This window comes from Lynx rufus, unplaced genomic scaffold (genome assembly GCF_022079265.1).
Source record: "Lynx rufus isolate CCGP_SWC_20201006 ecotype Redwood Valley unplaced genomic scaffold, mLynRuf1.p SCAF_27, whole genome shotgun sequence".
NCBI lineage: Eukaryota > Metazoa > Chordata > Mammalia > Carnivora > Felidae > Lynx > Lynx rufus.
The window spans coordinates 6,687,027-6,823,258 of NW_025814842.1; the positions used below are offsets into that span (position 1 = coordinate 6,687,027).

At 41.0% G+C, this 136,232-nt stretch overlaps 2 protein-coding genes across 3 annotated transcripts; both read left to right on the forward strand.

Moving 5' to 3' along the window:
* Positions 1 to 24,509: 24,509 nt before the first annotated feature.
* LOC124519213 (cytochrome P450 3A12-like) lies at positions 24,510 to 84,839 on the forward strand. Its single transcript, XM_047089311.1, has 13 exons — positions 24,510 to 24,597; positions 24,879 to 24,972; positions 26,876 to 26,928; positions 29,325 to 29,424; positions 43,245 to 43,358; positions 43,643 to 43,731; positions 45,075 to 45,223; positions 51,489 to 51,616; positions 52,956 to 53,022; positions 57,003 to 57,163; positions 58,230 to 58,456; positions 83,109 to 83,271; positions 84,441 to 84,839. Exons 1-13 carry the CDS (start codon positions 24,551 to 24,553, stop codon positions 84,534 to 84,536), a joined length of 1,488 nt encoding a protein of 495 aa, XP_046945267.1. The 5' UTR covers positions 24,510 to 24,550; the 3' UTR covers positions 84,537 to 84,839.
* An 11,845-nt stretch (positions 84,840 to 96,684) lies between these two features.
* Positions 96,685 to 130,996, forward strand: LOC124519264 (cytochrome P450 3A12). Of its 2 annotated transcripts, XM_047089374.1 has the most exons (14): positions 96,777 to 96,847; positions 101,729 to 101,822; positions 103,865 to 103,917; positions 106,164 to 106,263; positions 109,818 to 109,931; positions 110,189 to 110,277; positions 111,605 to 111,753; positions 116,731 to 116,858; positions 117,924 to 117,990; positions 121,139 to 121,299; positions 122,688 to 122,914; positions 124,534 to 124,536; positions 125,349 to 125,511; positions 130,468 to 130,614. In XM_047089374.1, exons 1-14 carry the CDS (start codon positions 96,777 to 96,779, stop codon positions 130,561 to 130,563), a joined length of 1,515 nt encoding a protein of 504 aa, XP_046945330.1. In that variant the 3' UTR covers positions 130,564 to 130,614. The 2 variants fall into 2 exon arrangements, with proteins under 2 accessions (XP_046945331.1, XP_046945330.1); XM_047089375.1 differs by lacking the exon at positions 124,534 to 124,536 and having other exon boundaries at positions 96,685 to 96,847; positions 130,468 to 130,996.
* Positions 130,997 to 136,232: the final 5,236 nt, after the last annotated feature.

The following is a 136,232-nucleotide window of genomic DNA, read 5'->3' on the forward strand; positions in this document are numbered from 1 at the left end:
AGCATTAGTGCCCTTAGGGCTGCCATAGCAAATTACCATAAGTTGTTGGCTTAAAATGACATAAATTTTACTTGAGTGGCAAGGTCAATAGGGGATGGATCATTACTGGTGAAAACCAAATGTGGCCATCATCCCCTTTGCCAGTAATTGGTATAGGAGTGAATGTATGATGCAGTTCTATCCAATGAGACAAAGAGAAATCTTCTAGGAACTTCTGGGAAACATTTTCCTCCATGATAAGAGAGAAGTGTGTGAAGAGAGAATTCCTTTTACCTCCACCTTCCTTTCCTATGTTTTCCCATATTTATGTGAAGATGTGATGCTCAGAGCTGCCATTTTCCAACCATGAGGGGAGGTACTCTGAGGATGACAGAGTTGAAAGATTAAGGGAGTTTTGTCTTGAATGACCCCATTGCACCAATCCCGGCACTACCTACTTCCAGAATCCTTTTTATGGGAGATAATTAAGTGTCTTTGTTACTATTATCTGTCTATTACTTGAAGCCAGACACATCCTTTCCAATATAATTGATATTCTGTGTCTCTTCACATTCCCACATATCCTTGAAATGAACTACCATTACCTAGGGTCACCTAAGCATATCTCTATTCTTTGCAATTTGAAAGAAACTAACTACAACCTATCTTTCTCTTTGTGTGCTGAGACCATGCATGAAGAATATTCAAGTCCTCTCATAGTATTGAAAGGGAGAGGCTATGTGTGGCCACATCTACTGATCTTGCCTGCCAATTTCTATTCTCTTTTCTTTGGAGAGGGAGAATAAAAGGGGAGCACCCCCTCCCTACTCCAAGTTCATTTCTTATCAATAGATTGACTCAGTCTTCTGCTCTGGGGTTGGGCAGGCCAATCAGAGTCAGAGTGACTGGTTTAGGAGTGAGCATGTGCCTGATTCAGACCAATGAGAGTATATTCCTCCCCCTTTTTGGATTACTAAACTATGAGAATGTGAGCTTGGAATTGCTGCTGGCCACCTTGCACTGTCAGGGGGAAAATGTTGGGGAGTGAAGCCAACATGGTTACTAGAGTCAGAGAATTTCTTTTTCCATTTATGCCCATTTATATTGGGTTTTTATTATTTGTGAAAGAAAGAGGCCTCTCTTGACAAGTAATGTCTTATTTTTCCCTTGTCTGTCTCCTAGGAACCCCCATTCTTTCTCCCTACTAGATTATGTTAGTGTTTCAGGTTGAGGAAAATATATTATATGAAAAGGGTTTGCAGTCTTGGCCCAGCATTTCACCCTTTGGTTTGTTGAGGATAATATTGTCTCTGGCCACCCAGCTACCCCTTCTTTTCCGTATAAAGGATACTTGGGCTAAGACAGCTTAAACCTGGCCCTTTGCAATCACAGTGAGCAAGCAGGAGAGTCTACAACAGTGTCTGATAGGAATACGATGCAAGTCACATAGGCATTTAAAATTTTCTGGTAACCGTATAAAAAAATGTAAAAGGGAAGAGGTGAAATTGATTTTAATAGTATATATTATTTACTGCAATATATCCCAAAGACTATCATTTTCAACATGTGATCAATATAAAAATTTATAATTAAATGTGTGACTTTTTTAATACTAAATCTTCAAAATCCAGTAAATTCATATAATGCTTTATAGCAAATCTCAGTCCAGAAGCTCAATAACCCAGTGCTTACCATATTGGACAGCACAGGCCTAAGTTTATCTGGGGAAGGAAAAGAAGCTTGAAAGAGGGTCAAGAATTGAGAAAGGAAAAGTAATGGTCAGGGGGTCAACAGGCCCCCAGACTTAATTTCAAGAGTTTTTTGTACAACAGTTGATACCAAGTTGAAAAAGAGCCTTGCGTTCAGATTTTTGCTGTCATGAGGAACATCTTCATGCAGATGACAGTGTAGTTCAGAGCACTTGCCCTGATCAATGGCCTGGGTTTGAAATGCACTCTAACATAGATCAGCTGTGTAATGTGGGGCAGGCAGTTCTTTTGCTATGGGGGGAGGGGAAAGTCCCAAGGAGGGTCACATTAGTTTCAGGCACAGTGGTTCTGTTTTTGTATGCTCCACTCTTTTCAACCCCTATTAAGTTATTCTCCTATGGGAATGAGGGGTGCCACATCAGCAGAAAAATGGTTCCATTTCCTGCAGAGATACAAAACTTTGGGGACAGCTGAACAGCTACCTCATTCAGAGTGAAAGGAGGAAATGCCCTCACAGGAAAATTGGCGATGCTGGGCATCAGTCACTCTCAGAAGCAGTATATTCTGCGAAAGGAGCTTGGAGCCATCTAGAGTATCTTACATTATGTTCCACAGCATTCCAGAATTTTGATGTATTCAGCCAGTATCTGTTGAACTTCTGCTGTGTGCCAGGCATTATTTCGGTGTTGAGGATATGAGGGTGAACGACAGTCAAGGTTCCTGCCCTCCTCATGGGGTCACATCCCAGTGGGGAGAGAGACATCCAATAAGAAGGTAGATATAGCAATTAGATGTTGCTTAAGTGCCAAGAAGGAAACAAAGGTGGCACCGTGGTGTCAAGATTGCAGCTGGGGAATCTGATTAGCCTGGAGGGTCAGGGAGGGCCTCTCTGAGGAGATGATATTTTAACTTGAAACATGATGAATTAGGCCCTATGAATGGGCAGAAGAAGAGTATTTCAGCTGGCAGAAACAAGGAGTACAAAGGCCCCGAAGCAGGAAAGGGCTTGGCTTCATCTGACAATGACAAGACCCATGTGGCTGGAGGGCAGAGAGTGAGGTAGGTAGTGAAAGGAGACATGGCTGGAAGGGTGGGCAGGAACTTCAGGGACCAATGGCAGGCATCTGATTTCTGTTAAGTGAATGGGGAACCCACCAGAGGGTCTTTGTGGGGAGTGAGACAATGTGCTTTCCCTGTGGTGGCAGCGTAGAGGCTGGCTGGGAGGGGCAGAGTGGGAGTGGGGGGCTAGGTATTCACAAGAAAGATGATGGCAGCATTGCCAGGACAACGGCAGTGGTGGTGGGTAGGAGATGCATTCTGTGGGAGAAATGGACAGTCCTTGAGGATGGATGGAGGTGGGGGAGGGAGAGAAAGAGATCAAGGAGTTCTGGCTTGAGGATTTTGCCATCACTCACACTGGTTTTCCTTCCAGCCTGATCCATGCATTCCTGCTGTGCTTTGAGAGACTTAGATCTGACCTCTTTGGATGCCCTAGGAGCTCTCTATGAGAGGTAGTAAAATCCCAGAAAAGATGTACTAGAGGCCAGATGTGGGAACTGGATTGTCCACTTCATGCTTGAATGTGTTTATTTAGCAGCTTCTCAGGCTTGTTTGGGCAACCTGAGCTCTTTGAGGTCAGTTTTAGTGATTTCCTCCCCCTTTCTGTCATCCTCCAAGATGATATTGGGGGTTGGACCTTATGGGAATTGTAAGTTGGGCCTCAGACTCATGTTTTGCTCAGGGCCTTGCAGATCTCTGTGATCAGGGGTGAGGTTTGTCTGGCTCCACCCTATGGCTTCACCCTAGAGGGAGGGTCATCCAGGCTGAAGGAAGGTAAGCTATTGACACTCCTCATTTAGGCGTCTAGGCATGGGAGGAGGCTGCTATCCAGGGTGAGCTCAGGGCTGTACAGGAATATCTCAAGTAAGCAGAGCATGGTTTGCAGAAACCATAGCTTCCTTACTTGCCCCCAGCCACCATGCTCCAAGTATGGTAACAGGGGCCCAGATGTACCCCTGTGAGAGAATGGATCTGTATTAATTTTGCCGGACTGTTGTAACAAAGTACCACAGACTGGGGAGCTTCAAAAACAAATTGTCTCACAGTTCTGAAGTCTGGAAGTCCAAGATCAAGGGGTCAGCAAGATTGGTTCCTTCTGTGCCTCTCTCCATCACTTGCAGATGACCATCTTCTTGTTGTGTTTTTACATGGTCTCCCCTCTGTGGATGTCTGTTTCCTGATCTCTTATAAGGGCACCAGTCATGTTAGATTGGGGTCCATGCTAGTGACTGCATTTAATATTCTTTGCCTTCCTAAAAACCACGTCTCCAACTGCAGTTATGTTTTGAATTGCTAGGAATTAGGCCTTCAACATACAGATTTGGAGGGGTCACAATTCAGTCTATACCAGGATCTGTGGAGAGAGCCTGAGGGCCTGCACATGGCTGTCACAGGAAGGCTGGGGGACCTGTAGCAGTGATTTTGCACTCTCATCAAAACTGGGTGGATGGTGGTGCTGGGTCCTGGGTGCCAGTGAGAAGGGCCTAGGTCAGCAGGGGCAACTCCCAGGCCTGATACAATCTTGGACACAGCTTCAGACCATCAAGGACCCTCTGTAGAACCAGGGCAGGGAGCAAGTGTCACCTGTAAGGCCCAGGGCAGAGAAAGGTTCTGAGGCCCACTTTCCCAGCCCAGAAGACATACCCCCAAACATCCTGAGCTCATTCTGGGAGGAGGAGAGAAAGGGCAGTGGGGAGGGACCATGATCTCATTTGAAAAGTTAAAAAGCCATATTTTCTTTGAGCAATCTGTGCATTTTCAACAGCACTGTGTCTCTCATATCTGCAAATGTTACCATAACACAGTTGATTGATTAACAAAGATGAAAGAATTAGAGAGCTGGAAATAGTGTCACTGTTGGAGTCTAAGGCTTTAATAGATTTCTCATTTAATCCTCCTAACAGCCCTCTGAGGAAACTGAAGCACAGAGAAGTTAATGATGCCCGTGGTGAGAGAGTAGAAAAGGCAGAGCCTTCCAGACCTGTCGCCTCACTCATTATGCTGACCTATTTCCAGACAAGCTTATTAGTCTCACTGCTGGGCTGGAGCCCCCAGGCCCCAAAAGGCAGGGATAACTTTGAGGATAGTGTTGGCCCCACTGCTGTTCTCTCAGGGTCTACACACTGCTGAGCACAGAGCTGGACTTCAGTAAAGTATCTTGTGGCTGTTTGGGGAACACATATTGGAAACAGCACATGGACTCCACCCAGTACCTCTCATTGTTTTGTTATTAGGGGACTTCCCAACACCTGCTATGAGGAGGTTCATCTGAACCTCACATATGCCTAGAAGGTCAGCAGGAAGCATATTTTTCTGACTTTTGTTCAGATCCACAAACATTTCCTAGGCACCACTCTGGATCAGGCAAGAGATGCCCCTGGTGGGGAAAAGTCAGACTCATGAACAAATGATTCAGAGAGGCAGGAGGTCATCCCCAGTGCTTTGGGAGCACAGAGAAGGTATGCTTGTTCCCAAAGGGGGTTGGGAGGAGCTGATACAGGATGTGAGACTTTTATTTCTTTATTTAAATGTTTCATTCATTTTTGGGAGAGAGAGCACAAGCAGGGCAGGGGCAGAGAGAAAGGGGGACAGAAGATCTGAAGTGGGTTCTGTGCTGACAGCAGCAAGCCCAATGTGGGGTTCAAACTCACAAACTCACAAACTGTGAGATCATGCATGACCTGAGCTGAAGCTGGATGCTCAACCAACTGAGCCATCCAGATGCCCCAAAGTGAGGCTTTTAAAAATCAAATGCACACATGTACAGGGTGTTGCTTCTGGTGTTGCTTTGAGAAGTTTAATGCCCTTCTGATGTCTGAGCCTTTGTATGTCACCTGTTTCTTGTACCCCCTCACCTCTATCCCATTTCTGGAAGCTTGGGGGATCTTCTTTTTGTCCCTAGTGTTCTGAAAGTTCATGACAGTGTGACCTCACAGATATGCTTTCATCCACTATTCTAGGCAAGAGCTGTCCAAGAGAACTTTCTACAGTGATGTACATGTCCTATATCTGTGTCATCCAATATGGTTGCCTCCAGCAGCATGAGGCTATTGAGCACTTGAAATGTGGCTGGTGTGACTGAGGAACTGTATGTCTGATTTTATCTAATTTTAATACATTTATATTAAAATATAGCCACATGTGGTTAGGGGCTACCATATTGGACTGTATTGGCCTTTCAATCTCATTAGACTCTTTGCCCTTCAGTTCTGGGGAGTTGTCTTGAATTATTTCTTTCATTTTTTTCTGTTCTCTGCTCTGAAACCTCTGTTTGTTTGATAATAGAACTTGTGTAGTGATTCTTTAGCTTTCTTATATTTTCTCTCCCATTTTGAAACTCTTTGTCTTTTCTTTCCAAGTGAATTCCCTAAATTTACCTTCTTACCTTTCTACAGAATATTATATCTTCTATTATACTTTTTATTTCCAAACGTTCTTTTTTACTTTCTGCTTTGATTTCATGGGAGCACAGCTTTCAGGCTACTGTGGCTATTTTCCCAAACTCCTTTCCTTCCCTGCATTGTTTCTGTTCCTTTGAGCTCCTTTCCCTGCTTGTTTTGGTCTTTCCCTTGAATGTCAGCCTGTCCTTTCCTGTCATGCTCATATATGGGAATGTCTGGGATTTGTCATTGTTAGGCTTGGAGACTCCCTAAATATCAGGATCAGTAGATCCTTAGGGCTGTTACATTTCCCAAGAAGGAGTTCTCTGGTCTTCTGTGCAGGAAGTAGAAGTGTGTTGTGATTGCTGGGTGGCAGAGGGTGATCAGAATCTTCTGGTTCCTCTTGCTTTCAGTCCTGTAGTCTGTTCTCCTCTCTGCCAGGAGTCCCAAGTCCAGAGTATTTCAGTGTGTGCAGAGAATAGTCCCTTGGTCTTCTGCAGGATAGACTAGATAGCTGCTGTAACAAAGCACCACAAACAACAGAATTGTATTCTCTCACAGCTTGGGAGGTTGAAAGTCTGAGCTCAAAGTGTGGATGGGGTTGTTTCCTCCTGGAGACTCTGAGGGAGAGTCTCCTCCATGCCCCCTCCTGGTTTCTGGTGGTTGTTGGCAGTCCTGGGGGTTCCTGGGCTTGTGGTGGAGCATCCCTCCAATCTCTGCCTCCATCTTCACACAGTTGCCTTCCCTCTGTGTGTCTGTCTCTTCTTATAAGGATAGCTGTCATTACATTAGAGCCCACTCTGCTCCATTGTGACCTCCTCTTAACTAATTATATCTGTAAAGACCCTACTTCCAGAGAACACCACATTCTAAGGTTGCTGGTAGACAGTGACATTCCAGGGGAGCACTATCTAATGCTGTACAGCATGAAACCTGGACTCTGTTATATAGACTTTAAACAATCCTCTTCAGCCTCGTTCATACCTCCTGATTTCAGAGGTACCTGGTGCATTCAGTTCCTGAGTCTTTCTGGTTTTGCCTGCTTCAGGTCTCCCCAGTGCTGCAGGCTTCAGCTTTGTCTGCTGTGTCAAGTGAGTGACCTTTCATGGCAGACATGCAGTGGTCATGGCATAGACTGTGGGACCAGACACCCTGGGCATACATCCTACCTCTGTGGCCTGTGTAACCTTGCCCAAGTGACTTAACCTTTCTGTGCCTGTAAAAGGTGATTGATGGTAAGAGTACCTACCACATATGGTTTTTCGGAAGACTAAGGAGAGTGCTTAGAAAGATATCTGGTGCAAAGAGCTCATGGTGACTCTTGACTATGTGTACTTGCTAAGTTCAAGCCTTTGGTGGCTCTTGTCTCCTGTGAGATTATCTTTTTCCTTGTGAATTTGTGTCTTTTACAAAAACTTTTTACTGAATTTTACTGGGGCTTCTGGAGGCTTCAGAGATGAATGCTGTGTTCAACCCACCATGTTTAAGCTCTGGGAGGAATCTTAAAGAAGTGGAGGCATTCTAGAATAAAGCAGTTGGAGCAGCATGAGCAAAGGCACAGAAGCATGGAGGAAGCACAGGGTATGCAGATACCTGATGCAAAGACTACGGTGTGACATGTGGAGTCTGAAGAGGGGTGCTGGGAACGCAGCTGGGGCAGTCACCTCTCACACGGACTAGGCGCAGGTGGCACTCAACTGCAGGGGGTGTCAAATTTGGGAGCCCTGATTAGATGTGCAAAGCTTGCTTTCTGCAAAGAGATCAGCAGGAGGCTGTAGTTATTGTCAGGGTCAGAGATGAGGGTCTGACTAGGGCAGGGGAATGGGAAAATACTGCTAATAATTTCTTCCCCAATTTTTGTAATGACAGTTTTCAAATGTAGAAAATTTGGACAGAAAGATGGAAAAAATTGTAAACACTTGTGTCCCCACCACCTGGATAGAATAATTAGCATTTTGTTTTATTTGCATTATTATCTGTCAGTCTATTTGTCTGGCCAACCATCGGTGCATTGTTACTTTTTGACACATTTTGGTGTAAGTTGCAAAATGAGGACACTTCACCCCTGAACACTGCAGCATGGGTGTCATTAACTAACTGGACCCTGGTGTGTAGATAAAATTAATCTATAATCCTATCTTTATTTAAAAATTTGATATTTTGTCCCTCATTGATTTTTTTGCATTAATAATGATTTTTAATTTTTTTTTAATTTTATTTTTTTATTTTTTAAGATTTACATCCAAATTAGCATATAGTGCAACAATGATTTCAGCAGTAGATTCTTTAGTGCCCCTTACCCATTTAGTCCAACCCCTCCCCTCCAGTAACCCTCAGTTTGTTCTCCATATTTATGAGTCTCTTCTGTTTTGTCCCCCTCCCTGTTTTTATATTATTTTTGTTTCCCTGCCCTTATGTTCATCTGTTTTGTCTCTTAAAGTCCTCATATGAGTGAAGTCATATGACATTTGTCTTTCTCTGACTACTTTCACTTAGCATAATACCCTCCAGTTCCATCCACGTAGTTGCAAATGGCAAGATTTCATTCTTTTTGATTGCCGAGTAATACTCCTTTGTATATATAGACCACATTTTCTTTATCCATTCATCCATCGATGGACATTTGGGCTCTTTCCATACTTTGACTATTGTTGACAGTGCTGCTATAAACATGGGGGTGCATGTGTCCCTTCAAAACAGCACACCTGTATCCTGTGGATAAATGCCTAGTAGTGCAATTGCTGGGTCGTAGGGTAGTTCTATTTTTAGTTTTTTGAGGAACCTCCATACTGTTTTCCAGAGTGGCTGCACCAGCTTGCATTCCCACCAACAATGCAAAAGAGATCCTCTTTCTCTGCATCCTCCTCAACATCTGTTGTTGCCTGAGTTGTTAATGTTAGCCATTCTGACAGGTGTAAAGTGGTATCTCATTGTGGTTTTGATTTGTATTTCCCTGATGATGAGTGATGTGGAGCATTTTTTCTTGTGTCGGTTGGCCATCTGGATGTCTTCTTTGGAGAAGTGTCTATTCGTGTCTTGCCCATTTCTTCACTGGATTATTTGTTTTTTGGGTGTTGAGTTTGATAAGTTCTTTATATATTTTGGATACTAACCCTTTATCTGATAAGTCATTTGCAAATATCTTCTCCCATTCTGTCAGTTGACTTTTAGTTTTGCTGATTGTTTCCTTCACTGTGCAGAAGCTTTTTATTTTGATGAGGTCCCAGTAGTTCATTTTTGCTTTTGTTTCCCTTGCCTCCAAAGACATGTTGAGTAAGAAGTTGCGGCTGGTTTTTTAAAGTTTAAATTTAGTTAACATACAGTGCAATATTGGTTTCAGGAGTAAAATTCAGTGATTCATCACTTACATACAACACCCAGTGCTCATCCCAACAAGTGCCCTCCTTAGTACCAATCACCTATCTAGCCCATCCCCCACCCACTTCCCCTCCATCAACCCATAGTTTGTTCTCTACCATTAAGAATCTCTAAGGATGTCTGGGTGGCTCAGTCAGTTAAATATCAGACTTCAGCTCAGGTCATGATCTCATGGTTAATGGATTCGAGCCTCGTGTCAGGTTCTGTGCTGACAGCTTGAAGCCTGGAGCCTGCTTTGTATTCTGTGTCTCCCTCTCTCGCTGCCCTCCCCTGCTTGTGCTCTGTCTCTCTCTCTCAAAAATAAATGAACACTAAAAAAAAAAAAGAGTGTCTTATGCTTTGTTTCCCTCTCTCCCCCCTCCCCATTTTCTAAATGTTTATCTGTTTTGTTTCTTAAATTCCACATATGAGTGAAATCATATGGTATTGCCTTTCTCTGACTGACTTATTTCGCTTAGCATAATACATTCTAGCTCCATCCATGCCTGTGCAAATGACAAGATTTCATTATTTTTGATGGCTGAGTAATATTATTGTGTGTGTGTGTATGTGTGTGTGTGTGTGTGTGTGTGTGTGTGTGTGTGTATACACTACATCTTATTTATCCATTCATCAGTCAATAGACATTTGGGTTCTCTCCATAGTTTGGCTATTGTTGATAATGCTGCTATAAACATTGGAGTGCATATATCTCTTCAAATCTGTATTTTTGTATCCTTTGGGTAAATACCTAATAGTGCAATTTCTGGATCAGAGGGTAGTTCTATTTTTAGTTTTTTAAAATTTTATTTAAATCCAAGTTAGTCAGCATATGGTGTAATAATGGTTTCAGAAGTAGAATTTAGTGATTCATTACTTACCTACAACACCCAGTGCTCAGCCCAACAAGTGCCCTCCTTAGTGTCTGTCACCCATTTAGCCCATCCCCCTACCCACCTTCCCTCCAGCAGCCCTTAGTTTGTTCTATGTATTTAAGAGTGTCTTATGGTTTGCCTCCCTCTCTGTTTTCATCTTATTTTTTCTTCCCTTCCCCTATGTTCATCTGTTGTGTTTCTGAAATTCCACATATGAGTGAGATCATATGGTATTTGCCTTTCTCTCACTGACTTATTTAGCTCAGCATAATACATTCTAGTTTTCTAGTTCCATCCACGTTGTTGCAAATGGTAAGATTTCATTCTTTTAGATTGCTGAGCAATATTCTATCATATATATGTGTATACACACACACATACATACACACACACATATACACATACATACATGCACCCCATCTTCTTTATTCATCGATGGACATTTGGGATGTTTCCATAATTTGGCTGTTGTTGATAGTGCTGCTATAAACAATGGGGTGCATGTACCCCTTCAAATCAGCATTTTTTATATTTATCATTTGGATAAATACCTAGTAGTGCAATTGCTGCATTGTAGGGTAGCTCTATTTTTAGTTTTTTGAAGAAACTCCATACCGTTCTCTAGAATGGTTGCACCAGTTTGCATTCCCACAAACAGTGCAAGAGGGTTCCCCTTTCTCCACATCCTCACCAACACCTGTTGTTTCTTGTGTTGTTAATTTCAGCCATTCTGACAGCTGTGAGGTGGCAATCTCATTGTGGTTTTGATTTGTATTTCCCTGATGATGAATGATGTTGAGAATCTTTTCTTTTTTTTTTTTAAATTAACATTTATTTATTTTGGGGAGAGAGAGAGAGAGACAAAGTGCAAGTGACGGAGAGGCAGAGAGAGGGAGACACAGAATCCAAAGCAGGCTCCAGGCTCTGAGCTGTCAGCACAGAGCCCGATGTGGGGCTTGATCTTATGAACTGTGAGATCATGACCTGAGCCCAAATCAAGAGTCGAACGCTTAACCAACTGAGCCACCCAGGCACCCCAGAGCATCTTTTCATGTGGCTGTTAGCCAACTGGATGTCTTCTTTGGAAAATGTTTATTCCTGTCTTCACTCATTTCTTAACTGGGCCCTTTGTTTTTTGGGTGTTGAGTTTGATAAGTTCTTTATAGATTTTGGATATTAACCCTTTATCAGATCTGTCATTTGCAAATATCTTCTCCCATTCTGTAGACTGCATTTTAGTTTTGTTGATTGTTACCTTTGCCTTGCAGAAGTGTTTTATCTTAATGAGGTCCCAATAGTTGATGTTTGCCTTTGTTTCCCTTACCTTTGGCAGCGTGTCTAGTAAGAAGTTGCTGTGGCTGAGGCCAAAGAGGTTGCTGCCTGTGTTCTCCAGGATTTTGATGGTTTCCTGTTTCACATTTAAGTCCTTCATGCCTTTTGAATTTATTTTTGTGTGTGATGAAAGAAAATGTTCTAGTTTCATTCTTCTGCATGTTGCTGTCCAGTTTAACCAACACTATTTGTTGAAGAGCCTGCCTTTTTTCCATTGGATATTCTTTCCTGCTTTATTAAAGATTAGTTGGCCATATAGTTGTGGGTCCATTTCTGGGTTCTCTATTCTGTTGCATTGATCTATGTATCTGTTTTTGTACCAGTACCATGTAGTTCTGATGACTACAACTTTGTAATATAGCTTGAAATTTGGAAACGTGATGCCTCCAGTTTTGTTCTTCTTTTACAGAATTGCTTTGGCTATTTGGAGTCTTTTGTAGTTCCATACAATTTTAGGATTGTTTGTTCTAGCTCTGCAAAAAATGCTCGTGGTACTTTGCATTAATATTTATTTTTAAAAACATTGTGTTAGAATATAATCTGATTGCATTAGAACATTTATCTGCTAAGATTTTTGGCAATTTGGGGGATGGAATGCCTTACTCTTCTCACCCTGGTCACAGCCCTGCCTAGAAGTCCCAACTGAATTTTATAAACACACTGTATGGGGAGAGAATGAGCTCTCCCTACTCCTGTTTTTGGTTTCTTTGGAATTTACCTCTTCTTGGCCTAGTATGCATGACCTTTAGGATAACTGTTTAAAGACAAAACCTGCCCAGACTAGAAGAAAGAGGATGAGAAAGATCTCAACCAAATAGGGCTTTAGATCCTATGGGGGTGGGGAAAAGTGGGTTGTGGTGGTCCTGCTCCTGGCGCTGTGTTTACATAGCTGGACAGACACTGCAGGCTCCTAGTAGAACCCTGGAAATGAAGTCTCTAAACATTTATGACCTCAGTGGCTCCTCACAGACCAGGCAGTAAAAAGAGCCATTTAAACATAATTGATAAGAAGGAATAATGTAAACTGTTCATATCCAGTAAACTCCCAACTTTCTAATTATTTTGTCCATTAAAACTTGAACTCACATTTCTTCCTCTTGCTCAAAGAAAATACATTACCCAATCTGGGGTTACTCTATAACTCTTGTCCTCTCTCAGCCACGAGTTGAACTGTTTATGAGTTTATACTGAGTCAACATTTGTAGAGGACCTGTGAGGGTCAGGTATCTGGTTGGCCAAGGTCACATGTTCTCTTAGTTCAAAGCCACTTTGAACCAGACTTGCAGATCTAGGCCCCAAGTCCCTGTAGGTCATGCCCTGGGCCTGGTCTGGTCCTCCTTTTGGAAGGGAAATAATTATTAACAGGTTAGTTAGGTAACTGAGGCTGAGGGTGTTTAAATAACTCACACAGGGCCTGAGTATCAGTCAATTCTGTGGATCCCTATTTGCTGACTGTTTACACAATAGGGAGCATGGATATCCCTGGAGTCTACAGAAAGTTCAGGGCCCACCTGGGCCAGGTTCCCTATTACATCCTTCCTTGTCCCTATCTCTAGCATGTTCTCTCAGAATCTTTTTTTTATTTAAATTTCAGTTAGTTAACATACAGTGTAATATCAGTTTCAGATGTACGAATTTAGTGATTCACACTTAAATATATCATGACAAATGCCCTTTTTAATCTCCATCACATATTTAACCCATTCCCTGCACTCACCTCCCCTCTGGTAACCATCAGTTTCTTTTCTATAGTTAAGAGTCTGTTTTATGGTTTGACTCTCTCTTTTTTTCCCCTATGATCATTTGTTTAGTTTCTTAAATTCCACATATGAATGAAATTATGTATTTGTCTTTCTCTGACTGACTTATTTCACTTAGCATAATGCTCTCTAGCTCATTGCAAATGGTAAGATTTCATTCTTTTTTGTGGCCAAATAATATTCCAATTTGTGTGTGTGTGTGTGTGTGTGTGTGTGTGTGTGTGTGTGTGTGTGTACGTGTACACCACCTCCTCTTCTTTACCCATTCATCAATCGATGGTTGATGGACATTTGGGTTCTTTCCATAATTTTTCTGTTGTAGATAATGCTGCTATAAACATAGGGGTGCACATATCCCTTTGAGTTAGTATTTTTGTATTCTTAAAAAAATTTTTTTTAATGTTTATTTTTGAAAGACAGAGTATGAGCAGGGAAGGGGCAGAGAGAGAGGGAGACACAGAAACCAAAGCAGGCTCCAGGCTCTGAGCTGTCAGCACAGAACCTGACACGGGGTTTTAACTCATGATTCCCGAGATCATGACCTGAGCTGAAGTTGGATGCTCAACTGACCAAGGCACCCAGGTGCCCCAGTACTTTTGTATTCTTTAGGTAATTGCTGGACCATAGGATAGTTCTAATTTTAACTTTATGAGGAAACTCCATACTGTTTTTCTTTTTTTTTTCCAATATATGAAATTTATTGACAAATTGGTTTCCATACAACACCCAGTGCTCATTCCAAAAGGTGCCCTCCTCAACACCCAAGTGACTGTACCAGTTTGTGTTCCCACTGACGTACGAGAGGGTTCCCCTTTCAGGGCATCTGGGTGGCTCACTAGGTTGAATGTCCAACTCTTGATTTCGGCTTAGGTCATGATCTCACATTTGTGGGATAGAGCCCCATGTTGGGCTCTGTGATGACATTGTGGAGCCTGCTTGGAATTCTCCCTCTGCCTTTTTCTCTGCCCCTCCCCTGCTTGTGCTCCCTCCCCTGGTCTCAAAATAAATAAATATTGTTTTAAAAAAACATTCCCCATTCTCCATTCTCCACATCCTTGCCAAAACCTTTTGTTTTTTGTGTTGTTAATTTTAGACATTCTAACAGATGTGAGGTATCTCATTGTAGTTTTGATTTGTATTTCCCTGGTGATGAGTGATATTGAACATCTTTTCATATGTCTGTTAGCCATCTGTATGTCTTCTTTGGAAAGTGTCTATTTATGTGTTCTGCCCATTTTTAATTGGATTATTTGTTTTGGGGGCATTGCATTTTACAAGTTCTTTATATATTTTGGATGCTATTTTCTCTCAGATTCTTAACCATTTTGGTTGCACAAAGTTGAGATCCCAGAAATTTTACACTTGATAAACACTAGTGTGGTAGAGCCCCTCCTTAAGGAATGTGGTGAAAACCTCAAGACATGGGAGGGCAACCTGGCTATGTGTGCATATGTGACTCTGTAACATAGACCGCCCAATCAGGCTGTATGTCTGTATGTTACCATTTTTGGGAGACAAAGACATAGAAATTGTGTAAAAGACTACACCCTACCGTGCTCAGGGCTCAGTTTTTCGGGTATGATCCCACTGAGCCTGTGCTAGCAGGAATAACTTTGCTTCCTGGAAAGAAAAGCCTCAGTGTCACAATTCTTGGTCCTGTTACACTAGGATAGCTATAAAAATAAAAAAAGAGGGGTGCCGGGGTGGCTCAGTCGGTTGAGCATCCAACTCTTGGTTTCACCTCAGGTCATGATCTCATGGTTTGTGGGATGGAGCACCATGTGGGTCTCTGTGCTGAGCATGGAACCTGCTTGGGATTCTCTCTCTCCCTCTCCCCCTTTCCCTTGCTTTCTCTCTCTCTCTCAAATTAAAAAAAAAATGTTAAGAAAAATAAAAAGATAAAAAAGGAAAATAGCAAGTATTGGTGAGGTTGTGGACAAAATGAACCCTCATACATCATTGGTGGGAACATAAGATGGTGTAGCCACTGTGAAATACAGTTTGGCAGTTCTTCAGAAACTTAAACATAGAACTACTATATGACCCACCAATTCTACTCCTAGTTAAAAACCTAAGAAAATTGACAAGTTTCTCAAAGAAACACATCTACCTGTATGTTCATAGCAGCACTATTCACAAGAGCCAAAAGGTGGAAACAATGGAAATTAATGGATGAATGTGATGCAGGCTGGTTGGCTCTGTGGTTCCTGCACAGGACCAGCCAAGAGGGTCCTTGGCTTTGCTCAGGATGGAAATCAAACTTCAAGCCAAGAGGAAGTGAGAGCAGAGTTTATAAAAGACATAGAGAGAGTGTAGTTACAGACAGAGTGGCCTAGAGACTCAGAAAGGAAAGAAGAGTGAGTCTCCTCTTTGCTTGGGGTCTGGGGTTTTATTGAGGATGGTGGTCCGAGTGCTGGAGTCTTCTTAGTAATCCAGGAACAAAGACGGGTGTCCTCCATAACTCACTGATACCCTGGAGCCAGGATTCTTGGTGAGTCAGTGGTCTTGGAAAACATTTATGATAACCCCACCCAGTCACTACTTAGATATTATCTGTTGTGCTGGAAGACTCCAAGGAAATCATTAACTTCATGACCTTTACAAGGAGGACACTATCTGTTCTATAAGGCAGGCATATGTAAGGTGGGGTCTAGGTCCTAGCAGGAACAGAGGCAGGAAAAGGAGCCAAAAAGCAGTTTTTCATGGGGTCCTGTTAGTTTCCTGGTTTCAAATAGGTAAACAAATTGTGGTATATATGGTGAGAAATTGACATGACGAGTCATTTGAAAATGGAGCTGAAGCAGGCACTGCAGAGAAACTGCCTAACCAGCATAGTTTGAACTGGGCCCAAACCTCTGGACCAGGCAAAATGGTAGGGTTTTTTTTTTAATTTTATTTTTTATTTTTTAAGATTTACATCCAAATTAGTTAGCATATAGTGCAACACTGATTTCAGGGGTAGATTCCTTAATGCCCCTTACCCATTTAGCTGATCCCCTCTCCACAATCCTTCTAGTAACCCTCAGTTTGTTCTCCATATTTATGAGTCTCTTCTGTTTTGTCTCTCTCCCTGTTTTTATATTATTTTTGTTTCCCTGCCCTTATGTTCATCTGTTTTGTCTCTTAAAGTCCTCATATGAGTAAAGTCATATGGTTTTTGTCTTTCTCTGACTAATTTCACTTAGCATAATACCCTCCAGTTCCATTCATGTAGTTGCAAATGTCAAGATTTCATTCTTTTTGATTGCCAAGTAATACTCCTTTGTATATATAGACCACATTTTCTTTATCCATTCATCCATCGATGGACATTTGGGCTCTTTCCATACTTTGGCTATTGTTGACAGTGCTGCTATAAACATGGGGGTGCATGTGTCCCTTCAAAACAGCACACCTGTATCCCATGGATAAACGCCTAGCAGTGCAGTTGCTGGGTCGTAGGGTAGTTCTATTTTTAGTTTTTTGAGGAACCTCCATACTGTTTTCCAGAGTGGCTGCACCAGCTTGCATTCCCACCAACAATGCAAAAGAGATCCTCTTTCTCTGCATCCTCCTCAACATCTGTTGTTGCCTGAGTTGTTAATGTTAGCCATTCTGACAGGTGTAAAGTGGTATCTCATTGTGGTTTTGATTTGTATTTCCCTGATGATGAGTGATGTGGAGCATTTTTTCATGTTTCGGTTGGCCATCTGGATGTCTTCTTTGGAGAAGTGTCTATTCGTGTCTTTTGCCCATTTCTTCACTGGATTATTTGTTTTTTGGGTGTTGAGTTTGATAAGCTCTTTATAGATTTTGGATACTAACCCTTTATCTGATATGTCATTTGCAAATATCTTCTCCTATTCTGTCAGTTGCTTTTAGTTTTGCTGATTGTTTCCTTCACTGTGCAGAAGCTTTTTATTTTGATGAGGTCCCAGTAGTTCATTTTTGCTTTTGTTTCCCTTGCCTCCGAAGATGCGTTGAGTAAGAAGTTGCTGTGGCCAAGGTCAAAGAGGTTTTTGCCTGCTTTCTCCTGGAGGATTTTGATGGCATCCTGTCTTACATTTAGGTCTTTCACCCATTTTGAGTTTATTATTGTATATGGTGTAAGAAAGTGGTCCAGGTTCATTCTTCTTCATGTCGCTCTCCAGTTTTCCTAGCACTGCTTACTGAAGAGACTGTCTTTATTCCATTGGATATTCTTTCCTGCTTTGTCAGAGATGACTTGGCCATATGTTTGTGGGTCCATTTCTGGGTTCTCTATTCTGTACCATTGATCTGAGTGTCTGTTCTTGTGCTAGTACCATACTGTCTTGATGACTACAGCTTTGTAGTACAGCTTGAAGTCTGGATTGTGATAAAATGCCAGTTGTTTTAAGCAATTGCTTGAGAAGTCAAAGGGATTGCAAGACTGATAGTTATGAACTTTCTGAAGATAAAACCATCAGTCAGTCAATATATAACTCAAAGTAGCCTAGCTTTTAAAACCCCCTAGAAAACTTTTTTTCCCCTTCAATTCATAAAATTGACCCCTTCTCTTTTCTCATAAAACCCCCTTGCTTTCATCCTAAAGTGGGACTATGTTTGGGTTTCTACCTGAATCTGCTCTCCCTAAATTGCAGTTATCTTATCTCAAATAAACCCTGGTTTGCCTTTCACTGTGACTTATTATTTTTAGGTTGGCAGTATATATCATAGGATGTTATTCAGCCATGAAAGGGATGAAGTACTGATACGTGTCTGAGCAGGAAGGAGATTCGAAAACATTGTCCTCAGTAAAAGAAGTGCTCAAAAGAAACAGGACCCAATGGAGTCACTCATGTTAAACCCCACCAAGACTTAATACCAAATCCAATTGTAGTTTCTGCCTCTCCCAGGAGTAGAATTTTACACCAGTCGGTCTGGAATTTCCTGATCAGCACTGGTGAGGCCATCTGCCTGATAAAACTTCCTGCCTTCCGTTAAGGGAAGGTAACTTTGCCTAAAATAATACACTATTTTTTTAATGTTTATTTATTTTTGAGAGAGAGAGAGCAAGAGAGAGTGAGTGCACAAGCGGGGAAGGGGCAGAGAGAGAGGGAGACACAGAATCCGAAGCAGGCTCTAGGCTCTGAGCTGTCAGCACAGAGCCTGATGTGGGTCTTGAACCCACGAATCATGAGATCATGACCTGAGCCAAAGTTGGAAGCTGAATTGACTGAGCCACCCAGGTGCCCCTAAAATAACACACTCTTAACTTCCTGTCCCACATCCTTCTGTCTGAAAAATCCTTCCATTTCATATAGCTCCTGGAAGTTCACTTCTGTTTATTAAATGGGATGCTGCTGATTTGTGAATTGTTGAATAAAGCCAATTAGATCTTTAAATTTAAGTGAATAGGGGCCACATATTACATGACTCCATTTGTATGAAACCTTTAGTGTGGGCAAATCCGTAAAGACAGAATGTAGATCCATGGTTGCCAGGGGTGAGGAAAGGAGAAAGTGGGAGAATCTGCTTAATGGGCACAGGATTTTATTTTGGAGTAATAGAAATGCTTTCAGAACTAAATAGAAGTAGTTGTTGCACAGCATTGTGAATGTACTGTTAAAAAAAATGAAATTCAACTGAGTAAATTTGAAAATCTCATTGGCTTTATTAAGCAATTCATGAATCTTCAGGCAACATCCTATCTAGCAAGTAAAGAGATTCTTTGAGGAGTTGTACAACATGGAAGATTTTTATAGGCAGGAGGTGGGCAAGGAAGTTATTAGCAAAAGAAAAGTTTGTTTCAGCAAGGTCATCCAACCTAGGGGAAAGGGCAGGGTCTTATTAGGTAAATTATCTCATCTTCCTCTGGGGATTCTAGAGGGGCCCATGTGACAGATTACCTCACTGGTGCTGACCAGAAGATTCCTGACTGACTGGTTAAGACAACGTTGCTTGGAGAGGTTGAAATTGCAGTTAAGATACATATTAAGCCCTGGTTTGGTGTCTTGGCCTAGCATAAATGATTCCATCTTGGGCTTGTGGTTTTTCCCTTAAGCAGTACTAGTGACACTGAATTGTTCACTTTAAAATGGTTAATTTTACATTATATGACTTCTACTTCAACAAATGTTTTGAAACCAAGAAATTACCCTAACAAGTGTAAGAAAGGTCACTGTGGTGCCTGCCAAGCCCAGTGGCTTTTTCCAGAGGTCCTGGCCAGTCCCTGGCCAGGGGTTCCAGCCCCCTGCTGACCAGAGTAGGCCTTAGCCCTGGCCCTGAAAGCAAAGAATGCTTACCTGGGGCTGTGGTGTGATTAATTCCTTATTAGCAGCCATAAAAGTCAGCTTGATTTAGACACTGTACCTTGCAACCAAGAAATGACAAACATACTCAGCAATGATAATGATGGTAAGCTGGCCATTATAACAGGCTGAAATGCCCTCTCTTTTCTTTCTCTGACCAAATACTCCTCTGTCCCTGGTACAACCTGTGCCACCTCCTCTGGGAACCCACTCCCTTCCTGCCCACCCCCTACTCCTGCCCCTGCCCCACATCCCACTTGTCTCTGCCTTCCCCAAGCTCCTGATGCCTTCCTTTGGAAGTGTCTGACTACAGTGGAGTACCCCACCTAGGGCCTTTGCGTAAGTGCCCTTTGTAATAGTCTTGTTCACACTTTGCCCCATGGTGTGTCATAGCACTAGGTACAGTGAAGACTGATTCAGACTGATAGAGAGGTCTCCACGGCCCTGAGAATAACCACGTGACCAACCAAAATTGGCTGGAGCTTGAGAGTAGGGTGCACTTGTTGAGGCAGGGTGTCTGGAAAAAATCAGTGGGCTTGGCAGCTACTCATGTATCTTTGGAAATTTCTTGGGACAACAGGCAAAAATGTTTGATGAGTGTTTATTTTCTAGGGAGATACATCATTACTTTCATCTGATTATCAGAGAAGCCTGTGTTCTAACGAAAGATCAAGACTCCAGCTTGTAAACCTAGATGATCTTGGCCAAATGATTGGCCCTCTCCTCTGGTCCTCTCCTTTCCCCTTTGCCCATTGCTAGTCAGTTCAGGAAGTTTTACAAGGCAGAAAAATATTTAATTTTTTCAGTAATTTTTGAACTGTTAACCATGGGATCCCCAGTCTGGGTTCTTGACAAAAACAAGTACTGATGTTTTTCCCATTTGCAGCAAAAAGTTAATTGATGAGATTTTCTCTATTTAAAAACAGTTACTATTTTTGAAAAGGCTGTATGTGCATAAAGTAAAACATTAAAGTGGTATAAGAGGGAAGTGCTTTTATACTATGAAGAGTGATATTTTCTGTAGGTTTTTTGGGAGATACTTTAATCATGTTAAGAAAGTTCCCTATTAGTACTTTAAAACTTTTTTTATATTATAAATGGGAGTTGAATATTATCAAATACTTTTTCTAAAACTATTTTGATGATAAGACTTTTCTTATTTAATTTGTTAATGTGATAACTGATATTTCTATTTTTCTCTATTAGCCACCCTTGAGTTCCAGGGTCAAATCCAACTTGGTCACAGTGTATTAAGTTTGCTGACCAAGGGTCAGGCCAGTTAGGAGGTCAACTATTGGGAGCAACTGATAGATGACCCATGAGCTGGACCCAGGCAGTTGGAGGCTACTCACCCTCTCCTGTCCTTGGAATGTGTATTTTTCTGTTTTCCCCATTCCCAGAAATAGTCCCAAAGACACAGACTTGACATAGTGATGTGGTACTGAGTATATCTGGACCATACACATGACTGAACCCAACATAGCTGAGCATGGGTTTTTGAGGCAGATGAAAGAGTATTAGTTTCCACAGAGGTCTGGTTTCCAAGTAAAATAAAAAAAGTTTTGTGTTTAGGTGAAACTTTGTGTTAGGTAAGGCTTTGTGTTTATTAGCTTTATCAGGCATCAAGAGCATTAAGTTTTATCAAGCATCTAGAATTAGCAGATGACATGAATCTTTCCTTGCTTGCACATATTCTATGTACCTCTCTGCTGGGGAACATAGAAAGGGACATCCCCCCCAACAATATTCTTAGTACCATCTTGACTAGCATCTGTCTTTCCTGTTGAGATGAGGCAGAGTCCTGTGACCTGGAAGACAGAGAAGGCAGGTGCTTTCCATGGGTCTCCATGGATTAGGAACAGAATTATAACCAATTTGTTGTGGGTCTCATTATTTCCCGTAGTGACCCTTATCAGGGAAGGGCAAACGTTGATTATCAGTACTGTAGAGTGCAGAAGACTTTTCAGTCTCTCTCTGTGTTCGCTTATTTACAATATATTCTTGTGATCAATAACTGTTGGGAAGCTAATTGCAGTCACTGAGTCTCAGTATCTATGAATGCAAACTGGAGATAATAGCATGACCCTTTGGAATGATGCCCAGTGAAGGCACCAAAAGGGGAAAGAAATATTTCAGAATTCCTGGGACTTTCTCTTCTACTTTTCCTGGGGATCATCTTCCAGCTCCCCATGTCTGTCCTGTGTTGGTATTCCAGCTTGGAGCCACTTCTTTCTTAATTACCTTTTTGTAGGGCTCCATTGTGTCAGAGAATCCAGAGGTATGCCACGCAATCAATCCATGGTTTCTCAGGACACGCAGACAAAGAACATGGATCAGATTGATGTTAATGAGCCAGTGTAATTTCTAGATGCCCTGTTATCGATTTCTCCCATTAGGTATCTAGCATGGTCACCAACAATCCTCCCAGAAAGGATATACTGGAAGCCCAGTAATTTAACTTCTACCAACTCAACTCCATCAACCTTTCTGAATGCCCCCTGAGCATATAGCGCTTTGTTGGAGACTAAGGACATAATTTTTATGACTACTTTGTGCCTGTGAGAAACTTTCTATCTGTAAGGCAAATAGGGGTGGAGACCAATGAGAGGGGTGGAGAGGACAGAGGACAAGAAAAGAACTTGGGCTCATAAGACAGAAATTTCGCAGAGAAGGAAGTGGTTATATCTGTTCAAGGAGATTGGTGAGGAAAAACTCCAAAATAGGGGCTTCTGTCGCAGCTGGATTTGAGGAGGAGTAAGATCCTTCTAGGATACACAGGGGCATTTCTAGGCAGAGGAAACTACATGAGTAAACATGAGTAGACCCAGGTTGTTTGAAGGATTTCAAGTATTTTGGAGTGCAGGCAGCCATGATGACAAGGACAGGTTAGAGACTTAAGAACAGTGACTTTACCTGAGTTTCTCAAACCTTTGAGATTACTGATAACACTGATTGAGTTGTTTATTGATTTCCCCCAGAATATGAACTTAAAGGTCAAACTGGGAGTGTCCATGATGCTTTGCCAACACTCGTGGGTGGGGAGGCACCTTCAGGTGGAGCACAGGTAGCTGTTATACCAGCTGGGGCTCCAGTCCCACCCCCTCTTCAGTTTATACATTCCAGCCTCACTGAATCACTGCTGGTGGGAAGGAAAGCTCCACACGCACAGGCCAGCAAAGACTGGCGCACGCTGCTGAAAGAGAGTAGAGGAGATTCACAGAGGGAAAGTGGCCATGGACCTGATCCCAAGCTTTTCCACAGAAACCTGGCTTCTCCTGGCTATCAGCCTGGTGCTCCTCTATCTGTGAGTAACTGTTCAGGCTCATCGCCTCTGGAACCTTGCTAATCAGCAACCTCTACCCCTTTTTCTTGTCTGTTCTGTGGATGAAGAGTTAACAAAAGGAAGTTCCTGAAGTGTTGGGTGCTTCAAACAAGCTAGAAACACATAAGGGGTTATTATTGATGTCCCTCAGATCTGCAAAAGGAATACCCCCATGCCCCAACTCCAATTTCTGTAGTTAGGAGGGCTGAGAGATATTATTTGCTCCTGGCGATGATCTTCTGATTCAGCCCCTGTTGGGACCTAGACCCATCAAGCGGAATTCACCAGAGACAGATTAAAATCAATAGGCCCCTGTGCTCGGGGTCCTCATCCCCATCTCAGGATCTGGGGATTCTGGAGGCAGAGGGCTGACTTGGGTCTTGTCTCATTATATTCACCTTCCTGCTCTGTGTCCGCTAAGGACACATGTAAAAGAATTGGGCCTGTGTCTCTCAGGTGGCTCCTGCTCCCCTCCCTCCTGCCACCAAGCATCGTGTACACAAGTGCACCCAGACTTCCAGGGTGGCTGGACATGCCTCACCTTCCTCTTCAGAGTGGACTCTTCCCTCTTTTCTGTGCCCCTCTCCTGGCCACTCCCCGACCTTGTAATATGCAGAACTCCTTACCCTAAATGAGTACTTTTAGAGCTGAAGAGACTTGGCAGAAACCTTGAAATTTTATTCATTTCAGGTTTTCCTTCTAGTGTCTGGGAAGGTTAGCATCAGTATAGAGATTTCTTCCTCCCTCGATATGAAATCTGCCAGCAGGCTGCAAAGACATAGCCCTGAAAGCAAATTTGGATATTAAATATGTTTTTTCCCTCTATGTTACAGTACAGGAGGAAAATCAAAATCATTAGCAGAGGAATTCCTTTCAGTGGTGGGTTTCCCAGTATCCTGGAACAGGTTGGGAAAGGACTTAGTTTCCAACTTCAGTCCCCCTTCTCTGCAGCTCAAGAGAACCAGAATGTCTGACAACAGAGACTTACGTGGAGCTGAAAGCATCCCACTTTTCTATGAGGCCAGTTGAGGCTGGGACACAGTTTTAATTGTACAGAAATAAGAACACTGGTTGCTCCAGGCCTCTATAAAGATAGATTCAAGTAGGATCAGACCCCAGGGGCCCCTGAGTGGCCCCACTGGTTGAGTGTCCAACTATGATTTGCGCTCAGGTCATGATCCCATGGTCATGGGATAGAGTCCTGCATTGGGCTCTGTACCGAGTGTAAGATTCTCTCTCTTTCTCTCCCTCTCTTCCTTGCTCATGCTTTCTCTCTCTCTCAAAAAGAAAAACACAAAACAAAAAAGGACCCCAGACCCCAAATAGCAACAGGGACTACAAGGAGGGAAAAGAAGAAAGGTTCTCTGAGCAAACTGTTAAGAACATTTTGATGTTCTTAACCCTCTGTTACTGAGTGGATATAATTAAGCAAACTCTCATCATTGGAGCATAAAAATTTTTTTCTCTTCCTTCCTAGAATGACAATCTCTAAAATCATGGAAGAGTCATTTACTAAATAGGCATGAATGAATTTCCTGGAAGAATTCAGCATGAACTTTTCAGGAGATCTCAAGTATGGAAACATTTTTCAAGTGTTCAGTCTAGGATTGGGACTGTTAAATTTTCAGCTGCTCTTAGCTAATCATCATCATTATTATTACTGTTTGGGGTCTACAGTGGAGAAGGGAAAGGAGATGATGAATGAATGTAACAATTGCCATTGGAATTGACGTTATTATTTCTTCCCTACGTGTTACCTCCTCTCTTACCTGTTCTGGTTCTGCGTCAGTGATGGGCCAGTCCCCGCACCTCTTCCACCATCCCTGTGACCAGGCTTTCTCTTTCACTTTATAGATATGGGACCCACACACATGGACTTTTTAAGAAGCTGGGAATTCCTGGGCCCAAACCTCTGCCTTTTTTGGGAACTGCTCTGGGGTACCGTCAGGTGGGTGTTGTTTGAGCTCCCAGCTCCCTCTTTTGCTTCTTATGGTTGCAAATTCCAGCTTAGTTCCATATTAAAAATACTCCTCAGCAGGAAGTTCTTAGGTTTCAGCAGGAAGTTCTTAGGTTTCAGACTTTCCAGAAATGGTGTCATAGTCTCCACCCAGCATATGGCCAGGTGCACCCCAGGGCTCTCTCTTGTCTGTTCTTAGGAGCCTCAGGTTTCCCCTGTGCTGGCAGTCCAGATCTCTGGCTGATGCAGCACAGGACTTGCTGTTCCAACTTGGAGCATCGTGAAGAGTTCTTTGGCAGGTGCAGGTTCCCATGAAGGCATAATTGTACTTGTTATTAGTTGAAAAGTGTCAAGGGGTTCCCTGGTGGTGGCTCATTAGGCTCTGTATGCTAGAGTCAGACTTTCCTGTTCATAGCATGAGCTCTGAGTAGCCTTTTGGTTTTCCTGGATGGCTCTGGAACTTCAGTTTATGGGCAGCTCCAGATTTACCTTTGGGGAGTTTGCACATACTTGAATTCTCCTAAGAATTGCCAACCCCCTGCAGTTATTTTAATGACTCTAACCCATCCTTTGCTAATGGTGACAGCTTTTGGGATTTGAGTGGTTGAACCAGAATTTTCTGTTTTACTTCTCTGCCTTCAAAGGAGACACCCTATGGGTGAGTCTGAGCAGGGAGGGGGTCTAACTGAGGCAAGATGTTGCTTGTCTATTGACTTCAGATTTTAACCTCCAAATGAATTGCATCTGTGTGTGTGTGGGTGTGGGTGTTTTATTTTTCACACAAAGGTAGAACCACTCATACAAAATCACTAGAAAAGAGTTGTTTTGACAAAACTATTAAAGATTTAAAGTAACTGAATGGAATGTACTAGCAGACACACAGACTGAATGTTGAGGAGCCATATGGTTAATCCAGCTCTGATGCCTCATCCCAGGCCTGGCTCCTGAACAGAAGGTAGAAGCTCATGTCCAGAAGACAAGTAGGCAGAGTCTATATTACACACTGCTCTCTGCCTCAGAGTTCCTTTCCCACAGACCTGAGGCTCGTTCCTCAGATTCCACTTCTCCTGGCCTTCAGTGCCCAGTTATCGTTAAGAACTTCCTGGACTTTTTCCTCTCTGAAAAAGCAATAATCTCCTTTCCACTTTTCCCAGATCAACTCCTTAGTACATGAACCCACATTTTGGACCCTGTTTTGCATAGTTAAAACATCAAAATTACTGCTGAAACATAGAGACAGGAAGTTTTGTTGTTTCCTGATTTTGAAGTGACGTAAGTGAAAACTCAGAGCAAGTGTTTTAATTTGCACCATCTTTTGTGGATTGGTGGCACTGTCCCCTCTTTTCTGTGTGAGAACTGGAAGTGAGCCCACTTTGTCATTCCTCCATTCATCTCTCACTTTCTCACTCAACAAACATGTTAGACTTCATGTAGATCTGCTAGACTGAAAGAGGGCACAGGTGTCTTAATTTCCTAAATCTTCTGGAAATCTAGTAAGGCTCATGAGATCAATGAACAAGGGGCCATGCTGACTTTCCCTCAGCTTCCATTTCCTCACATGTCCCTGAAGGTAATAATTCAGATGGCTATGACATTTAGAGACACCCATGCACAAGCCAAACATGTCAGAAAGACGGAGGTTACAGGGTCTTCATAGATGGGCTAAGATGTTCAGTATCTACAGTACTAGCAGACAACTCAAGAGAGACTTGAACTTCTCCATTTCATATCTGCTGTTTTCTCCTTTCCCATAAGATGCCTGTGAATAAGAGCTTCCCGCTGCCAATGAGAGGTAGTAAGCCACATTTCATGCGATCTGAGTTGTTTTTGTGTCCTTTAGAGGTAAGGCTCAGTACATTTAGTTTGTTTTAATATGTTTTGTTTCTCCTTGCAGGGTTTTTGTGAATTTGATGAGAAATGTTTTAGAACGTATGGAAGAATGTGGGGGTGAGTAATCTGGAAACTTCCAGTGGATAGGCTTGTTATGATGAGGCCCTCACAGTGTAGACAGCCTCAGTCGAGAGCCCCTTGGGATGAAGCCCTCTAATTAAAACTCCTGAAACCTCCCCTTCCCAGGATTGCATGTGTGACAAGGTGGACAAGTCCAAATATGAATTGGGTCTGGAGAGCTGCAGGGTATCCTTTATATTTTGGATTAATATGTGCTTTTGATAGAAGGGCTTTTGTAAACAGAATGGAAAACCATTTCTGCTCAGCTCTTTTCTTACTCTGTCTGCAAGTGTGTAGTTTGTTTTGTTTTGCATTTTAGTACTAAGCCAAGACTTTCCGATAGAACTATAGTCAAGTATTTCTTTTTCCAATTCTATAGACTGGAAGAGATGTAGGAAATTTCTAAAATTTTTTTTTTAACGTTTATTTATTTTTGAGACAGAGAGAGACAGAGCATGAACGGGGGAGGGTCAGAGAGAGAGGGAGACACAGAATCTGAAACAGGCTCCAGGCTCTGAGCAGTCAGCACAGAGCCCGACGCGGGGCTCGAACTCACATACCGCGAGATCGTGACCTGAGCCGAAGTCGGACGCTTAACCGACTGAGCCACCCAGGCGCCCCTGTAGGAAATTTCTAAAGCACAGTATTTCCCTGGTGGGCTGATGGACTTGGGATTTTGTAGTATGGCCTCGGCGGCTTGCAGTGGATGCTCCCAATGAGGTTGGCTAGAGGTTTGCTGAAGCAGTGTGAGAGGTATAGTGTGGTGCTGGGCCACTCACAGCCAGTGTTGTACCTCTTTATCTTCTCTGGTCAAGTCCTCAGAATCCATAGGGCTCTGCTGAGTTGGTGTGGCCCATAAGCAACATGGCAGAATAGAAAGAACACAGATCTCTGGATTGCCACTGGTTTATTTTCAGTGTCCCTCCTACATTCAGTACTGGTCAGCTCTGGCTAGAGTCAGTAAATGGTTCTCATGCTTGGCTATGGATAAGGACCACCTAGGAGGGCTTGCTAAAAATGCATATTCTTGGTTTCCATCCTCCATTAACACAGAATTTGGAGGATGTGGGGTGGGGTGCAAGAATCCGAATTTAACTGGTAGTAGAAGTCGTATTAGGGCTGTGAGATCATGAAAAGAGAGGGTAACTCCAAACCACTGTCCCTTGTCCAAGCTTGTCTTGTTTTAACAAACAAAGATGTAGGAAATCACCCAAGAAAGATGATCAGGTTGATGGGAGAGCTGACCTAAGTGCCACTTCAGTAACTACTATCACTGCTTCAACACTAAATATACTTGATTTGCACTGAAACCTTCTGAGTTTTAGAATACTTTTTGCAGATGGGGAGCATTTAGTGCAGTGGTTCTCCTCCATTTTTATATCTGATCACAAAGCATTTGAAGTTCTTCTGTGACATCAAAGGAAGAATAGGGGACTTATGGAATATCTTCCATTTTGTTCTAACAAATGCAAATGATTTGTAGTAGAAAACACGATGCCAGAGAATGCTGTAATTAAGTGTAATCTAAAACTCATGCCAGTGGCTGGTTCCCATTAATGGATCATATGGACAGTCAGGAGGTCAGGATCACATATAAGGAGTCAGCTTTGTGTGATACATGTGTCACAAGTGGACTTGTCCTGCTACTAAGGGTTGTCACCTATATGGAGCCCAAGGGATTCACACTTGGGACCCACCTATAGAAATAAATATAAGTAATAAAGGAAAATATATCTAAAATGAATTTACATGTTGCTTGTGTTTCTTTATCCTCTTTGTTTTTTGTTTCAAATTTTTCTGAGTTAATGCTACCAAGGATTTCTCTTTAATATTTAAATAATATTTCCTTTAAAATGTAACTAGGAAGCATATTTTAGAAAATAGAGCAAAGAAGTAATTCATAATTTTGCCATCCCTTTTTGAGCATTCCAACTCTCTTCATTTGCAGACATATCTTACATATTTGTGATCATTGTGTCTACAATTTTCATCTAATATTATGTCATGTTCATTTCATGTATTGATATATCTTCAAAATTATAATTTTTAGTGACTGAGTGGGTGGATTCTCCTTCATTATTTTTTCGTTCTTAGATAATTTACTTGCCCCCAGTTATTTACTAACCTAACTTCTTCTTTGATAATATATATAAAATATTTGAAATGTTTGAAGTACTTCTAAAATATTTGAAATATTTTTACCATACAAAAAATTATAGAGAATAGTCCCAGAAATACCCATGTAAACACATGGACTTAATAAAGGTTCTAATGTTATTTCTGACTGTGGAATGGGTTAGGTAACATCAGGTTAAAAGTCTGGACTTCCAAGAGTGGCTGCCACTGCAGAAACTGGCACGTTAAATTTAATCAGCTCTGTTTCCCCGACATAGGTTTTATGATGGGCGACAGCCAGTGTTGGCGATCACAGATCCGGACATGATCAAAACAGTACTAGTGAAAGAATGCTATTCTGTCTTCACAAACCGGCGGGTAGGCATGGATTTATTTTAAATTTACATAGTTATTTATAAAACTTTTATTTCAAAATAATAATGGATTTACTGGAAATTGTCCCAGGAGGTGTCATGTCATGTGGCCTTCAAGCTGTTTTCTCTAAGACAGTATCTTGCTTAACTATATAGGACGGTATCAAAGCAGAATTTGTCATTGGTTCTAGCCACAGAGCTTATTCAGATTCCAGCAGTTTTATGTTTACCCATTTGTGTGTGTGTGTGTGTGTGTGTGTGTGTGTGTGTGTGTGTGTTGCTGTCTGAACATTTATCTTACTTGTAGATTAGTGTATCTACTACCACAATCACGTTACAGAGCTGTTCCATCACCAAAAGTCTCCCTCTTACTATTCTTTTGTAGGCACGGTGTGTAGCTTGTCTATTCATTGTATCAGGGTCTTCAGCAGAGCAAACATTATTTTTTGTTTTCATAAGGCCAGTTTATTCATTTTTTCCTTTTATGGGTTATGACTTTGGCATCAAGTTTGAAAACTCTTCACCTAGCCCTAAGTCGCAAAGATTTTCTCCAAGTATTTAGTTTTATGTTTTACATTTAAGTATATAGTTTTGTATAGTTTTGTGTTTTACATTTAAGTCTGTGATCTGTTTTGTGTTAATTTTAGTGTTAATTGTGAGGTGTGAAGTTTAGGTCAAAGATCTTTGTTTTTAGCCCTTGGATGTCTAATGGCTCCAGCACCAGTGTGAAAAGGCTGTACTTCCTCCACTGAATTGCTTTTGTACCAATATCAAAATTCAGTGGTGCCTGTGTGTGTGTGTGTGTGTGTGTGTGTGTGTGTGTGTTCCTCATTCCCAGTTCTGTTCTTTGATCCTTGTATCTATCCCTGCACTGGTGCCAGGCTGTCCTGATTACTGTAGCCATATAGTACCTCTAAACATATGTCCAGTGATTCCTCCCATTTTATTTTTGTTAGAATTGTGTTAGTTATTCCACTGCCTTTGCCTTACAGTACAAATTTATAACTAGCTTATCTATGTTTATATAATATTTTCCAAGGCTTTGGAAGACATGATTTAATCCTATCAATCAATTTGTGGAAAATCTGTATCTTTACCTCGTCATGTCTCTCAATGTATGAACACAGTATGTGTTTATTTAGGTTTTCTCTTATTCTTTTCACCAACATTTTGCCCTCTGCATAGAGATCTCATACACGTTTTGTTAAATGTGTACCTAAAGTATTTTGCCTTCTTTGAGTGTTTATAATTGTTGTGTTTTTAATGGGTTTTGACATATTCTTGTTATTATATAGAAATGTGATTGGTTTTTGTGTTGATTTTGTTTCCTACAACCTAGCTTAGTTCATTTATTTGATGCAGTGGTCTTTTTTCCTAAAGTTTATTTATTTTGAGAGAGAATCCCAAGCAGGCTCTGCAATCTCAGCCCAGAGCCCAATGTGGGGCTCCAGTTCATGAACTGTGAGATCATGACCTGAGCCAAAATCCAGATCTGGACACTTAACCAACTGAACTACCCAGGTACCTTGAGGGCTCTTTTTTTTATATTCCTCAATATTTTCTACATTGACAATTATGTCACTTGAAATAAGGACACTCTGATGTTTATTTTTCCAATCTGTATGCCTTTTATTTCCTTGCTTTGTCTTATTGCATTAGCTAGGATTTCTACTACAATGTTGAATAAGAGTGGTGAGAGTGAACATTTTTGCCTTGTTCCTGATGTTAGGAGGAAATATTCAGTCTTTTTCCACTTAAAATTTCAGATATATATATTTACAATGAAACTGTATATGTTTGTGATGTTTTGATTTATGTATTATTATGAAATGAGTGTGACAAGTGAATTAATGTAACCATCACCACCCAGAGTTATTTTGTGTGTGTGTTAAGAACATGGAAGATGTATTTTTTTTTTAGCAAATTTCAGGTATACAGTACAATGTTAATAATTATAATCACCATGCAGTATATTCAGTCTCTAGAACTTAGTCATCTTATAACCAAAAGTTTACATTGTTTGATTAGTATCTGTCCCTTGCCCTCTGACCTCTGATAATTATCACCTACCCACTATACTGAGCTTGACTTTATTTTTCTAGATTCCACTTATAAGTGGGATCATGAGATACCTGTCCTTCTGTGTCTAGTTTTGTTCCCTTAGTATCTTGCCCATGCTGTCCAGATTCATCCATCCTATTGGAAATGGCAGGATTTCCTTCCTTTTCAAGGCTAAGTAATATTCCATTTTCTTTATCCATTCATCTGTCCATTTACACTTAAAGTAATTTTTTTTTAACTTAAAGTAATTATTGATAGGTTAGGACTTACTGTTGTCATTTCAGCAGTCCAGATGTTTCATAGATCATTGTTCCTTTCTCCTGTCTTCCTTTGTGATTTTATGTTGCTTTTTTTTTATTTTATTTTATTTTTTTTTTCATTTTATTTTGTTTTATTTTTTTATTTATTTTTTTTTATATGAAGTTTATTGACAAATTGGTTTCCATACAACACCCAGTGCTCATCCCAAAAGGTGCCCTCCTCAATACCCATCACCCACCCGCCCCTCCCTCCCACCCCCCATCAACCCTCAGTTTGTTCTCAGTTTTTAACAGTCTCTTATGCTTTGGCTCTCTCCCACTCTAACGTCCTTTTGTTTTTTATTTTTTCCTTCCCCTCCCCCATGGGTTCCTGTTAAGTTTCTCAGGATCCACATAAGAGTGAAACCATATGGTATCTGTCTTTCTCTGTATGGCTTATTTCACTTAGCATCACACTCTCCAGTTCCATCCACGTTGCTACAAAAGGCCATATTTCATTTTTTCTCATTGCCACGTAGTATTCCATTGTGTATATAAACCACAATTTCTTTATCCATTCATCAGTTGATGGACATTTAGGCTCTTTCCATAATTTGGCTATTGTTGAGCGTGCTGCTATGAACATTGGGGTACAAGGGCCCCTATGCATCAGTACTCCTGTATCCCTTGGGTAGATTCCTAGCAGTGCTATTGCTGGGTCATAGGGTAGGTCTATTTTTAATTTTCTGAGGAACCTCCACACTGCTTTCCAGAGCAGCTGCACCAATTTGCATTCCCACCAACAGTGCAAGAGGGTTCCCGTTTCTCCACATCCTCTCCAGCATCTATAGTCTCCTGATTTGTTCATTTTGGCCACTCTGACTGGTGTGAGGTGATACCTGAGTGTGGTTTTGATTTGTATTTCCCTGATAAGGAGCGACGCTGAACATCTTTTCATGTGCCTGTTGGCCATCTGGATGTCTTCTTTAGAGAAGTGTCTATTCATGTTTTCTGCCCATTTCTTCACTGGGTTATTTGTTTTTCGTGTGTGGAGTTTGGTGAGCTCTTTATAGATTTTAGATACTAGCCCTTTGTCCGATATGTCATTTGCAAATATCTTTTCCCATTCCGTTGGTTGCCTTTTAGTTTTGTTGGTTGTTTCCTTTGCTGTGCAGAAGCTTTTTATCTTCATAAGGTCCCAGTAATTCACTTTTGCTTTTAATTCCCTTGCCTTTGGGGATGTGTCGAGTAAGAGATTGCTACGGCTGAGGTCAGAGAGGTCTTTTCCTGCTTTCTCCTCTAAGGTTCTGATGGTTTCCTGTCTCACATTTAGGTCCTTTATCCATTTTGAGTTTATTTTTGTAAATGGTGTGAGAAAGTGGTCTAGTTTCAACCTTCTGCATGTTGCTGTCCAGTTCTCCCAGCACCATTTGTTAAAGAGGCTGTCTTTTTTCCATTGGATGTTCTTTCCTGCTTTGTCAAAGATGAGTTGGCCATATGTTTGTGGGTCTAGTTCTGGGGTTTCTATTCTATTCCATTGGTCTGTGTGTCTGTTTTTGTGCCAATACCATGCTGTCTTGATGATGACAGCTTTGTAGTAGAGGCTGTTGCTTTTTTTTTTAATAGTGGTATGCTTCTATTTTTCCTCTTTATCTTTTCTGTGTCTACTCTAGGTTTTTGCTTACAAAAAACATCTACTCTAGGAGGTCTACATAAAACATCTTATAGATACAGCAGTCTATTTTAAGCTAATATGAACTTAACTTTGTTCACATTAAAAACTCAATGTTTTTACTCCTCCACCACCAATTTTATATTTTTGATGTAACAATTTACATATTTTTATATTGTGTATTTAACAAATTAACAAATTATTATTTTAATTATTTGTCTTTTAACTTTTCACTAGAGTTATAATGATTTGGCTATAACCAGTACAATATCACTGTGTTCTGAATTTAACTATATATTTACATTTACCAGTGAGGTTTTAGACTTTCATGTGATTTCATGTTACTAGTAAGTGTCCTTTTGTTTTCAGCTTGGAGAACTCCCTTTAGTCTTTCTTATAATGCAGATTTAGTGGTGATGAATTCTTTCCACTTTTGATGCTCTGGAAATATCCTTATCTCTCATTTCTTTTTTTTAAGTTTATTTTAGTTTATTTTGAGAGAGAGAGAGTAAGCAGGAGAGGGGCAGAGAGGGGTAGAGAGAGAATCTGAAGCAGGCTCCATGCTAACAGTCCAAAGCCTGATGCTAGGCTCGATCGCACTAATCGTGAGATTGTGACCTGAGCCAAAATCAAGACACTTAACCAACAGATCCACCCAGGCACCCCAAATTCTCTCTCTTCAGAAGGTCTTCTTTTCTGGGTAAGTATGCTTGGTTGGTATTTTTTTTTTCAACACTTTGAATAAATCACTCACTAACTTCTGGCTCTCAAGATTTCTGCTGAGGAATCAGCTGATAGCCTCATGGATGTCCCCTTGTATGTGAAGATTTTTTTAGTTTTTAATTTTTGACAGTTTTATTATAATGTGACTTGGTGAAGTCTATTTTGGATTCAATCTTATAGGGGACTTTTACGCTTCATGTCTTTTTTTTTTTATCTTATTATTTTTTTTAATATATGAAATTTATTGTCAAATTGGTTTCCATACAACACCCAGTGCTCATCCCAAAAGGTGCCCTCCTCAATACCCATCACCCACCCTCCCCTCCCTCCCACCCCCCATCAACCCTCAGTTTGTTCTCAGTTTTTAACAGTCTCTTATGTTTTGTCTCTCTCCCACTCTAACCTCTTTTTTTTTTCCTTCCCCTCCCCCATGGGTTTCTGTTAAGTTTCTCAGGATCCACATAAGAGTGAAAACATATGGTATCTGTCTTTCTCTGTATGGCTTATTTCACTTAGCATCACACTCTCCAGTTCCATCCACGTTGCTACAAAAGGCCATATTTCATTTTTTCTCATTGCCACGTAGTATTCCATTGTGTATATAAACCACAATTTCTTTATCCATTCATCAGTTGATGGACATTTAGGCTCTTTCCATAATTTGGCTATTGTTGAGAGTGCTGCTATGAACATTGGGGTACAAGTGCCCCTATGCATCAGTACTCCTGTATCCCTTGGATAAATTCCTAGCAGTGCTACTGCTGGGTCATAGGGTAGGTCTATTTTTAATTTTCTGAGGAACCTCCACACTGCTTTCCAGAGTGGCTGCACCAATTTGCATTCCCACCAACAGTGCAAGAGGGTTCCCGTTTCCCCACATCCTCTCCAGCATCTATAGTCCCCTGATTTGTTCATTTTGGCCACTCTGACTGGCGTGAGGTGATATCTGAGTGTGGTTTTGATTTGTATTTCCCTGATAAGGAGCGACGTTGAACATCTTTTCATGTGCCTATTGGCCATCTGGATGTCTTCTTTAGAGAAGTGTCTTTTCATGTTTTCTGCCCATTTCTTCACTAGGTTATTTGTTTTTCGTGTGTGGAGTTTGGTGAGCTCTTTATAGATTTTGGATACTAGCCCTTTGTCCGATATGTCATTTGCAAATATCTTTTCCCATTCCGTTGGTTGCCTTTTAGTTTTGTTGGTTGTTTCCTTTGCTGTGCAGAAGCTTTTTATCTTCATAAGGTCCCAGTAATTCACTTTTGCTTTTAATTCCCTTGCCTTTGGGGATGTGTCGAGTAAGAGATTGCTACGGCTGAGGTCAGAGAGGTCTTTTCCTGCTTTCTCCTCTAAGGTTTTGATGGTTTCCTGTCTCACATTCAGGTCCTTTATCCATTTTGAGTTTATTTTTGTGAATGGTGTGAGAAAGTGGTCTAGTTTCAACCTTCTGCATGTTGCTGTCCAGTTCTCCCAGCATCATTTGGTAAAGAGACTGTCTTTTTTCCATTGGATGTTCTTTCCTGCTTTGTCAAAGATGAGTTGGCCATACGTTTGTGGGTCTAGTTCTGGGGTTTCTATTCTATTCCATTGGTCTATGTGTCTGTTTTTGTGCCAATACCATGCTGTCTTGATGATGACAGCTTTGTAGTAGAGGCTAAAGTCTGGGATTGTGATGCCTCCTGCTTTGGTCTTCTTCTTCAAAATTACTTGGGCTATTCGGGGCCTTTTGTGCTTCCATATGAATTTTAGGATTGCTTGTTCTAGCTTGCAGAAGAATGCTGGTGCAATTTTGATTGGGATTGCATTGAATGTGTAGATAACTTTGGGTAGTATTGACATTTTAACAATATTTATTCTTCCAATCTATGAGCATGGAATGTTTTTCCATTTCTTTATATCTTCTTCAATTACCTTCATAAGCTTTCTATAGTTTTCAGCATACATATCTTTTACATCTTTGGTTAGATTTATTCCTAGGTATTTTATGCTTCTTGGTGCAATTGTGAATGGGATCAGTTTCTTTATTTGTCTTTCTGTTGCTTCATTGTCAGTGTATAAGAATGCAACTGATTTCTGTACATTGATTTTGTATCTTGCAACTTTGCTGAATTCATGTATCAGTTCTAGCAGACTTTTGGTGGAGTCTATCGGATTTTCCACGTATAATATCATGTCATCTGCAAAAAGCGAAAGCTTGACTTCATCTTTGCCAATTTTGATGCCTTTCATTTCCTTTTGTTGTCTGATTGCTGATGCTAGAACTTCCAGCACTATGTTAAACAACAGCGGTGAGAGTGGACATCCCTGTCGTGTTCCTGATCTCAGGGAAAAAGCTCTCAGTTTTTCCCCGTTGAGGATGATGTTAGCTGTGGGCTTTTCATAAATGGCTTTTATGATCTTTAAGTATGTTCCTTCTATCCCGACTTTCTCAAGGGTTTTTATTAAGAAAGGGTGCTGGATTTTGTCAGAGGCCTTTTCTGCATCGATTGACAGGATCATATGGTTCTTCTCTTTTTTTTTTGTTAATGTGATGTATCACGTTGATTGATTTGCGAATGTTGAACCAGCCCTGCATCCCAGGAATGAATCCCACTTGATCATGGTGAATAATTCTTTTTATATGCCATTGAATTCGATTTGCTAGTATCTTATTGAGAATTTTTGCATCCATATTCATCAGGGATATTGGCCTGTAGTTCTCTTTTTTTACTGGGTCTCTGTCTGGTTTAGGAATCAAAGTAATACTGGCTTCATAGAATGAGTCTGGAAGTTTTCCTTCCCTTTCTATTTCTTGGAATAGCTTGAGAAGGATAGGTATTATCTCTGCTTTAAACGTCTGGTAGAACTCCCCTGGGAAGCCATCTGGTCCTGGACTCTTATTTGTTAGGAGATTTTTGATAACCAATTCAATTTCTTCGCTGGTTATGGGTCTGTTCAAGCTTTCTATTTCCTCCTGATTGAGTTTTGGAAGAGTGTGGGTGTTTAGGATTTTGTCCATTTCTTCCAGGTTGTCCAATTATTGGCATATAATTTTTCATAGTATTCCCTGATAATTGTTTGTATCTCTGAGGGATTGGTTGTAATAATTCCATTTTCATTCATGATTTTATCTATTTGGGTCATCTCCCTTTTCTTTTTGAGAAGCCTGGCTAGAGGTTTGTCAATTTTGTTTATTTTTTTCAAAAAACCAACTCTTGGTTTCGTTGATCTGCTCTACAGTTTTTTTAGATTCTATATTGTTCATTTCTGCTCTGATCTTTATTATTTCTCTTCTTCTGCTGGGTTTAGGCTGCCTTTGCTGTTCTGCTTCTTTTCCTTTAGGTGTGCTGTTAGATTTTGTATTTGGGATTTTTCTTGTTTCTTGAGATAGGCCTGGATTGCAATGTATTTTCCTCTCAGGACTGCCTTCGCTGCGTCCCAAAGCATTTGGATTGTTGTATTTTCATTTTCGTTTGTTTCCATATATTTTTTAATTTCTTCTCTAATTGCCTGGTTGACCCACTCATTCTTTAGTAGGGTGTTCTTTAACCTCCATGCTTTTGGAGGTTTTCCAGACTTTTTCCTGTGGTTGATTTCAAGCTTCATAGCATTGTGGTCTGAAAGTATGCATGGTATAATTTCAATTCTTGTAAACTTATGAAGGGCTGTTTTGTGACCCAGTATATGATCTATCTTGGAGAATGTTCCATGTGCACTCGAGAAGAAAGTATATTCTGTTGCTTTGGGGTGCAGAGTTCTAAATATATCTGTCAAGTCCATCTGATCCAATGTATCATTCAGGGCCCTTGTTTCTTTATTGACCGTGTGTCTAGATGATCTATCCATTTCTGTAAGTGCAGTGTTAAAGTCCCCTGCAATTACCACATTCTTATCAATAAGGTTGCTTCTGTTTATGAGTAATTGTTTTATATATTTGGGGGCTCCGGTATTCGGTGCATAGACATTTATAAGTGTTAGCTCTTCCTGATGGATAGACCCTGTAATTATTATATAATGCCCTTCTTCATCTCTTGTTACAGCCTTTAATTTAAAGTCTAGTTTGTCTGATATAAGTATCGCTACTCCAGCTTTCTTCTGGCTTCCAGTAGCATGATAAATAGTTCTCCATCCCCTCACTCTCAATCTAAAGGTGTCCTCAGATCTAAAATGAGTCTCTTGTAGACAGCAAATAGATGGGTCTTGTTTTTTTATCCATTCTGATACCCTATGTCTTTTGGTTGGCGCATTTAGTCCATTTACATTCAGTGTTATTATAGAAAGATACGGGTTTAGAGTCATTGTGATGTCTGTATGTTTTATGCTTGTAGTGATGTCTCTGGTACTTTGTCTCACAGGATCCCCCTTAGGATCTCTTGTAGGGCTGGTTTAGTGGTGACGAATTCCTTCAGTTTTTGTTTGTTTGGGAAGACCTTTATCTCTCCTTCTATTCTAAATGACAGATTTGCTGGATAAAGGATTCTCGGCTGCATATTTGTCCTGTTTAGCACACTGAAAATATCGTGCCAATCCTTTCTGGCCTGCCAAGTTTTAAAAGAGAGATCAGTCACGAGTCTTATAGGTCTCCCTTTATACGTGAGGGCACGTTTATCCCTTGCTGCTTTCAGAATTTTCTCTTTATCCTTGTATTTTGCCAGTTTCACTATGATATGTCGTGAAGAAGATCGATTCAAGTTACGTCTGAAGGGAGTTCTCTGTGCCTCTTGGATTTCAATGCCTTTTCCTTCCCCAGTTCAGGGAAGTTCTCAGCTATTATTTCTTCAAGTACCCCTTCAGCACCTTTCCCTCTCTCTTCCTCCTCTGGGATACCAATTATGCGTATATTATTTCTTTTTAGTGTATCACTTAGTTCTCTACTTTTCCCCTCATACTCCTGGATTTTTTTATCTCTTTTTCTCTCAGCTTCCTCTTTTTCCATAACTTTATCTTCTAGTTCACCTATTCTCTCCTCTGCCTCTTCAATCTGAGCTGTCGTCATTTCCATTTTGTTTTGCATTTCATTTAAAGTGTTTTCAGGGGCGCCTGGGTGGCGCAGTCGGTTAAGCGTCCGACTTCAGCCAGGTCACGATCTCGCGGTCCGTGAGTTCGAGCCCCGTGTCAGGCTCTGGGCTGATGGCTCAGAACCTGGAGCCTGTTTCCGATTCTGTGTCTCCCTCTCTCTCTGCCCCTCCCCCGTTCATGCTCTGTCTCTCTCTGTCCCAAAAATAAATAAAAACGTTGAAAAAAAAATTAAAGTGCTTTTCAGCTCCTTATGACTGTTCCTTAGTCCCTTGATCTCTGTAGCAAGAGATTCTCTGCTGTCCTCTATACTGTTTTCAAGCCCAGCGATTAATTTTATGACTATTATTCTAAATTCACTTTCTGTTATATTATTTAAATCCCTTTTGATCAGTTCATTAGCTGTTGTTATTTCCTGGAGATTCTTCTGAGGGGAATTCTTCCGTTTGGTCATTTTGGATAGTCCCTGGAGTGGTGAGGACCTGCAGGGCACTTCCCCTGTGCTGTGGTGTATAACTGGAGTTGGTGGGCGGGGCCGCAGTCCAACCTGATGTCTGCCCCCAGCCCACTGCTGGGGCCACAGTCAGACTGGTGTGTGCCTTCTCTTCCCCTCTCCTAGGGGCGGAATTCACTGTGGGGTGGCGTGGCCCGTCTGGGCTACTTGCACACTGCCAGGCTTGTGGTGCTGGGGATCTGGCGTATTAGCTGGGGTGGGTAGGCAAGGTGCACGGGGGCAGGAGGGGCAGGCTTAGCTCCCTTCTCCTTAGGTGATCCACTTCAGGAGGGGCCCTGTGGCAGTGGGAGGGAGTCAGATCCGCTGCCGGAGGTTTGGCTCTGCAGAAGCACAGAGTTGGGTGTTTGCGCGGAGCCAGCAAGTTCCCTGGCAGGAACTGGTTCCCTTTGGGATTTTGGCTGGGGGATGGGCGGGGGAGATGGCGCTGGTGAGCACCTTTGTTCCCCACCAAACTGAGCTCTGTCGTCCAGGGGCTCAGCAGCTCTCCCTCCCTTTGTCCTCCAGCCTTCCCGCTTTCTGAGCAGAGCTGTTAACTTATGACCTCTCAGACGCTAAGTCACACTTGCTGTCAGAACACACTCCTTCCGTCCGGCCCCTCCGCTTTTGCAAGCCAGACTCGGGGTCTCTGCTTGGCCGGCGAGCCGCCCCTCCGCCCCGGCTCCTTCCCGCCAGTCCGTGGAGTGCGCACCGCCTCGCCGCCCTTCCTACCCTCTTCCGTGGGCCTCTCGTCTGCGCTTGGCTCCGGAGACTCCGTTCTGCTAATCCTCTGGCGGTTTTCTGGGTTATTTAGGCAGGTGTAGGTGGAATCTAAGTGATCAGCAGGACGTGGTGAGCCCAGCGTCCTCCTACACCGCCATCTTCTTCCCAAGCTCCACACTTCATGTCTTAAGATCTCCATATATTTCCCTGGGTTTGGGAAGTTTTCAGCCATTGTTTCTTTAAAACAAATTTTTTTTAAAAACATTTATTCATTTTTGAGAGACAGAGAGAGACAGCACGAGCAGGGAAGGGGCAGAAAGAGTGAGACACAGAATCTAAAGGAGGCTCTAGACTCTGAGCTGTCAGCACAGAGCCCAACGCAGGGCTTGAACCCACGAACCGCGAGACCATGACCTGAGAGAAGTTGGATGCTCAACCGACCGAGCAATCCAGGCGCCCCTAGCCATTGTTTCTTTAAGTAAGCATTCTTCCCACTTTTTCTTTCTACCACTGAGTCTTCCATATGTGAATATTGTTTCACTTGATGGTGTCTTATAAGTCCTGTAGGCTTTTTTCCCCCAGTTATTTTCTTTTCTTCTTCTTCTTCTTCTTTTTTTTTTTTTTTTTTACCCTACTCTGACTGGATAATTTAAACTAATCCAGGAGGACATAGTTGATTAGGCAACTGGTGGCCATGTTAGCCACTGCATGTCATTGGCAGCAAGAGCATGGAGGGTTCTTTGTGGCTGCACAGCTGTCGGGGTCTTCAGTAGCACCACCAGATCCAGTGCCAGGAGATTGGAGCAAGCAGAATGTTGGCCAGAATTGGAGCTATGCATATGCTCATCTGTGGAAGCTGAGAGCAGGTACATGCTCAAAACTGTGCTGGGACCACTGGTGGGGACCATGGCCAACTGTGGGTACAAAGGTAGCTTTGAGTGCCTGGGATGTCTTTGGGCACTCAGGTGGCTTCAGGGGCTAGCTACTTGTTCATGCACAGCAGTCGGGGCTCATGACTGGAGTTCACACAGGCTGTGTATTTTTACAGCTTCAGGGTTTAGCTGTGGTCTCAAGTGGTAGTGCATTCCAGTGACAGGAGTCAGGCCTGGCTCAGACACCTGAGAAACAGCTGGGGCCTGGGCTGCTTTGTACATATGCCCAGTCACAGAGGCCAGGGCTGGCTGCTGGTGCAGATTCCAGGCTCAGGGTGTTGGTGGTGACACTGGCGGAGGCAACTCAAGTGAGGGAAGATGGGACAGAGCAGGACTCAGGGAGCTGGAACATACCAATGTGAAAACCTGTGGGACTCTCAGCAGCAAAATCTTTAGAAGGTGCACAGTGCTGTGCCAGCTGCTTGTTCCTTAGCAGCTAAGGTTTGTAGGGTCTTCTGCAGAGCAGGACACAGAGAACCATGGTTATACATGCCACTTAGCTGATACTGGTAGTCCTGCCCTTTTTTGTTCTGTCTCTAGCTGTGTCAGCTGTGTCAGTCTCCGGGAAGTTTGAAACCAAAGTGGGTCTCTTGTGCCATGCCCTGAAAGGCTGGCACCAGTGATCCCTTACGCTTCTGTCCGCTACCCAGCGGGGGCCCCTTTCAGTCTGAGGAGTGTCTTCCTGGTGCTGAGCAGTGCTGGCCTGGGGCCTGGGGTGATGCAGGCAGAATGAAGCTATTCTCCCTACTCTTCCTGTGCAGTTATTCTCAGGAGTTTTGCTCTATGGTGAGGTTGAAGCTTCTTAAATGGACTCCAAAGCTCTTAGGCCTATTTTTGTTTGTGGATAGCTGTCTAACTCTTGTTCTTTGTGGGGTGACAGAGGCTGGCATGACCCGTTCCATCATCTTGGTGATGTCATATCAGTCTAACATCATTGAGGTGATGTTAGCTGTGGGGTTTTTTAGATGCTCTTTATTAAGTTGAGGAAGATTTCCTCTGTCCCTAGTTTGTGAGTTTTAAATGTGACTGGGTATTGGAGATATCTATATTGAAACAAAATATAGTTTTGGAAGATGGAAGAAAGATTTGAGCTGTTTGGCTTGATAGACCAGTCCCTACTGAGAAATAGAATTCTCTCACTCTTTTTCCTTCTGTCCCTTTAGGGAAATACAGGGGGAATAGTTTTCCATGTACCTGCATTATTTCTTCAGAATAGCAGATAGATTCCTAATCTTTTTTTTTTTAAGTTTATTTACTTATTTTGAGAAAGAGAGTGAGAGAGCTTGAGCGAGCGTGGGGGAGGGGCAGAGAGATGGAGAGAGAATCTCAAGCAGACTCTGTGCTGACAGCAAGTATCCTGACATGGCACTTGATCCCACAAACTGTGAGATCATGACCTGGACCAAAATCAAGAGTCAGATGCTTAACTGACTGAGCCACTCAGACACCCCAGATTCCTAATATTTTTAGTGTTAACTATACTGTTGTTTTTTTTTAAATCACCATATCAAGACATCTGTTTTTGAGTTGCTCCTGCTACAGATATATGTGAAGACAGAACTGGTCTGAGACAGCATACAGTTTGCCAGGGCTCTCTGGCTATCTCTACCAATCCATTTCTACTCTGCACAGTTTAGGAGAAGTACTAGTGTTAATCTTGTGTATTCCCCTGGAGGAGTAGTTTCCCTACCGGATTTCCCCAACTGCATTTACTTTAAAAAGAAGATTGGAATAGAAGTCTGGAAATACTGGAATAGAAGATTGGAAAGAAGTCTGGAAAGCATATCAGGTGGCTGGATGTCTCCTTCAGCCTTGCAGGAAGCTAGGCATTTGGGATAAATATTTATTGAGCATCTGGCATAGGGCCTGCTACTAATTAGATAGGCAGTAAATATTTGTTGAATAATTTCTGCCCGCTTAACAAATTTTCCACATCCCTTGAGAGACCTTCAAAACTTATATAAGGCAAAATGTCTTTTGCTTTGACTCTAGTCTTTTGGTCCAGTGGGATTTATGAAAAGTGCCATCTCTCTGTCTGAAGATGAACAATGGAAGAGAATACGAACAGTGCTGTCTCCAACCTTCACCAGTGGAAAACTCAAGGAGGTAAGAAAGGGAGGACTTTCAGTTAGGAAGTTAAGGAATGCACCTGGGCACAGATAGAAACTAAGACCATAGTCCATCTCTTAGGGGTAGTCTGCTGAATTTGGGCTTTTTAAAAGGGGTATTTTATTTTCATGTCCTAGAAGAGACATAATAAGATATGTTATTAAAAAAAATGACTACTTAAAAAAAACGACAAAAAACATTGTTCCATGTTTGTGAAAGCCATATCATTCTAGGACTTGATTTTCTGATTTAACTTCAGGCGGTATTGTATTTGTGTGTAGATGTTCCCCATTGTTGGCCAGTATGGAGATGTGTTGGTAAGGAACCTGAGGAAGGAGGCAGAGAAAGGCAAGCCTGTCAACTTGAAAGAGTAAGTAGAGCTGCACCTGCTGAGCTTCTGGCTCTGTCATGACACTTTCCAGCTGCTGCCACAAAGCCAAATTCCCACTGTTGAGTTAGTCCAGTGAACAAACAGAAGTAGGCATGTGGTGCTACAAGTCCAGTGGGCCACCCAAGAAGAGGTAGCACTCCTCAAAAGGCAGGGAGGTCAGGAGAGAGAGGGTCTTCTTTTGTGTACGTGAGGCGGGATTAAGTTATCTGCTTGATTGTCCCCTTGGATATTCTGGAAGACAAAAATAACATTGTTTGAAAAGAAGAAACATAATTTGACGAATCATTGTATGTAGAGAGTATGGAATGGTGGGAGGAGAAGGCATTTTGTACATATTGGTGGGCAGTGGGTGGGACAGGGAAGTTATCATGTGGAACTTAGAACAACTTAAAGCCCTTCCTGATTTTGTTGAGGATATTAGCAAAACATTAAATATTAACTTTACGACCACTTGTCCTTCCTTCAGTAACAAAGGAGAGAAGGCCCTGCACATGTTAGGGTAACCATATATATATATATATATATATATATTTTTTTTTTTTTTTTGCCTAAACTGTGATATTTTTAAATTATGCAGGATGATCAGATGTACACTGGTACTGTCCTAGGAAAACTAGTGGAATATGATCACTTATCTATGACATCCCATAAATCAATATTGGAGTGATCTGGTACATATTTTTTGACCAGGAACATTCTTAGTTCTTATATTTTCCAGATATGAGTGTGTCCTCAGGGAAAGCTCTGATCACTGGAGTTGAGGAAGAGAGGGTCTTTCAGGAGCCTTAGCAGGGGTGTAGAGAAGAAGGGATGACATTCCTGGCAGCACAGATTGTGGTGTTGCTGTTCTGTAATGTGCTGAAGAAGAATCAGCTCTGAGCATAGATACTGTGGTGAGAGAAGGTCCAGATCAGTTTCACCCTTCTTGACTCCCCTAGGAAGGGTTAATATTCCACCATTTACTCTGCCCAGACACAGTGCTAATCCGGCTTCTATTGTCCATGCTCAAAACACACTACTGTAATTTGCCTGACTCTGGGTCGGAGCTCATGACTGAGCTCATGGAGCTAAGAGGTGTGTCTGACTTGCCATAGTATCACCATCTTAGCACAGGGCCAGCTGCATCATTGACACCTCATGACCACTTCATGAGTGAGAGTGATCATATATAGACTCTTTAGATGATCCAGCAGGTGGTTCTGAAAGTGTGGCTCTTGTCTTGCCTGGGCATCAGAATCTACATGTACTTCCTCCTGTCTGTGTTGGATAAGGATGGTAAAGATGCTGATTTTACGTATCCATGCCTTTCTTTCTCTACTCAGCATCTTGGGGGCCTACAGCATGGATGTGATTACTAGCACATCGTTTGGAGTGAACATTGATTCCCTCAACAACCCACGAGATCCCTTTGTGGAAAATACCAAGAAGCTCTTAAAATTTTCATTTCTGGATCCATTTTTCTTCTCATTATGTATGTACACTACTATTTTTGCTTTTTCTCTTCCCTTTTTTCTTTCCTTCTTCTCCTCCTTCATCCCTCACGTTCTCCCTTCCTACCATTCTACAACAATGTTATTGATATATAACTTCATTTAAAATATAATTCAATTGTTTTTATGGCTTGAGTTTCGTTGATAAAGGAATAGATAAAGAAAATGTGGTATGTATATTCAACAGCATCTTATTGAACCATAAAATGAAGGGAAATTCTGTACTGGACAACGTGGATGAATCCTGAAGGCTTTACAATAAGTGAAAAGAGACAGAGAAAGATAAATACTGTATGATCTTAATACGTGTAGAATCAAAAAACAACAACCAAGAACCAAAATCATACAAAGATGAGATCAGATTTGTGGTTACTAGAGGTAGGGGTGAAGGGGTAGGAATTGAATGAAGGTGATCAAAGGTACAAACATTCAGTTATAAGGGAGATAAGTACTTGACTGGTAATTTACAACATGATGACTATAGTTAACACTGCTGTATGATGTATTTGTAAATTGCTAAGAGAGTTGATTCCAGAAGTTCTCATCATAATGGAAAAAATTTTGGTTTTTTTAACTATATGAGATGATGGTTGTCAGCTAATTGCATTGTGGTGATCATTTCTTTATATGTTTGTCAAGGAATTACGCAGTACACCTTAACTTATACAGTAGCGTAGATCTATTATAACTCAATGAAACTGAAAAAATCGTTTTGGAACATTCAAAGATTCATGCAGCTTTTACTGCAGTCAATGGTTAGAATATCATCCACTCAAATCCTGTAGTTTTTTAGTATCACATCCCACTTTCCTTAACCCTACACCACCATGAATCTACTTTCTATCTTAATTGATTTGCCTTTTCTGGACTCTATACAGATAGAATAATATAATATGTGAATTTTGTGGCTGGCTTCTTTCATTAGTATAATGTTTTCAAAGTTTATTCTTGTTATAGTGTGCATCATTACTTCCTTTCTTTTTATGGCAGAATAATATTCCATTGTATGGACATACTGCATTTTGTTTTTCCTCCCATCATTTGATGGACATTTGGGATGTTTACAACTCTTGGGTATTGTGAATAGTGCTGCTGTGAACATTCGTATAAGTTTTTGTTTAGATACCTGTTTTGAACCTTTTTTTTTAGTTACTCAGGAGTGGAATTGCTAAGGTATGTAGTAACTTGCTATATGCTAAGGTATAATAAGTGTGTTTAACAATAAGGAACTGCCAAACTGTTTTCCACAATAGCTACACCATTTATACTCCCACCAGAAGGTATGAAGGTTCCAGTTTCTGGCCATCCTTGCCAACATGTGGTTTACACTTGTCTACTGTTTTGATGATGGTCACCTTAATGGGTGTGAAAGGGTATCTTATTGTGGTTTTGTTTTGCACTTCTCTAATGGCTAGTGAGGTTGAATAACTTTTTATATGCTTGTTGGCTGTTTCGTAACTTCTTTAGATAAATGTGTATTCAAATTTTTGTGCATTTATAGTTCAGTTTTTTGTCTTTTTGTTACTGAGTTATAAGAATTCTCTGTATCTTTTAGATACAAATTCCTTATCTGATGTATGATTTGCAAATTTGTCTCTCATTCTGTAGGTGTTTTTTAACTTTCTTCAAAGTATTTTTCTGTAAGCATAAAATGTTTAATTTTGATGATGTACAGATTATGTATTTTTCCTTTTATTTCTGTGCTTTTGGTGTCGTATCTTTGAATTCCCTGGGAAATCTGAGAGCATGAAGATTAATCCGTTGATTTTCTTCTAAGAGTTATAAAGTTTTAGCTTTTAGGTTTGGGTCTTTGATCCATTTTGAATTTCTTTTATATGTGGTATAAGTTAGGAGTTCTACTTCATTTTTTTTTTTTTTTTTTTTTGGCATGTGACCATCCTCTCTTGTCCCAGCACCATTTATTGAGAAGACTTTTTTTCTCCACTGAGTGGTCTTGGAAACTTTGTCAAAATCAGTTGACCATAAACACGTGGGTATAATTTTGGACTCTAAATTCAATTCCATCGACCTTTATGTCTGTCCTTATGCCTGTACCACATTGCCTTGATTATTATGGCTTCATGGTAAGTTTTGAAACTGGAAGTCTGACTTCTACAACTTTATTCTTTTTTTTTTTTTTAGATTGTTTTGGCTATTCTGGGTCCCTTACAATTCCATATAAAATTTAAGTTTAGCATGTCATTTTCTACAAAGAAGCTAGCTAGGACTCTAATAGGGAATGCGTTCATCTGCATTTGAGGAGTATTGCCGTCTTGACAATATTAAGTTCTAATCCATGGTCATTGGATGTTTTTCTATTTACATAGATCTTCTTTAATTTATTTCAGTTAATATTTGTGGTTTTCAGAGTATAGTTTTGCTCTTCTTTTGTTAAATCTATTCCTAAGTATTCTGTTCTTCTCAATGTTGTTGTAAATGGAGTTATATTCCTAATTTTGGTTTTAGATTTTTTATTGCAGTGTATTGAAATATAATTGACTTTGCATGTTGATCTTGTATCCTGAAACCCTGCTAAGCTGGTTTACTAGGTCCAATAGATTTTAATTCATTCCTTCAGATTTTCTATGTATAGTGCCATGTTATCTGATAATAAAGATGCTTTTACTTCTTTATTCCCTCAATGAATAGAGTTTCTTTCTTTTTGTTTGTTTGTTTTGCCTACCTTTTCTGTCTAGAACTTCTAGTACATTGTTGAATAGAAGTGGCAATAGAGACAGCCTTGTTTTGTTTAATCTTAGGGGAAAGTGTTCAGTCTTTTTCTATTAAGTATGGTGTTAGCTGTGAGTTTTTGTAGATGCCCTTTATCAGATTGAGAATATTCGTTTCCTAGTTTGTTGAGTGTTTTTGTTGAAAAGGTATTGGACAAAAGTATTGTCAAATACTTTTTCTGCATGTATTGAGATGGCCGTATGGTTTTTTAGAAAAATTGTTATTGTTATGCTGTATTATATAACCTTGCATTGCTGGATAAGCTCCTCCTGGTTATGGTGTATCCTTCTTTTGATAATGTTGCTGGATTCAGTTTGCTAGTATTTTGGTGAGGATGTGTGCATCCATGTCATGAGATACATTGGTCTGTGGTTTTCTTGTTCTTTGCTATCTGTCTGGTTTTACTATCAGGGTAATACTGGCCTCATAGAATGAGTTTGGAAGTGTTTCTACCTCTTCTATATTTTGGAAGAATTTGTGCAAAATTGGTGTTGATTCTACTTTAAATATTTGCTAGAACTCACCTGTGAAATCATCTGGAGCTCAGCTTCTTTTTGTGGGTAGTTTCTTCACTACCAGCTCAATCTTTTTGTCTTTCAGATTGCCTAATTTTTTAATGTCACTTTCTTTTTTTCAATTTAAAAAAAAATGTTTATTTATTTTTGAGACAGAGAGAGACAGAGCATGAGCAGGGGAGGGGCAGAGAGAGAGGAAGACACAGAATCTGAAGCAGGCTCCAGACTCTGAGCTGTCAGTACAGAATCTGACATGGAGCTCATGGACTGTGAGATCATGACCTGAGCCAAAGTCAGACGCTTAAACGACTGAACCACCCAGGCGCCCCAGTGTCAATTTCTAGTTTGTGTTTTTCTAGGAATTTTTTCATTTCATCTAAGTTTTCTAATTTATTGGCATACAGTTGTCCATGGGATTCCTTTTTAGTCTTTTTTTATTTCTGTAATGTCAGTAGTAATCTCTCCTTTCATTTCTGATGATAGTAATTTGAATCTTCTCTCCTTTTTGTTTTGTCAGTCTAGCTAAATGAATGACCAAGCATTCTTAGAATGAATCAGCTTTGTTTCATTGATTTTTATGTTGTTTTTATTCCCTAGTTCGTAAGTGTCTGCTCTTGTCTCTATTATTTACTTCCTTCGGCTTGCTTTGGGTTTAGTTTCCTCTTGTTTTTTCAGCACGTGTTTGACAGAAAGCTGGGTCCTTGATTTGAGATCTTTGTTCCTTTTAAATGTAGACATTTAAAACAATAAAATTCTTCCTTGTCTGGCACAAAAACAGACACATAGACCAATGGAATAGAATAGAAACCCCAGAACTAGACCCACAAACGTATGGCCAACTAATCTTTGACAAAGCAGGAAAGAACATCCAATGGAAAAAAGACAGTCTCTTTAACAAATGGTGCTGGGAGAACTGGACAGCAACATGCAGAAGATTGAAACTAGACCACTTTCTCACATGATTCACAAAAATAAACTCAAAATGGATAAAGGACCTGAATGTGAGACAGGAAACCATCAAAACCCTAGAGGAGAAAGCAGGAAAAGACCTCTCTGACCTCAGTCGTAGCAATTTCTTACTTGACACATCCCCAAAGGCAAGGGAATTAAAAGCAAAAATGAACTACTGGGACCTTATGAAGATAAAAAGCTTCTGCACAGCAAAGGAAACAACCAACAAAACTAAAAGGCAACCAACGGAATGGGAAAAGATATTTGCAAATGACATATCGGACAAAGGGCTAGTATCCAAAATCTATAAAGAGCTCACCAAACTCCACACCCAAAAAACAAATAACCCAGTGAAGAAATGGGCAGAAAACATGAAAAGACACTTCTCTAAAGAAGACATCCGGATGGCCAACAGACACATGAAAAGATGCTCAACATCGCTCCTTATCAGGGAAATACAAATCAAAACCACACTCAGATATCACCTCACGCCAGTCAGAGTGGCCAAAATGAACAAATCAGGGGACTATAGATGCTGGAGAGGATGTGGGGAAATGGGAACCCTCTTGCACTGTTGGTGGGAATGCAAACTGGTGCAGCCACTCTGGAAAGCAGTGTGGAGGTTCCTCAAAAAATTAAAAATAGACCTACCCTATGACCCAGCAGTAGCACTGCTAGGAATTTACCCAAGGGATACAAGAGTACTGATGCATAGGGGCCCTTGTACCCCAATGTTCATAGCAGCACTCTCAACAATAGCCAAATTGTGGAAAGAGCCTAAATGTCCACCAACTGATGAATGGATAAAGAAATTGTGGTTTATATACACAATGGAGTACTACGTGGCAATGAGAAAGAATGAAATATGGCCCTTTGTAGCAACATGGATGAAACTGGAGAGTGTGATGCTAAGTGAAATAAGCCATACAGAGAAAGACAGATACCATATGTTTTCACTCTTATGTGGATCCTGAGAAACTTAACAGAAACCCATGGGGGAGGGGAAGGAAAAAAAAAGAGGTTAGAGCAGAAGAGAGCCAAAGCATAAGAGACTCTTAAAAACTGAAAACAAACTGTGGGTTGATGGGGAGTGGGAGGAAGGGGAGGGTGGGTGATGGGTATTGAGGAGGGCACCTTTTGGGATGAGCACTGAGTGTTGTATGGAAACCAATTTGACAATAAATTTCATATATTGAAAAAAAAAAGAGAGATACTAAAAAAATAATAATAATAATAAAATAAAATTCTTCCTGGTCACTGCTTTTGCTACATCCCGTGAGTTTTGGTATGTCATGTGTTCATTTGTATGAGTTTCCACGTGATTCCTAATTACCCTTTGATTGCTTCTTTGAACCATTGTTTATATAGGAGTGGAATGTTTAATTTCCACATATTTGTGAGTTTCCCAGTATTCTTTGTGCTCTTGATTTCTAACTATATTCCTTTGTGTTTGAAGGGCATCCTATGTATTATTTGCATCCTGACAATTTCTTACAAAGCATGATTTTTTGCCTTTTAAAAAATGTTTATTTTGAGAAAGAGAGAGGGAGAGTGTGAGCAGGGGGAGGAGCAAAAAGAGAGGAGAGAAAGAATCACAAGCAGGCTACGTGCTGTCAGCACAGAGGCTGATGTAGGGCTCGATCTCACAAACCTCAAGATTATGAGCTGAGCAGAAATCAAGAGTGGGTCTCTTAACCAACTGAGTCACCCAGGTGCCCCTTAAATAGCATGATTAATTAGAGTGGCATATTATGATCTGATTTATCCAAAGAGACTCTAGTCCAAAAATAAAAGCTAAGATATCCGGGAGTGCAATTCTGTTGCTTTGGTCACTGCAAAGATGTGGAAGCGGACACTGATCTCACTGCTGTAGTGGTGACCCCTATGTGTGACTTGCCGTGGCTCAGCCATTGTTTTAAAATTTCCAGTAAAGGTCATAAAGTTAATGACTCCTGGTGTCATTACTCCTCTGATTGGAAGAGCAAATTATAATTGTCCCAGGTAAAATTTGCATTTTCACTGTGTTTTCCATTGTTCTTTTTCCTTACAGTACTCTTCCCATTCCTTACCCCAATTTTTGAACTATTAAATATCTGGCTGTTTCCAAAAAGTGTCATTAATTTTTTCACAAAATCTGTAAAAAGGATGAAGGAAAGTCGCCTCAAAGATAAACAAAAGGTAAATCCAGTGGTGGTTACATGTGGGTGTTCGCTTTTGATCTTTTATTGGGTTGTGTACATCTCATGTGTACACTTCTCTTTTTTTAATTTAAATTCAAGTTCGTTAACATACAGTGTAGTCTTGGCTTCAGTAGTAGAACCCCATGTTTCATCTCTTATGGTAGACAGAGAACTGTAGAGTTTAGAGCAGGAGAGTTCTAACATTTCTGGGAGAATGAAGAAGGTGGAGGTTAGGGAAGGAGATAAGAAAATGAGTCAGGGAATATTTAAAATTTAATAATAAGCATGGCAACTGGTATGTCACTGCAAAAAATTTGGTGAGAGAAAAACTACCACTTTCCTTCATTAAATTGTGAAAGGGTAAAAAGTATTATGTAAAATCATTTTCCTGGTAGTATAATTTCTAAGATCTTATATGGACAAATAATCCTTTCAATTCCAAGCCTCTTATTTTACACTTTCTCCAATGGAGGATCCTATCAAGTACAGGGTGAAGTATAGTCTGTGTTAAACTTGAGGCTGCCATTTTCTGGAGTGGGCAGGAGTCTTCACTGGACACTCAGGCTGCAGGCCGGCTAAGCCAGTTTTGCCTTCATGAGGCTTGGTGGCCAGAAAAGAATGTGTGCTGGGTACTCCAAGATGTCAGTGAAGATTGTGCAGAGTTCTGGGAGGGTGGGGCACTGGAAGATGCTGACACAGAAGCTCTCCATGGAGTTTGCAGAGGTCAGGGGATTGATCTATGTGACCACTCATTAAGAATTAAGGCCATTAGTGCCTGGGTGGTTCAGTCGCTTAAGTGTCCGATTTCGGCTCAGGTCATAATCTCGCAGTTTGTGAGTTTGAGCCCCACATTGGGCTCTGTGCTGACAGCTCAGAGCCTGGAGCCTGCCTCGGATTCTGTGTCTCCTTCTCTCTCTGCCCCTCCCCCACTTGTGCTCTGTCTCACTCTATCAAAAATAAATGAATGTAAAAAAAAAAGAATTAAGGCCAGAGTTAAAAAGGACTGGCATCAGGGACTTTCTCCTGAGCAAGCAGGCATGACAGGAGAGGGAGCAGGCAATTCTTTGTCCAGGAAGCTGTGGTCAAAAGCCAGAAAAGCTGAAGGCAAGAACCAAAAAGCAGTGGGACACAATAGCTGGATTCCTTTCAGGGAAGCATCCTGTTCTCCAAGTTTGTAGCTGGATGTTTTTGTTTAGTGATGACTCTGAGAAAACTAGTGAGACCTTTATGCATAAAGGGGCCATATTCTTAGGAAAGAAGCTAAGTCCTGCACCCCTGACTTAATTCTGACTTCACAAGTGACTTTTTGTCATTGCAATTTCTCTTTCTGCTTTCAGCACCGAGTGGATTTGCTTCAGCTGATGATTAACTCCCAGAATTCCAAAGAAACGGACACCCATAAAGGTAAGCAAGGAGAGCTTCAGAGGGCCAGCAATGGGGTGGATCAGAGACATGGGGTGGTTCTGAGATGTGGAGGAAGGTTTCCAATGGATGGAATTTCTTCAAATGGAGAATGACACATGCTCAGATACAAATGGTATCCAGGAACACTTTCCAGAAGCCCTCAGATCATTGAAGAACAATGATAGACAAAGTAGTCAGTAGTCTGCCACAGGGGAGCTTGTTTCCAATGTGAATCCTCTGGCCTACTCCAGACCCACTGAATCAGAACCTCTGTCTGGAAATTCACATCAAGGCTTCATCACACCAGGAATCACATGACCCCATTGTTGGTGACCTTCACTTGGGACACCTGGTTAAAGTTGTGTTCACTGGCTTAATCTATGGTAAAGTTTTTTTTTTTTAATATTTATTTATTTTTGGAGACTACAAGTAGGGGAGAGACAGAGAAAGGGGGACAGAAGATCTCAAGCAGGATCCATGCTGACAGTCTGACAGTGTAGAGCCTGACATGGGCCTCGAACCCACAAACCGTGAGTTCATGACCTGAGCTGAAGTCGGACACTCAACCGACTGAGCCACCCAGGTGCCCCAATCTACTGTAAAGTTTTATTTTTCCCTTTGTAATTAATAAGTGACTGGTGCAGGATGCCTTTGCAGTTGTATAAGTACTGCATTTCTCTTTAGACATTCACCTACTACTTTTATCATCCATGAATGGTATTTGACTAAGACCATTATTACTATGGTGGTTGCAAAATGATGAATTTCTAATTCTACCATTTCTTCCACATTTTGAGGAAAGTCCATTGTTAGGGTGAGATTTCCATTCTCTCTCATTAATTAATTTATTTGTATATGTCAGTATGATCTCTTTTATTACTATCTTAGTCCCTGATATCATTCTTTAGTTATATCTTCAATTCTCTCAGATTTGCCCTCTGGAAGCACTTTCAAGTGGGCTCCTTGCCCTTTTCTTTTTTCTTTCTTATTTTTTAATATTTTTAATACACTTTTATCACAGTTTTAGGTTCACTAAAATTGAGTGAAAGACACAGATTTCTCATATTCCCTCTGCCCTACTTACAGACAGCACTCCCCATTATCAAAATCCCTCACCATGTGGTACATTTGTTACAATAATTTTACCTACATTGGCACATTATTACCATTCAAAAATTTGTAATTTACATTACAGTTCACTCTTGGTGTTGTCCATTCTGTGGGTTTTGACACACTTATGTGTGTGTGTGTATATATATATATATATATAATATATATAATATATAATTATATATATGTATATATATAATATAATGTATATTATATATATACACACACATATATATCCACCATTACAGTACATAGAGTATTCTTTATCCCTTTCCCATATTATTTTTTTGAGCATTTCCTAGCATTCTGGTGTGAGACATTCCAGGCTTCTCTTCTGTTTCCTCTGATGAGCCTTGGAATCAGCCATTTCTCCAAGAATCTCTGTTTTCTTTTAGTGAGAATGGTATTTAGAAATCAAAATCTGGGCTGTAGGAGTGTTCATTGTTACTAGGGTTTCTTTGCTTCTATTTTCTCTCAGTAGACCAAATAAAAACATCAAATACATTCATACAGGAGTGATAAACATAAATATTTCTATATCCACAGCCAATGATTATGCTGTGTCTAAAAGAAAAAGGGAGCCTTGATTTATAGTTGTATCTATGACTGAAATAGTCCCATCATGGTTAATTTCAGGATATCTATGGTTTGACAACCATCTCACAGAATTCTTGAGTATTTAACAGTTGATTCTAGAGAAAAAGGAAGGATCACACTACTAAAATATATCTATACTGTGTCCATATCCTATCCTATCCTATCCTATCCTATCCTATCCTATCCTATCCTATCCTATCCTATACTGTTTTATGCTATTCTATTCCACTACTTTCTGTGATGATGGAAATATTCTATATACTCCTGGTTCAGTATAGAACCACTATGCACAGGTGGTTATTGAGCATTCGACATGTGGCTAGTGTCACTAAAGAACTGAATCTTATATTGTATTTAATCTAGTTAATTAAAATTTAAGTATAAATAGCCACATCGGGTAAGTATCTACCACAGCTCTAAAGATTATCATGGAGTTCATAATAATCAAAGGAAAGAATATGATAGTTGAATTTATCCACAGCAGCATCACAGAAGGTATGACTGGGAAATCAGAACTCTGTAGACCTTTTTTACACTTATTTTGTATTGTTCTTAGTTGTGAATTATGTGTTTGTGGCAGGTACCATGCTAATTTCAGTGCTCTAAGTATCTAATGGTCCTAATTCAGTTCTAATCAAAGAGATTAAAGCTTGACTATACTGAGTTCCTTCCAGGAGAAAATAAAAAGTTGGGTTATGATTCAGAGTGGGACCATTCTCTAAGGAAGGTGACATTCAGGCCATGATTGAATAAACATTGCTAATTCCACTCACCATATTCTTTTTTTTAAATATAATTTATTGTCAAGTTGGTTTCCATACAACACCCAGTGCTCATTCCAACAAGTGCCCCCTTTAATGCCCATCACCCACTTTCCCCTCTCCCCCACCCCCATCAGCTCTCAGTTTGTTCTCTGTATTTAAGAGTCTTTTATGGTTTGCCTCCCTCCCTGTCTGTTTGTAACTTTTTCCCTCCCTTCCCTTCTCCCATGGTCTTAAATTTCTCAAGTTCCACATATGAGTGAAAACATATGGTATCTGTCCTTCTCTGACTGACTTATTTCACTTAGCATAACACCCTCCGGTTCCATTCACGTTGCTGCAAATGGCCATATTTCATTCTTTCTCATTTCCAAGTAGTATTCCATTGTATATATAAACCACATCTTTTTTATCCATCCATCAGTTGATGGACATTTAGGTTCTCTCCATAATTTGGCTATTGTTGAAAGTGCTACTATAAACATTGGGGTACAAGTGCCCTATTCATCAGCACTCCTGTATCCCTTGGGTAAATTCCTAGCAGTGCTATTGCTGGGTCATAGGATAGTTCTATTTTTAATTTTTTGAGGAACCTCCACACTGTTTTCCAGAGTGGCTGCACCAACATTCTTCTCAAAGCTAGAACAAACAATCCTAAAATTTGTATGGAAACACTTACTGTATTCTGTTTGTCTATATATCATGCTGGCCAATGTCCTTCTATTGATCATTGTTTCTTTGCTGTTTTAATGTGGTTGATTAGACTAGCATCAGACACAACTCTTTTAGCTTTTTGTCTGTGTTATAGTTTCTGTACATATCTGAGATCATCCATTGGAAGAGTTGTGCCCCAGGTCTTCTATTAGCTGAGACTTCTCAAGGGTATAATCCACGCTTCTCAAACTAGATTGTGCACACAAATCACCACATCTCATGAAGCTCAGACTTTGATTCGATAGCTCTAGGATGAAGTTTGAGATTCTGCATTTTTAATAAGCTCCCAGATGCTGCTGATCCATGAACCACACATTGAGGACCAAGAGTTTATCTGTAGCCCAACATTATTTTCTTCTTTCCTGCAAGTATGTTTCGATGAAAGATCATTTAATTTTCCTGACAATTAAGCCTTAGCATTAATTAAGCTCTCAAAAAATTTAAGCTGTATTTTAGCTGAAAGAATTTACATTTTCCTGGGGGAGAGCACCATCCCATATTACTTAGGCTTGGCATACTCTTAGGATTTTCTAACGGACAGACTGATAACACAGTGTATATTAGACAGAAATGCCATCTCCTGAAATTACCCATCTGTGGTGGTGGGGAGGGTGGCATAACCAGAAACAGATGGCTAAGAATAGTGTAGTATAGTATAGTATAGTATAGTATAGTATAGTATAGTATAGTATAGATAGTATAGTATAGTATAGTATAGTATAGTATAGTATAGATAGTATAGTATAGATGATGTTTTTCTTACCTGCTTTAACTAAAATGTCTCTCTTCTCCTTTTAGCTCTGTCTGATCTGGAGCTTGTGGCCCAATCTGTTATCTTTATTTTTGCTGGCTACGAGCCCACCAGCACTTCTCTTTCCTTCCTTGTGTATGAATTGGCCACTCATCCTGATGTCCAGCAGAAACTGCAGGAGGAGATTGATGCAACTTTCCCTAACAAGGTGAGTGGTTCATACTGGCCAAGGGGGTCAGGATATGCTCGCTTATGCCTCAGTAACATATTAACTCTCAAATCTAGTGGGTTTTCATAACAAAGGTTTACTTGTAACTCATATTTGCATGTCCAGCATGGGTATTAGTGGAGGATGGGTCTCTGCTCCATATAGTTACTTGGGATACAGAGCAAAGAGGCTCCACTTATACCTGCATTATCTGGACCTTGGGGGCTTCATGTTGGCTGGGGAACAAGGAGATAGAGTGTTGCTCACTTGCTTTTCAGATGTTTGGCCCCAAACTCACATGCATCTCCTTAGTTCACAGCCCATTTGCAAAGTGGTTTCCCCTAAATTCACATAGGCTGGGAAATATGGGGGTCTATATGGATATTGGATAAGTAGTGAGTGTCTCTACCATCCACCCTCTGAAGGGTCAACTCTAAACATCTCTATGTAACAAGGCAGGAAGCTGAGCTACAGAGAGACAACATAACTTTCTTACACTATCACATAGCTAGTGTGAAGAAGCCAGGCTATGAGCCAGGGTGCCTGGATCCTGGTTGAACTCTTAACTTCTCCAATGTTGGCTCTTAAATACAATACCAAGCAATAGGCACATATTGCCCATGCTGTCTCAGATCTCTTCCAAAACTGGAATTCCTGTTTATGAAGACACCTGGCCTCTGGGGCTGGAGCGGTTCATTTGACAAACAGTGAAACCCCGAAGGGACAACTAGCAGACCCTTCCCACAACAGGAGGTGGGGCTGAGAGTAAGGTTCTGATCCCCTTAACAACTTTCCCTAGAACTGAAATTGTGTGCTGCAGGTGGAAGGATTTTAAGCCCTACTTAGGGGATTGACCCAGCAGTCAGCCCTAGTCATTACTATTGCATACACATGGTAGGGGGCGGTTGAGCAGGTCATGGGATATGGTAGACATTAAGATGTTCATATGCCATTTACTAAAATACATGCTTCTCAGGGGTTCCTAACAATTCAGTAATAGTGCATAGACTGAGCTGAACATTGATTCCAAATCTCAATTCATCAAAATCTGTTTCTTTCCTTCTAGGCACCTCCCACTTATGATGCTCTTGTACAGATGGAGTATCTTGACATGGTGTTGAATGAAACCCTCAGATTATACCCAATCGCTGGTAGACTTGAGAGGGTCTGTAAGAGAGATGTGGAAATCAGTGGTGTGCTCATTCCCAAAGGGACAGTGGTGATGGTGCCAACCTTTACTCTTCACCGGGACCTGGACCTCTGGCCAGCGCCTGAGGAGTTCCATCCTGAAAGGTAGAGGGAACCCTGGAAAAGGGAACACACCCTTATATGGGAAGATATTCTGATATTTATTTGTATAGAAAACAAATATATGGTTGTACAGTTATTTATTTGCACATCTTTTTATTGTAGGAGTATTTTTCTAATTACAAAATAATTGTCAAAATTTTACAAACTGCATTAAATGTGTCGTTTGCTTTGGGTAGTATACACATTTTAACAATGTTTGTTCTTCCAACCCATGAGCATGAAATGCTTTTCCATTTATTACATCCTCTTCAATATCTCTCATAAATCTTTTATAGTTTTTAGAGTACAGAGCTTTTACCTCTTAGTTAGATTTATTCCTAGGTATTTTATTATTTTTGGTGCAATTGTAAATAGGATCAATGACTTGATTTCTTTTTCTGATGCCTCGTTATTAGTGCATAGAAATGCAACAGATTTCTGCACTTTGATTTTATATCCTGAGACTTTGGTGAATTCATGTATTAGTTATAACAATATTTTGGTGGAGCCCTTTGTGTTTTCTACAGAGTATTATGTCATCTGTGGTAGTGAAAGTTTGACTTCTTCATTGCTGATTTGGATGATATTTATTTATTTATTTATTTGGTCTGATTTGCTGTGGCTAAGACTTTCAGTGCTATGTTAAATAGTAATGGTGAGAGTGGGCATCCTTGTCTTGTTCCTGAACATAGGTGAAAGGCTCTCAGCTTCTCCCCATTGAGGATTATATTAGCTGTGGGTCTTTTGTACATGGTCTTTTTTTTTAATTTTTTTTAACCTTTATTTATTTTTTTTGAGACCAAGGGAGACAGAGCATGAACGGGGGAGGGTCAGAGAGAGAGGGAGACACAGCATCCGAAACAGGCTCCAGGCTTTGAGCTGTCGGCATAGACCCTGACGCGGGGCTCAAACTCACAGACTATGAGATCACGACCTGAGCTGAAGTCGATGCTCAACCGACTGAGCCACCCAGGCGTCCCTGTACACGGTCTTTATGATGTTGCAGTATGTGTCATCTGTCTCTACTTTGTTGAGGGTTTTTATCAAGAATGAATGCTGTATTTTGCCAAATGCTTTCTTTTCATCTGTTGACAGACTCATAGGGTTCTTATCTTTCTTTTATTGATGTAGTGTATCATGTTGATTGATTTGCAAATATTGAACCACCCCTGCAGCCCAGGAGTAAATCCCATTTGATCATGGTGAATAATTATTTTAATGTACTGTTGAATTCTATTTGCTGGTATCTTGTTGAGATTTTTTTCTTTTTTTAATTTAATTTTTATTTTTTTAAATTTACATCCAAATTAGTTAGCATATAGTGCAACAATGATTTCAGGAGTAGATTCCTTAATGCCCCTTATCATTTAGCCCATTCCCCCTCCCACAACCCCTCCAGTAACCCTCAGTATGTTCTCCATATTTAAGAGTCTCTTCTGTTTTGTCCCCCTCCCTGTTTTTATGTTATTTTTGTTTCCCTGCCCTTATGTTCATCTGTTTTGTCTCTTAAAGTCCTCATATGAGTGAAGTCATATGATATTTGTCTTTCTCTGACTGACTGATTTCACTTAGCATGATACCCTCCAGGTCCATCCACGTAGTTGCAAATGGCAAGATTTCGTTCTTTTTGATTGCTGAGTAATACTCCATTGTGTATATATACCACATCTTCTTTATCCATTCATCCATCAGTAGACATTTGGGCTCCTTCCATACTTTGGCTATTGTTGATAGTGCTGCTCTCCCATTCTGTCGGTTGCCTTTTAGTTTTGCTGATTGTTTCCTTCACTGTGCAGAAGCTTTTTATTTTGATGAGGTCCCAGTAGTTCATTTTTGCTTTTGTTTCCCTTGCCTCCGGAGACGTGTTGAATAAGAAGTTGCTGTGGCCAGGATCAAAGGGGTTTTTGCCTTCTTTCTCCTTGAGGATTTTGATGGCTTCCTGTCTTACATTTAGGTCTTTCATCCATTTTCAGTTTATTTTTGTATATGGTGTAAGAAAGTGGTCCAGGTTCTTTCTTCTGCATGTCGCTGTCCAGTTTTCCCAGCACCACTTGTTGAAGAGACTTGATTCCATAGGATATTCTTTCCTGCTTTGTCAAAGATTAGTTGGCCATACGTTTGTGGGTCCATTTCTGGGTTCTCTATTCCATTGATCTGAGTGTCTGTTCTTGTGCCAGTACCATACTGTCTTAATGATTACAGCTTTGTAGTATAGCTTGAAGTCTGGGATTGTGATGCCTCCTGCTTTGGTTTTCTTTTTCAAGATTGCTTTGGCTATTCGGGGTATTTTCTTGTTCCATACACATTTTAGGATTATTTGTTCTAGCTCTGTGAAGAATGCTGGTGTTATTTTGATAGTGATTGCATTGAATATGTAGATTGCTTTGGGTAGTGTCATTTTAACAATATTTGTTCTTCCTATCCAGGAGCATGGAATATTTTTCCATTTTTTTGTGTCTTCTTCAATTTCTTTCATAAGCTTTCTATACTTTTCAGTGTATAGATTCTTCACCTCTTTGGTTAGATTTATTCCTAGGTGTTTTATGGTTTTTGGTGCAACTGTAAATGGGATCAATTCCTTGATTTCTCTTTCTGTTGCTTCATTGTTGGTGTATAGGAATGCAACCGATTTCTGTGCGTTGATGTTATATCCTGCAATTTTGTTGAATTCATGAATCAATTCTAGCAGTTTTTTGGTGGAGTCTTTTGGGTTTTCCATATAGAGTATCATGTCATCTGCGAAGAGTGAAAATTTGACCACCTGGCCGATTTGGATGCCTTTTATTTCTTTGTGTTGTCTGATTGCAGAGGCTAAGACTTCCAATACTATGTTGAATAACAGTGGCAAAGGTGGACATCCCTGTCTTGCTCCTGACCTTGGGGGGAAAGCTCTCAGTTTTTCCCCATTGAGGATGATATTAGCGTTGGGTCGTTCATATATGGCTTTTATGATCTCGAGGTATACTCCTTCTGTCTCTACTTTCTTGAAGGTTTTTATCAAGAGAGGATGCTGTATTTTGTTAAATGTTTTCACTGCATCTATTCAGAGGATCATATGGTTCTTGTCCTTTTTTTATTGATGTGATGAATCACGTTAATTGTTTTGTGGATATTGAACCAGCCCTGCATCCCAGGTATAAATCCCACTTGTCATGGTGAATAATTTTTTAAATATATTGTTGGATCTGGTTGGCTAATATCTTGTTGAGGATTTTTGCATCCATGTTCATCAGGAAAATTGGTCTATAGTTCTCCTTTTTAGTGGGGTCTCTGTCTGGTTTTGGAATCAAGGTAATTCTGGCTTCATAGAAAGAGTTTGAAAGTTTTCCTTCCATTTCTATTTTTTGGAACAGCTTCAAGAGAATAGGTAACTCTTCCTTAAATGTTTGGTAGAATTCCCCTGGAAAGCCGTCTGGCCCTGGACTCTTGTTTTCTGGGAGATTTTTGATTACTAATTCAATTTTTACTGGTTATGGGTCTGTTCAAATTTTCTGTTAATTCCTGTTTCAGTTTTGGTAGTGTATATGTTTCTAGGAATTTGTCCATTTCTTCCAGATTGCCCATTTTATTGGTATAAAACTGCTCATAATATTCTCTTATTATTGTTTTTTTTTCTGCTGTGTTGGTTGTGATCTCTCCGCTTTCATTCTTCATTTTATTTATTTGGGTCCTTTCCTTGTCTTTTTGATCAAACTGGCTAGTGGTTTATTAATTTTGTTAATTCTTTCAAAGAACCAGCTTCTGGTTTAATTGATCTGTTCTACTGTTTTTTGTTTTGGTTTTGATAGCATTAATTTATCTAATTAATTTCTCTAATTAATTTCTCTAATCTTTATTATTTCCTGTCTTCTGCTGGTTTTGGGTTTTATTTGCTGTTCTTTTTCCAGCTCCTTAGGGCATAAGGTTAGGTTGTGTATCTAGATCTTTCTTCCTTCTTTAGGAAGGCCTGGATTGCTATATAGTTTCCTTTTATGACCGCCTTTGTTGCATCCCAGAGGTTTTGGGCTGTGGTGTTATCATTTTCATTGACTTCTATGTACTTTTTAATTTCCTCTTTAACTTCCTGGTTAGCCCATTCATTCTTTTTTTTTTAATTCTTTTTTATTATATGAAATTTATTGTCAAATTAGTTTCCATACAGCACCCAGTGCTCATCCCAAAAGGTGCCCTCTTCAATGCCCATCACCTAGCCTCTCCTCCCTCCCACCCCCGCCATTAACCCTCAGTTTGTTTTCAGTTTTTAAAAGTCCCTTATGCTTTGGCTCTCTCTCCCACTCTAACCTCTTTTTTTTGTTTTTTTCTTCCCCTCCCCCATTGGTTTCTGTTAAGTTTCTCGGGACCCACATAAGAGTGAAAACATATGGTATCTGTCTTTCTCTGTATGGCTTATTTAACTTAGCATCACACTCTCCAGTTCCATCCATGTTACTACAAAGGGCCATATTTCATTCTTTCTCATTGCCACATAGTATTCCATTGTGTATATAAACCACAATTTCTTTATCCATTCATCAGTTGATGGACATTTAGGCTCTTTCCATAATTTGGCTATTGTTGAGAGTGCTGCTATAAACATTGGGGTACAAGGGCCCCTATGCATCAGTACTCCTGTATCCCTTGGGTAAATTCCTAGCAGTGCTATTGCTGGGTCATAGGGTAGGTCTATTTTTAATTTTTTGAGGAACCTCCACACTGTCTTCCAGAGTGGCTGCACCAATTTGCATTCCCACCAACAGTGCAAGAGGGTTCCCGTTTCCCCACATCCTCTCCAGCATCTATAGTCTCCTGATTTGTTCATTTTGGCTACTCTGACTGGCGTGAGGTGATATCTGAGTGTGGTTTTGATTTGTATTTCCCTGATGAGGAGCGATGTTGAGCGTCTTTACATGTGCCTATTGGCCATCTGGATGTCTTCTTTAGAGAAGTGTCTTTTCATGTTTTCTGCCTATTTCTTCACTGGGTTATTTGTTTTTCGGGTGTGGAGTTTGGTGAGCTCTTTATAGATTTTGGATACTAGCCCTTTGTCCAATATATCATTTACAAATATCTTTTCCCATTCCGTTGGTTGCCTTTTAGTTTTGGTGATTGTTTCCTGTGCTGTGCAAAAGCTTTTTATCTTCATGAAGTCCCAGTAGTTCATTTTTGCTTTTAATTCCCTTGCCTTTGGGGATGTGTCAAGTAAGAAATTGCTGCAGCTGAGGTCAGAGAGGTCCGTTCCTGTTTCTCCTCTAGGGTTTTGATGGTTTCCTGTCTCACATTCAGGTCCTTTATCCATTTTGAGTTTATTTTTGTGAATCATGTGAGAAAGTGGTCTAGTTTCATTCTTCTGCATGTTGCTGTCCAGTTCTCCCAGCACCATTTGTTAAAGAGACTGTCTCTTTTCCATTGGATGTTCTTTCCTGCTTTGTCAAAGATTAGTTGGCCGTACGTTTGTGGGTCTAGTTCTGGGGTTTCTATACTATTCCATTGGTCTATGTGTCTGTTTTTGTGCCAATACCATGCTGTCTTGATGATGACAGCTTTGTAGTAGAGGCTAAAGTCTGGGATTGTGATGCCTCCTGCTTTGGTCTTCAAAATTACTTTAGCTATTCGGGGCCTTTTGTGGTTCCATATGAATTTTAGGATTGCTTGTTCTAGCTTGGAGAAGAATGCTGGTGCAATTTTGATTGGGATTGCATTGAATGTGTAGATAGCTTTGGGTAGTATTGACATTTTAACAATATTTATTCTTCCAACCCATGAGCATGGAATGTTTTTCCATTTCTTTATATCTTCTTCAATTACCTTCATAAGCTTTCTATAGTTTTCAGCATACAGATCATTTATATCTTTGGTTAGACTTATTCCTAGGTATTTTGTGCTTCTTGGTACAATTGTGAATGGGATCAGTTTCTTTATTTGTCTTTCTGTTGCTTCATTGTTAGTGTATAAGAATGCAACTGATTTCTGTACATTGATTTTGTATCCTGCAACTTTGCTGAATTCATGTATCAGTTCTAGCAGACTTTTGGTGGAGTCTATCGGATTTTCCACGTATAATATCATGTCATCTGCAAAAAGCGAAAGCTTGACTTCATCTTTGCCAATTTTGATGCCTTTCATTTCCTTTTGTTGTCTGATTGCTGATGTTAGCACTTCCAACACTATGTTAAACAACGGCGGTGAGAGTGGACATCTCTGTTGTGTTCCTGATCTCAGGGGAAAAGCTCTCAGTTTTTCCCCATTGAGGATGATATTAGCTGTGGACTTTTCATAAATGGCTTTTATGATGTTTAAGTATGTTCCTTCTATCCCGACTTTCTCGAGGGTTTTTATTAAGAAAGGATGCTGAATTTTGTCAAATGCTTTTTCTGCATCGAATGACAGGATCATATGGTTCTTTTCTTTTATTAATGTGATGTATCACGTTGATTGATTTGCAAATGTTGAACCAGCCCTGCATCCCAGGAATGAATCCCACTTGATCATGGTGAATAATTCTTTTTATAAACTGTTGAATTCGATTTGCTAGTGTCTTATTGAGAATTTTTGCATCCATATTCATCAGGGATATTGGCCTGTAGTTCTCTTTTTTTTTTAATTTTTTTCAACGTTTATTTATTTTTGGGACAGAGAGAGACAGAGCATGAACGGGGGAGGGGCAGAGAGAGAGGGAGACACAGAATTGGAAACAGGCTCCAGGCTCTGAGCCATCAGCCCAGAGCCTGACGCGGGGCTCGAACTCACGGACCGCGAGATTGTGACCTGGCTGAAGTCGGACGCTTAACCGACTGCGCCACCCAGGCACCCCTGTAGTTCTCTTTTTTTACTGGGTCTCTGTCTGGTTTAGGAATCAAAGTAATACTGGCTTCATAGAATGAGTCTGGAAGTTTTCCTTCCCTTTCTATTTTTTGGAATAGCTTGAGAAGGATAGGTATTATCTCTGCTTTAAATGTCTGGTAGAATTCCCCAGGGAAGCCATCTGGTCCCGGACTTTTATTTGTTGGGAGATTTTTGATAACTGATTCGATTTCTTTGCTGGTTATGGGTCTGTTCAAGCTTTCTATTTCCTCCTGATTGAGTTTTGGAAGTGTGTGGGTGTTTAGGAATTTGTCCCATTTCTCCCAGATTGTCCAGTTTGTTGGCATATAATTTTTCACAGTATTCCCTGATAATTGCTTGTGTTTCTGAGGGATTGGTTGTAATTCCATTTTCATTCACGATTTTATCTATTTGGGTCATCTCCCTTTTCTTTTTGAGAAGCCTGGCTAGAGGTTTGTCAATTTTGTTTATTTTTTCAAAAAACCAACTCTTGGTTTCGTTGATCTGCTCTACAGTTTTTTTAGATTCTATATTGTTCATTTCTCCTCTGATCTTTATTATTTCTCTTCTTCTGCTGGGTCTGGGGTGTCTTTGCTGCTCTGCTTCTATTTCCTTTAGGTGTGCTGTTAGATTTTGCATTTGGGATTTTTCTTGTTTCTTGAGATAGGCCTGGATTGCAATGTATTTTCCTCTCAGGACTGCCTTCGCTGCATCCCAAAGCGTTTGGATTGTTGTATTTTCATTTTCGTTTGTTTCCATATATTTTTTAGTTTCTTCTCTAATTGCCTGGTTGACCCACTCATTCTTTAGTAGGGTGTTCTTTAACCTCCATGCTTTTGGAGGTTTTCCAGACTTTTTCCTGTGGTTGATTTCAAGCTTCATAGCATTGTGGTCTGAAAGTATGCATGGTATGATTTCAATTCTTGTATACTTATGAAGGGCTGTTTTGTGACCCAGTATATGATCTATCTTGGAGAATGTTCCATGTGCACTCGAGAAGAAAGTATATTCTGTTGCTTTGGGGTGCAGAGTTCTAAATATATCTGTCAAGTCCATCTGATCCAATGTATCATTCAGGGCCCTTGTTTCTTTATTGACCGTGTGTCTAGATGATCTATTCATTGTTGTAAGTGGAGTATTAAAGTCCCCATGCAATTACCACATTCTTATCAATAAGGTTGCTTATGTTTATGAGTAATTGTTTTATATATTTGGGGGCTCCCGTATTCGGTGCATAGACATTTATTACTGTTAGCTCTTCCTGATGGATAGACCCTGTAATTATTATATAATGCCCTTCTTCATCTCTTGTTACAGCCTTTAATTTAAAGTCTAGTTTGTCTGCAAAAAATAAATAAAAACGTTGAAAAAAAAAATTTTTAAAAAAGGGGCGCCTGGGTGGCGCAGTCGGTTAAGCGTCCGACTTCAGCCAGGTCACGATCTCACGGTCCGTGAGTTCGAGCCCCGCGTCGGGCTCTGGGCTGATGGCTCGGAGCCTGGAGCCTGTTTCCGATTCTGTGTCTCCCTCTCTCTCTGCCCCTCCCCGTTCATGCTCTGTCTCTCTCTGTCCCAAAAAATAAATAAAAACGTTGAAAAAAAAAATTTTTTTAAAGTCTAGTTTGTCTGATATAAGTATGGCTACTCCAGCTTTCTTTTGGCTTCCAGTAGCATGATAAATAGTTCTTCATCCCCTCACTCTCAATCTAAAGGTGTCCTCAGGTCTAAAATGAGTCTCTTGTAGACAGCAAATAGATGGGTCTTGTTTTTTTATCCATTCTGATACCCTATGTCTTTTGGTTGGCGCATTTAGTCCATTTACATTCAGTGTTATTATAGAAAGATACGGGTTTAGAGTCATTGTGATGTCTGTATATTTTATGTTTTTAGCGATGTCTCTGGTACTTTGTCTCACAGGATTCCCCTTAGGATCTCTTGTAGGGCTGGTTTAGTGGTGACGAATACCTTCAGTTTTGTTTGTTTGGGAAGACCTTTATCTCTCCTTCTATTCTGAATTACAGACTTGCTGGCTAAAGGATTCCCGGCTGCATATTTTTTCTGTTCATCACATTGAAGATCTTGTGCCAATCCTTTCTGGCCTGCCAAGTTTCAGAAGAGAGATCGGTCACTAGTCTTATTGGTCTTCCTTTATAAGTTAGAGCACGTTTATCCCTCGCTGCTTTCAGAATTTTCTCTTTATCCTTGTATTTTGCCAGTTTCACTATGATATGTCGTGCAGAAGATCGATTCAAGTTACATCTGAAGGGAGTTCTCTGTGCCTCTTGGATTTCAATGCCTTTTCCTTCCCCAGTTCAGGGAAGTTCTCAGCTATTATTTCTTCAAGTACACCTTCAGCACCTTTCCCTCTCGCTTCCTCCTCTGGAATACCAATTATGCGTAGATTATTGCTCTTTAGTGCATCACTTAGTTCTCTAATTTTCCCCTCATACTCCTGGATTATTTTATCTATATTTTTCTCAGCTTCGTCTTTTTCCATAATTTTATCTTCTAGTTCACCTATTCTCTCCTCTGCCTCTTCAGTCCGAGCCGTGGTCATCTCCATTTTATTTTGCAGCTCGTTTATAGAGTTTTTTTAGCTCCTCCTGGCTGTTCTTGAGTCCCTTGATCTCTGTAGCAAGAGATTCTCTGCTGTCCTTTATACTGTTTTCAAGCCCAGCGATTAATTTTATGACTATTATTCTAAATTCACTTTCTGTTATATTGTTTAAATCATTTTTGATCAGTTTGTTAGCTGTCGTTATTTCCTGGAGGTTTTTTTGAGGGGAATTCTTCCGTTTCGTCATTTTGGATAGTCCCTGGAGTGGTGCGGAACTGCGGGGCACTTCCCCTGTGCTGTCTTGAATAACTTGTGTTGTTGGGCGGGGCCGCAGTCAGACCTGATGTCTGCCCCCAGCCCACCGCTGGGGCCACCATCAGACTGGTGTGTACCTTCTCTTCCCCTCTCCTAGGGGCGGAATTCACTTTGAGGTGGCGTGGCCCATCTGGGCTACTTGCACACTGCCAGACTTGTGGTGCTGGGGATCTGGCGTATTAGCTGGGGTGGACTGGCAAGGTGCACAGGGGCAGGAGGGGTAGGCTCAGCTGACTTATCCTTTGGTGATCTGCTTCGGGAGGGGCCCTGCGGCACCGGGAGGGAGTCAGATCAGCCACAGGAGGGATGGATCCACAGAAGCACAGCGTTGGGTGTTTGCACGGTGCAAGCAAGTTCCCTGACAGGAACTGGTTCCCTTTGGGATTTTGGCTGGGGATGGGCGAGGGAGATGGCACTGGCGAGCGCCTTTGTTCCCCACCAAGCTGAGTTCTGTTGTCCGGGGCTCAACAACTCTCCCTCCCATTGTCCTCCAGCCCTCCCGCTCTCTGAGCAGAGCTGTTAACTTATAACCTTCCAGATGTTAAGTCCCGCTTGCTGTCTGAACACACTCCATCCAGCCCCTCTGCTTTTGCAAGCGAGACTCAGGGGCTCTGCTTAGCCAGCGGGCTGCCCCTCTGCCCCAGCTCCCCCCACCAGTCCATGTAGCGTGCACCGCCTCTCTGCCCTTCCTACCCTCTTCCATGGACCTCTCATCTATGCTTGGCTCTGGAGAATCCATTCCTCTAGTCTTCTGGTGATTTTCTGGATCATTTAGGCAGGTGTGAGTGGAATCTAAGTGACCCCCATGACACGGTGTGCTCAGCGTCCTCTACGCCACCATCTTCCCAGAAGCGTCTCTCAGCCCATTCATTTTTTAGTAGTATGTTCTTCAGTCTCCAAGTATTTGTTACCTTTCCAGTTTTTTCTTGTGGTTGATTTTGAGCATCATAGCATTTCTGTCTGGAAATATGCACGGTATGATCTTGATCTTTTTGTACTTACTTAGGGCTGATTTGTGTCCCAGTATATGGTCTATTCTGGAGAACATTCCATGTGCACTGGAGAAGAATGTATATTATGCTGCCTTAAGATGAAATGTTCTGAATATATCTGTTAAGTCCACCTGGTCCAGTGTGTCATTCAAAGCCATATTTTCCTTGTTGATTTTTTGATTAGATTATCTGTCCATTGCTGTGATTGGGGTGTTGAAGTCTCCTACTATTATGGTGTTATTATTGATTGGTTTCTTTATGTTTGTGATTAATTGATTTATAGATTTGGGTGCTTTCACATTTGGCGCATAAATGTTTACAATTGTTAGGTCTTCTTGGTGGATAGATCTCTTGATTATGATATAATGCCCTTCTGCATCTCTTGATACAGTCTTTATTTTAAAGTCTAGATTGTCTAATATAAGTATGGCTTCTCCAGCTTTCTTTTGTTGACCATTAGCATGATAGGTGGTTGTCCACCCCCTTATTTTCAATCTGAAGGTGTCTTTAGGTCTAAAGTAGGTCTCTTGTAAACAGCATATAGATGGATCTTGTTTTCTTATCCATTTTGTTACCCTATGTCTTTTGATTGGAGCACTGAGTCCTTTGAAGTTTAGAGTGAGTACTGAAAGATATGAATTTATTGCCATTCTGATGCTTGTATAGTTGGAGTTTCTGGTGGTGGTCTCTGTTCCTTTATAATCTTTGTTGCTTGCTTGCTTTCTCTTTCTTTCTGTTTTCATCTTTTCTCCCCTCAGAGAGTCCCCCTTAAAATTTTTTGCAGGGCTGGGTTAGTGGTCACAAACTCCTTTAAGTTTTGTTTGTCTGGGAAACTTTTTATCTCTCCTTTTATTTTGAATGACAGCCTTACTGGATAAAGAATTCTTGGCTGCATGTTTTTCTGATTCAGCACATTGAATATATCTTGCCACTCCTTTCTGGCCTGCCAGGTTTCTGTGGATAGGTCTGCTGCAGACCTGATCTGTCTTCCCTTGTTGGTTAAGGACTTTTTTTTCCTTGCTGCTTTCATGATTCTCTCCTTGCCTGAGTATTGTGTGAATTTGACTATGATATGCCTTGTTTATGGTCGGTTTTCGTTGAATCTAATGGAGTCCTCTGTGCTTCCTGGATTTTGATGTCTGTGTCTTTCCCCAGGTTAGGAAAGTTTTCCGCTATGATTTGCTCACATAACCCTTCTACCCCTTTTACCTCTCTTCCTCTTCTGGGACCCCTATGATTCTGATGTTGTTACTTTTTAATGAGTCATTGATTTCTCTATTTCTTAAATCGTGCTCTTTTGCCTTTATCTCCCTCTTTTTTTCTGTTTCATTATTCTCCATAAGTTTGTCCTCTATATCACTGATTCTCTGTTCTACCTCATCCATCCTTGCCACCGTGGCATCCATTCAAAACTGCAGCTCAGTTATAGCATTTTTTATTTCATCCGGACTAGTTTTTACTTCTTTTATCTCTGCAGAAAGGGATTCTAATCTATTTTCAACTCCAGCTAGTATTCCTATTATCATGATTCTAAATTCTGGTTCAGACATTTTGCTTGTATCTGTGTTGGTTAAATCCCTGGCTGTCATTTCTTCTTGCTCTTTCTTTTGGGGTGAATTCCTTCATTTCATCATTTTGAAGAGAGAAAAGGAATTAATGAGGCAGAAAAATTAAAATTAAAAAAATTAAAAAAAATTTAAAATTAAAAAAGTAAACACACACACACACACACACACACACACAAATTTAATAAATGATGCTAGATCCTAGGTGTGTTTTGGTCTGGGTGTTTAAAGTGTTTGATAGATTAGAGAAAAAAGGGGGGGGGAATCGTTTGAGAATTTGAAAAAATGAATACACTGAAGTAGACTAAAATGAAATGATGGGAGTAAAATAGACTTTGAAAAAATTTACACAGAGAGAGACAGGTGGAAGATGGCAGTGTAGGAGGACACTGGGCTCACCTCGTCTAGCTGATGACTTAGATTCCACCCACATCTGCCTAAATAGCCCAGAAAACCGCTAGAAGACTAGAAGAACAGACTCTCTGGAGCCAAGCGTAGACTAGAGGCCCAGAGAAGAGGGTAGGAAGAGCGGAGAGGCGGTGCATGCTACATGGATTGGCAGGAGGGAGCCAGGGTGGTGGAGGGGCAGGCTGCCTGGCAAGGCAGAGCCCCCAGAGTCTGGCTTGCAAAAGAGCAGGGGCCGGACTGTGTGAGTTCTGACAGCCAGCGGGACTTAACATCTGGAATATTAAAAGCCAACAGCTCTGCTCTCGGAGAGCAGGGAGGGCGAGAGGACTCAGGGAGGGAGAGTTTTTGAGCCCTGGAGGACAGAGTTCAGCTCAGTGGGGGAACAAAGGCACTGGCAAGTGCCATTTCCCTCTCCTGACCCCCAGCTGAAATTCCAAAGGGAACCAGTTCCCATCACTGAACTTGCTTGCACTGCACAAATGCCCAATGCTGTGCTTCTGTGGATCCATCTCTCTGATGGGCCTGCCTCCCTCCCGGTGCTGCAGGGCCCCTCCTGCAAGGGACCACCAATGGCAAAGCAAGCTAAGCCTGCCCTTCCAGCCCCTGTGCACCTTGGTGATCCACCCCAGCTAACACGCCCTTGGCGAGATCCCATCGAAGCAGCACCACAAGCTTGGCAGTGTACAAGCAGCCCAGACAGGCGCCATACCACTCCACAGTGAGTCTTGCCCCTGGAAAAGGGGAAGATAAGGTACACACCAGTCTGACTGTGGCCCCAGCGGTGAGCTGGGGCAGATATCAGGTCTGACTGTGGTCCTGCCTACCAACACAAGTTTCTCCGGAGAGCATAGGGGATGTGCCCTGAAGTTTGGAGCTACTGCAGGGACTACCCAAAATGATGAAACAGATGAATTCTCCTCAAAAAAAAAAAAAAACACAAAAACTCCAGGAATTAGTGACAGCTAACGAATTGATCAAAACCAATTTAAACAATATAATGGAAGAAGAATTTAGAATAGTAGTCATAAAATTAATTGCTGGGCTTGAAAAAAAGCATAGAGGACAGTTGAGAATCTACCTACAGAGATCAAGGGACTAAGAAATAGTCATGAGGAACTAACAAATGCTATAAATGAGGTGCAAAATAAAATGGAGGCGGCCAGGGGCGCCTGGGTGGTTCAGTTGCTTAAGTGTCCAACTTTGGCTCAGGTCATGATCTCGCGGTTTGTGGGTTTGAGCCCCACATCAGGCTCTGTGCTGACAGCTCAGAGCCTGGAGCCTGCCTCAGATTCTATGTCTCCCTCTCTCTCTGCCCCTCCCCTGCTCATCTCTATCTCTCTCTGTCTCTCAAAAATAAAATAAACGTTAAAAAAAATGGAGGCAGTCATAGCACGAATTGAAGAGGCAGAGGAGAGAATAGGTGAATTAGAAGATAAAATTATGAACAAAGAGGAAGTTGAGAAAAAGAAAAAAATCCAGGAGTATGAGGGGAAAATTAGAGAACTAAGTGATGCAATCAAATGGAACCATTTCCGTATCATAGGTATTCCAGAAGAAGAGGAGAGAGAAGGGCCTGAAAGTGTACTTGAAGAAATAATAGCTGAGAATTTCCCTGATCTGGGGAAGGAAAAAGGCATTGAAATCCAAGAGGCACAGAGAACTCCCTTCAGATGTAACTTGAATTGATCTTCTGCATGACATATCATAGTGAAACTGGAAAAATAGAAGGATAAAGAGAAAATTCTGAAAGCAGCTAGGGATAAACGTGCTCTAACATATAAAGGAAGACCAATAAGACTAGTGACCGATCTCTCTTCTGAAACTTGGCAGGCCAGAAAGGAATGGCAGGAAATCTTCAATGTGATGAACAGAAAAAATATGCAGCTGAGAATCCTTTAGCCAGCAAGTCTGTAATTCAGAATAGAAGGAGAGATAAAGGTCTTCCCAAACAAACAAAAACTGAAGGAATTCATCACCACTAACCAGCCCTACAAGAGATCCTAAGGGGAATCCTGTGAGACAAAGTACCAGAGACATCACTACTAGCACGAAACCTACAGACATCACAATGTCTCTAAACCCATATCTTTCTATAATAACACTGAATGTAAATGGACTAAATGCGCCAACCAAAAGACATAGGGTATCAGAATGGATAAAAAAACAAGACCCATCTATTTGCTGTCTACAAGAGACTCATTTTAGACCTGAGGACACCTTTAGATTGAGAGTGAGGGGATGAAGAACTATTTATCATGCTACTGGAAGCCAAAAGAAAGCTGGAGTAGCCATACTTATATCAGACAAACTAGACTTTAAATTAAAGGCTGTAACAAGAGATGAAGAAGGGCATTATATAATAATTACAGGGTCTATCCATCAGGAAGAGCTAACAGTAATAAATGTCTATGCACCGAATACGGGAGCCCCCAAATATATAAAACAATTACTCATAAACATAAGCAACCTTATTGATAAGAATGTGGTAATTGCATGGGGACTTTAATACTCCACTTACAACAATGAATAGATCATCTAGACACACGGTCAATAAAGAAACAAGGGCCCTGAATGATACATTGGATCAGATGGACTTGACAGATATATTTAGAACTCTGCACCCCAAAGCAACAGAATATACTTTCTTCTCGAGTGCACATGGAACATTCTCCAAGATAGATCATATACTGGGTCACAAAACAGCCCTTCATAAGTATACAAGAATTGAAATCATACCATGCATACTTTCAGACCACAATGCTATGAAGCTTGAAATCAACCACAGGAAAAAGTCTGGAAAACCTCCAAAAGCATGGAGGTTAAAGAACACCCTACTAAAGAATGAGTGGGTCAACCAGGCAATTAGAGAAGAAACTAAAAAATATATGGAAACAAACGAAAATGAAAATACAACAATCCAAACGCTTTGGGATGCAGCGAAGGCAGTCCTGAGAGGAAAATACATTGCAATCCAGGCCTATCTCAAGAAACAAGAAAAATCCCAAATGCAAAATCTAACAGCACACCTAAAGGAAATAGAAGCAGAGCAGCAAAGACACCCCAGACCCAGCAGAAGAAGAGAAATAATAAAGATCAGAGGAGAAATGAACAATATAGAATCTAAAAAAACTGTAGAGCAGATCAACGAAACCAAGAGTTGGTTTTTTGAAAAAATAAACAAAATTGACAAACCTCTAGCCAGGCTTCTCAAAAAGAAAAGGGAGATGACCCAAATAGATAAAATCGTGAATGAAAATGGAATTACAACCAATCCCTCAGAAACACAAGCAATTATCAGGGAATACTGTGAAAAATTATATGCCAACAAACTGGACAATCTGGGAGAAATGGGACAAATTCCTAAACACGCACACACTTCCAAAACTCAAACAGGAAGAAATAGAAAACTTCAACAGACCCATATTCAGCAAAGAAATTGAATCAGTCATCAGAAATCTCCCAGCAAATAAGAGTCCGGGACCAGATGGCTTCCCTGGGGAATTCTACCAGACATTTAAAGCAGAGATAATACCTATCCTTCTCAAGCTATTCCAAAAAATAGAAAGGGAAGGAAAACTTCCAGACTCATTCCATGAAGCCAGCATTACTTTGATTCTCCCCCAAAGTTAAAGAAAATTAAAGAAAAATAGTTTTAATAGAAACTGAAAGTAAATATGAAGTTTTTCTCCTTCTGTATTCAAGAAAAAGAAAAGAAACAAGAGAAAAAAGAAAAAAAAAGGAAATCATTTGAAGATTTGAAAAAATGAATATACTGAAGTAGACTAAAATAAAATGATGGAAGTAAAATAGAATTTGAAAAAATTTACACAAAAGTAAAAATGTAGTAAAAAATTAAAGAAAAATATTTTTAATAAAAATTGAAAATAAAAATGAATTTTTTCTCTTTCTGTATTCAAGAAAAAGCGAAAAGGAGAAAAAAAAAGAACGAAAATTGAATAGATGGATCTGCCAACAGATTGAAGCAGGACTGAAATTACTTTGCTTTCCCCTAGAAGTCAGACTATGAAGTGGTTTATAGACCATAAACTAAGCAGGTGGTGAGACTTATGTTCTTGAAGAGCAAGGTTGGCCCAGTTGGGTGGGGCTCAGTGTAACAGCTCCGTTCTCCACTAGATGGCACTGCTAGCCCACTGGGGTGGGGTGTTGTGGTGGTCATAGGTGCCTATGCGCAATTGTGCGGGCGGTGAAAATGGCGCCGCCTCGCTACCCAGTCTCTAGCATCGGAACTCTGTTCTCCCTGATCAGCAATGGCGAACCCATCCTCCTCTTCAGCTTTCGTCCACTTCCTGCTTTTTCACTGTCTGTGACCAAGTCCCAGGCAGTACCTCTCTCTCGAGTTTTATCTCAGATGTGGCTGTTTTCCCTGGCCCCTTACTTCTGAGGGACTGGGGCTTTGCCCCATTCCGCCCCTCTGTGGGAGGGTCTCACCAAGCAATGGCCGAATGTCGGCTGCACCCAGGAACTGTTATGCCCAGAATTCGTGATCCCCAAAGACCACCAGGGAGCCGAGTCCGATGCAAAAGCAAAAGAGCCTTTATTCGAGCTAGCTTGAGCTCAGTCCCCTACCTGCACCGACGCAGCGGTGAGATACCGGGGAGAGAGAGCGAGTTTCAAAAGCACAAAGGTTTTATAGGGGTCTAGGGGCAGCCGATTGGCTGGGGAAGGGTCAGAGTCCTGTTACGCAGGTCGCTGGGCATGTTTTGATCAGGAAGTTTGAACGGGTGAGCGGGAGGTTACTCAAGGGGAGGAGGCGCGATCTGAGGTTTCTGCGATTTTCCCGGAAAAGGGGTCATGTCGGGGACATAGTCACTCAAGGTGGAGAACACAGAACAAGATGGAGTCGGCCGGCGTAGGCCCGCCCTTTCAGAACGCTTGCTGGACACTGCTGGTGCTGGTGCTCCGAGACTGCGGCCAGGTGCCAGCCCTCCCTAGAAAAGTTCACGAGATAGTGTAGCAGCAGCATCTCAGGGATTATGGAAAATCACAACACACATCTGGCACCAGGCTTCACCCTTAACAACCTTGTTCCAGCACCAGCAAATGTGGCCATTCTCTGGGGTCTGCTGGGACCAAGTGGCTTCAACGGTCTCTACCAAATGTCCTTCCAGCAGTGGAACTGCTTTTCCCTGTGTGGCCCAAGAACCTCCTGGACCCCACTCTGCTCCTGGGGATTCACCATTCCCACCAGAGCACCGCCAGGTATCAAGCTGTGGAGTTGCAGACTCTGCACTCCCCTTGTTTACAGTCTTAATGGAATTTAAGCCCTCTCCTTTCTCCTTTAGTCCCTGCAGCTGTTTCCAATTTTCCACTTTCTCTCCAGCTGCTTTTGGGGAGGGGTGCTTTTCCCGTATTCTCCCTCCTGTTTCCGTCCTCTCTCTATCCACAACAGCATCTCCCTGCCCACCGTAGCTTCTCGTCCCCAAGTTCACCTCTCCGCACTGCGTACCTGCTGAATTCTGTGGTTCAGGTTGTGCAGATTGTTGTGTTGATCCTCCAATCAGTTTTCTAGGTGTGCAGTATGGTTTAGTGTTGGTCTGGCTGTGTTTCATGGACGTGAAACACAGAAAAAACGTCCATGCTGTTCCGCCATCTTGGCTCCTCCTCTCTTGTTGAGAATTTTTGCATTCAGGTTCATTAGGAATATTGGCCTGTGATTCCCCTTTTTTGGTGGGAACTTTGGTTTTGGAATCAAGGAAATGCTGGCTTCAGAGAATGAGTTGGGGAGTTTTCTTTCCATTTCTATTTTTTGGTACAGTTTGAGAAGAATAAGTATTAACTCTTTTTTCAATGTCAGGTAGAATTCTCCTGGGAAGCCATCTGGCCCAGGACTTTTGTTTGCTGGGAGATTTTTGATTACTGATTCAATTTCTTTGCTGGTTATAGGTCTGTTCAAATTTTCTATTTCTTCCTGTTTGAGGTTTGGTAGTGTGTGAGTTTCTAGGAATTCATCCATTTCTTCCAGATTGTCCAGTTTGTTGGCCTATAATTTTTCATAGTATTCTCTTATAAGTGTTTGTGCTTCTGTGGTGTTGTGATCTCTCCTCTTTAATTCATGATTTTATTTATTTGAGTCCTTTCTCTTTTATTTTTGATAAGTTTGGCTAAGGGTTATCAATTTTTAATGCAACCCCTATCAAAATAACACTAACATTCTTCACAGAGCTAGAACAAACAAACCTAAAGTTTGTATGGAATAAGAAAAGACCCCAAATAGCCAAAGCAATTCTGAAAAAGGAAAACAAAACTGAAGGCATCGTGATTCTAGATTTCAAGCTATATTACAAAGCTGTAGTCATCAAGACAGTAAGGTACTAGCACAAAAACAGAAACATAGATCAATGGAACACAAGAGAAAACCCAGAAATGGACACACATTTATATGGTCAACTAATCTTTGACAAAGCAGGAAAGAATATCTAGTGGAAAAAAAGTTGCTTAAACAAAAGGTGTTGGGAAAAGTGGATGACAACATGTAGAAGAATAAATCTGGACCGCTTTCTTTTTTTTTTAAAGTTTGTTTGTTTGTTTGAGAGGGAGAGAGAGAGAGAGTGCATGAATAGGGGTGGGGAGACAGAGAGAGGGAGACAGAGAATCCAAAGCAGGCTCCATGCTGTCAGCTCAACTGGGGCTCGAACCCATGCATCATGAGATCATGACCTGAACTGAAGTAGGACATTTAACCAAGTCACCCAGTTCCCCCTGAACTACTTTCTTACACTGTATACAAAAATAAATTCAAAATAGATGAAAGACCTAAATGTGAAACAGGAAACCATCAAAGTCCTAGAGGAGAGCATAGCCAGAAACCTCTTTGACCTTGACTGGAGCAACTTCTTACTAGACACATCACCAAAGGCAAGGAAAACAAAAGCAAAAATGAACTACTGGGACCTCATCAAGATAAAAAGCTTCTGCACAGTGAAGGAAGAAATGAACAAAACTAAAAGGCAACCAACAGAATGGGAGAAGATATTTGCAAATGGCATATATGATAAAGGGGTAGTATCCAAAATTTATAAGAAACATCAACACCAAAAAAAAAAAAAAAACCCAAACAACCCAGTTAAGAAATGGGCAGAAGACATGAATAGACACTTTTCCAAAGAAGACATCCAGATGGTTAACAGACACATGAAAAGATGCTCGATATCACCCATCATCAGGGAACTACAAATCAAAATTACAATGAGATACCACCTCAATACATGTCAGAATGGCTAAAATTAACAACACAAGAAGCAACAGGTGTTGGCAAGGATGCAGAGATAGGGAATCTTCTTGCACTGCTGGTAGGAATGCAAACTGGTGCAACCACTCTGGGGAACAGTATAGAGGTCCTCAAAAAACTAAAAGTAGAGCTATCCTATGATACAGCAATTGTATTATAGTATTTGCCCAAAGGATACTAAAATACAGATTTGAAGGGGTACATACACCCCAGCGTTTATAGTAGCATTATCAACAATATCCAAACTATGGAGAAAGCACAAATGTCCACTGACTGATGAACGGATAAAGGAGATGTGTGTGTGTGCGTGTGTGTGTCTGCGTGCGTGAGCGCGCGCGCGTGCGCGCACACACACACACACACACACACACAGGAAAATTATTCAGCCATCAAAAGGAATGAAATCTTGCCACTTGCAATGATGTGGATGGAGCTAGAACATATTATGCTAAGCAAAATAACTCAGAGAAAGACAAATAACATATGATTTCAGTCATATGTAAAATTTAAGAAACAGAAAAGATGAACATAGAGGAAGGGCAGGGGAAAAAGAGAAGAGAGGGTAAAAGAAACCACAAGGGACTTAAAAAAATTTTTTTAGGTTATTTGTTTTTTTAAATTTATTAAAATTTTTTTAACATTTTATTTATTTTTGAGACAGGGAGAGACAGAGCATGAACAGGGAGGGGCAGAGAGAGGGAGACACAGAATCTGAAGCAGGCTCCAGGCTCTGAACTGTTAGCACAGAGCCTGATGCAGGGCTCAAACTCACGGACCACGAGATCATGACCTGAGCTGCAGTTGGCCGCTTAACCGACTGAGCCACCCAGGCGCCCCTAAATTTATTTTTTTAATTTACATCCAAGTTAGTTAACATATAGTCAACAATGATTTCAGGAGTAGATTCCTTAATACCTCTTACCCATTTAGCTGATCACCCCTCCCTCAACCCTCCAGCAACCCTCTGTTTTTCCTCCATATTTAAAGGTCCCTTATGTTTTTGTCCCCCTCCCTGTTTTTATATTATTTTTGTTTCCCTTCCTGCATGTTCATCTGTTTTGTCTCTTAAAGTCCTCATATGAGTGAAGTCATATGATATTTGTCTTTCTCTAATTTTGCTTAGCATAATACCCTCTAGTTCCATCCATCTAGTTGCAAATGGCAAGATTTCATTCTTTTTGACTGCTGAGTAATACTCCATTGTATATATATACCATATCTTCTTTATCCATTCATCCTTCGATGGACATTTGGGCTCTTTCCATACTTTGGCTATTGTTAATAGCACTGCTGTAAACATTAGGGTGCATGTGCCCCTTTGAAACAGCATACCTGTATCCCTTGGATAAATACCTAGTAGTACAATTGCTGGGTCGTAGGGAAGTTCTATTTTAATTTTTTGATGAGCCTCCATACTGTTTTCCAGAGTGGCTGCACCAGTTTGCATTCCCACCAGCAGTGCAAAAGAGATCCTCTTTCTCCACATCCTTGCCAACATCTGTTGTTGTCTGAGTTGTTAATGTTAGCCATTCTGACAGGTGTGGTGTGGTATCTCATTGTGGTTTTGATTGTATTTCCCTGATGATGAGTGATGTTGAGCATTTTTTCATGTGCCAGTTGGCCATCTGGATGTCTTCTTTGAACCAAGACCATGAATAGCCAAAGCAATCTTGAAAAAGAAAACCAAAGCAGGAGACATCACAATTCTGGACTTCAAGCTGTATTACAAAACTGTAATCATCAAGACAGTATGGTACTGGCACAAAAACAGACACTCAGATCAATGGAACAAACTAGAGAACCCAGAAATGGACCCACAAACATATGGCGAACTAATCTTTGACAAAGCAGGAAAGAATATCCAATGGAGTAAAGACAGTCTCTTCACCAAGCAGTGCTGGCAAAACTGGACAGCAGCATGCAGAAGAATGAACCTGGACCACTTTCTTACACCTTACACAAAAATACACTCAAAATGGATGAAGAACTAAATCAAGACAGGAAGCCATCAAAATCCTTGAGGAGAAAGCAGGCAAAAACCTCTTTGACCTTGGCCACAGCAACTTCTTACTCAACACGTCTCTGGAGGCAAGGGAAACAAAAGCTAAAATGAACTATTGGTACCTCATCAAAATAAAATGTTTTTTAAATATTTATTTATTTTTTATAGAGAGAGGGGAGGGAGGGAGGGAGGGAGAGAGAGAGAGAGAGAGAGAGAGAGAGAGAGAGAGAGAGAGATAACAAGCAGGGAAGGGGCAGAGAGAGAGAGGGAGGCACAGAATCCAAAGCAAGCTCCAGGCTCTGAGCTGTCAGCACAGAACCCAACGCAGGGCTCATACCCATGAACCCTGAGATCATGACCTGAGCCAACTGACTGAGCTACCCAGGCACTCTACCACAAGAGACTCTTAAAGATAGAGAATAAACTGAGAGTTGATGGAGGGAGGTGGGTGGGACTTGGTCTGGATAGGTGATGATGAGTAATAAGAGGGCACTTGTAATGAGCATTGGGTTTTGTATATAAGTTACGAATCACTGAATTCTACTCCTGAAACTAATATTGCACTGCATTTTAACAAAAATTTAAATTTAGAAAGTTCATAAAAATTTTACAAACTGTAGTTTGAGAAGAAAGAATATAACATCATTGTCAGTCCCAATATGTCAAGATTATTAATAATGTGTGTCCTTATGGATACTTTTCTATGCATATATAGATTACTAAAAGTTAGGGTGGCATTATATGTTTTTGAGCTACTTAATGTAACAGTAAACTATAAGCAACATATTGTATTTGTGTTTGTGATTATATGCATATATCATAATCATCTTATTCAAGGAAATGGGACTTTTTTCCCTTAACGTTTTTCTGTCCACTCTAGCTCTCTGAATTCTCCCCCTATGTCCTCACATTCCATGTTTGTAAACCTTGGCCACCGTTTCTGCTACCTGTAGAGCTGAGAGGCTTGGAGCTTAGAGTCCTCATTCCTGGCAAGAGGAGCAACCTCATGAGGATGGGGGCACACACAGATCCTGTTCTGTCTGTGGCTGCAGTCCTGTGCTATCTCCCACCTGTCTGGGTATCTGGGGTTCATCCAAAGCAAAGTCATCTGCTCTCTAGCCATCTGAGACATCCTCCTGGGAGGAGGGGTCTTGAGCTTTCTCTCTGGGAATCCAGAGCAGAGTTTGGCTTTGGGCACAGCTTGAATTCTGCAAACAGTTGGTACTTTCCTGTTTATTGCATTGGTGAGAAAAATTTGGAGTGAACTTTGTAGGGATCCAGACTTTTAGCCCCTGACTCTAAGCTCCCTGATGGCTGAGCCCATGTCTTGTTGCATGGTGTCACTAGTGCTAGCATTGTGTCTACACTTAGTACTTGCTGAAAGAAGTCAGAATTGACCAAGTCACCTGTTTTCTGGACCAGAAGACCTGGTGGTTCCCACAAGCTCAGCAGTCCCTGTTCCTGTAGCTTCTCAAACAGAAACCAGAGACTCCTGGTACTTCTCTGTGATTCACTCAGTCATGATATGAAGTGCTTACCTATGTGTGTCAGGGACTGTGCCAGACAGTGCCAAATCCACATGTTAAAAATGTCTATTATGGAGAATTTTTGGCACATGCACAAGCATATTCTATAGACACAGTTCTTTGAAATACTTTCAATACATCTATATGTGCCCATCACCTGCCCAACAACCACTAACCCATATCAGCTGCCTCAACCACATGCCATTACAATTCCTCATGTTATGCCGTATTACTTCAAGGCACATCATCTGTAAATATTCCAGAATGTTCTCCATAATATAAGGATTTATTCATTCATTTAAAAAATATATTTATTTATTTATTTGAGAGACAGAGAGAGAGAAGAGCAAGCACAAGCAGGGGAGGGGCAGAGGGAGATGGAGAGAGAGAGAGACAGAATCCCAAGCAGCCTCTGCGATGTCAGTGCAGAGCCCAAGGTGGGACTGGAATTCATAAACCGTGAGATCATGAGCTGAGCCAAAATCAAGAGTTGGATGTTTAACCAACTGAGCCACTCAGCTGCCCCAATAATATAAGGACTTTAAAAAAAAATACTACTGACAATGTCATTATCACTTTCCTCAAATCCACATTTTCCTTTAATATAATCAAATTTTGAGGAATCAGTTTTGAATAAAACATAGGACTAACCTTCAGGAACTTTTAGACTCATGAGACAGGTGACCAAGAATTCAGTGATTATACTGATTATACACATTAGTGAATATGATTACAGTGGAGCAGCATCGTGTGCTCATGCAAATCTTCTGACCAGCTGGCCTGTCTTAGTGGTTGGGGGATTCAAGGTGGGAGGAGAGGGAAGAGAAGGGAAAAATAACAATCTAAATCATGGGAGGCATTTCTCCTGCTTCCTTCTTCCATGAGCACATGACCAACATAAGTCAGTGGAGGCAGGAACCTACCTTTCCTTCAGTCAGTCTCATTGCCTGCTTGCCTTTCAGACTGTGAACACCTCCCCATGCTGACTGTAATTCTAGTGTTTAAGATAACTCTTCCCTTCAACAACATTCATCTCATCTCAACAAGACTGACTGCTCCCACAGGGTAGGGGAATGCAGAGGATATGTAGCTTACAGTTGTCACCGCAGAATAAGCATGGCAGGATTTCAGTGACCAGCCCCCCAAGAGTGTCCTGTGTAGTCCTGGTTGAGAACCCCACACATGTGGCTCTTGTGGTTTTTATGTTTCACTAACTTGTTTCCAACTCGATTTGTGGAACCAGGTTCAGCAAGAAGAACAAGGACAGCATAAATCCTTATATATACCTGCCTTTTGGAACTGGACCCCGAAACTGCATTGGCATGAGGTTTGCGATCATGAACATGAAACTTGCCCTTGTCACACTCCTTCAGAACTTCTCCTTCAAACCTTGTGAAGAAACACAGGTCAGAGAACTTTCCACACAAAGAATGTTTTACTTTTTTTTTTTTAAACTAAGAGATATGGTTTGTGTGTGTGTGTGTGTGTGTGTGTGTGTGTGTGTGTGTGTGTGTGTTTGTATGGGCTCATTTATCCTTATAATTTGTTCCATTGGCCAGAGAATCTATTTGGAGTCATCTGTGACCTTTAAGGGTCCTTCAGCTCTGAGTGCCACATCTGTGGTTTATTAGCACCCAATAATAAGGGACATCTAGTCAGGTCAACTATCATGACTGATTATGCACAGACTTTTGAACTTGACAATGTTTTAAATTTATTTCAAATCCCCTGAAAGGAAGGGAACATATTATGCATAGTCATGATGTGCAGTTATTAATGCAACATGACTTTCGAATGATGCTATTCTCTACCACAACTTACAGATGCTCTCATAACCATGGTTCTCAACCCCTACTTGTACATTGGAGTCAGTGGGTTCAGGCCATCTCAGAAATTCTTACATAATTCACCCAGAGTGTGGCTTTAAAAGTGTCCCCATTGATTGTCATGTGCAAGCAAGGTTGAGAATCACTGGTGTGAAGCATGTCTGTCAGATGTGAGGGACTCCCATGGTCCAGACCATTGTGGTTATTTGGCCCCACCTTCCATGAGCCCTTCTCCAGTCAAAGCTGTGTTCCCTTTCTATTGAAATCTGCTATCATGAATGGATATTTCCACTGGGAGAGATGAGAGGATGTTTAGCATTGAGGATGGCAATACAATAAAATGTGTAATGTCCACTCAGGATGACTTTGCAAGCTTCAACATATACAAAATTAACTGTATCACTTTTTAAGTGGTATGCCATAATGACTAAGAAACTGTTGTAAATTGTAAACACTCATCCTTTTAACCTAAAATTTAAATTAAAAAAGAACACAAACCAACATGAGATTGTGTCCAGCCTGGTACAGAGTAGACACTCAATAGATATCCTTTTGAATGAATGATGGATGAATGTTTCCACACTCTGGTCTTGACAGCTTACAGAGTAAGTTTAAAGAATATGAGAATATGAATTTAAATGTAGTATTTATGTTTAAACTCTTACTCTCCTTCATGTATCTTGCCTGCTTTGCTTCTATTGTCAGTAGAACTTCATTTTGGTTTTCATATGCTTTTGTAACTGTTGCAGATCCCCCTGAAATTAAATGCTCAAGGTATTATTCAACCAGAAAAACCCATTGTTCTCAAGGTTGAGCTGAGAGATGGGAGTGTGAGTAGAGCCTGACTTTCCCTAAGAACTTCCCCTTTGTTCTTCAAGAACCTGTATCCCAGAACACCAGAGACTTCAATTTACTTTGTGAGTACAACCCAGAAATGAAGATGGGCTTCACATACTGCTTGTGATGGATGACGAGGGATTCCAAGCTTTCCTGGTATCTGCACGGAGCATTATATGTTGTGGAATGTGAGGAAGGTGACTAATAAGTGCCAGACATGTAGACTCAGCCTATCCGGTCCCAGTTAGTACCATCTATTCCCCTGAGAACTGATCGATAATAAAAATTTCTCACCAGTTGTATTAAAAAACTTTAATGAAACAATAATTTTTGTGGTGACCATAATAGTGACATTCATATCACACATCTTATTTTGAATATTATACATTAACTATTACACCGAGTGTGTCAATCAACATCTCTTTACCAACGTATTAACTGATGTCTTCCTGCACATTAAGGGGGAATCCATAGAACTGATGAGTGAGGGTCAATGACTGGATGTTTTTGACCATCACAGTCACTAGGTGGGTGGGGCTTGCTCAGAAGTCCAACATGTTATGTTAAGGTAGGTGAGAGTCAATACACTGTTACTTTGCCCACTTCTCAGAAAGTTTAATTCTTCCGGTTTTGGAGCACATATTTTTTTTTATAACACTCAATTGAGGCAGTTTTTATTACTAGTTTTGAATTAATGTTTTCATCTCATCTGCCCTGGTGTTCTGCCAGACAGGGAACATGCTTTTTCTTTGTGACCTAACCTCAGCCCCCTACTGTACTAATACAATGAACATCAAATAAGAGATGGTTGATTGGTCAGTAGATTGGGCAGAAAAGCTAAAAGCATTTGTCCAATGCAGTTGGTATGAGAAGCTGCACAGGATTCTTCCTTTTTCCCCCATTTACTCCCTTCCCCTTCTTTCCTTTCTCCTCTCTTCTCTTCCATTGCCTTTCCTTCCTGGATAATTTAGCTTTAAACTAATAGGTGGTACACAGCCAGGTGGGCAGCCCTACCTTGGGGCTCCAGGGCAGAAAAAGAAGTCACAATGACTCAAAGACAGAGACACAGTAGGGAGGGGAGTATGTCCGCATATGGAAGCAGCCTGGCATGAATGTGGGAGCCCAAGCTTAGTGAGAAGAGTGTCCACACAGAGGGGCTGATCTTGTGAGAGCCACCACACCCTAAATATGGATGGACAACACAAGTAGTATGAGGAGGGGATGTTAAGTGATGTTAAGTGATGGAGTGGGGATTAGTTACATAAAGGGGAACTGATAAAAGTAAATATATTAGGGATAAATGGAAGCCAGGTTTATCACTGTTGGAGAAGGGAGTCACTGATGGAAAGGGAGAAAACAGGAATGAGATTATGTATTCAGAGATTAGAACTGAGTATATCAGTGAAAAAATCCTGCTTTTCTAGAGAGGTAGATGATAGGTAGATTGACTTAAAGATAAATAGATGTGTGTGCGTAGGTGAAAACACATATCCCCTACCTTTCTCCACAGACAGTTCTTAGAAACAGTGACACTGTAAAGGCAATGAGCACAACTTGTGCTCAAATCTTGGCTTATTAACATCATTTTCCACTGAAAGCAACTAGGGCTTTTCAGAGAAATGGCTGATCCAGGCTGGTGGAGCACATGATGAGCCTGGAGCATCTTGTCCTGAACAGTGATGGGGACACATCCAAAGGACACAGCCCAAGAAGTTTTATGGGCCCATCAGGCATGATTTGGGCATCATGATAACTAAGGATGGGAAGCGATTATGACGCATTGAATAAAACAGGAAAACACAATTACCCACAGGTATAATAAATACAGGATTGATTATAATTGATGAGGACACTGACACAGTTTCAAAGTACTACCACTCAAACACCCATGAGCTGCCAGAGGAAAGAGCAGCTCACACAGAGAGACCTGGCAAATGAATGAGTGTCATCAGGGAAAGGAGGAAGTGACGGTGTGTCACTTAATAGGACTTGGTGAAAAGAACTGAGCATCACCTCTGGGGTATTCTTGCTGAGGAGGAAAACCTGAAAGAAATCCTGAAAAAAAGCCAGACAAACCTGACAGAGGAATACCTACTCCTAATTTGTACCTGGTATGTAATCTTCAACAAAACCAAGGTCATGAAAGTGATTAAAAAAGAAGAAACAAGCCCAGAGTGGAGTCACCTGCCTGCAAATTCCACCTCACAGCAAACCAAGACTAATGACACTTTCAACCTATCCCAGGAAGGTGACCTTTTACCAGTCTGGCTGAAATTTCCTGATGAGTCATCTGCAAGATAGAAACCCTGCAGGTCCTTCCCTCAGAGAAGGGGTCCTGGCCTGAAACCATTGCTTTTCCTTCTAAGTACTTCCTGCCCCACCCTTCTTCCTCTAAAACCCTGCATCTTGTACACCTCCTGGGAGCATGTGTCTCCCTGTCAGGTGGGATGCTGCCAATTCATGAATTGCTTAATAAAGCCAATAAGATCTTCAACTTGACTTGCTGGAATTTTGTTTTTCAATAAAAGTCAGAGACACACTAAGGAAGTGTTCCAGACTGAACTACAGAAACCAAAGAGGAGTGACATGGAAACTCCAGTGAGTGGATTGGGTCCTTCAGCTGTAAAGGATATTGTGGGGACAATTGGGGGAATTGAGGGCTATGATGAATACATGGCAGTAATGTGTTAGTGTCCATGCCCTGACTTTGATGGAAAATGTCTTGTAGGAATTACAGATTATGAAATATCAGGTCAGCATTTACTCTGAGATTGATCAGGAACATAGTTCTTGGAACAGACTCTTCTGGAAGCTTGTGATTGTTCTTGGGAGAAGTGGTTCAGAACAACTGTGGATCTACACAGCTCTCCCCTTCCCTTGCCTTCGTCTGACTTGTATTATTTAATACAAGGAGGCAGCACCACACAGTGATTGAGAGACGGGGATCTCTGAAACTGGAATTCCTGAGTTTTGAATCCCAGCTCATCAGGACTGAGTCTTGATGAATCAATGGCTTTGGGTAAATGAGGAAAAGGTGCCACTTTTACATAGCTGGGCCCTTAGGGCTTGGGCTGCCTTTCAGCACCTGTATGCCCCTCAGCGAATACTACTGTGCACAAATTAGTTCAGGTTATTCATTGCCTCAGGCTGGGTTCCCTAAAAGCAGAGCCTGAGATGGGGGCTCTGAAGCAAATGTTTTACTCAGGGAGTGATCTTGGGGGAAAGGATTGAGGGGAGTGGGGTAGAGCAGGAGGAAAAGCTGAGTGAGTGTGGTCTTGGGGGAGCCTGATCTCATGATGAGCCCTGGGGCAGGAATTGTATTATAGAGTGGATGTCACTTTGAGACAGGAGATGGCATCTTGTACCCCATTGGTTGGTATTGGACTGAGGCACTAATTCCCAGGTGAAACGGCTTCAGTTTGGCCAAGAGCGAGTCCCTGAGAATGGGACAACCGTGAGCTAATAAGAGCCAGTAGTCTCAGCCTTTGGGGAGTGAGTATGCTGCCCAGTGACAGAATTTGGCACCTTCCTCCTCTGAAGACACTTACACGTGGTGCCTTGAACTAATTACTTAACACCTTACTGCCTTGGTATTTAGAGCCTCAGATTCTGTAAAATAGGAGAATAATGCCAGTGCCTATCTGAAGTGATGATGGAATCAGATGATGTGTGTGTGTGAGGTACTTAGGACACAGACCAGGGAGCACGCAGCGAGCATGTAATCAATGTCAGCTATTACCTTCATGGCTGTATTATCTTCAGTCCTCAGGAGGCCATGTCAGTTTTGACATTTGGGCTCCAGCCTTGTCAACTCCAGCTTCCATCTGCCATTTTAGAAAGTAATCACATACATCATTCAGTGAGCTTTAACTATGAAGTTAGTGGTGTATCAGCAGATGCTGTTCAGGAGTTTTCCAAAGAGCAATAGCAATATCCCCATTCTAGAAGTGCCTTTGTCATGTGAAAATTAGTCATGTGACCCCCACTGAAATGGAGTGGGGAGGTTTGGCAGGGGGCACTGTCACACCCTACCACTCAAACCCAATAGGAAGAGACAGACTTGACCTTGCACTACTTTACTATCCTAGCTGTAGGAAGAAGGGCTTTCCTTGTCACCACAACCCAGAACCCCTTCTCCCCAACAAGAGCTCTGCCAGTGAGAAGTCACCACACTTCAAACTCCAAGGTTATTCCGTGAATTTTAGTTTATAACCCCCTTCCCAGCCTCCCCTTTTCTCCTGGAAAAAAATAAACAAACAAATAACCTCCCCCTAAAAAAACCCCATAACTCCCTTTGTTCTTTAGACTTGGCTATCTATGGTTTTGCTGAAGCTTGTTTGTCCTGGATTGCAATTCTCTTTTTTTTTCCTGAATAACTCCCTTTTGGTTGGTAAAACAACTGGCAGCATTGGGGCACCTGGGTGGCTCAGTTGGTTGAACATCCGATTTCGGCTCAGGTCATGATCTTGTGGTTTGTGAGTTCGAGCCCGGCGTCAGGCTCTGTGCTGACAGCTCAGAGCCTGGGGCCTGCTTCAGATTCTGCATCTCCCTCTCACTTCCCTTCCCCTGCTCATGCTCTGTCCCTCAACAATAAATAAACATTAACAAAAAATTTAAAACAACAACAACTGGCAGCATGTATGTATGTATGTATGTATATATTTAAGTTTATTTATTTATTTTAAGAGAGAGAGAGAGTGTGTGAGCAGGGAAGTGGCAGAGAGAGAGAGAGGGAGAGAGAATCCCAAGCAGGCTCCATGCTATAAGCACAGAGCCTGACTCTGGGCTTAAACCCACAATCTATGAGATGATGACCTGAGCCAAAAGCAAGAGTTGGATGCTTAACCAATTGAGACACGCAGGTTCCCCTAGCAGTTTTTATTTCTAAGGCCAAGAGTCATCACACCTAAGGGTGGATGGTCTCGGGGGCAGGGATGCACTGCAGTGACAGGTGACAGGAGGGAAACCTTCCCACTGCATTCATGTGGGCTTTCTCCAGCCCTCTCTTAATATTGCTTTTCTGGTACCAGAGTTCCGACCAGTTAGTCTGGTCTTTTCCAGGCTATGCAGTGTCCAATATGCATGAAGAGCTAGGATGAGATGTGCTTATCTCTTTTTTTTAAAAAATATTTTTAGGGAAAGAGAGAGAGAGCATTGTCCTTTTATGGACCCACCACACAACTGCCCCTATTCTGTGGGCACATTGGTGCTTTGGTGGGCTTTCCCTCAAGCTCAGTTTACTGTTATCTTTATTTTTGTGGAGTTATGTCTCTGTTTCTCACATAAGAATGTAAGTGATAGAATATGCTAGTCTTAATGTCTTGTAGTTTTGGTGAATTGACTTACCTTCATTTGACTTCAAGTGAAGTGCCAGAAGCAAGCACTGCTCTTAAAGTCAGCTGCTCCAGGTATCAATGTTGTCATGGCCATGGCCACATTATCCAAACCTTGATCCTAGTGACTTGATCCTTTTCCAGTGACTTGCAAGTGGTCTACATCATTAAGCCTCATGACCCTTTGTGTTATGTGACAAAAACTGGTACTAATGATTAATTGGACTATTTACAGAGTAATGTGACCTCTGCACTCTCCATGTTACTAAAATTTGAAGGAAGTTCTTCAAAAAGGAGATTATGCCATCCCTCTTGCATTCCTTCAAAATCACCATGCCAACCATAGCCCTCTTAAGCCAAAGAATATAGAAACGAAGAAGTTGTGGCTCCTACCCGAGGATCTAATAAATTACTTGGAGACACAGAAACATAATTACTGTACATCCAGTGTGCCCCAGGTCCCCTGCTCCACCCCATGAGAGGAGAATGGATCAGTATTAATTTGCTGGGCTCCATAACAAAGTACCACAGACTGAGGAGCTTCATCTACAGAAGTTATTCTCTCACAATACTGGAGGCCAGGAGTACAATCAAGTGGTTGGCAAGGTTGGTTCCATCTGTGGCCTCTCTCCGTGGCTTGCAGATGACCATCTTCTCCATGTTTTCACATGGTCTTCCCTTTGTGGATGTTTGTGTCCTGATCTCCTCTTAGAAGGACACCAGTCATGTTGGATTAAGGTCCATGTTAGTGACCACATTTAACATCTTTTTCTTCATAAAGACCACACTTCCAACTGCAATCATGTTTTGAATTGCTGGCAGTTAGTACTTCAACTTACAGATTTGGAAGGGACACAATTCAGCCTATACCAGGATCTGTGTAGAAACCCTATGGGCCTGCACATGACTATCACAGGAGGGCTAGAGGACCTGCAGCAGTGAATGTGAACTCTCATCAAAGCTGGGTGGAGGGTGGGGCTGGATCCTGCATGCCAGTGAGAAGGGCCTAGGTCATCAGGGGCAACTCCCAGGCCTGATCGGAGCATGGACACAGCTTCAGACCATCAAGGACCCTCTGTAGAACCAGGGCAGGGATCAGGTGTCACCTGTAAGGCCTAGGGTAGAGAGAGGATCTGAGGCCCACTTTTCTAGCCCAGAAGTCACACCCCCAAACATTCTGAGCTCATTCTGGGAGGAGCAGAGAAAGGACAATGGGGGACAGGATCAGAAGACTGAACTCAGAAAACTTGTTACCCAAGTGACCAAGAAGTGGTTTTATGAAGAAATTCCCCCTCCCCAATCTCACCCCAAAAAGGGTCTCATGGGGATGATGATGTCATCTGTGAAAAGCTAAAAAGCTACATTGTCTTCAAGCATCTGTGTATTTTCAAAAGCACTGTATCTCTCATGTCTGCAATTGGAACCATAACACTGTTGACCAATTAACAAAGATAAAAGAATCAGAGAACTGGAAAGAGTCTCACCGTTCAAATCCAAGACTTTAATTTTACAGATTTCTCATTTAATCCTCCTAACAGCCCCTTGAGGAAACTGAGTCTCAGAGGGATTAATGACTTCCTCAAGGTGAGAGAGTAGAAAAGGTGGCGTGTGGCTTCATTCACTATGCTGTGCTGCTTCCAGATGAACTCATTAATCCCAGACCCACAAAAGGCAGGGATGAGATGGACCTCCCAGACCCACAAAAGGCAGGGATGGTTTGAGGCTATTGTTGGCCCCACTGCTGTCCTCTCAGGGCCTACACACTGCCAAGCACACCATAGGTCTTCAGTAAAATATCTTGAGTCTGTTTGGGAAACACATATTGGAAATAGCACATGGACTCCACCAGTACCTCTCATCATCCTGTAATTTGGGGATTTCCCAGCATCAGCTATCAGGAGGTACATCTGAACCTCAAGCATGTATAGAAGGTCAGCAGGAAGGTTCTTGTTTTGGATTTTGTTCAGATCCACAAACATTTCCTAGGCACTGCTCTGGATCAGGTCCAAATGTGCCCTGTTGGTGGGGAAAAGTCAGACCCTTGAATAGATAGATTCAGTATGGTGGAAGGTCAGCCTCAGTTCTTTGAGAGCACAGAGAAGGAGCACTTGTCCCCAAAAATGGTTGGGAGGAGCTGATACCTGATTGGGGCTTCTAAAAACTTATTTTACTAAAAAAATCAAATGTATAGATGTACATTCTTTAAAAAGTTGAACAGTGCTAATGGTAGTTTTAACAAAACCAGTGGCATCTTTCTCCACCTGATATCTTTCTTGGTTTTCTCCCTCATTTCTGTAGAGGCCATCTCCTTGTAGCTTTCAGAAGAATAATGAAGAGGAGTTAATTTTTGTTAAAGAATGTGCATTTCTGAATATATCTCTGCTCTACCCTCATGCTTGATGGATGATTTGAGCATAGAATTGCTTGATGGATGATTTGAGCTAGAAGTTTCTCCATGAACTTGTAGACATAGGGACTTGTCTCTACTATTGCTGTTGAGAAGATTCTGCCCTTCTGGTTTCTGATTCCTTGTACTTGACCTGGGTCTTACTCCCCTCACTCTTTCTGCAAGCATTTGGGATTTTCTTTTTCTCCCTGGTGTCTGAAAGTTCATGACAATGTGCCTTCATGAATCTGCTGTCATCCGTTATTCTAGGCAGAGCTGTTCAAGAGACCTTTCTGCAATGATGCAAACGTTCTGTATCTGTGTTGTCCGATATGGTTGTCTCCAGCCACATGGGGGTGGGGTATTGTGCACTTGAAATGTGGCTGGAGTGGTGAGGAATTGCATTTCTGATTTTTCTGGTTGTTTTTTTTTTTTGTTTTTTTTTTTTAATTTTTTTTTCAACGTTTATTTATTTTTGGGACAGAGAGAGACAGCATGAACGGGGGAGGGCCAGAGAGAGAGGGAGACACAGAATCGGAAACAGGCTCCAGGCTCTGAGCCATCAGCCCAGAGCCTGACGCGGGGCTCGAACTCACAGACCGCGAGATCGTGACCTGGCTGAAGTCGGACGCTTAACCGACTGCGCCACCCAGGCGCCCCGTGATTTTTTCTGTTTTTAAATAAATTTATATTGAAATCTAACCACATTGTATTCAAGGGCTATAGCGGGTGGTGCAGTGCATTGGGCTTTCAATATGGAGACTTTTGCTCTTCAGTTCTGGGAAATTTTCTTGAATTATTTCATTGTATGTAGTCTCTGTTCTAAAATCCCTATTGGCCAGATGATAGAACTCATGGTATTATTCTCTAATTTTCCTGTATTTTCCCTCCCATTTTTTGGAGTGAATTAGTTACATAAAACTAACCTAGTGAACATGTGTTTATTTAAAGTATGATATTTTATCCTTTATTGATCTCTTTGGATTAATATTATTTTTTAAAATATTATGTTTGAATACAGTTTAAAATTTATATGATTAGTGAGATTTTGGGCAATTTGTGCTCAAGTGGAATGCCTCACTCAAATTGCTCTGGTCATAGTTCTGCCTGGAAATCCAAACTGAATTTTATAAAAATACTGTGTTGCTAAGGAGGGAATGAGCTCTCCTTACTCCTTTTGTTTGGTTCTTTTTGGGGGTTAGCTTTTATTGACCTACAAGGCACTCTACTTAGGGAACTGTTTAGAGACAAATTCTGCCCACTAGGAGAAAGGGGATGAGAGGAATCTCATCCCAGTTGGGCTTTAGATCCTATAAGGGTGAGAAAATACGAGGTATGGTGGTTCTGCTCCAACCCCTGTGTTTACACAACTGGACAGGCACTGTAGGCTCAATGAAGTCCATGAAATTAAGTCTCTAAACATTAACATTCTCAGTAGCTCCTCACAGGCAAGGAGGTAAAAAGAGCCATTTAAACATAATCAGTAAGAAGGAAAAAAGTAAACAGTCCACATCCACCAAACACCCAACCTTTTAAGTATGTTCTAATTAAAACTTGAAGTCAAGTGTCCTCCTCTTGCTAAAAGAAAATATGTTACATTATTTAGAGTTATTTTATAACTCTTGTCCTCTCTCACCCTTGGACTAAACTATTTTAAGGGTTCATGTGGAGTGACCGTTTCTAAAAGGCCTGCAGAGGGTCTGGTATCTGGCTTAGCAAAGTCACCAGATATACCAAATACTATTATTTTATTGCAGGTATCTTGATTTTAGCTCAATGTTTGTGTGGTTATTGGTTTAGCTCTCTCTCCCTGTTAGAGTGTTGGGTTCATATAGTCTATATAGTCTTGGCCCAGGGACCGAATGCAGCAAGTGTAGAGCCCACCCAACATCTAATGACAATGGGAGAGGTGCCCACCTCCTCCAATGCCAGGATGTTCACAACCTGTCACTTTCTCACCACTCCCACACAAACTGTAGGGCCCAGACACCCACACTTAAATACCACCTGGTTACCTGGAATTGGCAAGATCAAGTTTGGCCTTGCTGAGAAGAATGGGGGTTTTCCCAATTAGGAACAGACACTTAAACTTTCCTTCATTTTTGCACACTTGAGACTATGATCTGTGAAATTTGAATGTGATGCACAGATCATTCCAGGGCAACACTGCTTCCCCTACTGTGAGCACTTCTCTTGGCCTGTGGAAGTCAGGCCATGCTTCCCCAAGGAGATGTCATGTAAGCTAACAATACAAAGGGATGAGAATATTAGACAGCTGGGCTCCCTGCATCCCTGAGTCCTGACAACTTATTCACCTACACTGATATCTGAGCCTAAGTCTTCCCTAAATATTATTGAATTCAATTTTGACCAGTAGCTAAGGAGACTAAGGAAGCTGATAAATCCTTCACTGTTAAGGAGGATGCATAGTTATTCTTACTTGGCTGTACTATAATTATCTTAGTTTTCTCTGTCTTCAACGTGAATGATATCTGAGTCTGAGATCTGTTTTTACCACATGCATTTGGAACAGAGTTTGGAAAGTTCATGATGAGCGTATTAGTATAGGAAGGAGTAGATGAGAGCCATGGAGTCTATGGGGTGTTCTTCTGACACACAGTGTCTTCTTTCATACAAACTCTGAGGATGCTTCAAACTCTGAGGATGCGAGTCTTGTCATGGCAGGTGTTCCTTTGTGGAGAAGAATGGGGCACAAAGCTCATGCCTCTATTTTTCTCCCTTGCAGACAAATCCATCTGCATTGGTTCAGTGCTGGCTGCATTGTAGTCCCCAGCAATGACAAGCCTATCACTTTTGGGATAGATTTCAACCAGCTGCAGCAGACTCTGAGGTGAAGAGGGTAGGCGGATGCTCATTTTAAGCTTAGTTATGAAATAATCATAGCTGAGCATGGGGTTTGGAGAAGGATAAAAGTCTATTAGTTCCCACAGAGGCTTGGTTTCCAAGTACAATAAAAAAGGCTTTGTGTTTAGTTGAGAGCATTAAGTTGTCAAGAATTATCAAACGACAGGAATTGTTCCTTGATTCTGTGTACCTCTCTGCTGGGGAACAATACTCTTAGTACCATCTTGGCTAGCATCTGTATTCCCTGCTAAGATGAAGCAGAGTCCTTTGTTCTGGAATTATGAGGGAGCTGCTGTGCAGGTAGCCAAGGATATAGGGACAGAAATTTAACCAGTTCACTGTTGCAGACTTGGGTCTATTTCCCAAGTAGGGACCCTTATCAGGGAAGGGCAAAAGTTGAATATCAGTATTACTGAGCACAGTCTCCCTTTATGTTCACTTATTTACAATATGTTTTTGTGATCAATGGCTGTTGGAAATACAATTGAATCTCAGTCACTGAATCTCAGTCTAACATCTGTAAACAGGGTAATAGCATGGCCCTATGGAATGGTGCCCAGTGAAGGCACCAAAAGGGGGCAGAAATATTTCAGAATTCCTGGGACTTTCTCTTCTACTTTTCCTGGGGATCATCTTCCAGCTTCCCATGTCTGTCCTGTGTTGGTATCACAGCTTGGAGCCATTTATTTCTTAAATGGAGCAGGGCTCCATTGTCCCAGAGTTTCCAGAGGTATGCCATGCAATCCATGGTTTCTCAGGACATGCAGACACAGAACATGAGTCAGAGTGATGAAAATGAGCTGATATAATTTCCAGAGGCTATGTCCTCATACCTCTCCCAGCAGGTAAGTGGCAAGGTCATCAGTGATCTTCCCACAGGGATATTAGGAAGCCCAGTAATTTCACTTCTACCAACTCAAGTCCATCAACCTTTCTGGATGCCTCCTGAGCATATATACTTTTCTGGAGACTAGGAACATAATGTTGGTAAGTACCCAGACTGTGCCCTTGAGAAGCTCTCTCTCTGTAAGGTAAATGGGTGTAGAGACCAATGATAGGGATGGAGGGTACAGAGAACAAGAATAGAACTGGGGCTCCTGGGGCAGAAATTTCCCAGGGCAGGAGGTTGGTGAGGACAGACTCTAACAGAGGAGATTCTGTTAGAGCTGGGTTTGAAGGATGAGTAGGATCCTTCTAGGTGGCCCAGGGACATTTTTAGGCAGAGGAAACTACATGGGTAAAGATGAGTAGACCCAGCTTGTGTGAAGGGTTTCAAGTGTTTAAGGGTACAGACAATCATGGTGACAAGGGCAACTTAGAGATTTAAGGACAATGGTTTTACGTGAACTTCTGTAACCTTTGGGATTACTGATAACACTCATTGAGTTGTTTATTGATTTTCCACAAAATATTGGCTCAAGGGAGGTCAAACTGGGAATGTCCATGATGCTTTGCCAACACTCATGGGTGTAGAGCACCTACAGGTGGAGCACCAGTGGCCCTTCTACTGGCTGTAGCTCCAGCCCCGCCCCCTCTTCACTATATATATTCCAGCCTCACTGAATCACCGCTGGTGGGAAGGAAAGCTCCACACGCACAGGCCAGCACAGACTGGTGCACACTGCTGAAAGAGAGTAGAGGAGATTGGCAGAGGGAAGGTGGCCATGGACCTGATCCCAAGCTTTTCCATAGAAACCTGGCTTCTCCTGGCTATCAGCCTGGTGCTCCTCTATCTGTGAGTAACTGTTCAGGCTCATCGCCTCTGGAACCCTGCTAATCAGCAACCTCTACCCCTTTTTCTTTTCTGTTATGTGGATGAAGAGTTAACAAAAGGAAGTTCCTGAAGTGTTGGGTGCTTCAAACAAGCTAGAAACACATAAGGGGTTATTATTGACCTCACCCAGATCTGCAAAAGGAGTACCCCCATGCCACAACTCCAATTTCTGTAGCTAGGAGGGCTGAGAGACATTATTTTCTCCTGGGATGATCTTCTGTTTCACTACCAGTTGGGACGTAAACTGTCGCGACCGGCGCGACAAACACCAAGGTCAGGGTCTTGAGGGTAGGGGAATGTAAGAAAAAAAGAGAAGAGAAAGTTTGGGAACAGGAGGGTCCCCTGGGCTGATGGCCCAAGTGATGGCTTTATTGTTGCTGTACACAATCTTTTATAATATAAGACTCTTATGGATCAGGTCATTCTTTTTTTTTTTAAATTTTTTTTTCTTCCAACGTTTATTTTATTTTTAAGACAGAGAGAGACAGAGCATGAACGGGGGAGGGGCAGAGAGAGAGGGAGACACAGAATCGGAAACAGGCTCCAGGCTCCGAGCCATCAGCCCAGAGCCCGACGCGGGGCTCGAACTCCCGGACCGCGAGATCGTGACCTGGCTGAAGTCGGACGCTTAACCGACTGCGCCACCCAGGCGCCCCTGGATCAGGTCATTCTAAGAATAATCAGGTTTCACATGATCACTGCCAGCCAAAACATTTAGTTCTGTGTACCTTGTGAACTTTCTGAACGGGTCACAAGACCTTGTTGATAGATTGCTAGCAAAACACAATTCCCATGTTTGTTTCTATCTGACTCGGGGTAGAAAAAGGGAGGTAGCATTACTGCCAACACCTGCAGACCACAGGCTTCAGGAACTTTCTCAGCCTTGACAAGGCTTTCGTATGCCCTTGAAAGTGGGGGAATGGGAGGGGGAACCACCGGGTTGGCTAAGTCAACAGGGAACATTGCTTGACCCGGTCTCAGCCTGGCACTGGGGCCCTGCCCCCCACAGTAAACCTATCAAGCAAAATTCACCTGAGGAAGGTTAAGATCAACAGACCCCTGTGCTGTGGAGTCCTCACCCCATCCCAAGATCTGGGGATTCTGGAGGCAGAGGGAGTAGCTTGGGTCTTGTCTCATTATCTTCACCTTCCTGGTCTTTGTCTGCTGCAGGACATGTGTAAAAGGATTGGGCCTGTGTCTCTCAGGTGGCTCCTGCTCCCCTCCCTCCCACCACCAAGCATCATGTACACAAATCACTGGTACACTCAGACTTCCAGGGGGGCTGGGTGTGCCTCACCTTCCTCTTCAGAATGGACTCTTCCCTCTTTTCTGTGCCCCTCTCCTGGCCACTCCCCGACCTTGTGATATGCAGAACTCCTTACCCTAAATGAGTACCTTTAGAGCTGAAGAGACTTGGCAGAAATCTTGAAATTCTATTCATTTCAGGTTTTCCTTCTAGTGTCTGGGAAGGTTAGCATCAGTATAGAGATTTCTTCCTCCCTCAATATGAAATCTGCCATCAGGCTGCAAAGACATAGCCCTGAAAGCAAATTTGGATATTAAATATGTTTTTTCCCTCTAGTTACAGTACAGGAGGAAAATCAAAATCATTAGCAGAGGAATTCCTTTCAGTGGTGGGTTTCCCAGTATCCTGAAGCAGGTTGGGAAAGGACTTAGTTTCCAGTTGTGGGTAGGGATGGTCCCCTCTATGTCACATTTGACCTCTCTCTCAATTTCGCTTTCTTTAAAAATAGAAAGGCATGAGGATGTGAACATAGGACATATAAGCCTGATTTTCATTTTCTGAGAGAAAGGTTAGGAATGCTGGGTGTGACAACATGTTCTGTCCCAATGACATTTAAATGTAATTGATGTGGTTTAATTTCATTCTTTTTAATACTAGGGTTTTTACTGAGATAAGACTATTTCCAGCTTGTTCTTTCTGAAGTCTAAAAGGAGGCTGTTAGTTTAGCCTTTGTGATTATAATGGTGCATAAATAACTTCAGCCTTCTAGAGTCATGTTGGGAATATGAATTTAGTGTACACATGCATACTTCTATGATATAGGTTGTGTATATGTTTACAAGTGCCCAGCAGGTTATTTTAACCTCTCATCACAGGCAAGTAGTAAGACAGCCTGTGCTGATGTGAGAGGCATCCAGGGCTCAGAATGGAGCGGGAGAGTATTCCTCCCTCATAGCAGACCTTCCAGAGATACTCCTTGGTTCTGGTCCCACAGGAGGTCATCACAGGACCACAGGATTAGCATCTCATCTGCTTGGGGCCAGGGAACAGGGATACCATGTGAGTCATACTGTGTCTGGTCTATCTGGCAGTGGGGCTGTCACTGGTCTTTGCCACCAGGCAAACAGTATGTTATACTTAAAAGACACTGGTGTAGTCAAGAGTCAGTAGCTGTAGACAGGGCCCTCTGTCTATCAGTGCAATGTAAAGGCACTAAAAATGAGTCACTTTACTGTTAGCCCCTTCATTTGTACCAACAGCAGCATTACTCTACCAAAAAGAGAGAAGCTGGAATGAATCAGAAAAATTCATCTAGCTCCACCTCTGCATTGTATTGGAGCCCTGTGAGTTTAGACCAGATCTTGCCTTGTGACCAGTGTTGCTGACACATTCACTCAATTGTTTGGCCTCACTTGGGAGTTGAATTAGCATGTTGATGGTCCAGAAGCCAGAATTGATTTTTTAAAAAAATTTTTAACGTTTATTTATTTTGGAGACAAGAGAGACAGAGCACAAGTGGGGGAGGGGCAGAGAAAGCCAGAGACAGGATCTGAAGCAGGCTGCAGGCTCTGAGCTGTCAGCACAGAGCCCGATGCGGGCCTCAAACCCACAACCATGAGATCATGACCTGAGCCAAAGTCAGACACTCAACCAACTGAGCCACCCAGGTGCTCCCAGAATTGATTTTTTTGTGTTGGTGATGGCCACCCATACTTCTGACATCTGGTGCACATGTGTCAAAGTGTTCTAGAGGAAGGATCTAAATATCCAGCTGGGTCGGGTTGAGGTCTCTCTGCTGGGTCCCTCAAACATGTCCTTTCCTGCAATTTGGGGGGTTTATTTAATCACGTAATATTAGAAATGCTGGATGTGCACAAAATACTTGGTACCTGTATTGTCTAAAATGCTAGCTTAGAAGAGGAGATGAGGAATATCTCTGGAACGTTTTGTCCTTATTCATTTTATGTTGCATAACACGTATTCTGCTATGAACTGGAGGTATGTGAACTTTGGAAGGCTCCCTATCTGTTAGCTGAAAGCACTTGCAGGGTATGTAACCATTTCTACTTAGCATCCTTTCCCACCACTTTCTTAATTTGCCTCTATGGGGTTAGCCCTGTAGGGCTAGTGAGTTTATGGTTAAAATGGTGTTGGCAGCCTCTCCTTCCTCCACTCTGCTATTTCTCAGCAACACCTAACAGTAAGGCTTGCAAGGATCCAGAACCCCCAGTTGTGGGATTCCACAGGCAACTCCTGAAGGATGAATTGCAGGCAGTCCTGTATTAGGGAGCACCATCTGTAATGGACTTTTGAGATAATTGATGCACAGAGTCAGTAAACTTAGTGACCATCTTGAAAAATTGAGCGGGCCTTGCAGTGTGCTGAACAGATGAGTATCTTAGGTCAGAGGACCAGATTCCACAGGGGGAAGAATAGCCTGGGGATGGATTGTTTACTTACTGATCCTTTAATATGGCATTCATTTGGGCACATATGGGTCAATCCCCCTTCTCTGTAGCTGAAGAGAACCAGAATGCCTGACAACAGAGACTTGGGTGGACCTGATGGGATCTCACTTTTTAGTGAGGCCAGTTGAGCCTTTGACACAGTTTTCATTGTACAGAAATAAGAACACTGTGGTTGCTCAAGACTTCTGTGAAGATAGACTTAAGAAGGGCCTGATCCAGGGGCGCCTGGGTGGCTAAGTTAGTTGAGCGTCTGACTTTGGCTCAGGTTATGATCTCACTGCTTGTGTGTTCAAGCCCCTGTGTCGATCTCTGTGCTGACAGCTCAGAGCCTGGAGCCTGCTTCAGATTCTGTCTCCATCTCTCTGCCCCTCCCTGCTCATGCTCTGTCTCTCTCTCTCTCTCTCTCTCTCTCTCTCAAATATAAAATAAAATATTTTTAAAAAGTTTATAAAACGTTTAAAAAAATTTTTTAAAGAAGGACCTGATCCAAAACACCAACAGGGACTACAATGAAGGAAAAGCAGAAAGGTCTCTCTGAGGAAACTGCTAAGAACATTTTATTGGTAGACTCTCAGTAACTGTCTGGTATTGAGTGGATATATTTAGTAAAATATCATCATTCATCAGAGCAGGAAAAAAATTTTCTCTTTCTCATTCTTTGGAGAGTGACAAGCTCCAAAGTCATGGCAGTGTCACTTACTAAATAGGCATGAGTGAATTTTCTGGAAGAATTCAGCATGAACCTTGTAGGAGCTCTCAATATGGAAGCATTTATCAAATGTTCAGTCTAGGATTTGGGATGGTGTAGTTTCCAGCTGCTTTTAGCTAATCATCATCATTCTTTGTGGGTCTCACAGTGGAGATGGGAAAGGAGATGATGAGTGAATGTAATTATTGCTGTTTGGATTGCTGTTACTATTTCTTTTTTTTTTCAATATATGAAATTTATTGTCAAATTGGTTTCCATACAACACCCAGTGCTCATCCCAAAAGGTGCCCTCCTCAATACCCATCTGCTGTTACTATTTCTTGACTACATGTTACCTCCTCTCTTACCTGTTCTAGTTGTATCAGTGACTGGCCAGTCTCCACACCTATTTCACCATCGCTTTCTCTTTCACTTTACAGATATGGGACCTACACACATGGACTTTTTAAGAAGGCCGGAATTCCTGGGCCAAAACCTCTGCCTTTCGTGGGAACTGCTCTGGGGTACCGTCAGGTGGGTGCTGTTTGAGCTCCCAGCTCCCTCGTTTGCTTCTTATGGTTGCAAATCCCAGCTTAATTCCATATTAAAAATACTCTTCCTCAGCAGGAAGTTCTTAGGTTTCAGACTTTCCAGAAATGGTGTCATAGTCTCCACCCAGCCTCCTCTTTTGCTTCTTATGGTTACAAATCCCAGCTTAGTTCCATAGTAAACATGTTCCTCCTCAGGAGGAAGTCTTGGGTTTCAAACTCTCCAGAAATGGTATTACAGGCCCTACCCAGCACATGGCCAGGTATAGCTCAGGGCTCTCTTGTCTGCTGTTAGGAGCCTCAGGTTTTCCCTCAGTTGGCAGTCCAGCTCTCTGGCCACTTCAGCCCAGGACTTTTTGTTCCAGCTTGTGAGCATCATAAAGAGGCTTTTCTTTCTGGCAGGTGCAGATTCCCAGGAAGGCATAATGGTACTTGGTATTAGGAGAAAAGCATCAAGTGGGTCCCTGGTACTGGCTCATTAAGCTCTGTATGCTAAAGTCAGACTTTTCTGTTCATAGCATGAGCTCTTTGTAGCCTCCTTATTTTCCTGGATGTCTCTGGAACTTCAGTTTATTAGGCAACCCAAGATTCACTTTTGGGTGATTTGCACATAATTGAATTATCTCAAGAGCTGGCCAAAACCCACCCCACCCCTATAGTTGTTTCCATGGCTCTAACTCACCCTTTGCCACCTGTGACATCTTTTGACATTTGAGAGGTTGAACTAGAGCTCTTGGCTTTACCTCTGTATCTTCAAAGAAGGCATCCTATGGGTGACTTGAGCAGGGGGGAGTATAACTGAGGCAGTATATTGCTTATCTATTGTTTTCAGACTTTAATTCTAAATGAGTTGTGTATGTGTGTATGTTATTTTTCACACAAAGGTAGAACCACTCATACAAAATCACTAGAAAAGAGATGCTTTGACAAAACTATTAAAGACTTAATGTACCTGAATGGAATGTACTAGCAGACACACAGACTGAATTTTGGTAGAGCCACTGTGTCTAATCCAGCTCTGATGCCTCACCCAAGGCCTGGCTCCTGAACAGAAGGTAGGAGCTCATGTCTTGAAGGCCAGCAGGCAGAGTCTATATTACAGGCTGCTCTCTGCCTTGGAGTTCCTTTCCTGCAGATCTGAGACTTATTCCTCAGATCCTACCTCTTCTGGCTCTCAGTGTCCAGTTATTGTTAAGAACTTACTGGGCTTTTTCCTTTCCAACAGAGCAGTAATCGTCTTTCCACTTTTCCAGATTAACTCCTTAGTACATGCATCCCAAGACGTGCATTTCTGGAACCTTCCTTTGTAAAGTGAAAACATCAAATATCACAGCTGAAACACAGAGACAGGAAATTTTGTTGTTTTCTTTTTTTGAAGTGACATGAGTGAAAGCTCAGAGCAAGTGTTTTAATTTGCACCATCCTTTGTGGAGGGGTGACATCATCCCCTCTTTTCCATGTGAGAACTGGACAACTGGAAGCGAGTCCACTTTGTCATTCATCCACTCATCTCTCACTTTCTCACTCAACAAAATGTCTTACACTTTGTAAGTCTGCCAAACTGAAAGAGGGCACAGGAGTCTTAATTTCCTAAATCTACTGAAAATCTAGTAGGGCTCATGAGATCAATGAATAGAGTGGTAACTGAGGGTTGTTCAGGCCATGCTGACTTTCCCTCAGCTTCCGTTTTCTCATGATGCCCTGAAGTTAATAATTCAGATGGTTATGAGATTTAGAGACAACTCATGCACAAGCCAAACATGTCAGAAAGGCAAGGGTTACATAGTCTTCACAGACAAGTAAGATGTTCAGTATGAGCAGTATTAGTCAGTTCAAGGACTTGAAATTCTCCGTTTCATGTCTCTGTTTTCTCTCCTTTCCCATAAGATGCGTGTGAATAAGAGCTTCCCTCTATCTGCCAGTGAGAAATAGTAAGCCACATTTCATATGATCTGGGTCCTTTTTGTGCCCATTAGAGGTAAGGCTTAGTACATTTAGATTAATAATACATTTTCTTTCTTCTCGCAGGGCTTTTGTGAATTTGACGAGAAATGTTTTAAAACATATGGAAGAATGTGGGGGTGAGTATTCTGGAAATTTCCAGTGATAGGCTTTTTATGATGAGGCCCTCATGGTGTGGACAGTCTCAGTCGAGAGCCCCTTGGGATGAAACCCTATAATTAAAGCTCCTGAAACCTCCCCTTCCCAGGAATGCATGTGTCACCAGGTGTACAGGTCCAAATATGAATCTGGTCAGGAGAGCTGCAGGGTACCCTTTATAGTTTGGATTAATATGTGTTTTTGGTAGAAGGGCTGTTGTAAACAGAATGGAAAACCATTTCTGCTCAGCTCTTTCTTACTCTGTCTGAAAGTATGTAGTTTGTTTTGTTTTGTATTTTAGTACTAAGCCAAGACTTTCCAATAAAACTATAGTCAAGTATTTCTTTTTCCAATTCTATAGACTGGAAGAGATGTAGGAAATTTCCAGAGCACAGTGTTTCCCTGGTGGGCTGATGGACTTGGGATTTTGTAGTATGGCCTCGGCGGCTTGCAGTGGATGCTCCCAATGAGGTTGGCTAGAGGTTTGCTGAAGCAGTGTGAGAGGTATAGTGTGGTACTGGGCCGCTCACAGCCAGTGTTGTACCTCTTTATCTTCTCTGGTCAAGTCCTCAGAATCCATAGGGCTCTGCTGAGTTGGTGTGGCCCATAAGCAACATGGCAGAATAGAAAGAACACAGATCTCTGGATTGCCACTGGTTTATCTCCAGTGTCCCTCCTACATTCAGTACTGGTCAGCTCTGGCTAGAGTCAGTGTTATATTGTGGGCCCCAGTTCTGTATTTAGTAAATGGTTCTCATGCTTGGCTATGGATAAAGACCACCTACGAAGGCTTGTTAAAAATGCAGATTCTTGGTTTCCATCCTCCATTAACACAGAATTTGGAGGATGTGGGGTGAGGTGCAAGAATCCAAATTTAACTGGTAGTAGAAGTCATATTAGGGCTGTGTGATCATGAAAAGAGAGGGTAACTTTAAACCACTGTCCCTTGTCCATGCTTGTGTTTTTTGACAAACAGGATAAGACATGGGAAATCACCCAAGAAAGATAATCAGATTGATGGGAGAGCCAATCTAAGTGCCACCTCATTAACAACTATTACTGCTTCAACACGAAGTATACTCGACTCACACTGAAACCTTCTGAGTTTTAGAATACTTTTTGCAGATGGGGAGCACTTAGTGCAGTGGTTCTCCTCCATTTCTATATCTGATCACAAAGCATTTGAGGTTCCTTTGTAACATCAGAGGAAGAATAGGGGACTTATGGAAAATCTTCCATTTTGTTCTAACAAATGCAAATGATTTGTAGTAGAAAACACAATGCCAGAGGATGCTGTAATTAAGCATAATCTAAACCTCATGCCAGTGGCTGGTTCCCATTAACTGGTCGTATGGACAGTCAGGAGGTCAGGGTTAATTGGGATGGATCACATATAAGGAGTCAGCTTTGTGTGATACATGTGTCACAAGTGGACTTGCCCTGCTACTAAGGGTTGTCACCTATATGGAGCCCAAGGGACTCACACTTGGGACCCACCTATAAGAAGAAATATAAGTAATAAAGGTAAATATACCTAACGTGATTTTTACTCTCTATTATTACTCTGTAACATTAAAGTGAATGTTTCTCTGTATTACTTTATTCTCTTTGTGTTTTTGTTCAAAATTTTCTCAGTCAATGCTACCAAGAATATGTCTTTAATATTTAAATAATACTTCCTTTAAAATGTAACTAGAAATCATATTTTAGAGAATAGGGCAAAGAAATGATTCATAATTTTGCCATCACTTTTTGAGCATTTCATGTCTTTATTTGCAGGCACACCTTACATGTTTGTGATCACTGTGCCTACAATTTTCATCTAATATTGTATTATGTGCATTTCATGTGTTTGATATATCTTCAAAATTATAATTATTAGTGACTGAGTGGGTGGAGTCTCTTTCATTATTTTTTTGTTCTTAGATAATTTACTTGCCTTCAGTTATTTACTAACCTTTTTTTGATAATATACATAAAATATTTAAAATGTTTGAAGTACTTCTAAAATATTTGAAATATTTTTAACATGCGAAAAATTATGGAGAATAGTCCCAGAAACAGCCATGTGCACACATAGACTTAATAAATTTTCCATTGTTATTTCTGACCATGGTCTCAGAGAATGGATTAGGTAACATCAGGTTAAAAGTCTGGACTTCCAAGAGTGGCTGCCACTGCAGAAACTGGCACGTTAAATTTAATCAGCTCTGTTTTCCCGACATAGGTTTTATGATGGGCGACAGCCAGTGTTGGCGATCACAGATCCGGACATGATCAAAACAGTACTAGTGAAAGAATGCTATTCTGTCTTCACAAACCGGCGGGTAGGCATGGATTTATTTTAAATTTACATAGTTATTTATAAAACTTTTATTTCAAAATAATAATGGATTTACTGGAAATTGTCCCAGGACGTGTCATGTCATGTGGCCTTCAAGCTGTTTTCTCTAAGATAATATCTTGCTTAACTATATAGGACAGTATCAAAGCAGAATTTGTCATTGGTTCTAGCCACAGAGCTTATTCAGATTCCAGCAGTTTTATGTTTACCCATTTGTGTGTGTGTGTGTGTGTGTGTGTGTGTGTGTGTTGCTGTCTGAACATTTATCTTACTTGTAGATTAGTGTATCTATCACCGCAATCACGTTACAGAGCTGTTCCATCACCAAAAGTCTCCCTCTTACTATTCTTTTGTAGGCATGGTGTGTAGCTTTTCTTTTTGTTGTATCAGGGTGTTCAGCAGAGCAAACATTGTTTTTTTATTTTCTTAAGACCAGTTTATTCATTTTTTCCTTTTATGGGTTATGACTTTGGCATCAAGTTTGAAAACTCTTCACCTAGCCCTAAGTCCCAAGGATTTTCTACAAGCATTTAGTTTTATATTTTACATTTAAGTCTGTGATCTGTTTTGTGTTAATTTTAATTTTTTTTAATGTTTATTTTATTTTTGAGACAGAGAGAGACAGAGCATGAACGGGGGAGGGGCAGAGAGAGAGGGAGACACAGAAATTGGAAGCAGGCTCCAGGCTCTGAGCTGTCAGCACAGAGCCCGACGCGGGGCTCGAACTCACGGACTGTGAGACCATGACCTGAGCTGAAGTCGGATGCTTAACCGACTGAGCCACCCAGGCGCCCCTGTTTTGTGTTAATTTTAGTGTTAATCATGAGATGTGAAGTTTAGGTCAAAGATCTTTGTTTTTGGCCCTTGACTGTCTGTCTAATGACTCCAGAACTAGTGTGAAAAGGCTGTACTTCCTCCACTAAATTGCTTTTGTACCAATATCAAAATTCAGTGGTGCCTCTGTGTGTGTGTGTGTGTGTGTGTGTGTGTGTGTGTGTGTCATTCTCTGTTCTGTTCATTGATCTCTGTATCTATTCCTGCACTGGTGCCAGACTATCTTGATTACTGTAGCCATATAGTACCTCTAAACATATGTCCAGTGATTCCTCCCATTTTATTTTTGTTAGAATTGTGTTAGATTTCCAGCTGCTTTGTCTTTCCATACAAATTTAGAACTTATCTATGTGTACATAATAGCAGAGACTTCGTAAGATGTGCCTCAAACCCATAGATACGTCTGGGAGAAATTTGTGTCTTTACTAAGTCATGTCTCTCAATTCATGAACACACTATATGTTTATTTAGGTTTTCTTTGATTTTTTTCACCAACGTGTAGCTCTTAGCACAGGAAAAACATACATGTTTTCTAAAAATGTATACCTAAAGTATCTCACCTTCTTTGAGTGCTTAAAATTATTATTGTGTTTTTAATAGGTTTTGACATGTTCTTGTTAGTATACAGAAATGTGGTTGGTTTTTGTGTTGATCTCATTTCCTACAACCTAGCTAGTTCATTTATTAGATGCAGAGTTGTTCTTTTTTATATTCCTCAAGATTTTCTACATTGACATTATGTCACTTGAAATAGGGACACTCCTATTTTTATCCTATTTTTATCTTTCTATTCTGAATGTCTTTTATTTCTTTGTGTTGCTTATTGCACTAGCTAGGTTTTCTAGTACAATGTTGAATAAAAGTGGTTAGAGTGGGTATTCGTGTCTTGTTCCTGATGCTGGGGGAAGCATTAGGAACTAGTAAGTGTCCTTTTTTTTTTTTTTTTTTTTTTTTGGCTTAAAGAACTCCCTTTAGCAGGCTTAGTGGTTGTGAATTATTTCCACTTTTGATTGTCTGGAAATGTTTTATCTCTCATTTCTGAAGGTCTTCTTTTCTGGGTAAAGTATTCTTGAATAAATCACCCACTCTCTTCTGGCTTTCAAGACTTCTGCTGAGGAATCACCTGATAGACTCAGGGGTGTCCTCCTTGTATATGATGAGCTCCTTTTCTCTTACTCCTTTCAAGATTTTTCTTTGTCTTTCATTTTTGACAATTATATTATAATGCGTCTTGGTGAAGTCTTTTTTGGATTCAATCTTACTGGGGACTTTTAAGCTCATGTCCCAAGATTTCCATATATTTCCCTAGGTTTGGGAACTTTTCAGCCATTGTTTCTTTAATAAGCAGTCTTCCCACTTTTTCTTTCTCCTACTGGGTCTCCTGTATATGAATATTGTTTCATTTGATGGTACCCTATAAGTCCTGTTGGCATTTTTTTTCCAGCCCTTTTCATTTTTTTCCCCAGTATGACTGGATAATTGAAAAGAATCCATGAGAGCATGATGGGTTCAGGCAGTTGGGGGCCACATCAGCAACTGCATGATCCTTGGCAAGAGTAGTGGAAGGTTCTTGTGGCAACAGTGGCTGTTGGGATCTTCAGTAGCACCACCAGATCCAGCACCAGGGGACAAGCAGAATGGTGGCCAGAATCGGTGCTATGAACACAGTCATTGGAGGGGGTGCTGAAAGCAGGCACATGCCCAAAACAGGGTTGGAGCCACCAGTGGGGTCCATCACCAACTTTGAGCACACAGGTGGTTTCAGGGGCTAGCCACTGGTGTGTGCATGACAGTGAGGGCTTGTGACTAGAGTCCATGCTGGCCGTGTATATGTGTATAGCTTCAGGATTTAGCTGTGGACCCTTGTGGTAGTGTAGTCCAGTGACAGGAGTCAGGACTGGCCTCAGGCACCTCAGTCATTCATCATTGAGGTGTTGTTAGCTGTAGGGTTATTTGATACTCTATATGAAGTTGAGGAAGATGTCGTCTATTCCTAGTTTGTAAGTTTTTAATATGAATGGGTGGAAGAGATATCTGTATTAAAACAAAGTACAGTTTTGGAAGATGGAAGAAAGATTCGAGTTTGTTGGCTGATAGGTCAGTCCCAAACTGAGAAAGAATTATCTCTCTCTTTTTCCTTCTGTCCCTTTGGGGAAATACAGGGGGAATAGATATCCACATAACTGCATAATTTCTTCAGAATAGCAAATAGATTCATAACCTTTTTAGTGTTAACTATGGTATTTTTTTTAATCACCATAACAGGACATCTGTTTTGTGAGTTGCTCCTGCTGCAGACATATGCAAAGACAGAACTGGTCTGAGGCAACATGCAGCTTGCCAGGGCTATCTGGCTATATCTACCAATCCAATTATACTCTGCATAGGGTAGGACTAGGGGTTAATACTGTGTATTATCCTGGAGGAGTATTCCCTATCAGATTTCCCCAAACACATTTACACTAAAAAGGAGATTGGGATATAAAGGCTGGAAAGCACATCAAGTGGCTGGATGTGTTTTTCAGCTTCTCAGATGGGTAGGCATTTGGTGTAAATATCTGTTGAACATCTGACATAGGGCCTGCTACTCCGTAGATAATCACTAAATAATTGTTGAATAATTTCTATCCATTTGACAAATTTTCCACAACCTGAGACCTTCAAAACTTATATAAGGCAAAATGTCTTTTGCTTTGACGCTAGATTCTTGGTCCAGTGGGATTTATGAAAAGTTCCATTTCTCTGTCTGAGGATGAACAATGGAAGAGAATACGAACAATGCTGTCTCCAACCTTCACCAGTGGGAAGCTCAAGGAGGTAAGAAAAGGAGGGTTTTCAATTAGAAAGTTAAGGAATACATCCGTGGGCAGGTAGGAAATAAGATTACAGTCCATTTCTTAGGGGTAGTTTGCTGAATTTGGGCTTCCTAAAAATGGTCTTTTAGCTTCATGTCCTGGAAGAGACATGATAAGATTTGTTATTAGATGTCCCTATTGCTTCATGCTTATGAAAGCTGTGTAATTTTAGGACTTGATTCTTGGATTTAAGTCAGGTGGTGTTGTATTTGTGTGTAGATGTTCCCCATCATTGGCCAGTATGGAGATGTGTTGGTGAGGAACCTGAGGAAGGAGGCAGAGAAAGGCAATCCTGTCACCTTGAAAGAGTAAGTAGAGCTGCATCTGCTGGGCTTCTGTCTCTGTCATGACACTTTCCAGCTGCTGACACAGAACCAAACTCCCACTGTTGAGTTAGTGCAGTGAATAAACAGAAGTAGGCATATGGTGCTACAAGTCCAGTGGGCCACCCAAGAAGAGGTAGCACCCCTCAAAAGGCAGGGCAGTCAGGAGAAAGCGTCTTCTTTTGTGTACGTGAGGCGGGATTAATTTATCTACTTGATTGTCCCCTTGGATATTCTAGAAGACAAAAATACATCGTTTCAAAAGAAGAAACATAATTTATCAAATCGTTGAGTGTAGAGGGTATGGAATGGTGGGAGGGGAAGGCACTTTGTACATATTGGTGGGCATTGAGTGGGGCAGGGAAGTTATCGTGTGGAACTTAGAACGACTTAAACCCCTTCCTGATTTTGTTAAGGATATTAGTAAAAAAAATATTAACTTTATGACAACTTGTCCATCTTTCAACCTTAGCAGAGAGAAAGCCCTGCTCATGGGATAAGGAGGGTGACTATATAATCTAAACTGTGATATTTTTTTAAATTATACACGATGAACAGATGTACATAGGAACTGTTCTAAAAAAACTGGTGGCATATGATCACTTAGCTATGGCAACCCACAAATCAATTTTGTAGTGATTTACTATATATTTTTTAACTAGGGACATTATTAGGTCTTACATTTTCCAGATATGAGTGTGTCCTGAGGGAAAGCTCTGATCACTGGAATTGAGGAAGAAGGGTCTTTCAGGAGTCTTAGCAGGAGTGTAGAGAAGAAGGGATAACATTCCTTTCAGCACATAACATGGTGTTGCTGTTCACTAATGTGCTGAAGAGGAATCAGCTCTGAGCATAGATACTGTGGTGAGAGAAGGTCCGGATCAATTTTACCTTTCTTGACTCTTCTAGGAAAGGTTAATTATTCCACTGTTTGTCTTGCTCAGACACAGTGTTTATCTACCTTCTATTGCCCATACTGCAAACACACTACTGTAATTTATTTGACTTTGGGTCTCTGTTCCTTCAGGACAGAGCTCCTTGAGTTCAGACGTGTGTCTAACTTGTCATAGTGTCCCCATCACCCCTAGCACAAGGCCAGCAGTATCACTAGCATGATGCCTCTGCCGAATTCCTCATGGATACCTCATGAATGAGTGTGATGGCATATAGACTCTTCAGATTATCCAGAAGGTGGTTCTGAAAGTGTGGCTCTTACGTGGCCTGGGCATCAGAATCTAATGCTGCATGTGTTGGATAGGGATAGTAAAGAGTTTGTGATTTTAATTATCCATGTCTTTCTTTCCCTACTCAGCATCTTTGGGGCCTACAGCATGGATGTGATTACTGGTACCTCCTTTGGAGTGAACATTGATTCCCTCAACAACCCACAAGATCCCTTTGTGGAAAATACGAAGAATCTCTTCAAATTTTCCTTCCTTGATCCACTTTTCTTCTCAATATGTATGTAGATTACTATTTTTCTCCTCCCTTCCTTTTCTCCTTTTCTTCCTCCCTCACTTCCTACCTTTCTACAACAATTTTATTGAGGTATAACTTCACATAACATATAGGTCCTCTTTTAAAATGTACAATTCATAATTTGGCTATTGAGATAGTGCTGCTATAAACATTGGGGTGCATGTGCCCTTTCAAATCAGCATTTTTGTATCCTTTGGATAAATACCTAGTCAGGCAATTGTAGGGTCATAAGGTAGTTTTATTTTTAAATTTTTGAGGAACCTCCATACTGTTCTCCAGAGTGACTGAACAAGTTTGCATCCCCATCAGCAATGCAAAAGAGATCCTCTCTCTGCATTCTCGCCAACATCTGTTGTTGCCTGAGTTGTTCATGTTAGCCATTCTGACAGGTGTGAGGTCGTATCTTATTGTGGTTTTGATGTGTATTTCCCTGATGACAAGTGATGTTGAGCATTTTTTCATGTGTTGGTTGGTCATCTGGATGTCTTCTTTGGAGAAGTGTCTATTCATGTCTTTTGCCCATTTCTTCACTGGGCTATTTGTTTTTTGGGTGTTGACTTTGATAAGTCCTTTATAATTTTGGATACTAACCCTTTATCTGATATGTCATTTGCAAATATCTTCTCCCATTACGTTGGTTGCCTTTTAGGTTTGCTGATTGTTTCCTTTGCTGTGCAGAGGCTTTTTATTTTGATAAGGTCCCAATAGTTCATTTTTGCTTTTGTTTCCCTTGCCTCCGGAGACGTGTTGAGTAAGAAGTTGCTGCAGCCAAGTTCAAAGAAGTTTTTGCCTGATTTCTCCTCAATGATTTTGATGACTTCCTGTCTTACATTGAGGTCTTTCACCCATTTTGAGTTTATTTTTTGTGTATGGTGTAAGAAAGTGGTTCAGGTTCATTCTTCTGCATGTCACTGTCCAGTTTTCCCAGCACCACTTGCTAAAGAGACTGTCTTTATTCCATTGGATATTCTTTCCTGCTTTGTCAAAGATTAGTTGGCCATACGTTTATGGGTCCATTTCTGGAGTTTCTATTCTGTTCAATTGATCTGAGTGTCTGTTTTTGTGCCAGTACCATACTGTCCTGATGATTATACCTTTGTAATACAGCTTGAAGTCTGGGATTGTGATGCCTCCTGCTTTGGTTTTCTTCTTAAAGATTGCTTTGGATATTTGGAGTCTTTTCTGGTTCCATACAAATTTTAGGAATGTTTGTTTTAGCTCTGTGAAGAATCCTGGTGTCATTTTGATAGGGATTGCATTGAACATGTAGATTGCTTTGGGAAGTATTGACATTTTAACAATATTTGTTCTTCCTATCCAGGAGCATGGAATATTTTTCCACTTTTTTGTGACTTCTTCAATTTCTTTCATAAGCTTTCTATAGTTTTCAATGTGTGATTTTTCATCTTTTTTGCTTAGGTTTATTCTTAGGTATTTTATGGTTTTTGGTGCAATTATAAATGGGATCAATTCCTTGATTTCTCTTTCTGTTGCTTCATTGTTGGTGTATAGGAATGCAACCGATTTCTGTGCATTGATCTTATATTGTACAACTTTGCTGAATTTATGGATCAATTCTAGCAGGGTTTTGGTGAAGGCTTTTGGGTTTTAGAGTATCACGTCATCTGCAAAGAGTGTATGTTTGACTTTCTCCTGGATGCTTTGGGTGCCTTTATTTCTTTGTGTAGTCTTACTGCTGAGGTTAAGGCTTCCAATACTATGTTGAATAACAATGGTGAGAGTGGACATCCCTGTATTGTTCCTGACCTTAGGGGGAGAGCTCTCAGTTTTTCCCCATTGAGGATGATATTAGAGGTGGGTCTTTCATATATGGCTTTTATGATCTCCAGGTACGATCCTTCTATCCCTACTTTCTTGAGGGTTTTTATCAAGAAAGGATGCTGTAATTTGTCAAATGCTTTCTCTGAATCTTTTGGGAGGATCATGTGGTTCTTGTCCTTTCTTTTATTGGTGTGATGAGTCACATTGATTGTTTTGCAGATTTTGAATCAGCCCTGCATCCCAGGTATAAATCCCACTTGGTCATGGTGAATAAGTCTGTTAATGTATTGTTGGATCCAGTTGGCTAGTATCATCTTGAGGATTTTTTTGCATCCATGTTCATCAGGGAAATTGGTGTATAGTTAGTTCTCCTTTTTAGTGGGGTCTCTGTGTGGTTTTGGAATCAAGGTAATGCTGGCTTCATAGAAAGAGTTTGGAAGTTTTCCTTCTATTTCTATTTTTTGGAAAAGTTTCAAGAGAATAGGCGTTAACTCTTCCTTAAATGTTTGGTAGAATTCCCCTGGAAAGCCATCTGGCCCTGGACTCTTGTTTTCTGAGAGACTTTTGATTACTAATTCTATTTCTTTACTGGTTATGGGTCTGTTCAAATTTTCTGTTTCTTCCTGTTTTAGTTTTGATAGTTACATGTTTCTAGGAATTTGTCCATTTCTTCCAGATTGCCCATTTTATTGGAGTATAATTGCTGATAATATTGTCTTATTGTTTTTATTTCTGCCGTGCTGGTTATGATCTCTTCTCTTTCATTCTTGATTTTATTTATTTGGGACCTTTCCTTTTTCTTTTTGATCAAACTGTCTAGGGGTTTATCAATGTTGTTAATTCTTTCAAAGAACCAGCTTCTGGTTTAATTGATCTCTTCTACTGTTTTCTTTTGTTTTGTTTTGATAGCATTGATGTCTGCTCTATACTTTATTATTTCCTGTCTTCTGGTGGTTTGGGGTTTTATTTGCTGTTCTTTTTCCAGCTCTTTAAGGTGTAAGGTTAGGTTGTGTATCTGAGACCTTTCTTACTTCTTTAGGAAGGCCTAGATTGCTATATACTTTCCTCTTATGACCACCTTTGCTGCATCCCAGAGGCTTGGGGCTGTGGTGTTATCATTTTCATTGGCTTCCATGTACTTTTTAATTTCCTTTTTAACTTCTTGGTTAGCCCATTCATTTTTTAGTAGGATGTTCTTTAGTCTCCAAATATTTTTTACCTTTTCAAAATTTCTTGTGGTTGATTTTGAGTTTCATAGCATTGTGGTCTGAAAATATGCATGGCACGATCTTGATTTTTTTTTTTTTTGTACTTACTTAGGGCTGATTTGTGTCCAGTATATGGTCTCTTCTGGAAAACGTTCCATGTGCACTGGAGAAGAATGTGCATTCTGCTGCTTTTGGATGAAATGTTCTGAATATATCCATTAAGTCCATCTATTCCACTGTGTCATTGAAAGCCACACTGTGTCATTTTTCCTTGTTGATTTTCTGTTTTGATGATCTGTCCATTGTTGTAACTAGGGTATTGAAGTCCCCTACTATTATGGTATTATTATCAATGAGTTTCTTTATGTTTCTGATTAATTAGTTATATATTTGGGTGCTTTCACATTTGGAGCATACATGTTTACAATTGTTAGGTCTTCTTGGTGGATAGTTCCCTTAATTATGATATAATGCCCTTCTTCATCTCTTGCTACAGTCTATATTTTAAAGTCTAGATTGTCTGATGTAAGTATGGCTACTCAGGCTTTCTTTTGTCAACCATTAGCACGATAGTTGGTTCTCCATCCCCTTGCTTTCAATATGAAGATCACTTTAGGTCTAAAGTAGGTCTCTTGTAAACAGCATATAGATGGGTCTTATTTTCTTATACATTCTGTTACCCTTTGTCTTCTGATTGGAGCATTGAGTCCACTGACGTTTAGAGTGAGTACTGAAAGATATGAATTTATTGCCATTATGATGCTTGTAGAGTTGGAGTTTCTGGTGGTGTTAATTATATTTATATATATATATTATATATATATTCTATAATAATAAATATAAATATAAATATATATTATATAATATAATATATATATTATATATTATATATAACCCTATATATAATATATAATATATATAATATATAATATATATAATACATATATTATATATTATATATATTATATATAATATATATAACCCTATATAATATATGTATAATATATTTACATATATTATATGTATTATATGTATAATATATATTATATGTATAATATATATTATATATTATATGTATAATATATATTATATATAATATATATAACCCTATATATTATATATATAATATGTAATATATATAATATATATAATATATTTATATTATAATTATATTAATGTTTATTTATTTATTTTTGAGAGACATAGAGACAGAATGCAAGTGGGGGAGGGGCAGAGAGAGAGGGAGACACAGAATCCAAAGCCGGTTCCAGGCTCTGAGCTGTCAGCACAGAGCCTGATGCTGGTTCGAACTCATTAACTATGAGATCATGACCTGAACTGAAGCCAACACTTAAACTACTGAGCCACCCAGGCACCCCCTCCAAGTAATTCTTAATTGCCTTTTTGATTTCTTCTTTGAACCATTGGTTATATAAGAGTATAATGTTTAATTTCCACATATTTTATTTGTGGGTTTCCCAATGTTGTTTATGTTCTCAATTTCTAATTTTATTTCATTGTCGTTGAAGGGCATACTGTGTATTATTTGCATCCTGACAACAGTTTCTTAAACATCATGATTAATTATGAGATTGACGCGCTGCCTACTGCGCTAAGGAGGCAGGTACATCATGATTAATTAAAGTAGCATATTATGGTCTGGTTTATACAAAGAGGTTCTAGTCTAAAAATAAAAGCTAAGATATCCAGGGATGTAATTCTGTTGCTTTGGTCACTCCAAACCTGTGGAAGTAGACACTGATCTCACTGCTGTAGTGGTGGTCCTCATGTGTGACGTGCCCTGGCTCAGCCATTGGTTTGAAATTTCCAATAAAGGCCATAAGGGAATGACTCCTGGTTTCAATGACTCCTGGTGTCTTTTACTCCTCTGATTAGAAGAGCAAATTATAATTGCTCCAGGTAAATTTTGCATTTTCACTGTGCTTTCCATTGTTCTTTTTCCTTACAGTACTCTTCCCATTCCTTACCCCAATTTTTGAACTATTAAATATCTGGATGTTTCCAAAAAAAGTTATTGATTTTTTCACAAAATCTATAAAAAGGATGAAGGAAAGTCGCCTCAAAGATAAACAAAAGGTAAATCCAGTGGTGGTTACATGTGGATGTTCACTTTTTATCTTTTATTGAGTTGTGTACATCTCATGTGTGTACTTCTATGCATGTTTTTATGGTAGGTAGAGCACTGTAGGGTTTAGAGCAGGAGAGTTCTAACATTTTAGAATTAAAAAGGTGGAAATTAAGGAAGGAGATAAGAAAATGAGTCAGAGAAAGAATGTTTAAAATTTAATAATAAGCATGGCAACTAGTATGTCACTGCACAAAATTTGGTGAGAGAAAAACTACCACTTCACTTCAATAAATTGTCGAAGCATAAAAATTACTGCGTAAAAATAATTTTCTGTATTGTAATTTTTCCAGATCTTGCATTGGCAAAGAATGCCTTCAATTCTAAGCCTCTTGTTTTACACATTCTCTAGTGGAATGTCCTGTTAGGCACTTGGTGGAGTATAGTCTGTGTTAAACTTGAGCTTGCCATTGTCTGGAGTGGGCAGGAGTCTTCTCTGGGCACTAAGGCTGCAAGATGGCTAAGCCAGTTTTGCCTCATGAGGCCTGGTGGCCAGAAAAGAATGTGTGCTGCACAGGGAGACAGGGCTGGGTACCCCAGGATGTCACTGAAGATTGTGCAGAGTTCTGAGAGGGTGGGGCACTGGAAGATGCTGACACACAGCTGCTCATTGACACTGCAGGGGTCAGGGGATTGATCTTTGTGACCATTCGTTAAGAATTAAGGCCAGAGTTAAAAAGGACTGGAATCATGGACTTTCTCTTGAGCAAGCAGGCATGGCAAGAGAGGGAGCAGGCAATTCTTTGGCCAGGAAGCTGTAGTCAAAAGCCAGAAAAGCTGAAGGCAAGAACCAAAAAGCAGTGAAACACAGTAGCTGGATTCCTGTCAGGGAAGCATCCTGTTCTCCAAGTTTGTACCTGGATGTTTTTGTTTAGTGATGACTCTGACAAAACTAGTGAGACCTTTGTGCATAAAGGGGCCATATTCTCAAGAAAGAAGTTAAGTCCTGAACCCCTGACTTAATTCTGACTTCACAAGTGACTTTTTGTCATTGAAACTTCTCTTTCTGCTTCCAGCACCGAGTGGATTTGCTCCAGCTGATGATTAACTGCCAGAATTCCAAAGAAACAGACACCCATAAAGGTAAGCAAGGAGAGTTTCAGAGAACCAGTGATGGTAGACTCAGAGGCAGCGGTGGTTCTGAGATGTGCAGGAAGGTTTTTAGCAAGTGGAATTCTGCAAATTGAAGAACAACACATGTTTAGATAGAAACGGAGCAGAAGCACTGTTTTCAGAAGCCCACAGTCTCAGGTTTGTTCAGAGCCTGTTGGCAATGATAGACTAAGAAGTCAGTTGTCTGCCACAGGGGAGCTTGTTTCCAATGTGAATCCTGTGGCTTACTCCAGACCCACTGAATCAGAACCTCTGTCTGGAAGTTCACATCAAGGCTTCATCACACCAGGAGGCACATGGCCCCATTGTTGGTGACCTTCACTTGGGACACCTGGTTAAAGTTGTGTTCACTGGCATAACATACTTGTAAAGTTTTATTTTTCCCTTCATAATTAATAAATAACTGGTGCAGGAAACCTTTGCAACTGTGTAAATACTGTGGGGTTTTTTTCAAAGTTTAACTTATTACCTATCTTGTCCATGGATGGCATTTGACTGAAACCATTAATACCATGATGGTTTCAGGATGGTGAATTTCTAAATACATCCTTTCTTCTATATTTATGAGTTAATGTTCCATTGTTAGGGAGCTATTAATCTCTCATGAATTAATTTATTTATATATGTCAGTATGATCTCATATATAACTAAATCTCTTACATCATTTTTATTTAGATCCTCAATTCTCTCACATTTGTCATCTGGAAGGCCTTTCAAGTGGGCTTCTGTGTATTATTTTTATTCTTTCTTCTTTTTAAGGCTTTCAATAGAGTTTATTTTTTATAGCAGTTTTAGGTTCACTAAAATTGAGTGAAAAACAGAGATTTCCCATATTCCTGTGCTCTACCTACAGTCAGCCTCCCACATTATCAAAATCCCTCACAATGTGGTGTGTGTGTGTATAATATTTATTGTGTGTATATATTTATTACAATCAATGTCCCTACAATGACACATTATTGCCACCCCAAATCCTTGGTTTACATTACAGTTCACTCTTGGTGTTGTCCATTCTATAGGTTTTAACAAATGTATAATGATGTCTATTCACCTTTACAGTATTCTGTATCCTTTTCCCATATCATTTTCTGAGAATTTCCTTGCATTCTGGTGTGAGACATTCCAGGTTTATGTTTTGTTTCCCCTGATGAGTGTTGGAATCAGCCATTTCTCCATGAATCTGTTTCCTATTAGTGAGAAATGGTATTTAGAAATACAAATCTGGGATCTAGGAGTGTTCATTGCTACTAGGGTTTCTTTGCTTCTATTTTCTCTCAGAAGACCAAGATAAGAACATGAAATATATTTATACAGGAGTGTTAAATGTAAGTATGTCTATATCTATCCATAACCATTGATGTAATTATGTTCTATATATCTGAAAGAAAAAAGGAGTCTTGATTTGTAGTTGTTTCTATGACAGAAATATTCCCATTGTGTTTAATTTCAAGCTATCTCTGGTTTGACAAAAATCTCACAAAATTCTTGAATATTTAGCCATAGATTTTGGAGAAAAAGGATGGTTTATTCCATCATACCACAAAAAAATATATCCTATATCTATTTCTATCATCTATCTATCATCTATCTAATATATATGTGTGTGTGTGTGTGTGTGTGTGTGTGTGTATACCTATTCTATTATGTCTATCTATCTAGTCCTACTGCTTTCTGTGATGAAGGAAATATTCTATATATTCCCAGTTCAGTACAGAACTACTATACACATGTGGTTATTGAGAACTTGACATGTGGCTAGAGTCACTGAAGAACTGAATTTTATATTGTATTTAGTTAATTAAGATTTAAGTATAAATAGTCACATCTGGCAAGTAGCTACTGTATTTGAAAGCACAACTCTAAACTTTGATTATCGTGGGGTTCATGGTAATTGAGGGGAAGAATTTGATAGTTGAATTTATCCACAGTAGCATCATAGAAAGTATGACTGGGAAATCAGAACTCTGTAGACCTTTCTTATACTCGTTTTGTATTGCTCTTAGTTGTGAGTTATCTATTTGTGGCAGGTACCACGTTAATTTCAGTGCTCTAAGTATCTAATGGTCTTAACACAGTGCTGATCAAAGAAATTAAAGCCTGACCATGCTGAGTTTCTGCCAGGAGAAAATCAAAAGGGAGGCCAACATATATTCAGAGTGGGACCATTTTCTCAGGAAGGTTACAATCAGGCCATGAGTGAATAAGCATTGCTAATTCCACTTACTGGATTCTGTTTATATTTCATGCTAGCCATTGTCCTTCTATCGATCATTGTTTCTCTTGCTGTTTTAATGTGGTTGATTAGGCTAGCATCAGACACTACCCTTCTAGCTTTTTGTCTGTGTTGTAGTTTCTGTATATATCTGAGATCATCCACTTGAAGAATGTACCCCAGGTCTTCTATTAGCTGAGACCTCTCAAAGTTGTAATCCAGGCTTCTCAAACTAGGTTGTGTGCAAAACTCCCCACGTCTTGTGAAGCTCAAATGTTGATTTGACAGTTCTAGGGTGAGGTTTGAGATTCTATATTTATAATAAGCTCCCAGATGTTGCAACTGCTGCTGGTCCATGGACCACACTTTGAGTAGCAAGTTTATCTGTACCCCAACATTGTTCTCTTAAGTCTTCACTAGTATGTTAAGATGAAAGATCATTTAATTTTCCTGACTAGCCTTAGCATTGCAAACTCTCCCAAAAGAATTTACGCTGTATTTTAGCTGGAAGAATTTACATTTTCATGGGGAACAGTGCTATCTCATGTTACTTATGGCTGAATTACTTTTATGATTCTCCAGTGAACAAACTGATAGCACTGTGTACATTAGACAGAAATGTCATCTTATGAAACTACCCACCTGTGGTGGTGGGGAGGGTGGCATAACCAGAAACAGAAGGCTAAGAATAGTATATACCTTGGGAATAAACAGATCAAGATAACTTATGGCTCTTTCTGGCTCTGGAAGATAGGCATTAGAGTGGAAACCCTTCAGAGTTTGATTCCAAATTGCTTTTGTATTTTACTCCTGAGGGATTTGAGAGTTTCAGATGGATTTCTCATCATCTACTATGATGTTTTACATTTGCCTGGTGTAGCTAAAATGCATTTCCTCTCCTTTTAGCTCTGTCTGATCTAGAGCTTGTGGCCCAATCTATTATGCTTATTTTTGCTGGCTATGAGACCACAAGCACTTCTCTTTCCTTCCTTGTGTATGAATTGGCCACTCACCCTGATGTCCAGCAGAAACTGCAGGAGGAGATTGATGCGACTTTCCCCAATAAGGTGAGCAGGTCATACCTGCAAAGGGAATAAGGATGGGCTTGGATATGCCTCAGTAACAGATTAGCCCTCTGATCTAGTGGGTTTTCATAGCAAAGGTTCACTTTTAACTCACATTCCCATATCCAACATAGGTCTTAGTAGAGGATGGGAGTGAGTCTCTGCTCCATATAGGTACTTGGGAATACAGGGCATCGAGGCTCCACTTTTAATACCTGTATTAGTTGGAACTTCATGTTGGCTGTGGAACAAGAACTAGAGTTGTATACCTGCTTTTCAAATGTTTGGCCCTGAACTGACATACATCTCCTCAGTTCACAGTCCATTTGCAAGTTGTTTCCCATAGGTTCACATAGGCTGGGAAATATGGGGGTCTACACGGATATCGGATAAGTAGTGAGTGTCTCTACTACATGCCCTAAGAAGTGCCATCTCAAATTATCTCCATGCCACAAGGCAGGAAACTTAGCTATGGAGAGACAACATAACTTTCTTACACTATCACTAGTATTAAAGAAGCCAGGCTAGGAGCCAGGGTGCCTGTGTCCTGATTGAACTCTTAATCTCTCCAATGTTGGCTCTTAAATATAACACCAAGAGATAGGTATATATTGCCCATGCTGTCTCAGATCTCTTCCCAAACTGGAATTCCCTGTTTATGAAGAGACCTGGCCTCTGGGGCTGGAGTGGCTTATTTGGTGAATAGTGAAATCCTGAAGGGACAACTAGAAGACCCTTATAGTGGCAGAGAATGGGGCTGAGAGTAGGGCTCTTATCCCCTTTACAATGGACCCTACAACTGAAGTTGTTTGTCAACAATTGGTAGCATCCAATCCTACCTACCTCTTGCCATTTTGGGTTGAAAGGAACTGGTGTCTCCCCAAATTATTTATGGTTTTTATATAATATAGTGTCTCTCTCCACATATTGTATATATATTTGAAGAACTAGGAAGCAGGATATTTCCAGCAGAAAAGTTTATGTGGCTAGGGTATTTTTTTATGTTGCATGTTCTCCTTCCTTGGTACAGATGTGTCGCCTTATTTTGAAAGAAACAGTGACTTCAACATTTTTCACTTAAGAGTAAGGGTCATCATATATCAGTCAGCTTTGTTCACATGAGGAAAAAAACCACACATAGCTATGGGAAGGATTTCCTGTTTAGGAACAAGTCCTGTTTAGGGGAATGTCCCAATGTTCTCCCCTAGTCATTACTGTTGTATACATATCAGGGGCCATTGAGCAGGTCAAAGGACATGGTAGACATTGAAATAGTCTTTACCAAAATACATGTTTCTTAGGGATTCCTAACAGTTCAGTAGTATTGCATAGACTGAGTTGAATGTTGATTCCAAATCTCAATTTATCAAAATCTGTTTCTTTCCTTCTAGGCACCTCCCACTTATGATGCCCTTGTACAGATGGAGTATCTTGACATGGTGTTGAATGAAGCTCTCAGATTATATCCAATCATTGGTAGACTTGAGAGGGTCTGTAAGAGAGATGTGGAAATCAGTGGTGTGTTCATTCCCAAAGGGGCAGTGGTGATGGTGCCAACCTTTACTCTTCACCGGGACCTGGATCTCTGGCCAGAGCCTGAGGAATTCTGTCCTGAAAGGTATGGGGAACCCTGAAAAAGAGATCCCACCCTCATATAGGAAGATATTCTGATATTTCTTTGTATGGATAACAAATATCTGATTGTTCAGTTGTTTATTTCTATATCTTTTTATATTTAGAAGTATTTTTCTAACTATAAAATGATTATTGTCAAAATTTTACAGATTGTAGTTGAGAGAAAAAGAAACTTAATGTCATCATCAGTACAATATGTCAAGATTATTAATAATTATATGTTACATCTTTGTCGACATTTTCCATGCATATATAGATTACTTAAAGTTAGAATGGCATTATATTTTTTGACTACTTAATGTAACAGTAAACTATAATCAGTAAATTCTATGTGATTTGTGTTTATGATTATATGCATATATCATAATTGATTTAACCAATATCTTATTTAAGAAAATGGGACTCTTTTTTCTTTAAGTTTTTCTGTCCTCTCTAGCTCTATAAATTTACTCCCCACATCCTTACATTCCATGTTTATAAACCTTGGCCACCATTTCCACTAGCCCTACTGGGAAAGGAGAGTCTGTGGAGCTGAGAGTCCTCATCCCTGGCAAGAGGAGCAACCTCATGAGGATGGGGGCGTACACAAATCCTGTGATTTCTGTGGCTGCAGTCCTGTGCCAGCTCCCATCTCTCTTGTTATCTGGGGTTAGTCCAAAGCAAAGTCATCTGCTCTATAGCCATCTGAGACATCCTTCTTGAAGGGTCTTGAACTTTCTCTCTGGGAATCCAGAGCAGAGTCTGGCTTTGGGCACAGCTTGAATTCTGTAAAGAGCTGCTGCTTTCCTGTTTATTGTATTGGTGAGAAAAAAATTTGGAGTACATTTGTAGGGATCTAGACTTTTAGCTCTGACTCTAAGCTCCCTGATGGCAGGGTCCTTGTCTTGTTGCATGGTGTTCTAGTGCTAGCATTGTGTCTATACATACTACTTGCTGAAAGAAGTCAGAATCGACCAAGTTGTCTGTTTTCTGGACCAAGAGACCTGGTGGTTCCCACAAGCTCAGAAGTCCCCAGTGCTGTATTTTCTGAAACAGAAAACAGAGACTCCTGGTTCTTCTCTGTGATTCATTCAGCAATGAGAGGAAGTGCTTACCTCTGTGTGTCAAGGACTATGCCAGGCAGCACCAAGTCCACATATTAAAAATGTCTATTATGGAGAATTTTTGACACACACACAAGCATATTTTGTAGATGCATGTCTATGAAATACTCTTAATGCATTTATGTGTGCCCATCATCTGTCCAACACCACTAACCTGTATCAGTTGCCCCATCCACAGGCCATAACAATTCCTCACCTTATGCCCATATCTCTGTAAGACACACCACCTCATTCCAGAATGTTGTCCATTTTTTTAAAAAATGCTTGTTTATTTTTGAGAAAGAGAGCAGGAAGGGGGCATAGGGAGAGAAAGAGAGAATCCCAAGCAAGTCTGCACAGTCAGCAGAAAACCTGATGTGGGCTCGAACTCATGAACCCTGAGATCATAACTTGAGCCAAAATCAAGAGTTGAACGGTTAACTGACTGAGCCCCAAATATTTTGTCCATATTTGAACCCTTTTAAAAAATATCTACTGATGGGGCGCCTGGGTGGCGCAGTCGGTTAAGCGTCCGACTTCAGCCAGGTCACGATCTCGCGGTCCGTGAGTTCGAGCCCCGCGTCAGGCTCTGGGCTGATGGCTCAGAGCCTGGAGCCTGTTTCCGATGCTGTGTCTCCCTCTCTCTCTGCCCCTCCCCCGTTCATGCTCTGTCTCTCTCTGTCCCAAAAATAAATAAACGTTGAAAAAAAAATTTCTACTGATGATGTCATTATCACTTTCCGCAAATCTATATTTTTCCTTACTAGGAAGCCTCATGTAACAGACAGAGAAGAATTCAGTGATTACACTCTCTGTCAGTGTGATTATAGTGAGCAGCAGCGTGTGCTCATGTAAATCTTCTGACAGGCTGTTCTGTCGAAGTGGCTGGGGGGTCCTAGTGGGGAGGGGAGGGAAGAGAAGAGAAAAATCACAATGTAAATCACGGGAGACATTTCTTCTGCTTCCTTCTTGAGCATTTGACCACAGTAAGTCAATGGAGGTAGGAATCTACCTTTTCTTCAGTCAGGCTCATTTCCTGCTTGCCTTTCAGAGTGTGAACATCTCCCCACCCTGACTGTAATTCTAGTGTTTAAGATAACCCTTCCTTTTAACAACATTCACCTCATCTCCTCAATAAGACTGACCACTCCCACAGGGTAAGGGGAATGCAGAGAATCTGTAGCTTACAGTTGTCACCGCAGAATAAGCATGGCAGGATTTCAGTGACCAGCCCCCAAGAGTGTCCTGTGTAGTCCTGGTTGAGAACCCCACACATGTTGCTCTTGTGGTTTTTATGTTTCACTAACTTGTTTCCAACTTGATTTATGGAACCAGGTTCAACAAGAAGAACAAGGATAGTATAAATCCTTATATATACCTGCCTTTTGGAACTGGACCCCGAAACTGCATTGGCATGAGGTTCGCGATTATGAACATGAAACTTGCCCTTGTCAGAGTGCTGCAGAACTTCTCCTTCAAGCCTTGTAAAGAAACACAGGTCAGACAGAGAACTTTCTGCATAAAGAATGTTTTACTGGTTTTTTTTAAACTAAGAGATACAGAAAGGATGTGTGTGCGTGAACACCCATACACGTGTGTGTGTGTGTGTGTGTGTGTGTGTGTGTGTGTGTGTGTGTATAGGCTCCTTTGTCCTTAATTTGTTCTGCTGGTCATCTCTATTTGGATTCATCTGTGACTTTTAAGTTTCCTTCAGCTCTGAGTGCCACGTCTATGGGTTATTAACACTCAAACATAAGGGCCATCTAGAGTCAGTGCAGTTAGTGTGATATGATTATGCACAGACCTTTGAACTTGAGCAATGTGGTTTTTTTGTGCTATTTTATTTTTTATTATTTATTTATTTTAAAATTTACATCCAAGTTAGTTAGCATATAGTACAATGATTTCAGGAGTAGACTCCAGTGATTTACCCTTTATGTACATGCCCCCCCTAGTGCTTATCCCAACAAGTGTCTTCCTTAATGCCCCTTACCCATTTAGCCCATCCCCCCACCCACAACCCCTCCAGGAATTCTCAGTTTGTTCTCTATATTTAAGAATCTCTCATGTTTTGTCCCCTTCCCTGTTTTTATATTATTTTTGCTTCCCTTCCCTTATGTTAATCTGTTTTGTACCTTAAATTCCACATATGAATGAAGTCATATGTTATTTGCCTTTGTGTGACTAATTTTGCTTAGCATAATACCCAGAACTTGAGCAATGTTTTATTTATTTTTTTATTTTTATTTTCTGGTGAATAAATCTTTATTTTTTTTCTTTTTTTTTTCGATATATGAAATTTATTGTCAGATTGGTTTCCATACAACACCCAGTGCTCATCCCAAAAGGTGCCCTCCTCAATACCCATCACCCACCCTCCCCTCCCTCCCACCCCCCATCAACCCTCAGTTTGTTCTCAGGTTTTAAGAGTCTCTTATGCTTTGGCTCTCTCCCACTCTAACCTCTGTTTTTTTTTCCTTCCCCTCCCCCATGGGTTTCTGTTAAGTTTCTCAGGACCCACATAAAAGTGAAAACATATGGTATCTGTCTTTCTCTGTATGGCTTATTTCACTTAGCATCACACTCTCCAGTTCCATCCACATTGCTACAAAGGGCCATATTTCGTTCTTTCTCATTGTCATGTAGTATTCCATTGTGTATATAAACCACAATTTCTTTATCCATTCATCAGTTGATGGACATTTAGGCTCTTTCCACAATTTGGCTATTGTTGAGCGTGCTGCTATGAACATTGGGGTACAAGGGCCCCTATGCATCAGTACTCCTGTATCCCTTGGGTAAATTCCTAGCAGTGCTATTGCTGGGTCATAGGGTAGGTCTATTTTTAATTTTCTGAGGAACCTCCACACTGTTTTCCAGAGTGGCTACACCAATTTGCGTTCCCACCAACAGTGCAAGAGGGTTCCCATTTCTCCACATCCTCTCCAGCATCTATAGTCTCCTGATTTGTTCATTTTGGCCACTCTGACTGGCGTGAGGTGATATCTGAGTGTGGTTTTGATTTGTATTTCCCTGATAAGGAGCGACGTTGAGCATCTTTTCATGTGCCTGTTGGCCATCCGGATGTCTTCTTTAGAGAAGTGTCTATTCATGTTTTCTGCCCATTTCTTCACTGGGTTCTTTGTTTTTCGGGTGTGGAGTTTGGTGAGCTCTTTATAGATTTTGGATACTATTCCTTTGTCCAATATGTCATTTGCAAATATCTTTTCCCATTCCATTGGTTGCCTTTTAGTTTTGTTGACTGTTTCCTTTGCTGTGCAGAAGCTTTTTATCTTCATAAGGTCCCAGTAGTTCATTTTTGCTTTTAATTCCCTTGCCTTTGGGGATGCGTCAAGTAAGAAATTGCTACGACTGAGGTCAGAGAGGTCTTTTCCTGCTTTCTCCTCTAGGGTTTTGATGGTTTCCTGTCTCACATTCAGGTCCTTTATCCATTTTGAGTTTGTTTTTGTGAATGGTGTAAGAAAGTGGTCTAGTTTCATTCTTCTGCATGTTGCTATCCAGTTCTCCCAGCACCATTTGTTAAAGAGACTGTCTTTTTTCCATTAGATGTTCTTTCCTGCTTTGTCAAAGATTAGTTGGCCATACGTTGTGGGTCTAGTTCTGGGGTTTCTATTCTATTCCATTGGTCTATGTGTCTGTTTTTGTGCCAATACCATGCTGTCTTGATGATGACAGCTTTGTAGTAGAGGCTAAAGTCTGGGATTGTGATGCCTCCTGCTTTGGTCTTCTTCTTCAAAATTACTTTAGCTATTCGGGGCCTTTTGTGGTTCCATATGAATTTTAGGATTGCTTGCTCTAGTTTCGAGAAGAATGCTGGTGCAATTTTGATTGGGATTGCATTGAATGTGTAGATAGCTTTGGGTAGTATTGACATTTTGACAATATTTATTCTTCCAATCCATGAGCAGGGAATGTTTTTCCATTTATTTGTATCTTCTTCAATTTCCTTCATAAGCTTTTTATAGTTCTTAGCATACAGATCTTTTACATCTTTGGTCAGGTTTATTCCTAGGTATTTTATGCTTCTTGGTGCAATTGTGAATGGGATCAATTTCTTTATTTGTCTTCTGTTGCTTCATTGTTAGTGTATAAGAATGCAACTGATTTCTGTACATTGATTTTGTATCCTGCAACTTTGCTGAATTCATGTATCAGTTCTAGCAGACTTTTGGTAGAGTCTATCGGATTTTCCATGTATAATATCATGTCATCTGCAAAAAGCGAAAGCTTGACTTCATCTTTGCCAATTTTGATGCCTTTCATTTCCTTTTGTTGTCTGATTGCTGATGTTAGCACTTCCAACACTATGTTAAACAACAGCAGTGAGAGTGGACATCCCTGTCGTGTTCCTGATCTCAGGGAAAAATTGAGCAATGTTTTAAGCTTCTTTCAAGTCCACTGAAAGGAAGGGAACATGTAGTGCACAGTAATGATGTGCAGTGATGAACACAACATGACTTTTGAATGATGCTGTTCTCTACCACAACTTACAGATGCTCTCATAACTGTGGTTCACAACCCCTCCTTGTACATTGCAATAAGTAGGTTCTTTTCACAATCCAGATGCCCAGGCCAAATCAGAAATTCTAACATAATTCACCCAGAGTGGGCTTTAAAAGTACCCTCAATTAGTATCCAAAATCTATAAAGAGCTCACCAAACTCCACACCCGAAAAACAAATAACCCAGTGAAGAAATGGGCAGAAAACATGAATAGACACTTCTCTAAAGAAGACATCCGGATGGCCAACAGGCACATGAAAAGATGCTCAACGTCACTCCTTATCAGGGAAATACAAATCAAAACCACACTCAGATATCACCTCACGCCAGTCAGAGTGGCCAAAATGAACAAATCAGGAGACTATAGATGCTGGAGAGGATGTGGAGAAACGGGAACCCTCTTGCACTATTGGTGGGAGTGCAAACTGGTGCAGCAACTCTGGAAAACAGTGTGGAGGTTCCTCAGAAAATTAAAAATAGACCTACCCTATGACCCAGCAATAGCACTGCTAGGAATTTACCCAAGGGATACAGGAGTACTGATGCATAGGGGCCCTTGTACCCCAATGTTCATAGCAGCACGCTCAACAATAGCCAAATTGTGGAAAGAGCCTAAATGTCCATCAACTGATGAATGGATAAAGAAATTGTGGTTTATATACACAATGGAATACTACGTGGCAATGAGAAAAAATGAAATATGGCCTTTTGTAGCAACGTGGATGGAACTGGAGAGTGTGATGCTAAGTGAAATAAGCCATACAGAGAAAGACAGATACCATATGGTTTCACTCTTATGTGGATCCTGAGAAACTTAACAGGAACCCATGGGGGAGGGGAAGGAAAAAAAAAACAGAGGTTAGAGTGGGAGAGAGCCAAAGCATAAGAGACTCTTAAAACCTGAGAACAAACTGAGGGTTGATGGGGGGTGGGAGGGAGGGGAGGGTGGGTGATGGGTATTGAGGAGGGCACCTTTTGGGATGAGCACTGGGTGTTGTATGGAAACCAATTTGACAATAAATTTCATATATTGAAAAAAATAAAAAAAAATAAAAGTGCCCTCATTGATTCTCATGTGCAAGTGAGGTTGAGAATCAATGGTGGGGGGCGCCTGGGTGGCGCAGTCGGTTAAGCGTCTGACTTCAGCCAGGTCACGATCTCGCGGTCCGGGAGTTCGAGCCCTGCGTCGGGCTCTGGGCTGATGGCTCGGAGCCTGGAGCCTGTTTCCGATTCTGTGTCTCCCTCTCTCTCTGCCCCTCCCCCGTTCATGCTCTGTCTCTCTCTGTCCCAAAAATAAATAAATGTTGAAAAAAAAAAAAGAGAGAGAATCAATGGTGGGAAGCAAGTCTGCCAGATGTGAAGGACTCCCATGGTCCAGACCATCCTGGCTACTTGGCACCACATTCCATGAGCCCTGCCCCAGTCAAGCTTTGCTCCATTTATAGGCAATGGGGCCATCATGAATGTATATTCCTACTGGGAGAAGCAATAGGATATTTAGCATTGAGGATGGCCATACAATAAAATGTGTAATATCCATTCAGGATGGTCTTGCAAACTCAACATACACAAAATTAACTGTATCACTTTTCAAATGGTTGCCATAATGGCTAAGAACCTGTTTTAAGTTTAAATGCTCATCCTTTTACTTAAAATTTAAATCAAAAAAGAACACAAAACAACATGAGTTTGTGTCCAGCCTGGTACAGAATAGACACTTAATAGACATTCTTTTGAGTGAATGATGGATGAATGTTTCCATACTCTGGTCTTGACAGCTTACAAAGTTTAAGGAATATGAGATATATTAATATAAAAGTAGTATTTATATGTTTAAACTCTTACTCTCCTTCATGTATCTTGCCTGCTTTGCTTCTATTGTCAGTAGGGCTTCATTTGTTGGTTTTCATATGATTTTTAACTTTTGCAGATCCCACTGAAATTAAACGCTCTAAGTATTATTCAACCAGAAAAACCCATTGTTCTCAAGGTTGAGCTGAGAGATGGGAGTGTGAATGGAGCTTGACTTTCCCTAAGGACTTCCCCTTTGTTCTTCAAGAACCTGTGTCCCACAATACCAGAGGCCTCCATTTACTTTGTGAGTACAACCCTGAAATGAAGATGGGCTTCATGAAGTGCCTGTGTTGGATGACTAGGGATTCCATAGCTTTCTCAGTCTCTGTGTGGAGCATTATATCTTGTGGAGAGTAAAGGAGGTGACTAATAAGTGCCAGACACGTAGACTCAGCCTATCTGGCTCCCATAGACCACCCCCAGTTATACCATCTACTTCCCTAAGCACTGATCAAGAATAAAAATTTCTCAACAATTTTATCAATAAACTTTCATGAAACAAGAATTTTTGTAGTAGTTGTTGTAGTGACATATCACATGTCTCATTTTCAATATTCTATATTAAGTATGACACTGATCATGTCAATAAACATCTCTTTACAAAAGTATTAACTGATACCTTCTTGCACATACAGAGGGAATTGTACAACTGATGCGTGAAAGCCAGTGACTGAATGTTTTTCACCATCACAATCACTGAGTGGGTGGGATTGTTTAGAACTCCAACATAATATGTTAAGATAGGTGAGAGTCGATCGATCCACTGTGACTTTACCCACTGCTCATAAGGTATATTGAAAGTATCATAATTTAGTTCTGTTTTTAGAGCACATGTTTTTTATAGCATTCAATTGAGGTAGTTAGTATTATTATTAGTTTTATTTTAATGTTTTTATCTCATCTGCCCTGATGTTCTGTTAGACAGGGAACATATTTTCTCTTCGTGTTCCAGCCTCAGTTCTCAAATGTCCTGACACAATGAACATTGAACAAGAGTTGGTTGATTGGTTAGTTGATTGGACAGAAAAGCTAAAAGTATTTGTCCATTTCAGTTGGTATCAGAAACTACACAGGATTCTGCTTTTCCTTCCCTCCACACCCCACCCTTCTTTCCCTTCTCCACTCTCTTTTTTTTTTAAAGTTCATTTATTTATATTGAGAGAGAGAGAACATATGCACAGGGGAGGGAGGGAGGGAGGGAGAGAGAGAGAGAGAGAGAGAGAGAGAGAGAGAGAGAGAGAGAATCCCAATCAGGCTCCAAGCTGTCAGTTCAGAGCCTGACACGGGGATTGATCTCACAAACCATGAGATCATGACCTGAGCCAAAATCAGGAGCTGGATGCTTAACTGACTGAGCCACCCAGTAGCCCCTCCCTCCTCTCTCTTCTCTTCCATTGCCTGTCCTTCCTGGATAACTCAGTCCTAAAGCCAATAGGTGAAGGACAGCCAGATTGGCAGCCACACATTGGGCATCAGGGACAGAGAATGGAGGCACAGTGACTCCAAGACAGAGACAGAATAGCATAGGGAGGATGTCCACATGAAGAAGCAGCCTGCCATGAGTGTGGAAACCCAAGCTCAGTGAGAATGGTGTCCACACAGAGGGATAGCCTAGTCCAAAGCCAGAGCCTAAATATGGTGTGGACAACCCAAGTAATGTGAGGGGGGTATCCGTGAGTGTTAGGGATGGAATGGCTATTAGTTACATAAAGGGGAATTGATTAAGGGAGTAAATATATTAAGGATAAATAGAAGCCAGGTTTCTTACTGTTGGAGAAGAGAGTCACTGATGAAAAGGGAGAAAACCAGAATGAGATTATGTATTCAGAGATTGGAACTGAATGTATCAGTGAAAAATCCTGCTTTTCTAGAGAGATAGATGATAAGTAGATTGATATAAAGATAAATAGATGTGTGTGCCTGTATGAAAACACATATCCCCTACCTGTCTGACAGACAGTTCTTAGAAACAGTAACACTGTTAGAGCATTGAACACAATTTGTGCCCAGATCTTGGCTTATAAGCATAATTTTCCACTGAAAAGACTAGGGTTTTTCAGAGAAATGGCCAATTCCAGGCTGGGGGAGCACATGATGAGCCTGGAGCATCTTGTCCTGCCCAGTGATTGGGACATGTCCACAAGATAAGGAGCCAGCCTGAGGGGCTTCACCGACCAGTCAGGCACAATTTAGACATCAGGAAAACTAACAATAGGAAGGGATTAAGACCCATTGAATAAAATAGGAAGACACGAGTACCCACAGGTGTAATAAATACAGGATTGATTACAATTGATGAGGACACTGATGTGGTTTCAAAGTACTACCGCTCAAACACCCATGAGTTGCCAGAAGGAAAGAGCAGGTCACAGAGCAGAGACCTGGTGAATGAGTGAGCATTATCAGGAACAGGAAGAAGTGATGACAGGTCACATGATAAGATGCATTAAGAAGAACTCAGTGTCTGGGGCGCCTGGGTGGCGCAGTCGGTTGAGCGTCCGACTTCAGCCAGGTCACGATCTCGCGGCCCGTGAGTTCGAGCCCCGCGTCGGGCTCTGGGCTGATGGCTCAGAGCCTGGAGCCTGTTTCTGATTCTGTGTCTCCCTCTCTCTCTGCCCCTCCCCCGTTCATGCTCTGTCTCTCTCTGTCCCAAAAATAAATAAACGTTGAAAAAAAATTAAAAAAAAAAGAAGAACTCAGTGTCACCTCTGGGATATTCTTGCCAAAGACACAAACCTGAAAGAAATCCTGAAAAAAGTCAGACAAACCCAAATAGGAATATCTACTCCTAATCTGTACCTGGTGTGCAATCTTCAACAAAGTCAAGGTCATGAAAGTGATTTAGAAGAAGAAAAGAAGAAGAAGGAGGAGGAGGAGGAGGGGGAAGAGGAGGAGGAGGAGAAGGAGGAGGAGAAACAAGCCCATATTGGAGTCACTTGCCTGCCAACCCCAGCTCACAGTAAACCAAGACTAATAAGAGTTCAACCCATCCTAGGAAGGTGACCTTTTAACAGTCTGGCTGAAATTTCCAGACAGGCACTAGTGAGTCATGTGCAAGATAGAAACCTGTGGGTCCTTCCCCCAGAGAAGGGGTCCTGTCCTGAAACAATTTTCCTTTCAAGCACTTCCTGTCCCACCCTCCTTCCTCTAAAACCCTGCATCTTGTACACCTCCTGGGAGCATCTGTCTGCCTGTCAGGTGGATGCTACCAATTAATGAATTGCTTAATAAAACCAATGAGTTCTTCACCTTGACTAGCTGGAATTTTGCTTTCAAAAAAAGCCAGAGACACACTAAGGAAGTGTTCCAGACTGAACTACAGAGACTAAAGAGGGGTGACATGGAAAATCAATGCATGGGTTAGGTCCTTTGCTATAAAGGACATTATGGGAACAGTGGGGGAATTAAGGGTTCTAACAGTTACATGGAAGTAATGTGTCAGGGTCCATGCCCTGACTTTGATGGGGAATTTTTTGTAGGAATTACAGTAGATTATGAAATATCACGTCAGCATTTACTCTGAGATTGGTCAGGAACATAGTTCTTGAAACAGACTCTTCTGGAAGCTTGTGCTTGTTTTTAAGAACAGAGGGTCACAAAAACACCTTGGGCTACACAGCTCTCCCCCTCCCTTGCCTTAGTCTCACTTGTACACTTATTTAGTACAGGAGGCAGCATCACACAGTAATTGGGAGATGGGAAGCTCTGAAGCTGGAGCCTCTGGGGTTTGAATCCCAGCTCAGTCAGTTTGAGTCTTGACCAACCTATGGCTTTGGGTAAATGAGAAAAAGGTGCCTCTTTGCATAACTGGGCCCACAGGGCTTGGGCCTTCCACCTCTAAAGACACTCGTATGTGGGACCTTGAACTAATTACTTAACACCTTACTGCCTTGGTACTTAGTGCCTCAGAATCTATAAAATGGGGGTAATGCCAGTGCCTATCTGAAGTGATGATGGAATCAGATGATGTGTGTGTGAGGTACTTAGGGCACATACCAGGGAGCATGCAGCGAGCATGTAATCAATGTCAGCTCTTACCTTCATGGCTGTATTATCTTCAGTCCTTAGGAGGCCATGTTGGCTTTGACATTTGGGCTCCAGCCTTGTCAACTCCAGCTTCCATCTGCCATTTTAGAAAGTAATCACATACATCATTCAGAGAGCTTTAACTATGAAGTTAGTGGTGTGTCAGCTGATGCTGTTCAGGAATTTTCCAAAGAGCAATATCAACAACCCCATTCTAGAAGTGTCTTTGTCATGTGAAAATTAATCATGTGACCCCCACTGAAAAGGAGTGGGGAGGTTTGGCAGGGGGCACTGTCACACCCTACTACTGAGACCCAACTGGAAGAGATGGACTTGACCTTGCACTACTTTATTATCCCAGCTGCAGGAAGAAGAGCTTTCCTTGTCACTATAACCCAGCAACCCTTCTCCACAACAAGAACTCTGCCAATGAGAAGACACCACACTTCAAACTCCCAGGTTACTCCATGCACTTCAGTTTATAACCCCCTTCCCAGCCTCCCCTTTTCTCCTGAAAAAAAGTATACCTCATCTTCATTCTTCAAACTTGGCCTAAGTTTTGCTACAGCTTGTTTGTCCTGGATTGCAATTGTCTTTTTTTCCCAAATAACACCCTTGTATGTGGTCAAACAACTGGCAGTTTTCATTTTAAAAGCTAAGAGTCATCACAACTAAGCATGGATGGTCTTGAGGGCAGGTCTGCACTGCAGTGACAGGAGGGAAACCTTCCCACTGCGTTCAGTGGGCTTTCTCCAGTCCTCCCTTAAGATTGCTTTTCTGGTGCCAGAGTTCTGACCAGTCTGTCTGGTCATGTCCGGGCTGTTCAGTGTCCAGGATGCATGAAAAGCTAGGATGAGATGTGATTATCTCTTCAGGGGTCAAAAATAGGCAGGACCTGGAAATGCCAAGTCAACATTAGCTAATTTAGAGATTTGTTTTCTCTCCTGTGACAGACTGACTTCTGCAGAGTAGGTGAGTGTCCATGGGGCTGGAAAGTCCTGTTGAGTATGTGAACTTCCATATTCACTCCTTTAGGCTAAGAATTTTTTCAATCCAAGTAATCTTGTGTGAAGATGCTAATACATTTTTTGTAAGTGTAGTATTATAAGTCTGTATGTAAGTATATAGGATTCTATCTATCATCTATTTACCTGTTATATCTCTTTATCATCTATCCATATGTACCTATTTATCTGTCATGTGTATCTATCTATTCCATCTATCTATCTATCTATCTAATCTATCTATCCCATCTGTCAATCATATCTATCTATCTATCTACCTATCATCTGTGAATGTATCTATAAAGAAAGAAATGTCTGAGGAGCCTCTGGTATTCAGCCCCCAGCTGTTTGAGTCTCTCCAATGCAGATATGCAGATATATGAACAGAGACTTCAGGATGACTTCAGCATCAGTCTGTCTGCAACCACATGAGACCCCGAAGCAAGAGCTGCCCACCTGAATCTGGTCAACCCCAGATTCATGGGCAAAATAGATTGTTTAATCCTTTGGGGTGATCTGTCACACTACATTAAATCATTGGAATATCCCTCCTTCACTACAGTGGAAGAGAGATGACTATTGTGGGAATCTAGAGGAAGTCACCATCTTACAGTTCCTATGAATTGTGGAGGCAACTGTGGGGTTGTGGGTGAGCTCAGAGAAAGAAGTGATGAAGTCTAAGCAGGGATGGCCCTTGGAGTCCCATGGATCAGGACAAAGGGAAGAAAGGAAAATACTGACTTTACTGAGCCCCTGTCACATGCTGGGCCTCCTGGGCACCAAGGCACCAAGGGCTCCAGCATGCCTCTCA

Bases quoted from the DNA above. Each gene is read 5' to 3' on its own strand.
- LOC124519213 (XM_047089311.1), top strand. From the start codon at position 24,551: ATGAATTTCCTGGAAGAATTCAGCATGAACTTTTCAGGAGATCTCAA. The intron at 45,224-51,488 runs GTATGTACACTA...TTTTCCTTACAG, and splicing joins TCCATTTTTCTTCTCATTAT to TACTCTTCCCATTCCTTACC. The intron at 57,164-58,229 runs GTGAGTGGTTCA...CTTTCCTTCTAG, and splicing joins ATGCAACTTTCCCTAACAAG to GCACCTCCCACTTATGATGC.
- LOC124519264 (XM_047089374.1), top strand. From the start codon at position 96,777: ATGGACCTGATCCCAAGCTTTTCCATAGAAACCTGGCTTCTCCTGGCT. The intron at 101,823-103,864 runs GTGGGTGCTGTT...TTCTTCTCGCAG, and splicing joins CTGCTCTGGGGTACCGTCAG to GGCTTTTGTGAATTTGACGA. The intron at 117,991-121,138 runs GTAAGCAAGGAG...CTCTCCTTTTAG, and splicing joins AGAAACAGACACCCATAAAG to CTCTGTCTGATCTAGAGCTT.